Source organism: Erithacus rubecula (assembly GCF_903797595.1).
Source record: "Erithacus rubecula genome assembly, chromosome: Z".
In the NCBI taxonomy this organism is placed as follows: Eukaryota; Metazoa; Chordata; class Aves; order Passeriformes; family Muscicapidae; genus Erithacus; species Erithacus rubecula.
In genome coordinates, this window is record NC_136661.1 from 2,561,473 (window position 1) to 2,705,651 (window position 144,179).

General features: G+C 38.0%; 3 protein-coding genes across 6 annotated transcripts; all 3 read left to right on the forward strand.

The window, feature by feature from the left end:
* The first annotated feature begins 1,859 nt into the window (after positions 1-1,859).
* Positions 1,860-63,581, forward strand: FREM1 (FRAS1 related extracellular matrix 1). The gene is made up of 37 exons (XM_079330475.1): positions 1,860-1,974; positions 6,801-7,310; positions 12,352-12,446; positions 12,954-13,255; positions 13,705-13,901; positions 14,562-14,885; positions 16,211-16,319; positions 18,144-18,275; positions 19,836-20,180; positions 20,854-20,996; positions 21,543-21,739; positions 22,880-22,970; positions 24,093-24,260; positions 24,777-24,985; positions 25,785-25,878; positions 26,260-26,512; positions 28,238-28,435; positions 29,642-29,827; positions 30,807-31,003; positions 31,784-32,012; positions 33,611-33,755; positions 36,051-36,192; positions 37,663-37,858; positions 38,586-38,850; positions 43,869-44,283; positions 44,712-44,913; positions 45,411-45,555; positions 47,744-47,873; positions 49,224-49,296; positions 50,172-50,321; positions 51,506-51,744; positions 52,430-52,477; positions 52,748-52,903; positions 53,097-53,222; positions 53,831-53,946; positions 61,429-61,514; positions 62,496-63,581. The coding sequence occupies exons 2-37, from the start codon at positions 7,080-7,082 to the stop codon at positions 62,693-62,695; spliced, it is 6,534 nt and encodes a 2,177-aa protein (XP_079186601.1). The 5' UTR covers positions 1,860-1,974; positions 6,801-7,079; the 3' UTR covers positions 62,696-63,581.
* Positions 63,582-71,436: 7,855 nt separating this feature from the next.
* CER1 (cerberus 1, DAN family BMP antagonist) lies at positions 71,437-73,188 on the forward strand (the record flags this gene model as incomplete). The annotated part of the gene is made up of 2 exons (XM_079330468.1): positions 71,437-71,964; positions 72,895-73,188. The coding sequence occupies 2 exons, from the start codon at positions 71,437-71,439 to the stop codon at positions 73,186-73,188; spliced, it is 822 nt and encodes a 273-aa protein (XP_079186594.1).
* Positions 73,189-81,956: 8,768 nt separating this feature from the next.
* ZDHHC21 (zDHHC palmitoyltransferase 21) lies at positions 81,957-117,091 on the forward strand. Of its 4 annotated transcripts, XM_079330470.1 has the most exons (11): positions 82,288-82,572; positions 82,671-82,803; positions 84,872-84,969; positions 87,110-87,256; positions 88,127-88,325; positions 89,086-89,184; positions 91,934-92,045; positions 93,022-93,160; positions 101,477-101,593; positions 114,355-114,398; positions 114,874-117,091. In XM_079330470.1, exons 5-11 carry the CDS (start codon positions 88,172-88,174, stop codon positions 115,004-115,006), a joined length of 798 nt encoding a protein of 265 aa, XP_079186596.1. In that variant the 5' UTR covers positions 82,288-82,572; positions 82,671-82,803; positions 84,872-84,969; positions 87,110-87,256; positions 88,127-88,171; the 3' UTR covers positions 115,007-117,091. The 4 variants fall into 4 exon arrangements, with proteins under 4 accessions (XP_079186597.1, XP_079186596.1, XP_079186595.1 ...); XM_079330471.1 differs by lacking the exons at positions 82,288-82,572; positions 82,671-82,803 and adding an exon at positions 81,957-81,988; XM_079330469.1 differs by lacking the exon at positions 87,110-87,256 and having other exon boundaries at positions 82,288-82,803; positions 84,872-84,962; positions 88,125-88,325.
* Positions 117,092-144,179: the final 27,088 nt, after the last annotated feature.

A 144,179-nucleotide genomic window follows, 5' to 3' on the forward strand; every position in this document is an offset into this window, starting at 1 on the left:
AGTAGCTGGCAATGACCTAGAGCATTTGATCTTCTGACAGCTGAGTTCCATGTAAAACACTAATACATTAGAATATTTTCTTTAAAAGTTGTCTGAAGAGTGAACTGTTGCTGCCAGGTGTTGTTTCTCACATAGAGAGATGGGGCTGTGTGTGACCTGTCTGCATGTGTGTGTATGTGTGTATTCAGGCCTGCTTTGTGCCTCAAGCATGGTCTATTTTTTTGAGTTTTTCAAATAAAAGCCTGTAAGGAAAGGGGATGATTTTGACTGTATCCTCTCTTCCCTGTGTGAGCAAACATTGAAATGGAAAGACTTAGTGTTGTACAAAAAGCTTGTATTCTCTTCAATGCTCTGGTATTTCTCAAGAAAAGCTTGGGTAATTTTGCTCTATTCTTTAGATAATGCAAACCTTGATAGATTGCAAAAATTAATTGTAGTTAAGGAGTACGATAAGAAATGACATGCTAAGTTCATTGCTGCAGTAATAAAACTAGTTTGAAGACAGATTCTGCAATGATATTTTTGATGGATGTGTCACAGGCTTTAAAATAAGCTGCCACTATTTTAATCAGACTGTAAAGGCAGTTATGCTGATGCTTCTAATCAGACCACTGTACAATACAGACAGGCCATCCATCACAGTGAATTAGAAGCTACACTTAAGCAAGCAAAACCAGAGACATACTGGCTAATGCTAACCCACAGCCATCTCAGAGGAGACATATATTCATTGCAAGTTTTCTGAAACCTGATAAAAGTGTGGTCTGAAATCCAGGACAGTATACCACACTGTGAGTAATGTACCTCAAGGAAATGTTTTTTTGCGTGGGTTTGGGTTTTTTTGGTTTTGGTTTTTTTTTTTTTTTTTTTTTTGGTTAGTTTTTTTTTTTTTCCTTTAGGGAATTATAGGCCAGATTGTATCATATTACACATTGTGCAGCTTTGAGTTAATTTTAATTCTTAACAGTCATCTGTTTTCTTCATCTGTACATAAGTCATGCCACAGGAACATCTGCTGGTCCTTTTCTTTCTTCCTCTTGACTTCAGTTTTTCATTTTTATATTGTGGTATTGTTTCCATATGAGGGTCAAAGTCAGCTTGCTCATTCCAAAAGGGGAGACAATGTTACAGCACTACAGTTGTGTTGGATTTGTCTCCTGTTTTACACAAGCAACCTGGGAGTCAGTAGATCTTCCCTCTTGTCCTTGCCAAAATGCCCCTTGGCTGGGCTAAAAATGTTTTTTGTTTCATATATTTAAAAAACCTCTTTAGGTCCCTCTATGGTGGCAAATTTTACTTAGAATCTCATCAGCTATTTAAATCTGTTGTGAATCTTGTGACAGAAGGCTGGAGAGATACCTTAAATCTGGCGAGCTATTTAATAATTGGTAGGATTTTGCCTATACTCTTTGTCTTTCTTGCTGTTCTGAATGGGAAAAAAGAAAATTGAAATTCAAATACTACGGTGGTGGTGTGGGTGTGAGAGTTTTAAAGCAAATAAACTAGCAAAAATGGGGACAAAAAAAAAAAAAAGAAAAAAAAGAAAAGAGCAAACCTTAATAACAGCAGCTCAATTTTTAGTCTCAAAAGACTTTAGCAGAAGGTGAAAAGAAGATCTGTGCCAGGCTAGCAGAGAAGCATTGCTGAGTGTAAACACTACAAGGCATCTCTGAGTGCTTTTATCAGAGACTGAAAGTATATGTAATTTGTGACTCTACAGTCAGGAGCAGTCTTGCAAGCAAAGAGTGTTTATTGTGGATTTTCAGTACAGAGAAAACTACAGCAAGCTGACCAGAAAGACTGGAATTTCATCTATCTCACTCCCCTCCCCCCTGCTTTCTCTCTGTCGCTCACTCATTGGATTTCTTTCTCTTCCAGCCTTTTAAAACAGAAATTACTGGGTCAGTGACATACATTTTTCCTCTTTTTCTAGTATGATCTCATGCTCAGCCTACAGCAGAAGCACTGCTACCTGTAAGTATCTTATTCAAGTTTGTTGTACTCACGGAATGCTATTGTGATCGTGGTTGTAATAGTGCTTAACAGCTTGCAGAGTTCAGCTTGTTCCTGAATGCTGCAGCAGAGCAGCCAGACAGTAATTTTTGAGCTCGAGATGGATGAAGGCTCAGTTCTAACTTCGAGGAAAACAGGCACTGGGTTTTGGCAGTGGTTTAGCAGAAGTTAACTTGAAAGTTTGCATTCCAGGAAACTTTAACTTAATATTCAAGTTGATATATATTTCTCCACTATGTTTTTTTTTTTTTTTCCTCCCCCCATCAGATCGAATAAAAACTTTGTGGCTTTAAAAACTTGGAAGAACTAAATAAGATTTCTTTGCTTAGAATTGTCATGTTAATGAAACACACTAGAAGAAATGTGACAAAAAACACTGAAATACATGCGAAAAACTTTCGATACTAAGTAATTAAAAAGGATATATTTAATTCATTTGGTTTTCTTAAATGCATGTTTTAAAATTGTGCACTTATTTTGCAGTCGGGAATCTGTCAGCATTTTTACATTTTCGTGTTCCTTTAGACAGCTGATTCAGTTCATCTAAACTAGGCAGAGATTTATTCATCATATGTATGCATATAAGTATACATGTGTTCCTTAACACATGTGTGCTTATAAAGGTTTTACATTTCGTGCTGATTTCAATGCATTTATCTGGAGCCGTTATCTTCTAGAAATAGGTTCCTTTCACTGTCTTTTGTTGAGACATTCCAACAAATTCTGGAAATAATTATACACTGTTTCTGCGAATGGTTATTAAAAGAGGGTTTTGCAAGTCATGTATTTCCTGGTTAGAGAATTCTACTATTTGTAGTCTCAGCTAACTCACGATTGCACTTTGCCTCAGGCAAAATGCATCTCTGCTATTGACATGTGTCCAAGGTGTAACTACTTGCAGGGTGTTATCTGCCACTCCTTAACTCAGCAAATACCTTGTCAAATACTTAACTTTTTGGTGACCTGTAATCCTTGTTTGTGCATGGAACAAAACCATTAAATAGCAAACAGTTCAAGGGTTGCATGTGTTAAGTGCCCATTTTGAAGTGACAATCCCCTATTTTAATAGCTCATGATCCTTTCATTGCCCTGGGCTAGATTTTAACTGCTATAATAATATTCATCTTCCCTGGATTAATTTCTTAAAAATCATGGAAAGCTCTCACTTGTTTTCTTTAAACCCGTCCTCAAAAAAAGTGTATGTTCTTTCTGTTTCTTGCAAACTTTTTCTGGCATTCATTAAAACAAGTCAATCCAACTTCCAACCCACAGCAGTCATTCTCCATCATCCCCTTCCAGATTTGCAAAAGAACAGGGAAATTTTGATCCATCTGCTCAGGGTAATATCCCAGGCAAGCAGAATTTTTGTCACCCAGAGAAACTCTTGAAGTCTCATCCAAATCCCAATGAAGGCTTTGGGTGTCATTGAGCCTTGGCTCAAGGTCACTTGTGATTATAGGTATTTTAGCCAAGTTTTAGGCATTAAAGCTGAGAGTTACTGATCCTGTTTGAAATTTTCCTTTCAGTTGTTTTGCATAGGCAGATAACTATTTAAATAATGTGAATTAATATTTTACTTACATCAATGTAGCTCTGCTCAGAATCAGACTCACAATTTTTTATGTTTGCAATTAACCACTTCATCATTTCTCACATCTGCACCAGCAGGCCTGAGGGAAAACCAGTTGTGCCACTTGGAGAAAATTTTTAATAGAAACTCTTTCTACATTGTCCCCAGTCTGGTATGTCCGTCTATCAACCCTACAGAACTGCATTCTCTGCCTCTTCAGAGGTCCCTTCTCCCTCTGCCTTCCCCCCAGGCTCATCTGCCAGCAGATGAGTAGCTCCTTAGAGTTCCCCTTGCCAAGCATCCCTTGTTCAATGCCTTGGGCACCTCTTCAGGGCTTGTCTTCCAGGCTTCCAAATGTCAGAGCCAGCTTGCCCAATCTGCCTCCAATTATGGAAAAGGATGTCCTCTTGTTTGCTGCCACATTTTTTATATCAGTAAGGATTTATATTGGATCTCAGGGGAATTACTGGACAGGTGGCAAAATACTCTGTGTTTTGCAAAAATACATTGGGTAATTAATTTAGATCCTAGCAGTGAGATGGCTCTGTCTTTTCATCTTATAAGAGTCAGCACATGGTTTAGGGTGAAAAGGGCCTCTGTGGTAATGGCACCCACCTCTTTCTCCAAGAAAATCCAGTTTTATGGCAATTCTGTCTCCAAAGTTACGTCAAGCAACTCAGGCCTTGATTAGTTGTTTATTAAATAAACATAGCTATTTTAGTGGGTTTGTATGTCTCTTCCTTGTGCGTCAGGCACTCTTCTGTTAGAAGCCTAAAAATAAGCAATAAGGGCTCTCTTCATCAGGCTGAACAAATCCAGCTGTGTCGCCTCTCCTCTTAAATCACATGCTCCAGCCCCACAGAGGGAAAACAGCGAGTATGTGATACATCACTGAACTGACTGGCTGTTTCACTTCTGGGACCAAAGCTGGTGGCTTTCTGTGAGCTTGTACTCACAGAAAAGTTGTTAACTGTTTCAGTTGTTTTGGCACATAGACAGACCCTTAGAAAGATGATGAGAGAACAGCTTAATTTCACAATACTGATTCTCCTTCTGTGTTGTTTGTAAATACCATTATTTCATTAGGCCACTAACTATATCTGAAATATTATGATACAATTGGAATTAAACGGTCCTTTAGTTGTATGTCCTTTCTGGACACATAGGTGACATTGCAAGGAATGGTAGAAGTGAATCAAGCTCAGCTGTGATATTAAGGGCAGAGAAGAAAGGAGTGCAAGAAGGAAGTGCAAAGCAGCCACAAAATGTGACAATAGCATCACCAGCAGCTGTATATCTGCTGAAGAGCAGAACACTGTCTTCACAGGACTTCATTTAATCAATGGCAGGGAGGATGTTAATATCTTGGCACTTACCCCAAAATCTTCTCATTTTTATTGTCATTATGTGCTGAAAGAATCTCTTGCCATTTCATTTTGCTGGGATAGTATAAGTAATTGAGAAAGTGAGGCTATTTTTCCCAAGATCTTCACTTGGCTACCTCAGGAGACAGTCCCACAGCATCCAAATAGAGGCCTGTGGCTGGAACATATGAAGCAAACATATAGTGATACAGTATGTGTCTGCAAGGTAAAGTAGCCAAAGCAAAACCATAATACACGGTGACAACAGGACCAAATGTGCAGCAGACAATGACCCATACATCCACCATGAAACTGACCAAAATGCTGCTGATTCCTCTTGTACAATTTTTGTTCTGTTTTTGATGCAGGGCAGCATAGTATCCACTGCCTGCACCTGAGGTTTACAGCTGTGCTCTGTGCTGGGATGTGTGGGGAGGCACCAGAGACAGATGAACCTGGGCTGTAGCAGAGTCAAGATGCAGATATCTCTGCATGAGTGCTGTTTTCAAACTGGTGATGAAGCTCTCTCAACTTTAGCATCATTTTATGATAGCTATCCATGTTGGAGTGGAGAAAGTCAAAGCTACTCAGTCTTTAATTTTATGATTTCTACCAAGGTGCCAAGCAAGAAAATGCCTGTGAATGAAGCTATTTTGAACCATAAATCTATGCCTCAGCCTCCTATTATGGAGCAGAGAGTGAGTGGCATTATCATAAGATATATACCACTGTGTCAGAGTCATTAACTATGACTATTACTAGAAAACTATGTCAGAGTCATTAAGTGCCTCTTAGCACTTTGCCAGGTTCTAGTCTGAATCTAAAATTTCTAAATATTTTCTTACCTGATTTTCTACGGTGCATTGAATTCCTTTTCCACTGGCAAGGATTCTGTATTTTCTCTCAGATTTTCTTCAGACTGGTATGGCTTCAATGTTTTAAACCAAAATGGAAAGACTTTCAGATAAATACCTAGAAAACTAGAGTCAAAATTTGAGTTCTAGACTACATAGTCAACATACTAAATTTACATGTATGTGAGTCTCAGTGTCTTCAGTGTTGATGATTGTGGCTGTGATGAAGTGAGTGGACCTGTCTTGTTTGACTTTAGAAAGTGAATAATTTTACAGAATTTCTGAACTGCTGGTTGTTTTTCACTGAAATTTAAAACTGGGTGGGTATGTGCATTCAGTTACAGGCTGCTCAGAAAGTAATTCTGCTAGAAACAGTGTAGTGGACGCTCACAACAAAGGAAGTAAAGACATACAAGGCTTCCGTTTTAAATTCACTTTCAGGGAAGTTCACTGTTGGTTGTAACGTTGTGGCAAATAAGTAGTCAGGGCATTAAAAATTTACAAAATCTAAAGGAATGTTGACACTACTGTCTTGGAATTCTTATGGTCTTCTCAAATTTAATGAAATCAATATCCCTTTGTATTCTTTGGGCTGTAGTTTCAGTCACTTTGGAGGATTGTAGAAATTAGGCTTTTATAAGGATTTCAATAGTGCTTGTTTAATGTCAGAAAAAAATTCTTTTCTTACGAGGTTGTAAGTATGAAAGATAAAGATTAACTGTTACTAGGGACATGAGAAACTTATATAATTTATTCTCTGTATTATCTTGTCTTTTTTATTTACATTGAATTTTTCTCAGATTTTAGGGTTGTCTGCTATTTTCTGGGCATGTGTGCACTTTGAATGGTATTCAATAGTGAGTTCATTCTGCTGCTTGAAATGAACTGCAATTGTCAGAAATGGTAGAAGTATTTTGAATGTGTTTGTTGTTTTGTTTATATCCCGATAGCTGCCCAATTTCTTACAGCAATTTTCTTTCTCTTTTTTTTTCCCCCCAGGATTAATGAGCCTTGAAAAGACTCTGAGAACACATTCATCATCATTTTGCCAGCCTTGACCAATGAATTTTATAAAAACCTAAGGATATTTTGAAAATATCTGTCAATAACTGCCCAAATTTTCTGTCAAGAAGAGCCTATTAACAGAAAACATGTCTGACATTTTTATCTGTTACTAATGATGCCTTCATTATATGAAAGTCTGCTAGTGGAGGAAGAATACTCCTTTTGTTAAGAAATTTTTTCCACTGGTGAAAAAGGCTGACATCCCTTTATACCATGAAACCCTTTGAGAAAATCTGGTTGCTTCTACTGCTGCCTGTTGTGTTAAGAGTTGTGTGCTCCTCCTTCATTAGTGTGAACCTTGGGGTGAAAGTGATGAAGGGACAGTCTGTCTTCCTGTCAGAAGAGGACCTCAAGTTTTCCATCCCCAAAGAGAAGGATGTCTGCAAAGTAGAAGTGGTGATTAATGAGCCAATAACACAGAGGGTTGGGAAACTTACTCCACAGGTATTTGGGCTCTGTTTTCTTGGTTTGAGTGTTAGTGTGTGCAGGTCTGGGAGAAACTAAAATGAGCTGGTTTATTGAATATTGTTCTTCTTTTGGGTAGAGACTAAAAGGCATGAAACTGAATGGTGTGTGAGATTCAGCCTTTTGCTGAAGTTGACAGCTGACAGAGAACTGAAACCCTGAAATCCAAAAACTGAGCTCAGTAGCACAAATGCACAGAAGTGAGTCTGGCCAGGGTCTCCTTCCACAAATGAAAAATGGATATTTATGGTATCCTCCAGTCTCTCAGCTGCTTGTTTTTCTCTCATGAGGGTAACCAGTACGCCTTGAGTAATGTCCACTACAGCATTTTGAATTTTAGTCACGGAGCCACTACTCAAGAAACAATTAAGAAAAGAAAAAATCACATACAACAAGCACATTGTGTACAACATTGTTTGTTCTGCTCTGCAACAGCCAAATTGTTAGCAGATGGCAAATACATTAAAACTCCTGTTTTCTGTTCAAATGTGAAACTTGTAGGAATAATGAAGTACATTTCACATATTACCATTCTGTTACTCATCTACTTTACAAATTGGCTCACCTGAGTTATAGCAGGAAGGAGTTGAAAGTAGTTGTCATGACGATGTAATGTTATAGACAGAAAATAAATTTAATGATTCATAACCAAGCAGGTTTTAGCATTTTGAAAAGTTCTGGTTTGTGCCACAGAATATACTTTCTTGTGTTTGTATATGAATACAGTTTTTAACCTCCTTTCCAGGGGTTTTGGTGGCATCTGTGAAGATAGGTGAAGGAACACCAGTCTCAATAGATTTTTCAAAACTTCTGTCTTGGTCATCAGTGTTATTGTTGCAAACCACTGGCAAGTACTTCAGCTCAATCAGAGCTCCTAAGGAGCAGAGGCATACTAGGGAAAACAGGAGGTGATGGACAGGACAATGTGTGATCTTTTCAAGAGACTGGCCTCTAGCAGTATAGTGCATCTGCTGAAACTATCCAGGGTTTGTTTTCTACCAGCACTGGGACACTGACCATAGCATTCCACCTCTATTTTCCCAGTATAGGTTGGTCCTTGACCCATACAAGCATATAATTATTAAGGCTGGAAAGATCTTGAAGAATATTAAATCAAATCATTAACCCACTAACAGATGCACTTCTAAATCATGTCCCTAAGACCAACCTAGATACAATTTTTGAATGTTTCCAAGTGTGGTGATTCCACCACTTTTGGGACACATGTTTTAATGCTTGCCCAACCTTTCAGTGAGAAATTTTTCATAATATTCAATCTAAAGGAGAGGAGGAAAAGAGGAATGTACAGGTGAAAGCTATGGTGAACCTCTTCTATAAGCAATCCCTCTGGCTGAGGAGTAAATTTGCTTTCAATTTCTGCCTCAGCCTCTATGTGGAGTAGGACCCAGGTATTTTGGAATAGTCCCTTTGTTCTGTGTAACCCAGTATGTTTCATGCATATAGAGGCCCTTTTCAAGAGATCCCAGGAGACATGCATTTGCTGCACCTTATTTTCCAAATGACTTCCCCTCTCCACACCCCACTTCTGCTAAGCACCTGCTCTTTCACAGTCCTGAATATGTTCCCAGGCATTTGAGTGTGGAAGCTGCAGGCACTCATGTGAGGGAACAGCTCTGCTGGGAAGGTGGCCCTAGGGCACCAGGCTGGAGAGAGGCTGTACCTGCTTGTGGTACCTGAGCTTTTACCATTCCTGAAAAAAGGTGCCAGAATCCAGATCTCCTTGTGCCACTCATGATCTTGCTACGGGAAATTCTGCAGCCAGAAAATATCTTTGGTATGATCCGGTTTACTGCCATTAAACCGACTAATATTCTACAAATATATGACAATTTAATTATAAACTGTAATTGAAAAGCAGTTGAAGTGGAAAAAACCAAAGCTCAACAGTAATTAGGAAAATATTTAGATTTATTTTGTCTTACCCAGTGAATTTATAGACAATTAGAGTTGCCTGTTCATACAAAAGGAAAACACATCAGGAAACATAAACCAGATGTTTCTTTTTGCAAAGCAGATTGTGTCTCAATACACATATAAACTGACTGTCAGTCAGTGGGAGCAAACCTTTGTGGAAAGGTTCTAAATTTTCCAATCCCTTAGTACCAATTAAGATGCAGAACAAATGATGCCTTAAAAGCAAGAACATTAATTATTTGATATGATTGGACCCAATGAGATGCATCCCAAAGTCCTTAGGGAACTGGTTGATGTAGAAGCCAAATTCCACAATATTTGAAAAGTCATGGCATCAGTCAGGTGAAATTTCTAGACTGGAAAAAGGAGCATACAGTACCCATCCTTAAAAGAGGTGGGCCATTCCTGGGAATTATTGACCAGTCAGCCTCTGCACTGTGCCTGGGAAAATCATGGAGCAGATCTCCTTGGGAGCTGTGCTGGGGCACAGGGAGGACAGGGAGGTGATTCAAGACAATCAGTGTGGCTTCACCAGGGGCAGGTCCTGCCTGACCAACCCACTGGCCTTCTGTGATGGAGTAATCCATCAGTGGGCAAGAGAAGGGCTTGGATGTCTTTTATCTGGACTTCCGTAATCCCTTTGGCCTTGTCCCCCACAACACCCTTATGTAACCAAAATCCTATTGACTTTGAGAGCTCTACCCTGATTTATATCATTGAAGAATCTTACTTTCAGTGTCCAACTGAAAGTTGCTTCTGAAGCTACAATATGAGTGGGTTTTGTATATAATATACTTTTTTTTCCTTTAAGATAGCATACCACATAGCTAGTTAATTTTATTACCCATTTTTGTAAAATATCAAGTAAGACTGTCCAGCTGATTACTTAAATATCATGTTTCTTTATGTTAGTTTGCACTAAGAAAGGAAGGAAATTATGTAAGAAAAAGACATAATTATTGTTTTTATTTTTGAAAATAAACCAAAGGACATATTTTTATGGCATTTGAAAACAATACACAACAGAACAGCCACAACACAGTCACAGCTTTCATCATATGAGATTAATTTTGTTTTCCACAAACTGTTCTTGTAGTTCCTTTCTAAGCAGTTCCCAAAAAACCAAGAATACTTTCCATAACACCAAGAGGTTTAACCATGTATATATGTCTGAAAATCAACTAACTAATCACTTAAAAAAAAACAAACCAAAAAAAGGAAGGACTTTGTACAATGCACTTCTTGATGAAAGCTAAAAGCAGGCAATAAATTTTAAAATTGCTAGGAATATAGAAAAATTATCACATTGCTTGAACATCTGAAATTAGCTTCAATGGAAGTAGACTCTTTCACTAATAATGAAAGCTGAGAAACTCTAACTATTCTTCCAGTATAGAAGGATATAAGCTCTATTCTGTGTAATGGCTAGAAAGAAACAAAGTTCAATAATTCTTAAATCCTTTAACATAAAAACACAAGGTGTTCATGAGGTGCTTCAGTTAATTATGCATTAGCATTTAATTTAGAATTAAATTATTACATAAATTTCACACTGAACATCAGAGCATCCAAAGATTTTCTCTATGAGCTACACTTTCAGTCAACAATTTAGAACCTTACTAAAGTCCCTCAGCTGTTTCACCACATCTAAAGTGGTTGGGGAAACAAAGACAATTCATGCAAGGCATTTAATTTTCATGATTGTCACATTTTAAAAAAATACTGTCATTAAGAAATTAAGTCTTCTTTTTTGAAAAAAAAAAGAAAAGAAAAGACGCTAGTCAGTAATCCATATACATACATTAATTGCTGTTATTTATGGCCTCATTAGGTCTGTTAGTGAATGTTGAACAGATTTCACTTTAGTCCATGGAAGTCCATATAACCATTTGTGAAAACTGCCCTGAAAAAATGCAATGAAATCTACATTATACTCCTAGTGAAATGCTTAGGAAATGCAGTGATTCTGGTTTCTCGCTAGCTAGAATATGCCTTTTCTCTGTGTAGATATGAAACACGAGCATCTTCCATCTTTCATGCACTGCATAGGGATTCCTTGTTATCACAAAGACAACAAAGACATAGTTTTATCAGTCCTAGGAGCTTTCAGCTGGTGTTTCAGTAAAGAAACAATACTGCATGGGAATTATAAATTGCCAGTCTTGCAAATTGGAGTATTTGAGAACATGAAAATTGTATGTCCAGAATCCAAATCCTTTTCCCAAAGAATGGGTATGTCAAAGCAATCCTTTTTCTATTTGTGTCAAGCATGTTTCCTCATTGCCTTGCTTTCACAAGTCAACCTACCATTAAATAATCTAACTGCCTGAAAGAAGTGTCTGCCTTAGATGATTTAACTGTGGCCAGACAGACTCAAAAATTTTGCCTGTATCAGGTATGTTGTAAGAATTAGTCTATTTTGAATTAGCTGGTAGGGAAATACAGATATCTGCTTGCTTTTGAGCTGTGGATTACACTGATTTTAGGGCTAGATGTTTGTATGTCACAGAGATGACATCTAATCTAGAACGAGCTACTGGTACAAAGTCATTATCACAAAAACTCTGAGTTAGTGAAGTTTCTAACAGAGAAATTTCATTGGGTCATACTTTTGTGGTACAGTAGTAGTGGACATAAAGCCAGATTTGCTATATAACCAAGCTATTGTCATGAGCATCTCTAAAAGTCAATAGATCTCAAATTATAATGCTGAAACTCCTGGCTTTTCAGCACCATTGTAGTTGTATGCGCTGCTGGATATATCTACACCCTTAACTCCACAGTCTGCAGTGGTAAAGAAGGTGAGGCCAAAATATTTGTTGTACTGGGGATGGACTTGGCAGCCTGAAACAATCACATATGCCCTTTGCCTTTCTAATTGTGCAGTGCTGGCAGCCCCATGTTTAAGTGGTTGCTCTCTTACTGGAATATTACAATACAGGTGAATACCTATCCAAAGAAATTACTACATATTAAAATTTTTCTAAGTCTGGTGTATTCCAGGCAGTCAGAGAGAAGTGGAGCAGATGCTGTGAAGTTGGCATCTTTGGCAGTGTGGTGGCAGTCTGTTCTTTCTCCTTCATAGGTTTTTGACTGTCACTTCCTTCCTAATGAAGTCAAATATAGCCACAATGGATGTCCAATTTTAGATGAAGACATGGTCATGCTTCGGCTGTACAGGTAAGCAGCAGCAGCAGATCACTGTTACCAGGAGCCCATCTGACCTTAGGAAGAGCAAGCAGGCCCTTTTTCACAGTTAAAGCATTCTGTACATGTTGCCACTACTTAGATCCAGTAGCTGCATCTGTTCACAGAAACATTTCTCACCATATATTGCAGGTATGCTCATTTAATATGTATTATGTATTGCTGGCTTATTACACAAAACCAGTGATTTTTCATTATGCTGTGGAAAGTGACAATAGTACTTTCAGAGTACTATGGGCCCTCTGCTGTCCTGCTGATAGGGACAGACACTCATATACACATAGAGAGTAGCCTCTTCCTTCATGCAGACACCCTGCTTATAAGCAGGGGGATTTGGGCAGCAGGATCTGGATTAAGGCTTAAGCACACAAGAGAGAAAGAGGTTCAAGTAATTCAGTTTTGAAGATGAGGACAATGTCCAAATCACAAAGCAACAAAAGATGGGATGAAGTATAACTACTTTTGTTCTGTTATTTGCAGGTTTACAGAAACAGAAACTTTTGTAGAAACATTCATCCTTCATGTGCAACTACTTGAGCCAGACTGTAACATCATAAAAATACGCTCCCATGCTTTGGAGGTGCCTGAATACTACGGTCTGTCTAGGGTGATTGACAAAAACATCCTCACCTTTGATTATGACAGGAAGATAAACCTGGATTGCACCATTTCCATAATCTCTTCAGAAACTCATCTGCCTGCTCACGGCCAGCTTATCACCAGAAAAGTGCAGCAGGAGCAGCTTCGTGGAGATCAGCCATGGAGCTTCTTCCCTGGCATGAGTATGATGTGGTTTTTTTGTTTGCATTAGCACGATAAAGTCTGCAGCAGTGGGTTGCTTCAGACCTGCTGTGCAGCAGCGGGTCGTGGGAAGTTTAATGAACAACTGGAGCTATCGTGGGCATGAAAGGGATGTGAAGTTTTTGTGAGGCATCACGCAGACCCCAGATCTGGGTCAGTAACTCCTTGACTGGGTTCTGTTTCTGGCTCCTAGACATGTGGACCAATATGACAGCTTTGTGAGTGCCAGGACTCACTAGAAACAGCACAGGTTCGTGCTGGAGGCAGCACCTAACAAAGACACCAAGGGAGGATGGAGTTGGAAGATGTCAGTTGAAAAAAAATCCTATAGGAGAAATTAAGTCAGGAAAGGAGCCCTTCTTCTAAGCACACTGTCTCTCTCGTGTTGGTTTCTGCTCTGCTAACTTTCACTATTGCTGTTGGCTTACAGAGCACAGCCTGGGCCAAAAGTGCAGAAATGGGAGCTGTACACTGGGATTAGAAGTTATTAGCAACAAAAAGATGAGCTGTGAAGAATTTCTGAGGATGGGCATTCAGTATCAACACCTTGACCCCCCCTCACCTGACATTGATTATATTCCTTTGAGGTTGGATCTCTCAGACAGCAGAAGCAAAACTCTGCACAAGGTAGATTTTTATGCAAGTTTAGAGAATTTCCGATTGTCATCCTGTGTTTTTTTGTTGTTGTTACTGTTTCTTTTTGATTAAAGTCTTTGCTCCTTGTCACACTTGAAGAGAGATAGGGAGCCTTTAAATTTTTCCAGTTCTTAGAACTTTACCAGCTAAGCTAATGAAAGGCATTATCTCCATGCCTTTATGATTAGGCCATTATGGCTACAAAGAAACACCTCTGGTTGATTACTGTCAGATATAAGTAGTTTATTCTGAGTGAAAAATGAATTCTGGCATAATTCCACAACTTTTAACAGCATGATCTGCACTGACTTCAGCATATACAGTAATTAATAAGTTAAGAGCTCTGTGAACATATTCAGTTAATAATAATTAATAGCTTGTGCATGTTCTGTCAGATAAAGTTACTCATTAAACTCACATCAAATTAAGTAAGTCATTTCAGCCCCAAATTAAGGACACAAATAAGACTAGTGAACCTGAAAGTCATATTCAAGACATCTCAATATTTACTCCAGGCATTTATAATTAAAATATTTCAATTTTTCTTTTCAAAATAATTATTGCATTAACATGTATCATGATTTGCTAAAAGAAATTGAATTGATTTTTTCACTCTGCCTTTTCAGTTGTCTCATTTTTTCCCTATTGCAGACGGAGTATGCATGGCTCCCTGTTCGGATTAGAGGTGCTGTTCCCAACCAAACACCCAAACCTGTTCCAATGGCAAAACTCGTCCTGGAAGTAGATCAATTTATTTTAACCCCTATTACAACCACAACTGTTGATGCTGAAGACAAGGAAACTCCAAAGTCTCTGCTTATATTCAATATTACCAAGCCACCTCCACAGGGCTTTATCACTCACCTCTCCGACCACACAAAAACTGTTGGCTCCTTCACGTGGAAGGATCTCAGTGACATGCTCATTGCTTACCAGCCTCCAAATAACAGCCACACAGAGAGGAGGAATTATGAGGTAACAGTGGGGTGTGTGGACATTTGCTGTTTTTCACTTCTTTAAGACTAAGTAAAATGGAAATAAATGTAATCATAATATAATGGATATTTTTCAGGGAAGAAAGTTTTTAAACTATATGCAGTACAGGAGCAGAGGTAAAATCTTTTACCCCTGTCTCCTATGACACATCATCTTAACTAACACAAAATAGATGTTTATTGCTTAATACAAAATTTCTTTGTACTGGAAACCTTTTAGTTCTCCTGGATGTTTTTGGTGTTTTTTTTTTTTTGGTAAGAGGAGTAGTGAAATAGCAGTGCTTATACATCTGCCAAAGAGCCTTTGGAAAGATCAGTGGTGCCTTTTCCACACAGCTTTTATCCCTGCATGATGTTACTGATCTCTGTGACCTGCGCAGAGGTGACATATTTAAAATAATGAAAGATAGACCGGGTAAAGTCCAGGACTGCTATTTGATCATACAGCCTACCTGCTGTGATAATGGTGGTTTAGGGATGACCAAGAGGGGCTCCCAACAGTTCCTGCTGGGACTAGTAAAAGCATGTCACTAACATACAGAGCATGATGCAAATGATGAATTACATCAGGCTTCTGTCTGTAGTTTCTTGAGTAAGTTACAAAATAACTGTCTGATAAGGTACTAGAGGAATTATCCAATCAAAGCAAAACGGTTGGTACTAAAATAATAGAACTGAATAAACAGAGAATGAGAGCAAGGTAAGCTGAGGAGAGGGTTGCCTGGAAAGCAGAGCAACAGTAACTGGCAATTGATGCTGACAAGTCTTGTCTCACTGTTTCTTTCTTGGCTGTTGTAAAAACTCCATTTCCTGTTTCCTTAATGTGAGGACCGTACATCCTACCAAAATATCTGCTCCTTAAGTGCCTCACCTCTGTTGTGTTTTCAGCATTGTTTGATTGACAATTCTGGAGTCTCACAACTCAAGAGTTTGATTTATTCTTTTAGATTTTATTTTTTCTATACTAGTCATATCTATTTTTGGTCCTACACATCTTAAAAGAGCAGGAAATAATCTCCTCCACTTTTTATTTCGACTAGTTAAAAAAAGCTCTATATTAATTGGCAATCTAACTGTACTCCAAATAAAATGAAAATTGCACACATCATGAACTAAGATCCACTGCAAAGACCAAAGGAGGCAGATACTCAGTTTTGTGGCTCTTTTTGAAAGCTAAATCAAGTCTTGTTTATTAACATATTATCAGATGCCTGTAAGATCTCTCAGGAGAGAATGCACTATATGTGTTTTGAAGTACATTTGGTTTCCAGCTTTCCATAAGTGGTTTGTCTGTTTCCACAACAGGTGGAACTTGAGGTGCATGACTTCTACTTTGAAAGGAGTTTGCCAATCATTGTGCGTCTTTCCATCAGAACAACAGATACAAATGCCCCTCGGGTTTCATGGAACACAGGTGAGGTCTCATGCTAAATTCATTTTGCTTCAGAATTAATAACATTTTGACACACATACTTGACAAAGCTCTAAAATTCAGATTTATGCCTGGAATCTAAGGATCATTAAATGGAAGGAGCATAAATCTATTTTCCCCTATATCCATTTTGGAGGGAACATGTTACAAAAACTTGAAGATTACCTAATGTCTTAACTGGAATGAAAAATAAACAAAAAATAGAATTACAGGAAAAACAGGATTTATTTACACAGCATTTTCTTGAAGAATGAACTGTACATAAAAAAGTATGAATATTAAGGGCAAATATGTGATGGAATGGGAATAGGGGTAGCACATGGAAAAGACCAAGGCTTATTGGTATTGTTTAAAGTGGAAGTGTGCAAAACTAAACAACTATGAAAAAAGCATGATATACCATCAGGCATTTAAAGCCTGGAAACCTAACAGGTTTAAGTCCAATTCAAACAGATTTATAATGCTTGCACTGGAAAGGGAATAGAATCTCTCATCTAGAATGCATTGATAATTAATCACCAAAAGGAAAATATAGAAGATCAAACATGTCTAGAATTTAACACCAGGTAAAGTCCAATTTTCCCTCAGTAGAAAGGGAAAGGAGCTGAGAAGAAGGCACCTCACATCTTCCAGAGAAGCTTCACCTGAAATGACCAAGTAGAAGGATCATTGTCTTCTGTCAGGAAGATCAACATATGTTTTTAACTGCAGACTCACTAAAGCATTTCAATACCAGTTTCAGACATTGTGAGATGTCAAGTGAATTTTCCTGTCAGTGCAAATGTCCAGAAATGTGCCTCATTAGATTATTAGATAACTAGAAACCAGATGTCAAGGAAACTTCCCTCCTGACCTTTCAGATGCCCCTCTCTGTGAGGTGCCCTCTCTGCACCACCCAAGACTTTCACTGCTGGGGCTGAGTCCATTCACAGCAGCTGGCTCCTGTGACCTGATGGATGTCCTGCTTGACTTCCTACACCCACCAGACACACACCAACAGGCAACTTTATGTTACTGGCTCAGTCTGGGTGTCCCATATCAGAATCCTTGCTGTCTGATTTCTTTGTGTAATTTAACTGTGGTGCAGCAGCACAAAATTTGCTCAAACTGGTGTCCAGAGAGGGGCCCTAAACAAAGGAATCCCTGATTTTATATCCCCACAATCCATGTGTGCTTGTTCCAATAGTGATATTTGTCCTTGTTGCTCATTGAGTCCTGCAGCCTCTGGGGAACCAGCCACACTTTTTTAGACAAAGGGTCCATGCCCCTTCATGGTTTTTTGCCTGGAGCTCCAGGTATTTCCCTCCACCCAGGGCACAATGTGCAACTTGCACATGAAGCTACCTGCACTAGGTGCATTCTCCAACATAAGAATTGGTTATTTCTCTGAAGAAGATTCCTTAAAGACAGTGAACAAAATCAAGTATATCAGAAACTGTTATCAGACTTTTAAATGGCCTTAGAATCATAGCATTATAGAAGTATTAAAGTTGAAAACAACCTCCAAAATTATCAGTGTCTGAATGCCACCACGCCCACTAAGCCATATAATGAAGTGCCATGTCTACTTGTTTTTTGGATGCTTCCAGTGCTGGTGACTCCACTATTGCTCTGGGGAGCTTATTACAAAGCTAATTTTTTCTTTCAGTGTATAATTTTTTCCTAATATCAATATAAACCTCCACTGGAATGCCTTTCACACGTACATGTGCAGATAGAAATAAATACTCTGTATTTGTTCCTGGTTGCAAACACCTTTAGAAGCATTAGATGCTGACAGTGACATAACTCTCCGCTCTTTTGCAGGCCTCAACCTTCTAGAAGGGCAGTCCCGACCCATCACATGGCAACACTTTCAAATTGTAGACAATGATGACATCCAAAATGTTCGCTTGGTCACAGTTGATGGATTACAGCATGGGCGGCTGTCAGTGAGAGGTAGGTAATTTCAACTCCAGAGACTGGAAAAATCTCCTCTGTGATAAAATAACAGCTCTGCTCCCTCTGCTGACTGCCTTCCCCTGCTACAGCCATGCTAGGCGTGAGTGTTTAAACAGGAATATTCAAAAATTCAGTATTTAAACCTTTGCTGATGTACATTTACACTCTGAAGGCAAAATTTTAAAGAAATCAGCTATGCCATCATTGAGGAACATGATTTAGGAGAAACACAGTCAATAAATTTTCAGTTCTTATATTTTTGCTTGTGGATGTTAGGGAATGCCAGGTGATTTTGATTTGTTGGTAAATACAAACAACACTTGGATATAGTTGTTACTGTCAGCTTTAAGGTTTATTTTAAAAAGTGGAAAGTAAATTAGAATTCTACCTCATTAGCCTTCTGCATTATCAATATTACTAATTTTGCTCTGCAACACATGGGTCACCACAGTACTTGGGGAAAAGATTATGTGATGGAAATAATTCTCCTCTTTGCTGGGTGGGAATATATTTTCACTATAAATGCTGAGATCTTTTTGGTAGTTGAATGTGTTCATGTAAAATGCATAACCTAAAGACATAAAAAAAAAACTATTTAAGGAAAAGGTAACATTTTGAATATAGCAAACATAGAAACTATTCAGAAGTAAACTTAAATTCAGGAAATTCCTGACAAGTAGTCTGGTGTCTGCAAGATCATCCTCCTGCAAAGCTACAGACAGAACTGTGCAGTGTCAGCAGTGCCAGGTTGGTTCAGTCCCAGAGAGAGTGTTAGGGAGACTGTGCAGCCAGCCAGGGCCCATCTCCTGGTGCCAGTCCTTGCATGCTGAGTTTGAGGGTTCCTCAGACTGCCATGCACCAGCCAGAGGTGGATATTTTATCTCCAGTGACCGCGCCTTACTCTCTTTCTTCTGTCTGCATAGGTACATGACAAGGAAAACATCACCCCATGTTTTAGCAATTTCGTTTTTTTTTTTTTTTTTGTAAAACCTTAGAGGAATGCTTGGCTTCTTTTCTTGGTGGCCTTGGGGATATAATACTTTTTAGTGCCAGCTCCCAGTTCTTGAATCCTTTAACTTGCCTGAATATTTGTCTGTATGATAACATTTCTAGTGAAGCAGAAATGTTATGCATACATTTATTACCTTAGTTAGAGACAATATTTTAATATACCAAAATCTACACATCATTATATTGTACTTGAAATTAAATCTTGATCTTTAATTATAAATATGATATTCTGTGATGCTTAAAATGCATGCAAAATGCTCTGATAAGAAAGTAGAAGTTGAAATTAAAGTTAAAAATCCTTGATGTCTCCAGTTACCTTTAGTGATATTTGGAGGATTTTCTCTGCTATCATAGTTGTACATTTTGTATTCTTAATAGCTCTTCCAACTCCTACAGGCTTGTTTTTGGTAGGTGAAATTACATTTGATTTTTCTAGTTAGCAATATGTTGTTAATCTCTCTCCCTCAATAATCTTCATATTAGTAAAGATACTTTTCTGGATTGAACCGTACATTTTTGATGCGCTTTCTTCCACTGTTTTGACAGGAGGCAAAGGATTCATGTTCACTGTCTCTGACATTCAGGCTGGAGTTGTTTGCTACCATCATGATGACAGTGATTCTACAAAGGACTTTGTGATATTTAGAATTTTTGATGGCTCCCACAATATTCGCCATAAGTTTCCAATAAATATCCTCCCTAAAGATGATAGCCCTCCATTTCTGATCAGCAATGTGGTCATTGAGGTTCATGAGGGACAGACAATCCTGATTCAAGGCTCCATGCTTCGTGCTTCGGACCTGGATTCCAGTGATGACTACATACTATTCAACATTACCAAACCTTCACAGGCTGGGGAAATCATGAAGAAACCAGGACCAAACTTGATAGGTAATGAAGCACATCCACAAAAGCACACTTTTCTTTGTCTCCTTCTTTTAAAAATATAGTAAATGTTACAGTCAGACACCTTATTTTTGCTCAGGACAAATAATGGAAAATTTGTACTTCTTTCACTGTAGTGTAAAACCCCATCACTAATCAGTGTTGGTCTCTGCACTAGGATAACTATCCCTGTGTACACAATTTATCCTGTAATTCTTCCATTCCGAGTCCATTTTCCTGCAGTACTTCTCTATGGAAAAAGTATTGGACTCATCAGGAGTTACATGCAAGGATCTGTGACAAATTAATAGCTAAGACATGATCCTAATTACGCTAAATGATGAGAAAACTCTCCTTCCATGTAACAACCCAGAAATTCCAGTCCTAAGCTGTAGATGCTGCTAGTCCTGCGAATTTTCTTCTGACTTTTAAACAGGACTTTTAGACTGTTTTTTGTGTTGCTTCACTTTGTGAATGGTCTTTAGGTGACACAGAAAAGTTGTTGGTGATCTTTGGAGAAGGTGGAAGACAATGGATAACATTCCAAGGAACTTGCTCCAGTTAGGGTGAAAGAGAGGACATTATTCTTCCCCAGTTTCTCACACAGCTACTGTATAACTTTAATGTAGTATTAGAATCATGGAGTGTTCAGTGGAAAATGTATTCTTCATTTCAACAGGGTATTCTGTCAACAGTTTTCTTCAGAGGGATCTATTTAATGGAATGATTTATTATCATCATTTGGGAGGAGAAGTATTTGAAGATTCCCTTGAGTTTGTGCTATGTGATAGCCATGACCCTCCAAATCTCTCAGAGCCACAGGTATCATTGCAGTCTCCTGAAATTTTTCTTCAAATTGTTGATATCTTGTATGTTCTTACAGGCTTTCAAATGAAACTGGTATATATTTTTACTGATGACAGGCATCACCTAAGTGTTCTTGCTTTCTTGCTATTTCTTGTTCTTGCTTTCAGTGGGGTAATTCTCTCCCTGGCTGAATAGAGAAAAGTTAATAGAAAATACTTCTTTCTATGCTATACAATGAAATATTGAAACTAAATTGCATTTGGAGAAAGTAAAAACATTAAACAACCTTCCTGAAGTCAACCAAATAGGCTGTTTTGTCATGCAAGATTCCAACACACTGAATTTAATTTTGTGTTTAATTTAAAGGGAAACCTCTAAGATTCAGAATCTTTGACTGCTATATACCTCCATTACTCATGTGTTGATGATATGGCATGACAGCCACATCATGTATCCCAGAGTCCAGTGACCCACTTGTCCATGCATGTTGGTAAACAGCTACTTGGGACACTTTCTTACTGAGAGGAATGGCTGATGATTTTACTGTCTCCCCAATTCCAGGTGATGATGGTTCACATTATCCCTGTGGATGATCAGCTACCCAGAGAAGCTCCAGGAGTGACCCGTCACCTGGTTGTTAAGGAGACTGAGATTTCTCACTTAACTAAGAAACATCTCTACTTCCTAGATGAGGAAGAGCAAGACAGGGAGCTCACATACACCATAACCACCTCCCCATTTTTCTCTTGCACCCATGGGTAGGTGCAACCTGACATACCTTTGAGGTGGGACAGGGGAATAACCCATCTAAGAGGAGCAGCCTCAGTGGTAGCAATATACTTGTGCTTCAAATTCTTCATCTGTTTGTTGAAAATGCAAGTGGCAATAGGTGGATGCAGCTCTCCTTTTGAGAGGTTAAGGGTAAGCTAGAACCAGAAGCAACAGAGTAATACACAGAGTAATAAAAATTAGGTAATGCACTGCTGGACAAAAAAAAAAAAAAAAAGAAACAGGAAAGCTCGTGAAATATTTTATTTTCTTTGGTTTGGTATGCATTTTACACTGACTTTTATGGGGATCATAAAGCCTCAAGCACAAGTCACAGCACCTCTCCTAATTGTTAGAATGAGTCTGGCATGTGCCTGCCCCAGACTGAGAACAGGAGGTGCTGCAGCTTTTTCAAGAATATATATCAGGCACTCCTGATTGTGGAGTAGGAAGGTGTGGAGCAGAAAAGAGACAGAACATGCTGTGGAAAAATGGGAGGTATGGAAAGAATGAGTGTAGTAAAGTTTTATATCACTGGTGCTGTAATTTCACTAGAGCATCAACAACAATTTGCTAACTGAAAAGTTTTAAATCCAGACATTGTACAGTTTAAGCTAAAGACCAACACTTTCAATTTTGACCTCAAGCAGCAAAGGATCATTATGTAGCTGGGGGAGAAGGCTGTTTCCCTAATCAGTCAAGTAGCCACATGGTTATCCAGTTTGCTGGTTACTGCTGTTGGAAAGCTAGGTTTCTAGAGGTTAATTTCAGAGTTTAGAAGATGCATGAAACTAGAAATAATTAATTTTTATACTTATAAATGCAGGTGTCTCAGTACTAACAATGTGATAGACTAGACTTGCAAGTGGTGTAAAAGAGACACACTTGCAGTAATTCCAGAGTTGCTGATAATGTTATGAGTTGAGAGAACATTTTTCATGGTCATCCTGAAAAGTATTTCTTTTGGTCACTTTTCTGTGGTAATGTTTAAATGGATAACAAGGATGGAAGAAAGGGAAATGTTTTTCCTTTCAATGCAGTTGGAAGTGCAAAGCTATTTGAAATGCAAGATTGAACTATGTGGATGTTTTCCTTGTTCTTTGAGAAGTGACACACATATTTTTGTGCAGCTACTCAGATGCTGGGAAGTTATTTATGGTGGACACCATCCCCAAACTGGTCAAGGATCCTGCTGCTCTTCCACTGCGGTCATTCACTCAGGTTTGTTATGTCACCTGATATCATAATGGGTTCTAAACAATTTTCAGAAGTTACAAGTGTACAGCTTTTATTTTATTTATTTTATTTTATTTTATTTTATTTTATTTTATTTTATTTTATTTTATTTTATTTTATTTTATTTTATTTTATTTGACAGGAAAACAGGAAAACAAGAGGTGAAAACTGAGGAGCAGTACTATCACAAGCTTTGCTTAGTAAGCTCAAAACTCTGCCAGATTTTAAAATAAACTTCCATCATGCTTCAGTTTTGCTATATGTAAATACAAATGTCCTAAAACCAGCAGGGGCTGCAGTTGCTAGGGTAGGCTGAATTTGGCTTCACAAGATGAAAGAGGAAAGAAAAAGTACACAAAATGTGTAAATGAGACCTCAAACAGTTTCCTGCTTAATCTCAGAGTCTCCACCAGCAGATGTAGTACAGGATGGAACAGACCAGAACACATCTTTTTCAGGATTCTGTAGTTCAGTTTTCATGCTTTTGTAGTTTGCAAATAATTATTATTACAGTGTCCTGTTTTATATCTGTATGGTTATATCTGTATGGCATGCTGTATGGCTAAATTTGCATAATGATCATTTCACTAGCATAATGGGAGCTCTGACCCTACAGATCCTAAACTGTGTGCCTAATACAGGTATCTGGATACAAGATTTTGATGTTCCTATCACTGGCCTGTCCTTGCCATGAAACACAGGGCATGCAGTAACTATTCACACTGATGAGAGCAAATTCAGCTGCTATGGGAGCTGCTAGTCTTTATGAATTGTTTGTTCTAAAGTAAAGTCAGAAAATGTCCTTGGACAAGGATTTTTAAAGGGATCCATAGAGAAATTCAGGCCATCACCTTTACTACCACTTCTAAACCATTTCTGTATTTTTTGCTACAAGTTTGAGTACTTGAACCTGTACTCATCTAATTTGTACCTAAAGATGCATTTAGTCAAGATGTGGTTAGTAGGTAAAGAGTATATGCAAAATTTCTGAAATTTATTTTGATGGCTGGCTAACACCTAAATAGGGGATGATAGAGGTCCCAGTGTCATGGGTTATGGATACCACCATTATCTCCTCTTACATACACCCCTCTTCTCTATTTGTAGCATGCTGTGAACTATATGAAAGTTGCTTACATGCCACCCCTGCAGGACATTGGACCTGAACCTCAGCAAGTCCAGTTTATTTTTTCTGTCAGCAATCAGCATGGAGGCACTTTGTATGGGATCTGCTTCAATATTACTATTCTTCCTGTGAACAACCAAGCCCCACAGGTAGGGTGGTGGTGAAAGTGAGAAAGAAGGACTCATAAATTGCTTTGGGTAGAAACAGATATACAGAGAAATCTTATGATTTTACTGAGATAAAAAGTGAATTTTCCATGTCATCAGGGTTTCATAGTCTTGCACACAGCTTACATTGGGATAAAAGGTAAAATCTGGTGAATGTGCAATGTCATTTTTTTGTTGAGCTGAGGATTACCTCTGGCATCTAGGTATCTGTACAAAAACATGTATGTCGCTTCATGGTTAGCAAAACTGCATCCCTATATTTTGTGTTGCTTTTTGCCTATGGAGGTCAGAAGCTTCCAGGGATGAGAACTAGGATGCATATTATATATCCTATTGTTGGTAACTTCCTTAGTTTTTTCTAACACAGCAGACTATATCCTTTGACTTTTTTCCCCAATACGTCACACATTCTTAAAACCGATCAAATAGGAATAACCCTGTTGGTGTGTGTTGAAAGGTGCAGCAGCACAGACAGCTCAGCATTTCTCCTCCTTGCAGGTTTTTACAAACCATTTGAGAGTGGAAGAGGGTGGCATGACTCCTATTACAGAGGGACACATTCTCATCTCTGACGCAGACACGAAACAAGAGCATCTCTTCCTGCTCCTGCAGAGGCAGCCGCAGCATGGGGTGGTGGAGCTGGGTGACATTCCCATGCATGGAGGTGACAGGATTTCCTGTGAGCACCTGCGCACCCGGCCAGTCAGGTGAGAAGAGTGGTGGCTGCCTTTTGCAGTGGCTAAGGCTCTCAGTTGAATGAGCTGAAGCCTGAAGTGGTTTAGGGTGCGGAGGCTAGCAATGTTCACCATTGCTTTAGCACAGCTAATCCAGGACAAGACTGCTGGCTGAGCCTAGAGATTGCAATATCACCATGAAATGACCTATTGTTTGGCCAGTAAATGGGAGTTAGCATGCCTGCTGTAAGTAGGTTCGTCTATAAAGTGCTGCTCCATGCAATTAAGGAGACAAATTTTATACTCAGCCATGCAGTTCCCATGAAAAAGGCACTGGTGTCTGCTTTTTTCTTTTAAAGAAATTGTATGCTTTATTAAGCTTGGTTAGATTACAATAAAAAAACTTGTGTTAACATAGATTAATGTAGGGAAGAAAATTTTGTTTCTTGTTAAGAGCAAGACACGACACATACATGCAGGGTTAGAGCTCCCTGGCTCTATTTCCATCTGTTTAGAAACTAGGCACTTAACACAGTGATGACATACATGTTTGGTAAACACCTCACAAGCAGCCAGGACATAGATGATAAAGCCTTAGGAAACCTTTTTCCTGACTGATGAACGGTTTACTTAGGTGGGTTTTCTTCCTGTAGGAGATCCCAAAAGCCCTTTGGAGAAACTCTGATTCAGAATCAGCAATGCTAGGTGGACACCCTTACCTAGGGATCAGCTTTCTATACTGGGAGGGATACAGGTTGTAGGGCATGATCAGAAAGCATGGATTCTTTTTATCTGTGAAAAATTTGTGTAGCTCTACAATCTTTTTTCACAGATATCGTCATGACGGCTCTGAGACTCTCACTGATGATGTTTTCTTTGCAGCCACAGATGGCATCCATTCTATAGAGTTCATCCTGCAGGTCAAGGTCAGTGTGTTTTGTGTTTCTGAGAGCAATTGTCTCTGAGTAGGCAAGTGGTTCAAAGCTTGACTTAGGAAAGTTCTTGCATTACCTTGGAAACTGGAAGATAATGGATATGTTAGGCTTCCATTTCAACCCTAGGTTTCAGGTTCATGTGGCAAATTTGAGAGGAGCTTTTACTTACACTTTGTATTTAAACTCTAATTATCTGGTTTGGTTTACTTACATTTTTTATTCTTAATTCAGCTGTTTTCTTTTGGCTCACAGAGAATACTCACATATTCTGACACTGGCATCATGCTGTTTGAGCTGCAAAGCAGCGTACTGAAACAACTGGCTTCCACTGAAACGAACAACAAGAAAATCTTAAATTATTTTTCTGGTTAGGTGCTGCCTGTGAATGATGAGCTACCTGTTATGCAAACAGGCCTTGTTCCTATTCTCCACTGCCTGGAGGGTGAAGAAGTAGTCCTCTCCTCGGAGTACATTCACGCCACAGACGCGGACAGTGATGACCTGGAGCTGATGTTCCTGCTGGCCCGCCAGCCCTGCCACGGGGCAGTGAGGAAAGCTGGCATTGCCGTGCAGCGTTTCTCCCAAGCTGATGTCATCGCTGGTTTAGTCACATACAAGCACACTGGTAAGTGAGCTAAGGACAGAATTAGAATGAGAAGTGGTCAGACAAGTATTAGTAAAAAAACCTTAACCTGGATCCATGCCTTTGCAGAATTTCAGTGGGAACTTCTTAGAAACCATGTTGTGAGTAGGCAAACAAATAAACTGGCATTATAAAAGAGGGCTGATGATAAACAACCACCAAATGTTTTAATATGTCCTCCAAATCCCTGTTTGAACTGAAAATCATATTCAAATAAGTACATGAAAGCATCATAACCCTGGAGAAAGACTTTCACTGTTGTTGACAAAATATCTTGGGCTTTTTTGACAAAATTATTATTAAGTACAAACTAGAGTATTTAGATGTGTTTCATGACAGTAAAAAACCCCCCTATAGTACTTCTTGCTTGCCTCTCCAGTCTAGAGTGATATTTACTTTGGACAGTTTATAGTTTTTCCATACCACAAGATAAAGGAAGTTCTGACTTTCCTCCTGAGAAATACAATGTTAAAAAGACGTTATTTTATGGTTAGCACCTTAAAAAAAACCCCAAAAAACCAAAAAAACTGGCAGAAATCAAGGGCTGGTTAACCCCCGTTCTTACTTAAATTTATCCTTTCATTGAGATTAAAGATGTTATCTTTTTACATCTCTGAATAACAGCTTTAGTCTTTTTTCCCCCAAAGATTCTGGTTTTCTGTTTAATTATTCTGTAATTTTGTGTTAGCTTGGAGAATAGATGTGATTTTTTCAAGCTTGGCACTGTTTAAAATGAACAGCTGGTATTTGAAAAGGAAGTACCTAAATGTGGTGACCAACAACAGATTTTTTTTCTGCATTCTAAAAGTATCACAAACTGTATTTTAATGACAATATTTTGCAGGGGAAATGAAGTTTTACCTTCAGAGGTGTAGAGTTTGTGGTTTCCATTTCCAAATTTCTAACATTAAATGTGCTGCCAGGAGGTATCTGAGAAGTCTGAGAGTCACTGCTTTTCCTTTGCTGGCTGCTTATTAGTAATATCTTGCAGCAATGCAAGACACAGGATGCCAGAAGTGCTGACAGCTGGAATACTCTGAGCCACAGATGCTTCTTGCAAGGAGTGGCAGTTGCCAGTCCTGTATCAGCCCACATTTTAAATATGATTACATACAGGCATGATATACTGCACTGTAATAAAGTAGAGCAATAAAGCGCAGCCCTTGTTAAATCCATTTTGTAAGGATATGAAGCACATAAGAATACATGCATTACTTTCTATATTAAAAAGTTTTATTTTGGAAGAGCATGGATATTACCATTTGTCAAAGAGCAACATGTACATAAAAGAAAGATTTTTCTACATTCTTTGAGAAGGAATGCAGAAGAAACACTTTTTCTGCATAATATACGTTTTGTACCTACATTAGTGTACAAAGAATAGAATCTTGAGGACTATTAGCAATTTTATCACAATGTAAAATAATATCATAACATTAAAATCATATTAATTATGACATTATTATAACAATACTAAGACTTTCTTATTATATCATAGAAATGAGCTGGTTAAAATGAATTATAAGCAATGAACCAAATCTCTAAGCAAACAGCACCCCCACCAGCCAGAATTCAGAATTCCAGTAATTTTGATGCTGCTTTCTTTTTCTTCTGACTTGATACTGAAGGCTGTACTTTCAGGATAAAAACTAGTCTTCATGGAGCTTTGGCAAATAATTTCTTCTGAACCATAATGTTTTTTCCCAGGTGGTGAGATTGGCCTGACTCCTTCCACTGAGGTCTTAACCTTGATTGTCTCTGATGGTGAGGCTGGCCTGGATGTGAAGGACTGCTGTTATGATGGACCTCTTCCTCCTCCAGTTTCACGTGGTGATCCATTTCCTGTCTATGACCTTAACATCACCGTGCTTCCAGTGGACAACCAGGCACCCTCAATTGCAGCAGGTGAAAGCTTCTTCTCACTGCAGCAGTAACAAGTGGGCTATGCAGTACTGTTGTGGCTAAGGACTCAGGGTGGCTTTTTTTGTTGCCTGATTTTTAGCATCAGAAATAGTTGAGATCAGCATACAAAAACTGTGGATCAAAATTTCCATCAATTTCATTTTCCTTTGCTTGCACAGTGCAAACACCCAATCCAGCTGCCAGTGCAAGTATGAGCTTGTTGCTCCTCAGCCACATGTTTAAAGCATGCAGTTAGAGATGAGAGTGCTCAGATCTGCTCCCCACCATGTCTACATGCTAATTGCTGCATATGTAACCTGTATCTAAGTAAAAGTCATCAATATGTTGTCCCTCAACTGAACTTATGGCCCAACAGGTTTATACAGGGCAAAAGTATAAACATGAATAGAAATATTTATTTACATTTGTGTGTAGAGTATAAACCAGAAATTTAGGCCTTACATGAAGGGCCAGACTCATTGCTACCTATATTATTTATATTTAATTATTTTAGCAAATAAATACAAAAGCTATGTATTAATAGATGCGAAGCCAAATTTTCACAGGTAGTTTTAAAAATCTAAGAAACTCAGTTAAAATGGAAATAGAGTTGATAATGTACATTTAGTCCAACTGCAGCCCATTGTATGAAATTTCCATCAATTTCCTGGGCTTTTTAGTGAGGCCTGTGATATACATATTAAAAGTGTGCTTTCCATATGCTTGTGTTTTTCAATGTCATTTGTTTGTAAGTATCAGGTATACGTTGTGTATCTCAGGGAATATTTAAGCATATGTATGAGTAGTTTTGTAATTTGCAGGCACTCACCCAAGTAATGTTCTGGAAATGAAGCATTGTCCCAGCAGGGAAATTAAGCAGTGATGCATGAAAATTTGTTCATTATGAGCAATTCTCAACAGTTCTCATGTAATTAATGCTCTGACAAACAGAGGTAATAACTGTTTTTGAGCAGTATATAAACCTTAGCTAATAACTTAACCAGTAAAATTATTTCATGATCCCCTTGTTCTCTACATCTGTGTTGGCAAAAGCAGAGATGTTGATGAAAGCAGAGAATAAAATGATAAAACAAAACCCTGCAGTAATACAGTATTTGTTGCATTTCTCCCCTTAGTTAGTATTTCCCTTCTTATTAACAAAAATAATAGCAAAAAGACCAGTAATGCTTAACATGTTTGTGTGCACAGGTGCAAGCTTTGTGGTGGAGGAGGGCTCATCAGCAGCCCTTACTACCAATCATTTGTTTGCCACTGACCCTGACACAGCTGCAGATGACTTAGAGTTTGTGTTGGTTTCTCCTCCCCACTTTGGTTACATTGAAAATATACTGCCTTCTCCTGGGTTTGAGAAGAGCAACATTGGAATAAGCATAGGTGAGTCTCAACAACTCATGATAATCAAGCAGGGGCTTGCAGAAGGCTCGGTAGTGGGCTCTGGTGGTACAGGTGCAGCTGTGGGCATCAGTATGGGATTATTGAGGGACGCAGGTGCTGGCAAATAGAAAGCAGTGGAACTTTGCAGGGGGAGTTAAAAAGCAGACTGAAGCCCTCAAGATGTGAAGAACCAGCCCTTGACGTAAACAAGGCAATCCTTGTTTCATGCACCCAGCTGACATCTATTAGAAATCACAATATGAGACACTAATCTGCCCTCCCTGCCTTCCTCCTCAGTCTCCCATGAAAGGCTCCAGCACCCCTATCCCTTTACCTACACATCTGTCAATTAAATGCAGCAGATTAGTTTCCCAGGCAAAGTTACAAAAGTGATAGAGATTGTGTTTGACTTAGATGGTGACTTCCCTCATCCACTTTCAAACCATGTGAGGCAGTTTCACCCTCACATGAACAGACTGTGACATGCTGTGTAAGGCTACCAGCTCTTGCCAGCATCTTCAGCCAGAAACCTGCAATCACTGAGTCTTTGAGTTCTCATTTTTGTAGTCTGTCAATCAAATAAAGTGTAATTAGAATAATATAATCATAGAATCATATAGTTTAGGAAAAAAGTGAAGTCCAGCACTGTTAACCTATTGGACCTCAGATATTTTCCTACCTGTCATTTGAGTTGATTTTATGTGGGCTCAATTTTTGAAGTTTTTCTGAACTATAAAGTGAGAAGTGTCAGAGTCAGTCCCACCTGAAGCAGAATGATGCATTTTTTTGGGGGGATGGAAAAGGGCTTGTGTCCTGCAGTAACATGTGCAATGTCATTCCTACAGTCAGAAAATGACAAAGAACTTAAACAATTCAAGTTATTAATTCTTTGAAAAAAGACATAGTTTTATTTTTTAAAAACAATGGATAAGACTAAAAGGCATGAAAATACTGTGCATTTTCTGTTTAAAATCTGCAGGTTCATTTCAGCTGAAGCATCTGAAGGCCATGAATATAAACTATGTTCAAGCCAGGCACTTGCAAATGGAGCCAACAGAGGACATGTTTGTACTTTATGTCACTGATGGGTTGCATCGCTCAGCAGAGACTCCATTTTTTGTGCTAATCAGCCCAACCAATGATGAAGTTCCAGAATTCATAACCAGGAATATTACTGTAAGAAAACAAGCAAAATATTAAATCATAGAACTACTTTAACCAGAAACCACTTTTTAAATATAAATAACAACATTGTCTTCATACCTGTTCCTCTGAGTATTTCTCTTACTTTGTGTAGTTCAGACTATTCCAGGAAACAGCCCAGTGAAATATAATGAAAAGAATTTCAATGGGATAGGAGCAGTGCATAGCTCTAGGAAATTTGCATTTAAGTAAAAAGAAGGACTCAAATCTTTAAACAAATAAGTCACCTAGAAAGCAGAGAGATCTTTAGGCTTCTTCTGCATTCTCAAGAGCCTTCATATTTTTAATAGAGTATTTTTTTTAATATTTCTGGCATAGCTTCTCCCCTCTCTGTAGACTGATTTTAATATAAATAACTCTGTAAGCACAGAGTGTAAACTTACAGTAAAGAAAAAAGTGGATGTATAAATTTATATGCATCTATATTTTTAGATACCTTTATGTATTTAAAGACTTTCTCCTTTTGCATTTCTGAGCACTAGATTAGGGATTGACTTACTTAACAGGTTGTCTATTAATTTGGGCAAATATGAACTCCTTATCTCAACTTCTCTTTTCATCACTGTAACCAATTAATTTCTCTATGTCTTTTAAAATGATTGAAATCAGTAGCTAGTTAAAAAACTACTGGGTAAGGCACGGGTGAATCAAGAGATTCACTTGGCCAAAGAATGCCCTACTCATGAAACCATGTTAGAATTCCATTATTTCTTTTCATGTAAAATTATTGGGTGTTCTTTCTTTCACGTTCAGGTTCAAGAAGGGGAGATGAAGGAGCTGGATCTGTCTGTTATCAATGCAGTTGATCTGGATGTGCCTCAAGACCCTCTGGTGTTTGAGGTTGTGCAGAGGCCCTCCTACGGGTTCCTTATCAATGGTGTTCATGGCAGTGATGTCCTACACTATAAAGAGTTAATTAACCACGATCATCACAGCCATGGGTTGCTTGTTCATGTCTTTTCCATGGAGCTACTGTGGAGTGGTAGGTGCAGCATTCTTCTGACAATGGTCTTTCATTATTTTAATGAGGCAAGTGGCACACTAAACAAATCTTCATCATTTATGTATTCAGTTGCCTTATATTTATTTTCAAGGCAATGTGTAGGAATGGAAGTTGTCCTATTTAATACTGTTCTTGACTCCTGATTTTAGGAATCATCAGTAAAATCATCCTGAGAGATCTCTGTATCAAAAAGGGTAGTAATATGAGTAGGAAAATCATCTGTCCTGATTAAAATAAAAGGGAATAATGTAACATAATGTAACATCATCAAACAAATTTGTAAATGTTTTACAGCATCTAGAATAGAGGGAAAATAAGATTGATTTAAAAACACAGTAACTGTTCATGGGGTTAAATATTTCTTCAAGTGATCACAAAATCGCAGAACATTTTGGGTTTCAAGGGACCTTTAAGGATCAACTAGTCCACCTCCCCTGTTATGGGCAGGCACAACTTGCACAGGATCAATTGCCTAAAGCCCCATTTAACCTGATCTTGAACATTTCCAGCATTCCACAACCATTCTGGAAAAATTGTTCCAGTGTCTCACCATTCTTACTGTAAAATGTTTTGTGATTATGTCCGACCTAAACCTACTCCTGCCCCTTGTTATGTCACTACAGGCATTGGTAAAAAGTCTCTCTCTGTCTTGCCTATATACCTTCTTTAGACACTGAAAGGCTGCAATATACCATATGTCTAGTAAGAAATGTACAAATCTGGACTCCACAGCTTGGCATGATCACTCAGCCTGCTTCAAAGCAGCAAATCTATTTCAAAAGCATGTAATGAAAATATGTATTTAACACTGCAAGGAATATTCTGGATTCCTCCTGGCTGTGGCTATTCAGTGAAATATGGAATCTATCAGTATAAAGAAGTGCATGAATCCAGTACTGCCACTCAAAATTCAGTTCAGCCCTCAAAACTGGAGGAAAGATTTTTTGTCTCTGCCTGTCTGATATGAACCTCCAGAAATATCAGGTGTCTGCCCCAAATTCTTCTGCCTTTCCAAGTCTTGCTTTTGACTTTCTTTGTTGGCTTTTTCTTTTTGTTATCCATAATGGTGCACAAGCCACCTTTGGCCTGGAATTTCTGATTTTCCATGGTCATAGATACAAGGCCAGCTGTCTTTCCAAAGGCTCCTTCAAAGATTCCTGAGGATTAGTTAAACCACAGGGAAGTATTGCCAGGCAGTCTCATCCTCCCTATGGTTCCCATCAAAGTGATTTGGAATAAGGAGAGAAGAAGAAATGTACCTTTCTCAGATTGACAAAAATCCCTTCTTTGGAGAGTCACTCCTTGCTTAGGTCAGGCTGTGACCTCGAGTCAATAGTATGATGTTAGACCACTGAATAGCAGTGGCTCATCAAACACATTTTCTGATAGCTGAGAGAAGTTTACTGTTACCCTAGCATATGGGGAGACGAGATGGAAAAGAAGGTGACTGAAGTAGAGTGAAATGATGAGAGGGATTTTGCAGGAGTCAGATTAAGTCGTTCTTTCAATTTCTCTCATTCATTCTCTGTCTCACTCTTTTTCTCTCTTATTCTTCTCCCCCATGATGCCTCACATAGGAATGAAGCTGATGTACATGCATGATGACTCTGAAAACCTCACTGACAGCTTTAAAATTCAGCTATCAGATGGAAAACATAAAGTTCTCAGAACCATTTCAGTAAAGGTCATTCCAGTGAATGATGAGAAACCGGTGCTGAGCAAGTAAGTCACATGTTCCTGTTTCTGACAGTTCAGACAAAATGATGGAAAAGTGAACAAAACACCAAATAATAGAATCATACCAAAGTTAAGGTTGGAAAAGCTCTTTAAGATAATCAAGTCCAATCATCAACCTAGCATTCCATCCCATTAAACCATGTCTTTGGTTTCTGATGCAAAGAGGAAGCCATAATTAGTAACAAACTAATGTCAGTAAAAGTGTTTCTATGTATGACTCCATCAGCCTGTTTAACAAAAAAAAAATTACTGAAAGAGGAGCATGCTTAGCGTTGCTCTGTATTAAGCAAATAGAGGAAAAATAAAAGTGTACAGTGAAATATGTTTGCTGTTTCTTTCATAAGTTGCTTCAAGGTGTTTGCCAGGTGTTGTACCTCTGTTGAACATTGACCACCATGATACTGTTTTTCCCTTCCCTGAGACAAACACCTGCCTAAAACACCTCAGTGAAAGCAGCTCTGGATTTTGGCATGAGAGGATCCACAAGGCTGAAGCAGAGGAAGGGCTTTCAGATTAGAATTATCTTATTATATATTCTAAAACTCTTTTTCTCTGCCATAATTCAACTGCTGCAAAGGCACACACTAACTTCCCTTATGCTTCAAAGCTAGGAGTTGTAAATGAATTAGACATGATCAGAAATTGCCTGGCAGGCCATTTCTAGATAGGCAGCTGGCTGCAAGAGAGCCAAACCTCCTGGACATTTTAAAAGGAACTCATCCCTTGGGATCCCCAACTGATGACTTGTCACAGAGCATCAGGACCCCCATACTTTTGACTGTTTTCCAGACCCAGGCAGGCAGATGGGAGGCTAAGAGTCCAAAGGTTTTGGGAATATAGCTCTGAACCTCTAAAGTTTGCATTTCAGACTCACAACCTATTAAGCAGACTGACACTAAGAAGAGAATTTCTGATACCTCAGGGTATTTGGCTTACTTTCAGATCAGAGTTACATGCAAAGAATTTTTAAGGTTTTTTTTAACCAGGTAGAGCTTTCTGCAATAACAAATGTTAGTTTCTTAGTTAAAAGATTTTCAATGACCACGTAATGCTAAAATGAGAGAATATAAATTTTCAATTAAAAGAAAGAGTATAATTTATGTATACTTATATCAGGTACAGATAATTACTGATAATTGCCTATTTGTTTCTCACATGCTATAGCTTGATCTGCCATTTTACACCCCTTCTTTCTGAAAGAAATGATGAAGTGCAAGAAGTCAAGTGTATTTACCTTTGCCCGGCTAGATCCAGAATCTGTTGCTTCCTTGTCTGGCAATGTTAGGTCTCATCACTTGCCATTTCTGTGGTGAACAATAGCATAAATTCAGACATCTCCTCCCAAAATAACTATTCCTTTATAAGAAGTTACTGCCACTTGCCTGTTACTCCTCCACTGAGAAGAGGTGTGCTGCCAGTATTTAAGCAGTAGTGATTTAAGAAAATGTTCAGTTTGGGCCTGGGGTGATTTCACTGCTGCATTTAGTCACTACATCTTCACTGTAGGGTACCTTATAAAGTTCCTTATGTCAATGCAGTGTTTTACAGGTAAATATTGGGCAGTACCTGTAAGCTTTTCTTAACCGTTTGATCTTGGGGCACTTTCCACCCCAGGGATTTTCAGCTCTCCTCTCCATTAGTTATGGTCAACAGACTGAAAAACCTGTGATGGGATGTTTTTGGCTGGCAAGCAGTGCCTCTTATTCACAGTGATTGCCAAAACCTCAATCTGTCACCTCTTGGATTGCATCCCATGGAAGAGAGTGACCTTGGGGAATGTAAAGCCTTTGCACATTCCTCTTGAGAGTTTCTTCCCAAAATGAGATGTGGGTGCTAGAAGGAGAATAGGAAAGGAGCCAGTTAGATATGGTATGTCTCTTATAGATGAAGGTGAGGCTTAAAGACTAGCTGTTTGAAAGACAGTAACAAAAATCAGTTCATTACAGCCAGTATTGCTGTGCTCTACATCAGCAGTAATAATGCAGTCTCTATGTTTACACTGTCTTCTTCCTATAAATTGTATGAAGATAAGCAGAATACGATCCAGATGTGTTAAATGAATTTGTTTTAGGTATTTTTGTTCTTCCCCACCAAAAAAGGAGAAGCTTGTCTGCACTGTTCACTTTTTTTCTCTTTTGAACTGAAATAGGCACCCTTCTTCTATTCTCTCTGAAATTGTCATTTCTGTCAGCATTTGGTTAATCCATACTTCTGGCAGAGAAATTACATGTTGAAAAGGTTCCTTTTATTGCATCAATACATGACTTTTAATTTTTTCAGGAAGAACGATATAGAGGTGAACATGGGTGAAACTCAAATCATTTCTAGTGCTGTTCTGTCAGCAGAAGATAAAGATACCCCCAGGGAGAGAATTTACTACTTATTTGCAAGACTTCCAGAAAATGGTCAGCTTCAGCTCAAGGTTAGTCTTTGTACTTCAACAAAAAGCAGGCATGCACAGGACTCTCTCTTTTTAGGGCAAAATAAAGTTCATTTCCCTTTTCTCCCAAATGCCTGTCATAGTTTGAAGTAGACAGCTTGGCCAGTTTGATTGCTGAAGAAGCACTTGAGAAACAGTGATGCTGTCCCAGAGGCTTTGGAGCTAAAACCCAGGTCCCAAACAGGAGAATATGGAAGGTGAAAAACATGACAGATCATCTGAGGTTAAAATTGAGAGAGATGCTGAGATAATCATCCCACAAAAAGGGAAAATGAAGCTAGGATGAAATGGGGGGATGACCTTGGTTTAAAACAAACAAACAAACAAACAAACAAACAAACAAACAAACAAACAAACAAACAAAAGTCTTTACTTCAGTTACTTCAGGGTTCAGAAAGCATGGAAGGAGTTGCATGTGAAAGAGCAATAAATACATCAACTAGAAGAATAGCTTTGGGGAAGGAAGGAAAAAGGAATATGGTGGAAAGGATATATCAAGAGGAATGGCAAAAAATAAGATTAAAAATGCAAGATGAGATGATAATCTGTTGATCTAAAATAAGAAAAAGGAACAAAGATAGAAAAAAATGTGATTTTAAAATAGCATGCATATGTGATAGAAATAAAATTCCGTTTCTAAAACTTGTGAATTTGGAAAGCATTTTGATGCTGGAACTCAGCATCAATCTGTGATCTCATGAGACTTGTGAGTTAAGTCTGAGGCAAGAGACAGCTGCTGATTGGAATGTGTCAGTTTGAATATATAGGGTACATATACATACCATAGCTTTCTCTCCTTGATAACCTTTGCTCTAAATATAGTGATGCTGTTACCCACTAAATGTCAACTTCATTGATCACTCCAATTCAGGGTACTAGGCTATCTTCACAAAAGCAAGAAGTTTTATGTGTACTTCAGGATTTTTTTTTGCAGCTGAGGACCTCTGGGGCTCTAAATTTCTGTGCTTCCCTGAAGTTATTTCTGATACTGTTTAAGTTATGATTTCAGATAGAACCAAGAGCAGATTTATGAAATTAAGAAAACCTAAGCTGGGTTTAATTTTTATTTATGATTTTAAGTATGATACTGTTTAAGTTATGATTTTAGATAGAACCAAGAGCAGATTTGTGAAATTAAGAAAACCTAAGCTGGGTTTAATTTTTATTTATTTATAATTTTTATTTAATTTTTATTTTGGTGTCTGATTAAGAGGTGTGCCAGAAATTTATTACTCTGTTTTATTAATGACCATTGTATCTTCTCCAGTCTTATATCTGCTGAAAAAAACTCCAGTTATTTGCTGCCCTTCAAAACATACTATGAGGAAAGAAACCTTTAGAAGGAAAGCCAAGTAGCTGCCACTAACAGGGAAGAAATAACAAAGAAGCACAATTAACTGGAAAGGATGTGTGGGCAATTGTCAGTTAATGAAGGATGTTTATGCTTTCCAGGTAGGACAAAGGTGGGTGACTCTCCGAACTGGAATGAAGTGCACTCAGGAAGAGCTGGATATGAACCTTGTAAGATATGTCCACACAGGAGCTGTGGGGTCCAAGAAAAAAGACAGCTTCACATTTTACCTCTGGGATGAGTACAACAGATCCCCAGCTGTGGACTTCTACATAAATATCAAGGACTTGGAAAAGGGTAAAGATCCACTAAACTTGATCTGTCACAGTGCCTGTTTTTGAAACCAAGGTATTTGAGTACATCTTGATCCTTTCCTTAGCCCTGTCTAGGCCCTGGTAAGTGTCCCTGTAGGTCCTGGAAATTCAATTGTGTGGATTTCACTGTTGGCTGGGTCCTGGATGTGAAAAGGCTCTGCTGCATGCAGTGTGTTGCACCTTGCCTCCTGGAACTCTCAGCTGCTTTGCAAACAGAGCTGAAAATATCATTGTGAAACTAGCTTTATGTTTGGGTAAATCAGCACAGAAAAATTATGAGAATATAAAAAGGTAGGCAAAAGACTGTTCAGAAACAGCTCTGTTTCTCAGGTTATTCTGCAGTCTTACATCTCTCTTTTTATATTACATCTCTATTAGAAACACAGAGGTTTGCCTGACATTGCTAAGATTGGAAGATGTGTCAAAGAGGCTGTGGTCTCTTCATCTTTGGCCGCAACGGGATAACAGGTTTCAGGTTCCAAAAGGATAAAACCCTAAGAAATGTGGCTATGGCTGATCTCATGGCTGACCCTGCTTTGAGCAGAAGGCCACAATAAAGATATCCTGAAGTCTTTTCCATGCTGAATTTCTCTATAATCTTAAAGTCTTCTAGTTTTTCTACCAGTGATGGCTTTTCTGTGGCTAAACAATGCAGAAGAGATCATCCAGTTCAATATGACTATTTTAGTGGTTTTTTGTCTATTCTGCAGGAGACATTGCTATTTCTATGAAACTTCTTAGAGTGGCAAAAGGAGATCGCAGCTACATTACAACTGATGTCCTCCTTGCACTGGATGGTACTGACAAGCCAGAGGAGCTGCTTTATGTGATCACCTCCCCACCCCAGTACGGGCAAATAGAGTATGTCAGCTATCCTGGCATTCCCATTGCAAGCTTCAGTCAAATGGATGTAGCACGACAGATTGTCTGCTACGTTCACAAAGCCGAGGCAGTTGTTCATGAAGACACGTTCAGGTAAGGCATAGTACCCCACCCTCCAGGCTCCTCCCTTTGATTTTTTGGGGTATTTGAAAAACCTGTACTACACAACAAAAAACACCCAAAAACCCCCAAAAGAAATCATTAAAAATAGCTGGAGGCTCTGCATGAATTCCCAATGTTTATAGAGCACATCTATTTCTATGGCAATAAATACAGGTGGGAATGCTTTGGTAATGAATGCATTTTCTCACTGATGCTGAAAACATAAGCAGAGACACATTACTCAATGATACTAGCTTCATTATTATAGCACCCAGCTGTTAAGATTTAAGCAAGAGAGAAGGACTGAGAAGATACTTTACCATGTGGGTACTTTAAACATACTTTACCATGTAGGATGTGGTAAAGCTGGTCCGTTCAGGTATTTAATAACAACTTTCTTATCTGTTATTATTTATCATATTAATTTGATTATCGGTTTTTTGAATCCCTAAGTATCCTGGTATATAATGAAACCAGTCTTAATCTGTTTTGATACTATCACAGCTCAGAAATTCATGTAGACACTTGAAATTCTGGGGTAAAACAATAGGCCTAGTTTAGCAGCCCAATGATAATTATTTTCTGTAATTTTCAACTTAGAACAGTTTATGGTAGATGCATTCATTTTGTTCTCAAATGAACCTTCCTTGGTTATAAAGTAGAATGATGCAATGAATTATCATCAGATTGAGAGCAGATATACTGGTAAAAGTCTTATGGACAGTTTTGTAAAAAAGATCAAAATCAGGGAAAAGAAAAATCTCAAAAATAAAGAAAATGTTTCTATAGGAAGAATGGTTACTTTTTGCTAATATTGCTAATTTTTTATGAATGCAGCTTTTGACAGAAGATGGACTTATTGTAAAATGAAAAATTAGGAGATTGTTGTTTTTCATTTGTTGCTAAGAAAAATTAAAGTGCTGGCTCTTAAGAGCTGCAATTCAGAAAAGACACCTCTTTTAGACTCTCCTAGAATAAATTCCTGATCTGAATGGCTTTTCTCATGAGGCATGATGAAGTTCAAGAACATATTGCATCATCCATTTTGAAAACATTTTTGCAGGCAAGTCAAGCAAGTGGGGCATGGAGACATCAAACAAATCTCCCTATGACACTGGGTCAGGTAGCATTGCTCAGAGTTAACCTGAAAGTAATTCTAAAACTTTCCTCAGATGAAATATTTTTAATTATCCCTTCCACTGCATTCAGTGTTGCGAAAATTCTAGTTAGGAAATTTGTCTGATTCACTTGTACTCACTACAGAAAAAGTGAACAAATATTCCTTGGTTTTACATTTCTTAATTGTGAAACACTTTCACCAAAACTAGAATTAGATTATATAAGTTAGGTTGCAGTCATGCCAGCCCTAACTAATTTGGGCAGTGTAGTGTAGCAGCTTGTGTCAGTAGGACTTCCATATCACATTAACAAATGCAGATTTAACAATTCTAGGCAAATTCCAAATGTAGATAAACCCAATGTTTTCTGTCTAGGCCAATGGCTAAGAACCAAACTAGAAAGTCAGCCTTATAAAAGGAAGGTCATGATTCTTTAATAAATATTGCTATTTGATAACTATTTTAATCTAAATAATTATGTTCCTTGGTGTTGTCATTTGGAAATGGTTTTGTGTAGACATATAAATATTCTGGCAGAATAGTACTATTATTTCAACAAGGAATTAATTACATGGCTAATTGTGGAAGGATGAGAAATCAACTAACCAGATTTTTACTTCCCACTAAAATACTTCCTTCAGACATAAATTTACCTGTATTGTTTGATGCTGTTGGCCTGGAAGAAAGATTTGGCAGTGCTTGCTTGGACAGACGACTTCAAGTGATTAGCAACCTGACATCAGATGCTGGCAGCAGAATGCTAAAAGAACATGTTAATGTCCTCCATTTTGACATGCTGGCTCGATTTTGTAATGAGTTGGCACTATTTATGATTCCATTTTTATCTTTTAAATGCCATGACAGATGGTAGGTCCTATAGCCAACTCCATTGCCATCAAACTGCAGAAAGCATGAAATGTTGGTAGCTGTGAAATCAAACCATGCAACATGTTCTCCAAACTTTGCCTGGGAATTGTACTCTAAATTTAATCAGAGTGAGAATACTGGCTGCTCTCCACTCCTGAGGAAATTGAAAAGCAGACATAAACCACAAATAAACAAACATCCAAAATCTCCAAAAGTGCAGAAGGACATCTTGGACATGGGCAGTTTCAGCACCTGTGAAACTGAGCAGTGAATGAAATTCATGGTGAATTTCAGTCTAATGTATACATGCAGGAGCTTTATTCCTATCTGGTAGGAGAAAGCTGGATCAATCTTCAGTTTCATGAACTGAATTATTGAAGTCCTTCACTAAATATTGTTTGAGACATCCAAATGTTTTTATAGCAACCAAAAGAATGAGAGAAAATTCACTTCTGCTGCAATCTTCCAGGGTTTTGGAAGAAGGTTAAGATCTTGGCTAAAGGTGCTTTACCCTTTTTTCTCCTAACACAGTATTTATCATCATTATTTTAGTTCTGTATTTGATTTCAGATAGCTTACAAATAGCACAACCCTTTAACCATTGGCACAATAGCATTAGGTCAGTGTAGACAGATGTCTCTAGGTTCCCAGCTGGGAATACCATTCTCAGTAAACATATTTCTAACTGCTACACAGTCCCTGGTCTGCCTATGCTCATTCCCATCTGTTTCATGGCATAGTGCCAGTTTACAAGTGATCAAGCTCTAATCATCCAATGTTGGTGAAGGCAATGAGGAATTTTAGATGGACAGGCTGTGTGACACAGGAAGCTGCTCCCTGTCCTACTGAAAGTCAGTCACATTCAAGTCATGCAGCAATACTCTAGGTGTTGACCCTGTATTTTAAAACTACTTCTTCAAGATCTGCAGTCAAAGGGGAAACAGATAATCCACTAAATGTCAGCCAGTCCCCATTTCATTTAATGGTAGAAGAGTGTTAGGTGGAAAGCAGCCAGCTAGGCTGGCCCTCATACTGTCAGAAACAACTGTCCCACTCTAGTAGAGACAAATTTCTTTGCACAGCAGACTCTGCTCTGACTCAGGCAGAACAAACCTGTGTGAAAACCACCTTACAAAATGTTTTTGCACATATTGTACAGCATAGTAATTAAAATTTATGTAGAAAGACAGGTAACTCATACATGCTTTAAGTTGATGGGACATGAAGGATTGTGAGGCATTTTCAGAGCTATTTTTGCTTTCATATTCCCTCAAAAGTTTTTGTTATAGGCATGAAAATGTTCCATGTAATTATTTTCAGAAGAAAATGCATAAATAATGATCTTGCTGATTAAATCTAAGATGAATTTCAAAGGCCAAAAGATTGGTTTTCTCCATATTTTTCTCCAAAACTAAATTAAAAAATAGGTTTCTGTAGAGCATGCTGTCGCTTGTATGGCAAAAGCCCATCCCCAGCTGGTAGGCTTCTGTCATGGTTTAACTGCAGCCGACGGCTAAGCACCAGGCAGCTGCTCACTCCCTTCCCACCTAGCAGGACTGGGGAGAGAACTGGAGAGGTAAAAGTCAGAATACTCATGGGGAGAGATGGAGACAGTTTAGTAGGTAAAGCAAAAGCTGTGCACACAAGCAAAGCAAAACAAAGAATTCACTCATTGCTTCCTGTGGACAGGCAGGTGTTCAGCCATCCCCAGGAAAACAGAGCTCCATCATGCACAACAGTGACTTGGTAAGACAAATGCCACCACTCCAAAGGTCTCTCCCTCTCTCCTTCTGTTTCCCCCCACTCTCTACACTGAGCATGACACCAGATGGTCTGGGACATCCTTTGGGTCAGTTGGGGTCAGCTGTCCTGGCTGTGCTCCCTCCCAACTCCTTGTGCACTCCCAGCCCAATCGCTGGCAGTGCAGTATGAGAGGCAGAAAAAGCCTTGATGCTGTGTAAGCACTGCTCAGCAGTAACAAAACCAAAGCACCCTTGTGTTATCTACACTATCTACAGAACAAACCAGAACTCCAGCCCCATTCAAGTGACCATGAGGAAAATTAACTCTACCCAAGACAGCAACAGCAGAGCTTCCAACAGATTTTCTCTACAGCCTTTGGCACCTTTCTCTTAATTTTTAAAAGGAAAACTATCTGTAGTGAATAATCAAATCTTTAATGCATCTAAAGAAACGTCACTACTTGAGAGAGAGCTGCAAGAAACTATGTAGCTATTGATAGAAATTCCCAGCATGGAAGAAGACTTGTGCAGATAAGATCATTTGATAAGTTTATGCTATGGATATCAACATTTTTAACATTACCCTAATGCAATTTGTACAGTTCTGTGCAATATCTTAGTATTTCAGTGAAACTTTACTTGACTTCTGTAAAGAAACATGAATTAGCTCCTCTGAATAGATGAAAATGCAAAGATACAGGTTAGTGTCTAAACAAATCCATGAAGTGAGATAAGGCTGAATCTTTCTCCAGTTTATTTTTTTTTAGATAGTTTTGGGAGCATTGGGTAGAAAAGATTTGTAAAAGTCAAGAGAAAGGAACCCAAACCAAACCAAAACCGGCAGGTCAAGCACTTCACATACCTCTTTCTGTAAGCTGTAGGGGCTACTGCCAGGTAACCAAGTAAAGATAAATTTTAAGGATGTGTAAAATATGTATGCCAGAAGCTACAATAAGCACCCCAGGCAGCCTTTTCTTTCAGATCTGCTCCACCTGTGTCCCAGCTAGAAGACTAGATCAGGTCTGTTATGACTGTTGATCTTCAAGACCTCTGGCATCTGCTCAATCCCTGCCAGTGCATTGCAACTCCTGTCATGTATCTGGCTGTTTTTAAGTTTTACATCCACTCCACTCAGTGTCTGGGTTTCTGCTCCACCCAGCTCTTCTACTTTTGCAGTATCAGCACAGGCAAGTCCTGTAGTAAAGGTCTGCATTGTCATTTCATTTCAGTACATGGTGAATCAAGAACAGATGCTGAAGACTGCCTTGCCTCTCTTTGCCAGATTCATCATCAGCAATGGACTGAGGACTAAGCATGGGACATTCAAGATCCTCTTGGAGGCAGCTGACCAGGCTTTGCCCACTCTATCCAGGAACATGGGTTTAAGAATAATGGAAGGAGCTATGGCACTTCTTACTCCTGATGTATTGCAGCTTTCAGACCCAGATACTGCCAAAGGAAACCTTACCTTCCTCTTGGCTCAACTCCCCCAGTATGGTCATCTCTATTACCACGGGGCTGTGCTACTGCTGTACAATTTCACACAGCAAGATGTGGACAATGGGGATGTTGCCTACAAGCACCGAGGTGGGAATTCCCAGATTGACAGATTTACATTCGTTGCCACAGACAGGACTAACCAAGGCTTCATCGTGAATGGGAGGGTGCAGAGCGAGCCAGTGGCATTCACCATCCAGGCAAGTGTGACCACAGGTTACTTAAGGGAGATAAATAGCATGATAAGGTAAAAAATATATCAATTTTGGTGACAGCTGGTACTTTCTGCAGTCTCTGATTTTACTCTGCAACCAAAATATTTGCTTTCTGTGTTCCATGAGTAATTAACCTGGGGAATTTACTACTTGCCAAAATGTGTAATGTCAAGCAAGTAAATACTTATATACTTATGTACAGAGTGTACAATACCCTACTGCCTGTGGCAAATGATGGGCAGTCTGTGCCTGGAAACTTCTCACATAAAGTACAACTTCACTGGAACTCAGAGGTCTGCAGCAGACTGTGAGCCAAAGTGGCTATTGCCACCCTGATGTGGCTACTGCTCTTTTAGCAAAAGTGGGACAGAGAATATCCTAATGTGTAAAATGAATGTGTAATTTTGATTTAGGTGGACCCTTTGGACAAAATTGCACCAAAAATTATTCATCTTCATTGCATTTCTGATGTGGAGCTCCTGAAGAATGGCAATTATGGGATCTATATTACTGCCAGGTCCCTGAGGGCATCTGACCCCAATACAGAAGATGACAAAATAATTTTTAAAATTTTGCAAGGTCCTCATTATGGCTACCTGGAAAATATAACAACAGGTGATTTCTTTTATAGTCTCTATTAGGGACCATACCAGACTAGTTTTCAAACCCTACCCTGTTAATGCTTGCTTGATAAAGATAATCAGAATATCTCAGCAAACTTTGGGCAAAGCTTGACTTTAGTAACAAAACTTTTACAGTGAAACCTGAGTCTTTGAACTCAACAAAACAACAACTTTGAACCTGGAACAAAATGAAAGTTTGTTATGAATCCTCAAAGAGTTTGAGATAAATTTTAATAGCTGCTGTTGATAAACTTTTTTATTTCTATCCAGACAAAAATATTAATATTGAACTTGGCTTTTTGATAAACAAGTTACAAATGAAGAAATTGGCAGGGACTTATATTGAACAGGCATTGCTGTTTAGCTATAATTTGTATTTCTCTAAGTTCAGATTCTCAACAGAAAGAAAAGTTGAAAAGAGTCTATATAAACTACATGTCTCTTATTAGCAGGCTTTTGGTTCACCTGCATATTGCTTGTCTTTCCTAGGTGGATTCATTCAGGAAGGATTTAGCCAAAAGGATTTAAACAGCAAAATCATACTTTATGTCATCAACCAGTCACAAGAAGTGAATTCAGACAGCTTGGAGTTCCAAGTGACAGATGCCAGTGGAAACTCTGCAGCACCTCAAAGGTAGCTCCACTCCTTGGTGACACAGGCTGTGCTGCACTTAGCTCACCACCCCAGGGCAAATGAACACTGCTGGGCTTGAAGCCCTGCAGACATAGCTGCAACTCAACCTGCCATTGCTTTTGTTAGGGTAGAGAGGGTTTCTCCCCCTCAAGAAGGTGAAATACAAGGGGGGAGCTCCAGGTCAAACTGTGTCACAGTTCTCAAGGACCTTCACAGGGCCTTACCAGGAAACATAATGCATTTACTGGAGGCTGGGCATTTGGAGATCTGAGATGCTGCATGCTGAAGGATGTCACTACTGCTTCATGAACATGGTCCTGCAGCTGCAGGTCACTCTTGCCCTTAGCTGATGGTAATGCATTTTTCACAAGCTTGAGATTACAATGCAGGGGATGCTCTCAAATGACAAAACTATGAGTGTCAGATTTCTGCAAAAGAGCACTGAAAGAAGGTGAAGAGCACACAGCCTCTTCTTTGTCATCCACTGCATGAATTAGGCATACTATCCAATATTTCGTTGTGACATACAACAAGTCTCATGCAGAGAAATTATAATATCATCTGAACTGTGCTTTGATCATAAAAGCCAGAAGTGCAAGTAGCTCTTCAGCAGAGGATTCTCTTTATTTATGAAAATAGGGCTAAATGTTCAACCAACTGATTTAATCAGAAGAAATCGAGAAAAAAACCCAACAAACAACCAAAAACAACAAACCAAAACAGCCAGTATGTTTTTTTCTGGGCTGAACTGGCTATTCACCAACCAGGACTCATGGTGAAGAAAGAGGAGCAGAGAGCTATACCCTGGAGCAGAGCACCTCCCTGCACACTGGAGAGACTGAGCTGGAGGCAGCCTTTAGGCAGTTACGTGCTGTGCCAAAAGATGTCCCCATACACAAACACATCTGAGCATGGACAGCCCAGCTGCTCTGTGCTGGCTTGCAGATGAACCAATATCAAATCACCATTATGTGATGCCACTTCTCATGGAAAAGTGCAACTCCTTGTAATTGAATGGCAATGCATAGCACAGCTTCAGGAAAAGAGCAAAGAAAAAGCTCTTTTTTTCTTCGCAGAAAATAGGCATTGCAGTGAAGTTATGAACTAGCAGACCAAAGGGGAATTTTAGTGAAAAATACTATTTCAATATTGGATTTAAAAGCTTGTGAGATATTTTTTTTCACTTTAAAGTATTTATCACCTAATGATCACTGATTCAAAATACACAATTTATTTGATCATATCCCAGCTTTTTTTTTGAATGCTGCTGGACTACAACTGGCACATCCATCTTCTTTAGCAAAAATAAAGTAAATGAGATTCTAAATGGGTTTCCCACCAAATTAGCATCAGAGGAATGAAGAGGACCAGGAAGAAGCTTCCACTGGTGATAGAGCTAGCCAGCTGTGAAAGGCCTAGAAGTTTGTGTTAATAAAGTTAAAATTGTAAAAGCTCAGCTTAATTTCCTTCTTTGCACTCTCATTCATCCCTCTCTGAATCTCAATATTTTTATCACAGCTTCAGAAAAGGAAAGATCTTTACTGACTATCTTCAGCGCAAAATCTTCTGAGCAGTCTTCAGACACCGTCCCCATCCTCCATAAACAATTCTAAGATTCAGTGCATAAAACAACTGAAATCTGATAGGGGAAAGGTTGAAGAGAGAACTGTGCAGAGTACTAAAATAAAGGGAGGAGAGGAGACCCTTGCACAGCGGCAGAAAAGTCCTAGATTGTATTCTGCATGCTACAGGAGGAGATTAGACAGTAGATGAAGGCAGATGGGTAGAAAGGAGGATATTGCTGAGAGAAGACTGGAGAGTGAAAGTATTATAAAGCTTTAAAGCTAAAGGAAAAACAGTGATAACTCGGCCTATTGTTATGGACAAACTGCTCTTCTCAAAGTTACTGCAGAGTCCCTCTGACTGTGAAACAAATTTACTGCAGAGTCCCTCTGACTGTGAAACAAGGCCCAAGTGTGGTTTAGGGTAGATCAGGGCTGGTCTGGAAGGTTTATTACAGCCTCTTCCTAATCAGTGAAATCACACAGAAGTGTTGATTTGGAGACAAAGGGTCAGTATGTGTATTGGCTCAAGCAGCAGTCGGGGGAGCAGGCTCCTGAGCAGTGGGGGCTGGGGGTGGCTGGCCAGGTGGCTTTGCTCTGCACTCACAGTCCTGCCTCTCCCACAGGCTGGAGCTGCGCTGGGCTCGAATTGAAATGCTACAGACTGAATATGAAGTGTGTGAAAACATGGGAGTGGCATCTCTGAAAATCACCAGGGCAGGACACTCAGGAGACTCTGCCTTTGTAACTGTGAAGGTAAAGCCAAAAGACAACAACCTAACTTAATTATAAGTGCAGCTGGTTTTATTCTTCAGATGTAAAGATAATTCAGTAATCATCAAAGAGGCCAAGTGATTCAATCCACTTGGATACTCACTGGGACATTGTCCTCACTACTACAGATGGCTGAAATATTTCAGACAAAATAGTTTGAGTTTTCAGTTGAAATGCTTATTAACCAAACCTGGAATGTTTTGGAGCAGCATTTCAGTTCTGATGGAAAAACAGAGCAGACAGTTTCTTCTGGCACTGTAGGCTTTGGGCAATCTGGGGCCTTGGGGCTTCTGTTTTGCCTGCTCAGGCTGGAGGGGCCCTGGATATACAAGGATTTCAATTACACATTCATGGCAGCCTTCTTCATTTCTCCTCCTACTGCCCACAGCCTAGGAAAACACCCCATATCTTCAGTGGCTGTCTCTGTCTTATGTCAAAAAGACTAGACTGAAAGCAGCAGGCTATAATTTTGTAAAGCAGATTTTGTGCAACTTGCCTCCACAAATTTTATCTTTCCTGATAAAATAGAAATTCCAGTATTTTATCAGCTTGTCTTGCTAGAGAGATACCACTTCCCCCTCACAGTTTCTGAGGATTATAGCCCTAATTAAAAAACATAATTTTGATTTTTCTTCCACTGAAGTTAGTGGAAATCTTGCTAATGATGCCATCAGGGGCCATCCTGTCCTACCCCTCACAGAGTCTAGTGATCCTCCTCTTGCAGTCAGTTGCAGAAACAGACCAGTAAAATTGAATCCAGCATCAAGAGCTGGAACAGATACACAGTGTGGAAACTGGTGGCCTCTGGCGTCTCCTTGAAAATACAGGGAGTTGCTGGAATCCCTATATTTACATATGTAAGGTTCACATCTATCCCAGTGAGTCTTTGAAGATTACAGAAGCGACTTCTGTGCAAGAAAACTTCTTCCAAGATGTCACAAAGGGCCAAATGGGAAAACATGGCCAGGTTGTTGCTGCTTTTCTGAGATGACAGGATGTGCTTGACCAGGAGCCAGGAGTGGCAGGGTCCTCAAGCATGGTGAACAGCAGTGTTACCTGTATTGTCAAATAGCAATCTGAGAGGGGAATGAGCAAAATTATGAGATAGGGAAATTTTTTCTTTTATGATGCATTTTTTAATGAGCAAGGACAGAATGACAGTTGCACATAAGAAGGTTTATTCTTCAGGTCTTTATCTTTTTCCCAGCCTGAGTATATGTATGGGCTGCCCTGCCTAATTGAGATGTGCAAAGTACCTTCAGCATGCAGCAGAATGCAGTGGTTGGGTGAAATGGGTCACAGCATGGCATTTACTGTTTGATTTCTTCTCAGGTCAATGAAATATCTGCTAGACTGGGAAAGGACTTCACAGTGACTCCTTCCAAGCTTGTTCAGTTTGATCCAGGTATGAAATAGTGCACTGAATAACTCTAAAATTAATTCACTGATTTTGGAAGAGTAAATTGCTTTGAAGAGTGCAACCTATTAGATGCCTGTAGCTAGAGAAGTTGGATAGTATTTGAGACTTAGGCTCACTTTTTGGAAGTACTGTGGGCTTCTTTAGTTAATTGGTATCCTTATTGCTTAGCATTAGATTGCCTACAGTCTTTTATATCAGTTAAAATATCAAAAGTGCTGAAATGACATCTCCTAACCTCCCAACAACTAGGCTGGATAGGACTCACCCTGAGCTGTGGGATGCTTTAAAGACTTCAGTCATTACAGGTAAAGCCCAGGACACAGGTCAAATTTAGATAAAACTGAGAACAACATAGGTTATTCATGATGTCCAAGGCCCTTCTTCATTCACATACAAGCCTGAAGCTACCCCATAAAGAGAAGGAAACAAGAAAAAGTAAGGTAAAGTTTGCTTAAAAGGTTATATTTCAATCTAACAAGGTTTTTGATCCATTTGCAGGTATTTTAAATAACTCTTCCATCTTTAAAGTTAAGCTTTTCAGATAAAAATCCTATGATACATTTTCTCTTGAAAAATCACAGTGAAAGTCCTAAATCTATATATTGCAGTCGAGTTTTGTACATCTACAGCAGCTTTTTGTTACAGTGTATGCGCTTCAACTGAGTCACCATTGCCCAGGAACAAATGCAAACTTAATGTTATTTGGAAGAGCAGCAGGAGTCCAGTCAGCTGGTAGGAGCACAATAGCATACACAATCTACTCCATGCTAGCTGCAGACATGTTAATTAATCTATTTCTTTGACACCCTGATTGATTGAAATAGCACTTAAAGAGTAATTAAAATGTTTATTTCTGTTAGGAGTGTCAACCAAGATGTGGAATATAGCAATTACCTATGACGGATTAGAGGAAGATGATGAAGTCTTTGAAGTAATTCTGAGCTCCCCTGTCAATGCTGTTCTTGGCGCACGGACAAAAGCTCTAGTGAAAATTTTGGACTCGAAAGGAGGTATTCTCTTTTGATCTTCATTACTAAGAAGGTGGGACAATCTTGGCTGAGTAGCTACCTGTTTTCAACCACAAGTTGTTCCTAACACTCACTATTAGATCAAACTGCCAAATTTCTTTTTAAAGAAAACAGGCTTGACAGTTGCAGGCTCTTTATTCTCTCACACAATCAAATGCATGGTCTCAGGAAACACAGCATGGAAAAAGCAATGAGTACAAAATGAAAAAAGTGCCAGGAAAGAAACCACTTTTCATAACAACATGAGTTCACTTCTCATTTATTAAAGAGGGAAAAATTGGTTCTAGACACATTATAATTTTTTTTCCAGTTATTATTTAGTTCTTACACACCCTCTAAAAGAGATCTATTTTCTTCTCAAAAAAGAAACATAACAAATTAACCCAAATTTTAGCAATGTATTTTCCAATGCTTAAAAACCACAGTCCACAACTTCACAGGAAACAGTTTAGTCTTTGAAGACTGCATTATCATTGTGCTTTTCAGTGATCAAATGTGGTGTGCCTAAAATCAGACCAAAAAGGAGGAAACTGTAGAAACAGAAACATAGCAAAATTGTAGAAAAATAGGAATAACTAGAAATGCAGCTGCATTGTCTGACTGCTGAAGAGTGGTTTTTTCCTGGTATTTAGTGAAACAATATTTAAAATATTCACTTTGCAATTAATTAGGCTTTATGTTACAAAAAGCCCCTTAAAAATTTCAGATTTGTTTTCTCCTAAATATTCCTTGTGTAAATCAGGATTTAATTGACACAATGAGTTCATTGAAACAGCAGTGTCCTGGATTTCCAAGAAGGAGCTTCTCTGGACATGATGCAAGTATCATCAATGGTAGTTAAAGATACCTATATACTCATGGTCAAAAACCCCAGCACTTCAAAGCCTTGTGTAAGCATGAAAACTGATATTTTCAGCAGATGCTTCATTGAAATTCTGACCTGTGGGTAGACAGATGCATCATATATAAAATCTTACTTATATAGGTCGTAGTTGCAGTTATAATCATAGATAACCCCAGAAATGGGGGTATCTGAGCAAATCAACTACTTCAAGTGAAAGAATCATCCAGCTTTTAAGGACAAGCTGTTTGTGTCCCATGTCAACACGACCAGTTATCTGCTCATGCAGTGAGAACTGACCATCTGCCATTTTTTGCGCTTCCAGGTCAATGCAGCTATTCCCGTTCTTCTGGCCAAAGCAAGCATGACTTCTGGGGGAGAAGCACGCTGTTTCCAGTGTCCTTGGGCTCCTCATCACCTTCCAGGCCTGGCAATGTTTCCTTGGAAGGAATCCCACTGCCTCCTTCCAAAAGGATGAGAGAGCATGGAGGGGACCTGCGGCAGGAGCACAGCTTGGCGAATCGGTCAAGGATCAGGCTGAGAGTAACTGGGAATGGCAGAACAGTAAGACACTCCTGTAGTGCAGTGATGGACTGATTTGTGGGTTTATTGTGATGTGATATCTTAATTTGTAATTTTTGTAGCAATTCTATCTATTGACCACACAATAACTATAAACTACATGAGTTTACTCTGAATAAGACCTGGGGGCTATTTAAAAAAACTGTAAGGAAAAAGCTAAAACCAAACCAACCTGATGTTGAGGATCCATGCATGCAAGAGAGGAATAAAATCTGGACTTGGGGGAGGAAACAGGCAGGAAGCAACCTGAGCAATTATAAAACTTCTAATCTTATAAAAGTTATGGTTAAGTTAGAAGTTGTGCATCTGGTACTGAAGTTAGCTGAAAATACTGTTAGCTTAAACAGGGAATAATTATTTCAACCTTATCCACTGATTGTCCTGTTTTTGCTACATTGATTTAGCTAGGTATTTAGTAACTTTCTGCTATTGGGATTTTAAAGTTAGTGGAATCTATATTTTTATGAACACTGAACATTAAACTTCTAATTTGTGCTTTTTAATGGCTCCTTTCAGAAATGATACATTTATATATTATGAGAGAAAGAACTAAACCCAAGACATGCTCTGCATGATGTGTAACCTAGTAGTAAATGTTACATAAAGTCTTCTTGTTTCTATAATACATGAGTATACCCCTCTCATTCTGCTCTTCTACATTTTTCAGGTTCATCCTTCATCTGTATTTCAAAATGAAACAGATGTGATTTTCAAAGTAAGAGTATTATGGGTATTGATTGGACATTTCTATGATTTCTTTCTGATTTTGTTTTTTCCAGGCTTTATCACTCTTAATAATTTGTTATGTCCAATACTTTATTTTTCCTTGTATCTTATTTTTTCTTTGGTGCAATTTCCCTTCATTTACAATAATTTGTATAAGAATACATTGTTATTATTTGTTTATTTAATTTAAATGCTGTAGTACATACTAACCCTCCCTTTTCCTTTCCTGTTCTTGTGTGTGTGATAATGTAAAATGAAGTATCATGGGATTGTATCACTCAAAATAGAGGATGACATCTCAGCTGAAACCAACAAGAAGACACAACCACAGATAAACGTCATCTCCTCCAGGAAAACAGAAATCCCACAGGCTGATAAGGCAGAACTTACAGCTGAACCAGGATCAAGACATAAGGTATGAAACCTTTTTTTTCCATGGGCATTTTCACCATCTGTTTTAAGCTGTGCTTTTTTCTGAAATGATTTAACACCTAGAAGAGTTTTCATGGCATAAAATTTTAATATAAGACCTAATTAATCTGTTTCATTTCACTGGTTTTGTGTAATTGTTTTCCTTCAAATGTTCAAATGACTTATTCTCTGTCCAGGACTTCTACTCTTTTCAAAAGGCTTGTACACCAGATTTAAAGGGCCTCTTGCATTATGAAGAAAGCACACAGAAGTTATTTCAGTGTGATGGGATAACATGGAAATTCTGGAATTCCCAAAGCAAGGTAAAAATGTAGCCATGTATAGGTATCTTTGTCAGAGCATGGAGTCGGTGATACCCTAAAGTAGAGGACCTTACAACTGTTATTTACTTGAACAGGGAATAAATGTTATCCAGATTCAGGTTTGCTTTCAGCAGAAACAAAAGTTCCCCAGGAATATGATGAGAACTTTCCTCATCATGAGTAAACCACACGAGCACTAATGTCTTGGTGCTCGGGATGATGTGGGCATAACACAGTCAGGGAATTAAGCCTGTGGGAGAATAGGTGGAATTTAGCAAAATAAACTTACTTAGTTATTCTGTAAACATACACTTCTCCCCCCACTTAGGATGCCATGCTGTACAGATTACAGGACACAGAAAATTGTATCCAAACTAATATAAAACCTTTGGACAATTTTTGGAACTGAATCCTACTGTCACCATTAAAGTTAGTAATTATAAATTGTAGGATCCTCTTTCAGGTATTATTTATCTAAATATTTTAAGCAATGCTGTAGCTTTATTTATAGACACTAAAGTTCATGCTTGGTTTAATTCTGGCCACAACTGCACAGATGATCTGTGCACAGACAGAAATCTGTTTTATCTCCATCTCTTTTATTTTAGGAGGTAACTGTGAAGAAATGTCCCTCTGGATGGACTTATCATGAGGGCAGCTGCTACTTCCTAGTAGTGAATCACAAGGTCACCTGGAACACTGCTGCTCAGGCTTGCAGAGAACAGTAAGAGACCATCATGCATTTGCATTGCACTGCTGTTTCCCTGAGCTGAATGCTGCTCCTGCAGCCAAATTTATTTTGATAAACCCGGTTTTGGCTGCTCTGCACAGCTCCCCCCAAAAATGGAACAAATCCTGGGATTCAAACACAATGGACGATAAAAATATTAGTCTCATAATGTTTCAGGTGGTGATGCTATCTTAATCACAGCATGAATTCCCAAAGCTGTCCATCTGCAGTAAGGATACTTTCCTAATGGGAGAGTTAGTTTGGGAGAAGAGAAACTCAGAGTCAGCAGAGACTCAGAATTTCACCTTCTCTTACTCACCAATTCCTTGGCACTACCTCCTCTTGATGCAATAATGGTAAAATATTGCCAGTGTGCCTCACTGTAAAACATTACAGTGTACATTACAAAACATTACAGTGTGCCTCATTGTATTCTTCTGAAAATACAGCTTTGAAGATTCTGTAACTACTTGAAAACTTACACATTCAATTTAACAGTGCATTTCTGACTTTTTAAGGATATAACAACAATTACAACAACAACAACAACAACAACAACAGTAATAATAGTTGTCTCAAAGTAGGAGATAAAAATACTGCCAGTCTTGCTGTTTGGACACTTGCTTTGAGATTTGGCTTTAGAGGCATTAGGTTTGCACTGAAAAAAATGTTAGCCATGATAACATAAAGTTTGTCCTTCATGTTAGAGGATAGGCATTCTCTGTACCTTGTCCTGAATTGTGAGCAAGATGTTGAAAACCAATCTGAAAAATAGGAGGGGCTTAAACAGACCTCTCTATTACTCTAGATCTCTCCATTACTCAGAGGAAAATTGAAATAGGGAAGAGTTGGAAATAATAGAAACAGAATATGTTCCATAAGTACTGGAAGGACATGCTGAATCGTGAATCATGGCCAAGTACGAATAACAAGCATTGATTCATTCCACTCAATTATGCCAGATTATGTTGTCTTGGTAACACAAAAAAGAAAAATCTTGATACTACTACTTCCAAGCTGATGGAAGATATTCTTTCCTAAAATATAAATGTTATGTGCTTTTGTGAGCTCACTCCAAATATTATGTTATTACTTGGTTTACTTACAATTTCAGCTCCTGAAATTATTTGTTATTATCTGCTTTAATTATACTATTTGTTAGCAAACAAAGCTATAAATTGTGAATATATATATATATATATTTTTTTTTTTTTTTTAAATTTTTTTTTTAAGGCTACAACAGTGAATTGATCTCTTGGGACCGTATGTCACTCAACCAGGAGGTGTTTCCTATCCTCTAAAAGAGTGTAATCTTTGTGACCCATATTTTTTTGTAGGCAGTAGCTTCCTCATGAAGGCCATAGTGTGCCATGTAGATATTAAACTGAGTAAAAGTAAATAAATGTAAACAACAGTAACTAAATGACAGTGTTAAAAAAACTACACAGAAAATCAAGGCATATCACTGAATCCACAAGGAAATTAATCCTAGGGTGGTGCTAATTCAATTAATGTCATACTGACATAAACTAAGGAAGATTTATCCCATCAAATGGAGTACTTCTTGCCTCCATCTGGATCTGATTTACAAAAATACGGCTTCAGAAACACACTAAAACTTTGTACAGGAACATAACTTATGAAATTTTATTTTGTGCTTTCCCCCAGCTCCTCCAGCAATCATCACCACCACTAATTGCAGTGTTTCAGTTATTAATACTGATTCTATTGACATTTAAATGTTTCCAACAGGGAAATAAAACTACTATGGAGGTCAGTCCTCAATTTTCAATAGATCAAACAAACTAGATATTAAATGAAAATATTAAAATTGACTTTCAGTAAATTAGCCAACTTCCATGAAAAAAAGAATAATTTTTTGCTACTACAAAAACTGGCATATTTTTAAGCTCCTATTCATTTATCATGCAAGAGTTTTCTATTATACAGAATCCAAGCATTGTTAAACTTGATTCACTAACAGTCTACAGGTAACCAGCCTGCTACCCTCTTTGAGACAACCTTGCAGTCATGAGATGATGGACTTGAGAACAGTCTATACAAAAAGTATTAAAAAAAAAACAACCAAAAAAACAAACAAACAAAAAAAAAGGCTGAAAACTGTCTGGAGAAGGGCCACAAAGATGATCAAAGGACAGTAAACCCTGCCATGTGATGAAAGAAGACATAGGGGAGCCCTAATCACTATATTTCAGTATTTAGGGGTGGCTAGGAAGAAGATGGGGACTCTCTTTCTACAAGGAGTCACAGAAAAAAAAAAAAAAAAAAAAAGAAAAAAGAAAAAAAAAGAAAAAGAAAGAAAAAAAAAAAGGAAAAAAAAAAAAAAAGAAGTTGAACAGCTATGGGTTACTCCTGGGAAGATTCCAATTACACACAAGGGAAATTATTTTTATCACTGTGAGATCAGCCAGTAGAAGACTCCCCCCAGGAATGTGATGGATTCCACATCAGACACTTTTCAGATTTAGCTAGAGAGAGTGCTGGTCCATCCTGTCTGGTCTGTCCTTTTGCCAAGAAAGGTTGGAACCAGATGATCCTTGAAATTCCTTCCAACTTGATAGTTCTGATTCTATTCTATCAAAGTATTGCTATCAATTTGTTGTGGAAGCAGTTGTTGTCTGGACACAACTACATATGCATGGGCTAGTGCAGGCTTATTTTCCTGTCTGTTGATATATGTTATACCCATCTGATACAGGTGATATTCAACCCTTTTCTTTAGTTTCCAGGTGCAGGGGTACAAGCAGATGAAAATATGTTCTTGTCTTGATGCATGTTTTTATATATCAGTGTTAAACTGGGGATGAGGGGGACAGGGAAATCTCAGCTAATTGCTGTGAGAAATCTTGCACTATTTCTAGCCCTTCTCTAATTTAATTCATTGGAGAGAAAGATGGTTTAAGAACTCATTTCTCTAGCTTTCTTTGTATGCATGAAGGGGCTCTTGGCAACATGAAGAGAAGCATCTGGGGGATATTACGGCTGAGTGATCCCACAGCAGTCTGATTTAGAAGCAATTTTGATGATTTATGCCACAGCTCTTGTTTATCCAACAGGAACATGTCCTCCCCAAGGGTCATCTCACTCATATGTGAAATGGCTTCACTGCTGCCACTGAAGGGATGGAAGAACTGGATAGATAGAACCCAGAGTTGTGTCTTTTGCCTCGTTAGTCATATTATCCCTTTCTCTGTTTTGAAGTTTAACATTTAATTAAAGCTCAAATATAATTAGATTCCAAGTCCTTTACTGATAGATGTGTAAGGCAGGGCATGCTATTAGCTACATGTGGCCTCAATCCTTGAGAATCACAGGCAGAATCACATCTAAAGTAATAGATTAGATCCTTCACGATGGCTCAGTGTTCCCTAGTGCAAAGCAGGATAGCAGTCCTCTTCTCCTGTACTGGTTCTCTAAGTGACTGGTTTAACTCAAATTATTCTGTGTGACTCCAGCAGAGGGATCCAGTCACCTAGGGTCATTTTAAAGGCCTTTTGTATGCTATCTGGAAGTGTAGGGCTCCTGCAAGTTCTGCATCATGTCTGCCACTCTCATCTGAATGTTCTGAAGGACACAAGGCAGTGTAAGCAGCACTAGACACCCATTTCAAGGCATCAGGGTAACTCCCTAGGTGACCAAACAAAAGATTGAGATAAGCACAGCCTTTCAGTCACCTCCCCCCCACTTCAACATCATCAATTCAACAAGGATTTACTACAGCAGTTCAAATAAAATGTTGTGTCCCGTGGAGACCTTCATACTTAGTCAAGTGTGCTTTTGCCAATCTTAAATTTGTCAAATTGGTACCAAACTCTTAAATGTATCTGACAATTTAATGGAAAATCAGTAGTCTTTTTGTTAAGTGTTTTCCATATAATACTTCAGAGACAATAGCTAATAGCAAATGTTTCCTTAATTTTTGTAACTGCTCTAAGATAAAGGATGCTCTTTACTCAATAACAAAAAATATAAAGCATACAGGAACAATTTTAAATTGAAGGCTTAGCACAGAAAAAAGTGATGTGTGTGGGTTTGTTGTGGCTTGTTTTGGTTGTGTTTGTTTGTTTGTTTGTTTTTGGCTTTGTTTGGGTTATTTCCCTAATAAAGCATTATAACCCCTTATCTTGCCTAATTTACATTAGGAAGTGTTAAATGCACACAACTCCATAAATAACATTATCTTGTAATTTCCAGTGTCTGATACTGTGCCTTGAGGTTCAGTGAGTAACTTCATGAAAGTTCATAATGCTCTTTCAGGATGGTTCTCATTTCCCTACAATACATAACCTCCCAAACTAGGTATAGCAATTAGAACAGTTGTTCTGTCTTCAGCAACGTGTTTCTCAAGCTGTACTTAGAAAGCACTCCTATAGAGAAAAGATTAGATTACATTATAATTATTGCAGTGCTTTCACAGTGATGAAGTCTCTCCCTGGTACATGGATTGAAGTCTGAAACTATTATTGCTCAGACCATGCCTGTATATCATACAGGAGCAGTTACTGGCACGCATCGATGCTTTTTGGCTTCACATTTTCAAGGATGCCCACCTAAAGTAAATATCTTAGTACCTGGGGTTTGAGTGTCCTTAAACAGAAGCCAGATAAAATGCTCTATTTTTGTTCTTGCTCACCTAGCAGTGATACCACAGAAACTGCTGCACAAACCTCTTCTCAGGTCTGTTTGGTCAGTGCAACTGCAGTCACTTTGAGACAGTATGGAATCCTGCTGCTGCCCTGGGAGGGCACCCTGAATACCTATGCCTGCTTTCCTGGACTCTGTCTATAGAAGAAGATGGAGTGTGAATCTTCCCAACATATTGTCAGTGTAACAGCTTTGTTCCTAGCTCACCAGATATTCTGTGCCTGGCAGACTGGCCAGGTGGAAGGGTGGAAGCTTGTCACCCTTGGGATATACAGGCACATCTCACTGTGATGGGAGGCACAGCTGAAGCCCTGCTGACACCTTCACTGGGTGCAGTTTTAGGGGCCTGTACCACAGTGGGTACACAATCCTGACCCTACCAGACAGTTCTGAGGCCGCTGTGCCACAGCTCTAGGTGAGGAGAGTGTGCATGTGTGTCATTGTGATCCTTTAAGTGCTGTTCTCCGCATCAGGGAGCCCCTGATAGGCCTGACTTGCCCCAGGGCAGCTGTGATTGCACAGGCAAGGGCTAACACCCCGCTGTCCTGCTGGCCTTGGCAGATCCCCCTGAGGACTGCTCCATCCCCTGCTGCTTTGCTGGGCTGTAGGGATAACAGAGGAAGGCTTTGCAGCAGAAGCTTCCCCCCCCCAGAAACACATGAATTTATTCCACATCCTGACCCTATGGTCCCTGATTAAGGAATGGTCCAGATTTTGTGCAGTAGGGACTGTGCAGAATATTGTGAACTACTGCTCTGAACTTCTCGTCATGTAAATTTTTCCTGCTTCCGTATCTTGTTTTATATCATATGGAATCCATGGGATCAGTACTCTCAGAAGACATACAGGGCAATAACAGGAACGGAGATCCAGGCATGGATCTCTAACTAGGCAGCAGGCTTAAAGGTGGGCTTTGACTCTAGCATCTGTTCATGGTCTCCACAGTGAGCTCAAGTGTGCCATGCTGCTCTTCAGGCCTGATTGCAGTCCCAGCTCTTAAAGAAGGCAGTCATCACTTCTTCTGGAGCAATAGTGATGTCCTGATTATCTGGCAAAAACAATTAAATTAGCAAAATCCTTACAATACCATTTACTTATTCTGATGTTCAAAAATTATCTTTTTTCTCTCTTAAAATGCTTCTATGAGCAGTGTTGTTTGCTCTGGCCCTATCAACTCTCACCCAGGATATTCTCAGAGGCTGAAGGGGTTGGCATCACTTATAGACTGAGCACCAGTCAGAAATGTCAGCACCAGAGGTTCAGGATCAGAGGGATGGCAACACCAGGCGTGACATGTGTAAAGGTGATATGATATCAACACAAAGCAGGACATAAAGAGGGATAAATAAGGAAGTGGAGCCACTGATGGTTGATGGTTCCTGGCAAATGTGAAGAATGACATTTGTCTCTTAATGCATAAAGATTTTAAATGGCTTAAGAGTAGCCTGCTGGTGTTGTATGCTTGGTACTGGTTGGAAGACTTGTCATGGCAAGGCCACTTAGTGGTAGGGTTTGCAAGCCCTCCTTTGGAACTGGCATACTACAAGTACAAGCAGAGCAGAGCTGACGTAACTCACAAATAGTCTGCTTAATACAAACCACAACTTCTCTCCAATCTGAACTAAATGTGTAGTCACTGCAGACAATACTCTGAAGAATCCGCTGATTTTCAGAACCTTTTCAGATACTGAATTTCTTGTGATGTACTACTGAGGGGACTCATGGAATACCTGCATTTACTGAGTGCAGGTTCACAAGAGGATGTAGAACCAAAACATCTCAGCTGAAACCCAAAATTAAAAAGGATAAAAATGCAAAAAAACCCCAAAACCCACAAAAACAAACAAACAAAAAAAAAAACTAAGAAAAGAAAAGAAAAGAAAAGAAAAGAAAAGAAAAGAAAAGAAAAGAAAAGAAAAGAAAAGAAAGAAAAGAAAAGAAAAGAAAAGAAAAGAAAAGAAAAGAAAAGAAAAGAAAAGGTTGGGATAGAGGGAAGGAAATGGTGGGGGAGGGGGGAGAGAAAATTATGCAACATCTTGAATGTTGATTTTTGAGGTGTGTATGCAACTGTGACAGGGGAGATTTAGATTATAGATTATGAGGAGGTTCTTCACTCAGAGGGTGTTTGGGCACTGGAACAACCTCCCCAGGGCCCAGGGAAGTGGTCACAGCACCAGCCTGACAGATTTCAAGAAGTGTTTGGACAGTGCTCTCAGGCTTGTTTCGTGATTCTTGGGGCTGCCCTGTGCAGAGCCAAGCATTAGATTTTGATAATCTTTGTGGATGTCTTCCTACTCAGGATATTCTATGATTTTGTGACACTATGATTACTTCTCAGAAGCACATAACTGCTTAAATGTATTATTCAAAGCTTCAGTATTGTTAAAACATGATTTTGAAAATCTTCTTCTCTACTACCAAATAGGTGAAATTGTATCTTTCAGTGTCTTGAATTTCAGTGTAGAAAGTTTATTATTTTATGGACAATAATTATAAATAATTGTGCCAATAATTTAAAACACAGTTTGTGAGTATGAGGCATGTATTTCCTGTATACATTTCCTTCAGTTGCCGAGCTGATTTAATTTTCTGTTAAAAAAACTAGACTAGGACTTTGATTCCTCCCTAAGTAATTCACAATGTTAGGACTTCATGTAATTAATTATTCCTTCATGACAGTAAGTTGTAGTTTTCCTGTGAGTCATTATTTATACGCTTTATACTAGAATCAACACCCAGTTGATAAGTTAATGGGAGCTGTCTGTCACTCTGTGGAATGCTAATTACTCTGTCCTCTCTCGTTGTGTCTAGGTACCTGGGGAGTTTAACAAGTGTGGCTAATGAACAACACATGCAGTGGCTGTGGGACTTCAGTGGGAGGATGCCCTTTTGGATAGGCAAGTATATTGGCTGCAAGTTCCCTCTGCAGATTGCAGCTCCTGTACATGTTGAAAAGCAGAAACTGCTGCAGCAGTTCAAGCCCAGTTTTTAAGCACTGTATTGTCCTCAGATTTTTGCTGCTTTTATTATTTCAGTGTAAGGCATAACCCAAAAGCCATAATTTGCCTGGTTACTTGTATAAGTCTTAATCAAAAAGATGACTTTATCATGATGTCTACTGCTGGACTGTTTGTGTCTTGAAACCTTCCCTATTTTGGCAGAAGCTGATGAAAACAGTTCTGGTGCAGCTCCTAAAATTTTGTTTATCTCATCTTTGTTTTGACTGCTATTTTATTTATCCCTAATTTAGCTTTTTCTTTTGTTTAAATTTAAATAATTATTTGTCTTACACCTAATTTAATGGTGTTATTTTGTGTTAGAAATTTTACAAATTAACTAGATTATAAGCTAAAGAAAATTTCATTGCATCATTTCAGATCTAGCTATTTATTATTAGGAACTTGATATTTAATGAGAAATGGAAAGAATTTGGATAGATCTTCTTAGTACCTCCTTTCTGTGAAGGACTGCCTTAGTTCACATACTAATGCTACTGCTTTTTTCTAACCCTTCTTGTTTCTGCAATACTGTCCTCAGTTTGGTTCTTTTTCTCTGATTCAAAAAATGCAATTTCAAGTATCAAAAGAGATACCTATGAGGTGATAGAGCACAATAGATGAAAGAAAAAAGCATTTTAGATACGCACTATTGCAGAAAAGTGTATTTTTCTTTATTCATATGGCACTAACTGTTATTCAAGTGGACTAATTAAATCCTAAATTGTGTTTTGCTTATGTTCTACCAGATGTTTGCTTTTTCTCTCAGCATGCAATTGTATGCATTTTTTAATTAACAACTCACAAAATAACATAACTCTCTTAGCATCTGGCTCCAGTGACAATAAACATCACTGATTTGGTCTTACTTATTTCACACAGGTTTGAATGACCAAGTCAATCCTGGACATTGGGAGTGGAATGGAGGAGAACCTGTAACCTACATAAATTGGAGAAAAGGCTCCTACCACATTCCAGTGAGAGGGAGAAATTGTGTATTTGTGCAGAAGCGAGGAAAATGGCAAGCAACTGACTGCAGGAAGGTCAAACCAAACAACTATATATGTTCAAGAAAGTTGTAATGGATGGAGGATGCTTCTGAAAGCATATGGACATTCATGCTATTTCAGTATGTTAACTGTGTTGGAAAACCATCCTAATTATCAACAAGGCTTATTTTATACGCTGCCAGAGGTGCAGATGCACTGGCCCCTAATCAAGGTGTAGAGATCAGCTGCAAAAATTAAGTCTAGGTTAAAGTTTTGAAATCTTCACCAAGACTTTGATCTGCCACTTACTCATATGTATTTTTATGCCAAAGAGCTGCATCTCAAGGCTTTCATCACACTTCTATGTAAAAGTAATTTTTCTTTTACAGAAAGCATCATGTCAGTTGATTTGCTTTGTTCTTAAAAGAGGGGCTGTGAACTGCAGTTTTACTCTGCAGTCATGAAAAGAGGAATACTGCTGGGGTTGGAAATGAAAGTACATGGTTGTCTAAAAACAGATCTTCTTGCATAAGATGGGAAATGTCATGTAAGTACTGGAGTTTCTTTGGTGGATGCCTGAGTATATCATACAGAAGTATGATATACTGGAGATTGCCTGGTGACAGAGTACCCACAGCAGCAAAACCTTGTGTTTCTTCTACCTCCTGAGGCCAGCTTCAGAACCCAGGGGATCTGCCCACACAGAGTTACATCTGTTTCACATTCCTAAGCAATTTTTTTTCTGGAACTGCAGGATGGTGCTGTAATTTTGTGTGTAATTAAATAATGGGACATCTATAAATCAAATGTTATAGCAAATGATGATTTATTTAAAAAAAAGAAATGTAAACTTAATCCTAGGATATTATCTGGGGATATTCACTGATATATGAACATCAATAGGATTTATATGTGTGTATAAACCAATGTAATCGTGAGACATATTTTGTAGTAAAGCAGCTATGGCTTTTGAAAAGTATTAATCTGAATCCTTATTAGGGATTTGAGGCTTTTAAAAATAATATTTAAAAATCCAGATTTATTTCTGAGAAAGGCTTAAAACCCAGCAACTAATAGGAAAAAAACAGCTGGCCAGAACTTATTATTTTAGAAAAATACAGTTGCACTATAACCATTTTGTAAGATTATAGTAGATTTATATTTGACCTGTCAAAAGCTTGCTTTTGGACATTTTTATTGCCAGCTTTTGAATGACTAAAAAACAACTAAACAAAAAACCCCCAAAAAACTCAAACATGAAATGAGGATCCAAGCGTAGACTTCCTTAAAAAAAAAAAAAAATAAAAAAAATTAAAGCTCCTCTCATCAGGAGCCAGTGTTTGACAGTTGGTTTGGAAGTGAGTAGGGTGGATTTGCCCTGTACCTATGAACTCTCATCCTTCCCATCTGCCTGCCTGATGCCAGCAATTGATCCCCCCCTTGTCAGCCTCCACATCAATTTTGCATCAGAGCTGCAAAAACTCCTTCTTGGGCTCCTGAAAGGGACAGACAGAGCAGAATCACCTTTCCTCTCTGAGCTGAAGGACACTGTTTCAGGGGTTACATATTCCTCCTCTTTGCCTCTGTCATGCATGGGTTGCTCATCCTTCCTCCTTGCCTGTGACAAGTTAAATCAAAATGTGAGCAGCTGAACAGTCTTTCTGTGTAAGAAAGAACCTCCCTGAAAGGACTGTTGACAATTAAGTGCATCACAGAAGCAGAGAAAAAACGTACTGGGGACAGAAACTCCTCACCTTTTTTCTTGCTATCCACAGATGCAGACAAAAACATTTGCAGGATTTCTCTCTTCTTTTGTTTTTTCCCCCCTCCATTTTTTTTTCTATTTTTTTAAATGGTAATATTTATGGAAAGTTTCTAGACACTTTTGCTGGACAGAAACTCTTTTGTTTAAGGAGTTTTGCTAGGTCAACAAAGATACTGTCTCCATTACTACTTGTTTCCAAACCAAGTACTTTTGAATATCTGGTTTTAGACATGATTTTATTTGTGAAAACTTTCATTGCAGAAAAAAAAAAAAAGCATCTAAAATAAGCACTCTCAATGTCTCTTAGTGGTGTGTTCTGGAACTCCAGGGAAAATTAACTGACACATAAACATCAACTTTTATTTCTTTAGGGCATTTTTTTAATAGAAGCTGTAGAATTTTTTTGGTGCTAATTTGAAAAAACCTATTAAGATTATTCAAATACTTCTCCCAATTATTTAATAAATGAATTATATCAACACCAAGTGGGGATTTTGACAAAGGTGCTTGTTACTTGATCAGTAGCTAATAAATGACTCATGCCATCTGACACAGCAGTCACCTCAGTTTTGCTTTTGTGAGAGTAGGGGAAATTTTCCCTTTTCCATACTTCATTTGAACTACTTTAAAGTGATTGCAGTGTATGAAGATTTAATTACACAACAGATTCTTTGTTGTGCTAACTGCATGAGTTTACTGGTTTAATTATATCAAACACAATACACTAATGAAACCAAAATTCTTATATGGCAGAGCAAGTACATTTAGAACAGGAAGGCTGCTGAATTTTTTTCCAATACAATTAACTGTTCCACACATTTAATTAATAAATTTTATTTTACCTGTCCTTAAAGAAGTGCTTTTTCACAGATCTTTATGTCTTTTATTTTTATTATTAGAATACTTGAGTTCAAAGAAGAAGACATACTCAAATCAGGGAAAGCACAAATAATTTTTTTTCTATTGACATAGGAGTTTATTACTTCTAGGAAGTTTACTAATGGATAGGCCTATAGTCTGAAGGAGCTTTGGGGATTTTTTTCATCTTCACTATTTTTGAATCACACTCTGAGTAAACTCCAGGAAAAATCAATATTTGCAGGATCAGTACCCCCAGGAGTACTTCAAAAGGCTGAAAATAAGAAAAAGGAGCATGCAAATTCTGGCACTCACATGGATGCCAGACTTTCAGGATAAACAAAGGATTTATTTCACCAGAACTATCCATATATCCATACCCATGAGCAACAGAACCAAGATGCTCAGTGAAAAGAACCTAGCAGTTACCTTAGATTTCTATACAGGGATGGGCTGTGTAAGCACTGTGTGTGCTTGTCACTTTTTACCACTTTCACTCCCCGTGAAATATCTTTTAAATATGTCAATATTTCAAATGAATTTGACAGGGAGGTAGTTAACTCAAAGCTGATGGTTTTGAAAAAAAGTGGTTAGGAAACAGATAGCAGAGGTACTTACTCTGTACCAAAATATTCTAAAACATTTCAGTTTTTACTAACTTTATATATATATATCAAGTATTTAGTCTGAAATAAAATCAGGAAAGTTTTCCAGATCTTCTTTCTGCACTTGCATACTTTATTAAATATCTTCAAGTCTCTATTCACTCAAACGACAAAAATAACTTTGAGAGAATTGTGCAAAAGATTCAGTGAATACTGGTGATTCTGCATTATTTACATCACAAGGTTGGTGCTACTGTAACACCATATATATTGTCATGTTTAACCCTGTAATGTGTGTGTAATAAAAAACCCCAAAACATACTTTGTTGAGTATGATTTTCTTTATTTCAAAATCTTATGAAAACTTATTTTCTAGTGATAACAACTTTAGTGTTTAGCATAGTATATATGCACTTTTAGTTAAGCATAATATACCTGCTGTTTACTCTACGCAGCTTCTGAATTCAGGTTTTTTTTCTGCTTGGGCCTATTCTTGAGTGAATACTATAAGGACATTTGTACCATGAGTTAACCATATACAAAGAGAAAATGCTGTTTATTTTGAGAAATCAATCTAAGAAAAGGTATAGGTCTGCAAGCAGATATATAAGGGAATGAATTCAAGCAAGACTGACAGTCTATAAAAATGAATTTTAATATGATCTGTGATTTAAAAAATGTGGAAAAAAGTCATCATCCCTCAGAAACCTCAGTCATCTGCAGAGGAAGTTTTCGTCTTTTGTTACCCTTTAAGAAGCTATGGTGACTGTAATATGGATCAATCTGCTATTCTGTGTTAATTCAATACTTTTCTCCATAACAGTACAACTTAAATGACATGAACAAAATAGACTCTTGTTTTAGGGCTTTTTTTGGCATTGGGGTAATGCCTTGTTTTCAATCAAAAGTAGTCTTAAAAAAAAGAACCTAATTAGAGGAATCCCATGGTTTAGAGGTATAGAAGACAAGAGAGTCCAGAAGAGCTGGTTGATATTCATCATTCCTCCCAACTCAAGACCAGTGTGTTCCCATGAGCAAGAAATCAAAGCTGGTAGGAGACATACAGGGATGAGCAGAGAGCTTCTAGCAAATGTCAAGAAGAAGAAATTTATGGAATGTGGAAAAAGATAGAGGCTGTATGGGAAGCCTATAGGAATATTTTGGGCATCCTTGTGTTAGAAGATACAGAGAAGGCAGAGTAACTGAATTCCTTCTTCACTTCAGACTCTATTGCTGAGTCCATTCTTCAGAATTCCCACATCCTAGAGGCAAGAGAGGAAGCCTGGAGAAAAGATGACTTTCCCTTGGCCAGTGAGGGTTTGGTTGGAGACCCTTTGGCTAGGCAGACAAAACTGTAAATCCATGAGCCCTGATGGGATGCACACACGGATACTGAGGGAGCTGGCAGGTATTGTTGCTAAGCCCTCTGCATCTTCTTAATGGAGGATAGGAGGATAGGTGGATCCTCTTCTTAATGAAGGATAGGTGATGACTGGAGGAAAACCAGTGTTACTCCCATCTTCAAAAAGGGCAACAAGGAGGACCTGGGAAACTACTGGCCAGTCAGCCTCACCATCATTCCTTGGAAACGTGATGGCACAGATCACTCTGGAGGCCATGACCAAGCATGATGATCTCCAGAGGCCGCTTTCAACCCTAATGATTCTGTGATTAAGAATCTGGTATCTGAAGTATTGCATATAATCAGAGTGAGTAAAGAAATAGAATTTTATGCACACAGAAGAAATTTTATGGTAAGTCTATATGTATTTTTTATTAAAAAAAAATATCTTACGTGCATCTTGGATTATATCACATTTTGTTGGTGGTGTCAACTTATTCAGTGGGTAACCTCTCTCTCTCATTATTCACAACAATATAGGAAAATGCATCTTCCTGAAGACTGAATTGTGTCTTGGCCCAGACTCCTTTTTTCTGTCCCATCAGTTTTCCCAGCATCTTTCTCCCTGTCCCATGCCTTAGCAATTTGCAGCAATTAATCACATACCCAGCAAAACTCCTCAGGTTGGGTCTGCAGTTGGCTACACTGTCAATTAGGCAGTACATATGTGCCAGGATCATTCAGAGACAACCACCCATTGTGCCCTGTGTATGTACCCACAGAGAACATGGACAGGAGAACATGGGCCAATACTTGTGAAAGGATGCTCATCCTAACCCCACTGAAGACATAAAAAAAAATTCTAAAGTGTGACCATGTTTATTTTGGCTACAGTATGCCACTTAATACTTTTCTGTGTTCTTTTGCCAGAACACAGAAAAGAAACAGAGAAATGTGAAGAGGAAAACATAAATGAGTGAAGAAATAAACAGAGCAACAGAGGACTTGAAACAGAAGGGAGTCCATGATGCAGAGTAACTAAGGTTAGAGGTACAAAACTAAAAAAACCTATTGCCTGTTCTTTCATCTCATACCTTGTTAAAAGACTCTTGGTTTCATAATTAAAAATTTCCCGTGAGGCCTGTATGTGATCTGTTTCCCTGAAACTCAGTAAAACAAAGACCACATATGGCCTTCTTTGATAAATACAATTATTGGAGAGTAAACTGCATAGTGATAATTCATTAGTTCTGCGGTCTTCATATGGGATCTGTGAAAAATTTATCTGGATACAAGTTTGTCTACATAGGATGTGTTTTGAAAATTGTAAGATATTGGATTGTATATATAAAATCCATTTTAATGATTTTATCTTCAATCATGGTATGATGAGACTATTTAGCTCAACAGAAGGCAAGTAATTCAAGCACTGCCCAAGAATTATTTTTAGGTATCAACTGGCAACGTAGATAATATCCATTAATGACTGAATAAACTCCAGCTTTGAAACAAATGAATAATACCACTTTGTATTTGCATAGCACTTACCATCTATAGATCTGACAATTTTAAAAGGATGGGCAAACATTCACAGTGACTATTTCTAGTGAAAACAGAATGTCCTGATTAAATTGCTACTATGAAGGCAAACCAAAGACACTGATGCATATAGCCATAAGATTTAACAACTAGAATACCATGAAAATGCTATATTAAAGGGTAATCAGGCAGGAAAACAAGTTTTTAGAAATGAAACAGCTTTTTTTTTTTTTTTTTTTTTTTTTTTTTTTTTTGTAGAATGCTGAGATTAGGTCTATTTGGAACATAATCATTATGTTCTCAGTCCAATCCCTGTAGTCAATTATTAGTCTATGCAGTTAATGTCACCACAAAGAGAGTTGCAAATGCTTGCTATTTTTAACTTCAGAATGAATATCTGAGCTTGCTGTCTGAGCTAGAATGCCTTCCTGTAATGCAGACAGGCTCTTGCCTAAGCAAAGAGGTTGAGGAGAGACCTGCTACCTCTACACAGCTATGTAGGCAGCTGAATTTAAAACAGATTATGGCAGTATTTAGATATTGAACAAACCATGGCCAGATATACCACATCCCATATCTTACCAACATTGCCTCTTGGAAAGCTGCCATAGCATACTATCATAGGCATGAAGGACCATTGTTAGCAGAACCAGAGCTGGCTAGCATGCTGCTTTTGTATCTCATCAGATCTTAGGTAAAACCATCCAAACCCCTGGAACTGGAACTGGCTTGACCTAGAAGTGAAGAGAGTTCTTTTACCAGCCTTTGGGCTGCAGAGCAGCTTGCAGAGTGACCTGCTGACATTGCTTTGCTTCAATCTTCTTCCCTACCCTTCTGTATACGGTGTTTTGTACATTTATATCTGAAGGCCTCAAAGACCTTTCTTATTGCTGTACGTTGCAGGACAGAATGGTATGTACTAAGAGTGGATTCTCATCTTGAAGAGGCTTTTTCATTGCCATTGCTCTCAGTGTAACATTAGCAGCAAAACATTTCCACATATATGTCAATACTAAGATTTTCATATATTTGCTGTTAACATTTACATTGCAGCAGGCCAGTTTAGTTTATACAGTCTGGGAAGCAAAATCATTTCAGTTCTACAATTTACTTAATTTTTTATCTTTCATTACCAGATACATCTTTAGATGGCCTGCAAATATGTATCTTGCTTCAAATAGTCACATTTCATGTTTGAAAGGCATTGGCAAATGTGACAGATTCTCTGCAGCAAAATAGTACAATATAATACAATATAATAAAATACAACACAAGATAATGCAATATAATACATAGGTCTGAATATCAGCCCAGTTTTTGGGAGCTTCAGCAACTAAAACAGATAGGAAAAGAAGGAAAACTCAAAATTTAATGCTCCTGTCATTGCTGGATATTTTGAGTAACTGTTACCAGTACACATCAGATACGAAGTGTTTTAGTTACAAAAGTCAACTGCTTCGGTTCAAATTGTTGGTGAACACACATATGATATAAGGATTCAATAGAAGTTCTAGGCAATAAATTAATTCCCTGGAAATCAAAGTCAAGTAACATCATACATCTAGTACAGGCAAATTAATTTTTCAAGAATAATACAAACTTGAGATAGATTGATAGACTGATAGATTGATAGATTTTCATAAAAAGAGGAATGTGTGGAGATCAGAACACCTAAATGGCAAATTATCTGAAGCAGAATTTCTTTTTTGTATTTAAATATTAAGATCAATGGTTGCAATGTTTATTGAAAAGAACTTCTTCTTCTCCCACAACTTTCCTCTATATGCTGTTCAAGCAGATTGTTTTTCCTTACATGTTGCATGACATGGTAATTTTGAAAAGATGCCTCCATTTTAAAGTATAGTAGTCTTTAGATATTTTTGTTGAGACTTGGGTAGCTAGATCCATAAATATATCTTTGTTAACACATTTTATTTAAATGTTCATTTATCATTATCACTTTATAGGATGCCTGGAGTTTCTTTGGTGCCTGAGCAGGATGTGGCAGTGTTAATCTTTGAAAATCCAGGAAGCAGAGTTTCTTCACCTTAAGACATTCTGCTCTGTGCTAGTGACATGTCTGCACTCTAGCAGCTGCAAACCTGCTGAGAAGAAGATGAAGTGAGGGCTAGTGCTTCCTGACAGATTCCTCTGACTGTCTGAGCAGCACTCTGTTAGTCCTGCAGACCTCGGATCATATCCCAAATCTGAAAGTCCAAAGTTAGACTTAATTTTGTCTCCAGGTTGAGCTTACTGTTTCAACAAACTTTAATCAGCTTGCCTTTCCTTATTGTAATGAAACAACACTGCCTGTTTTGACAGTCTCTGGCTGTATGGAATGGAAAGTCAAAATAAACAATGAAGACCCCATTGAACATTCTAATACACAACCTCAAATGTTTACTTAATTCCTCAGCCTAAACTAGACACCTTATCCAAACATTTCCTCCTGTTGATTCCTCCTGTCCTCCACAACATCCTGGGTTACTAGATTTTAGATAGGGGCTTCTAATACACATAACTCAGATTGAAATCAGAGTTTCATTAGCACAAACTTCCCTATCATAATTGTAATCTACAGTAATTGAATGCAATTAGCCCCACCAGGATCTCCTCTGAGCCCTCCTCTCCTCTGCCATAATCTGAGTCTTGGTTCTTGTATAAAGCTAGCATACTACACTCACAGCAATAGCAGCAGGTCTACAGGGTTGCCCTTTCCAGGATCATGTCACTGCTTCTCCTTCAGATCTTAGCGCTCTCATGTCTTGGAGCCACAGAGCTACCGAGAACTTCACAGCAAAGGAAAAGCAGAAGGCCATTTCATCACTTTCTCTACGTGAACAAAAAGCTGTTTGAAAGTCAAAATTCTCCTGAGCTGGTAAGCGAAAACCCAATAGTCGTAGAAGAGACCCTGAAAGTACCAAGCTTTTTTGTATCAATTCCACAGACAGCATCTGGAAGTGAGAAGAAAGAGGAAAAAAAAATGTCTAGATTCATCCTTCCCAATGCAGGACTTCACGCAAACCAAAACCCGAGAACATGGGTTGCACCTCGAGAGAACTCTCCTGAGGAAAACTTCTCTCCACCCCATCATTCCAATAAGAGAGAATCTGAATTTCCCTACAGAAAAGATGCCAAGAAATTCTGGGACCATTTCATGCTAAAGAAAAATTCAGCATCTGAAGAAGTTGTCCTGCCAATTAAGACCAATGAAATGCATCAAGAAAACTGCAGAACCCTGCCTTTTGCCCAGGTAAGAACAAGTATCCAAGATCAACAAAATGCCTTTACCCCATCTCTTGTAATCAGTAGCTAAAGGGACATGGGTTATTTGAGTAGCAGAGTCAAAGGGCTTCAGAACACTTGCTCATGATAAATGGCTGAAAGACACTCATGAAAAAGTTTTAGTCCAATGAGGCAAACTGCTAATTTGCAGCACTGGAAAGCCACACTCTAAATTTTAGTAGAGCTATTTATTATTTTTATGCACAGATACTCGGACATAGTCTAAGCAACCAGGGAAATGATGAGAAATTATCCATTCAATGAACATATATATCAACTGTAGATCTGAATTATGACCTCTCTCTTTCTCTCTATGTATAGATATAGATTTGTATGTGTATACATACAGTACACACATACGCACACACGTATGTGCGTACATATGTGCATATACAGACTCTCAGGACAAGTATGTACAGGAAAAGCTAGCTGTTTTCTTACAGCTAAGGAAGGATTGTTTTCTCCTGTATTAATTAGAAAACTGATGCTTATGTCTAATTCTGTGCTCAGAATTTGGAAAACTGGTAAATTATCCCATGCACAGATGAAGCCATTCTGTCATATTGCAACATCAAGACAAGGAAATAGTATAGGTAAAAGTGCTGTATTCCTTGTAAGTCATTATCTATTTTCAGTGTTTCTGTAATCACAATCTCTCAAGGACCATGTCTTTTCACATCCAGAACTAAATTTATTTCATACAGACATATGTACATACAGATGTTGCCTAGAAACCTGTACTATTTGTTCTGAGAAGAAAAAATTGGAGTAGTTTTGATTTCCCCCCCTTTTTTTTTTTCTTTTTTGTTTGGTTTTTTTTTTGTTTGTTTTTTCATGACTTCTAGCAAAGTCCATGGGCTATTTCTGCATCAAATACTTAAACTGCTTTCTGTTTCAGGGCGTTACTCATAATGGCTGTGAGAAGGTGACCATACAGAATAATCTGTGCTTTGGAAAATGTAGTTCTTTTCATGTTCCTGGTTCAGAAGATCATCTTTATAACTTTTGTTCTCATTGCTTGCCCAGCAAGTTCTCTATGAAGCGCCTGGATCTCAACTGCACTGATTCTGCTCCAGTGGTAAAAGAAATCATGATTGTAGAAGAGTGTAAATGTGAAACTCGGAAGATTAAAGACCGTGTGACTGGATCTCTACTGTCACATTTGCATGAAAATGTACATGAGCACAATTAATCTGTGCAAAGTACCTCTTAACTTGTTCATAAGAATTTTCCAATGAAAAAATTCAAAAAAGTTGTTTGCACTCTAGTGCAAAAAAATTAAAAATGTAGACTTTCTACATTATCTCTGTTTCAGTGATAACTTAACCTAAACTGTAACAAATGTTTCCTTGCAGCTGTTAAGGAAAAGGAGCTGAAATTACTGGGCTTATGTAAAGCTCTTACTTTAACAAGGGAAAACTAAAAATTCTCCACCCTTCCTATCACTGTTTCTAGGATGCTAGTAAACAAAGGTGGAACTAACATGATTTATCAGTACAAACCTGAATGTCAACTCGTTTTCATTGCCTTTGCTTGTGGGGAGTGCCAGTATAGCTCTATTGACAACAAAGATGAGATTTTAGGCTGTTCCCTATGAAAACAGGTCTACTTTGACATCAAGATAATGGCAGGAGAGTGTAAAACATAAATGGACTTGAATTACAAAGAAAGCTGTGACTAGTTCATGTCATATTCATTGATCCCAGTTGGAGTTCAGTTTTCATTGAAAACTAATATACTACACAATTTACACCAAGAGGTAATGGCAAAGGGTGTTTTGCCATAGAAATCACTTGCTCTCTTTTCCACATTCACTCTGTACCTTTATTTTTACTCAAAGTGTTCAACTAGAGAAGGAGAAAAAAAAAGCCAACTCCTACAGAAAACATTGCAGATAAATACACTGTTGTTATTATTTAAATTTAAATGCACATTTTCTAGTCCAATGAATTTATCATTGACAGTGAATCCAAGATAAAGTTTAAATAATGTTCTCAATGCTTAAACTAAAGCAGAAAAGGCATTTGTGTGACAGAAAATCTGAGAAGGACTTTATCATCATAGCAATACCTTAACAACTTTACAGGAACAGCTGAGAGAGCCCTGCTAGGAAGCATTGGAGTCTACTGCTAGGCAACACAGCACCAGTGACTATTAGCTGAACTGCTGGCTTTCCTGCTCTCTCCAGCTGCTTCTCCGTGGATTTCTCTAGCAGACCTGGCACACCAGACAGAGATCAGCTTCCAGTAACAGAGTTCAGTATATTTCTGTGCCAGTTTTGTCAGTCCTCTGGGAATCTGCTCTCACACCTGGGCCACTGTTGTTAAACTGTCAGAGCTCTTTTTTAGGGTATTGGAAATCACTACTGACTTAGCTTATTCAAGATCAAATTCAAGGGCTGGGTAAATGGTTCCTTTTATTTGAACTGCAATGGGGTTAATATTCCTTTAGAAAATATGTGCAGCACAGCTTTGGAGTCCAAGGCCCATGCTGAATATTTACTAAAAATTGTATCTGAATTATGTCCTGATACTGGGTGTGAAGCTGTTTGCTTCTGCAGGTCACTTGCAGTGAACGAACTGAAGATTATTATATAGTTACCTTTCACTACATATAAACCTGTTTTAAATAATAAAAATGGCATATTAAAACTCAAGAAAGTCTTCTCTCTATTCTTTTACATGAAGAACTGATGTAAAAACTCTACATGGCTGTTCATATGCTATGGCATGATATATGATGCCATTCTAAGTAACAAGCTATCAAGGTCTTATAACCCCTATATTGTGTGTGAAAACTGGTGTTCATTTTTAATCAAGCCTAAGAAAGGAAAGCACACACAACATTTAAGTTCTCAACTTTTTTTCTCCTTATTGATGATTTTTTTTAATCTGAAAAAGCCAAGTGTTCTGAGATGTTTTAATCAGAATGTTTGGCACATTTTAAAGCTATCTGAATATATAAGAATATTAAACCACCTTTTTTCTTTTTCTTTTTTTTAATCTGAAATGTAAATATGAGTTTATCATGAGGATGTCTGAACCAAAGCTATATTGTGGCAAACTATACATCCTAATCTTTAAGGCTTCTTCTCTGTGCTAAAGCACTACTGCAGTCAAAGAAAACTCATCATGTAAAGAGTTTGCAGGACGAGACTCTTTGTGTGAATTTGCACAGCTTAAAAGTAGGTGAAAAGAGGTAATGACAGCTGTTGTAATTGGTAATTAGATTACTGCTGTAGGTTTTTTGGATGTATGTTTAATTAACCCAGCAAGGACTGGTTGCATGTAATTAGCACAGTATTTTGCAAAATCAATCAATGTGTTAATAGGATCAGATTTCTCAGCATTTAAAAAATCCATATTAGAAATACATTTTATCCAGGGCCTAACAGGATTTTGTTTTCTGGGCATAATGATCGCCTCTACAAGCAGAACACTGTGGATCAGAAAGGTGAGGAGTGTGATCCCTATACGGATGCTTTCAGTTGTAACATTATAGCAACAAACCCTAGTTGTGTCCACTCAGAGCTTGCATGCATTCTGTAATGAAAGCTTTTCCAGTGCAGCTATGCTGTCAATCTAAGTGCTACTAATGGGATTTACTTTAGAGCATTTCTTATGCAAACCTACCTTACAGAACAAACCTACAGTTGCAGAGCTCTCTGAAAATTTAATAAATTCCAAGCAGAGTTTCTACACTTCTGCCTTTTTACTTGTCCCACTGTCTCTTTTTCAAATGGGTGTGCTTTGTGTAGAAAATAATTGAGGAGAAATCATCAGTCCAGGCTATTCTTCCAAGTGTGGATATAATGCAACCAGCTTTAATGCCTGTAAATAGATCAAACACCAGGGTTATATCAAACTCCTATTGAACTCTGCACAAGTATACATTCCAGGGAAAAATCTCTGAAGCTGCACTTCATGTTATGCTTGGTACTCTGTTCACCATCTATGAAACATCCGCAACGAACCCCATGGCCCTCAGCTGACAAGCTTTTAGTGGCAGGTGGTGAAATCTCTTGCAGTGCTTTCTCCTAAATGTACTCACTCAGTCCTTGTTGCAAGAGCAAAACAAGACTCCTTACTCAGACAGAAACTCTCTGCCAGCTGCATAACCATGTCTGGAATGTTGAGTTGGAAGGAAACCCCCAAGGATCATTGAGTCCAACTCCTGATCCTGCACAAGACAGCACCAAGAGTCAGACCATGTGCCTCTTGTCCAAACCCTTTCGAACTGCCAGGCTGGTGCTGTGACCACTTCCCTGGGGAGCTGGTTCCAGTGCCCAAACACCCTCTGGGGAAAGATCCTTTTCCAAATATCCAACCCCAAACTCCCCTCACACAGCTTCAGGCCATTCCCTTGGGTCCTGTCAGTGGTCAGCATAGAGAAGAGTGTATACCCCTCCCTTTTCCTTCACAAGGATGCTGTCATATCCAAAAGGAGGTTTCCCATCAGTCTCCTCAGTCAGGCTGAACATGCAAGTGACCTCAGCTGGTACTCATAAGGGTTCCTTCCCCTCAAGACCCTCCACCATCTACACTGGCTTCCTCTGTATGCTCTTGACACCCAAACCAGCCCCCAGCACTGGAGGTGAGGCTGCCCCAGCTCAGAGCAGAGCAGGACAATCCCCTCACTTGCCCAGCTGTGATGTGCCTGATGCCCCCCAGGACAGGGCTGCCCCTCCTGGCTCCAGGGCACTGCTGACTCATGTTCAACTTGCCACTGACCAGGACCACCAGGTTCCTTTCCATGGCACTGCTTTCCAGCATCCCATTCCCCAGTCTGTCCCTACACCCAGGGTTGCCCCACCCCTGGTGGAGAATCCAGCACTTGCCCTTGTTGATCTTCTCATGGCTGGTGATTGCCCAGACCCTGATTTGTCAAGGTCTCTCTGCAGGACCTCTCTGCCTTTGAGGGCATCAACTCCTCTGGTTTTGTATCACCTGGGAACTTGCTTATTCTCCTTCCTGTCCTGCATCCAAGTCATTTATGAAGATGTTGAAGAGCAGACGGCCAAGGATGGAGCCCTGTGGAACCCCACTAATGACAGGGCCCCGGTCTGATGTCTCCCCATTCACTGTAACCCCTTGAGCCTGACCCATGAGCCACTTGCTCACCCATCCCATGGCAAGTGTATCCAGCTGTGGGATGGACATTTTGTCCAGAAGGATCCTGTGAGAGACAGCATCAAAAGCTTTGCTGAAGCTAGAATGATTACACTGTTTCCTCTTGATGAATTAGGTGCGTTACCTTCTCATGAAAGGAAATCAGCTTTGATAAGTAGGACTGTCTCCTCACGAGGCCATGCTGACTATGACCAATGAATATGTTGTCCTTCAGGTTTCTTTCAGTATCTCCCACAAAAATCACCATAACTTTATCAGGCACTGAAGTGAGACTGACAGGACCCTGCAGTTTCTGTCTTCTGCAAGACAAGTTCTTTGTCTTGCCCTTCTTAAAAACTAGACAATGTTCTCCAGCTTCCAGTCAGCTGGGACTGCTTTGGATTCTGAAGACCACTTAAAAATCTTTGAGAGAGGCTTTGCAATGACTTCAGCCAGTTCTTTGAGGATTCCTGGATGAACCCCATCCCACAGATTTGTAGAGATCCATTTGGAGCAGCAGATCCTGTGCAATGTACCCAGAAGTATGTGCTGTGCCAGATGGTGCATTTTTAAGAGGTGTGGAAATGGTGCTACTTCAGGTCCTCCATCAGACAGTTTACCAGTAGAAACAGGAAACAGTGCTAATGAATTATAAATATTTCACATTTTCTATTGTGTTAAACCTAATTTTTTGAGTATCTGGCATGTAACCACCAACTTCAGTTGACCTGATATCATTCCCTGACAGCTGTGCACATTCATTCTGCTCAAGAATGGGGATTAAATGACTCTGCAGCTGGCCCTATTGCAAGAATATTGATAGAAGGTTAACTATCCATATTGAGAACAAAATTGTCCTGTTTACAGTGCCTCAGGTTCCATGGCATCAGCAAACCCCATTTTCACTTGAAAATTAAAAAAATAACCAGAATACTACTACTTCTACTACTACTAATTTAATAGTGATAATGATAATAATATTAACTATAAAAAAATAATGATAATTACAATAATAAGAACAACAATAAAAAAAAAAAAAGCCAGGGCAAGCCTGATGTTTCTCTAAGGGCTTTTCTGAGGCATTTTCATTTTTCCTTTTTTCATTTTTTTAACTACTGCTTTTACCAGTCATTTAATCTGACATTCTGCTGGTGGCTGCAGCCCACAGTCAGGATGTTCAAACTGAGCTGGCATGTACCTAAGCTGTCTTTGGAACAAGGCCATATCTGCTGAAGCTTGTTCAAACTTACCTTGCACAGCGTAAATGTGGAACGTTCAAGTAGTCTTTTATCCTGCCTGGTCTTTAGACAGCAACTCTTGGAGGAAGAAAGCCATTAGAAGAACTAATAGAAGAACTATTAGAAGAACGAATAGGACATTTGCAACTGGACACTATCTGAGCAGAATTCCTCACAACACTGAAGTGGCTAAGATGAAAAATAACTTCCTAAATTATACTACTGCCTGGTCTAGCTTTGTACCCCACTTAACCTATCTGGGCTGTAAGATCAGGAGATTAAATCATGCCTGCTATTGAAGCAGGCAGATTGGAAAACATAAATTGTGTTTGATTTTTCTGGCTATTAAGTAAGAGAGAATGGAGCCTGAGACACATTTTTTTTTAACACCTACAGCCTCATCCTCAATACGTCACATTTTGACTGACAAAACTTGCGGGCCACAATGGCTTTTGTTTCAGCATGCTGTTTCATTGACATAGACTTTTTCCTTCGGGATCTTCATGACATCAAGAATTCTGCTCCCATTCTAGAGTTTATAAGCGTCTTCTATGTATTTCACCAAGGTTTACAAGAAAGCAAGCAATGCAGTGGTGCTGCAGGAATGTGGTAGCAACAGATTTTAGAAGGACCCAATAAATGGAGTACTACTGAGAAGGCGGACTTCTCAGCTCAGTTTGTGTCTGTGCACCGACAATATCCCTTCTGCATGTTGGTCAAGGGGCACAGTTGGGCTAAAAATGAATCCTGGAAAAGTCTCAAGAAGCAAGGGGCTTGTAAGCTGTAGGAATCCTGGGAGTCACAGTGCACATCTCTCTCTCTCGCATGTGTTCTCTGTAACAGAGCCTCAGCTGTTACTGCACATGGCTTGATTTTAGCAGGCTGATTTAATATTTACAGAGTGCCAATAAAATTTATAGGGCGACAGCTGGTGGCTCCTGTGGTAATTTATAAACAGCAACAACAACACAACACAGACATCAGAAAATCCAAGAGGAATTCCATGCCATTGTGCAATATTCAGCCCTGAAGAAGGTGAATAATTCTGCAGAATTCTAATGATCTTTCTGTAATACATCCATATTGGATTTTATGTAAAGTTCATATTATGCAAAGCCAATACTCCCATAGGTATGTTTTTTCACATAGAATGAAGTTCATCACAAAGACTCATTATCTATCTATCTATCTGGATTTGATATTCTGGCAAGAGTCGGGTAATATCTCTAGTCCAAGACTTTTCAGTTGGAGAGTCCAGCACACAACTGTCTGCTTTTTCTCCTGCAATATGCTTTCTCAAAAAAAGCATTAACAAAATGGGAATGGTATGCTATGACTAAGCCAGAAAAGACCACTGCCCTTGTTCCATAACCTATGTTTACTTCACATTCCTGAATAGAAAAAATACAACCTGTCTGGCAAGGCTACTGGTCTAAAGACTGGTCATTATCAGCATACCACTGCAGAAATGCAAATGCCTGGTACTCAAACGGAAGATAGTATTACTGATTCTTTTTCATTCCACCTGAAACCTTAATTGATCATACTATTATTCTTTTCTTATACTTCCATTTTACTTCTCAAGTCCATGGTTTCCTTTAAATTTCTTGATTGTCTTGATTCTTTTTCCCCATCAAAATTTACTCTTCAAATCAGTGAAAAGCTTCCACAGCTTGTTAGGTCTTTTACATGCAGACATAAACACATATGTGAATTTTGTCATGGAATAGAAGCTGGTTTTTGCTATTTATAAATATAACTTTTATAAAAATAACTTTTTCAGTTATTCTTTTCCCTTTAATAAACATACTAACAGTTAAATTAATACATCTACTATTTTCAGTGTTACCTGCTCCTATTGACATATACAGATTGTTCTGAAAGAATTGATCTTCTCTGATTTACCTGGAACATGCTTCTTTCTCCTTCCAGACAACCTCCAACTTCTATTCTGCTACAAATGTCTATATTCAGATTAGAGTAAGTTTAGGTTGAAATGTTAACAATTGCCCTGTGTAATAGAAGACAGGAGACACACAAACCAGGACAAGGTCCAAAATCTCAACAAAAGCTTGAAAACTACCTAAACACTAATCTCACTATTTCCCCCCACCCCGAGAATAGTCACGTTATGGTTAAGTTTTAAGTTTAATATGATCAGTAATAAAGACAAGTTTTCTGCATTGGTTGTGTCCACAACATTACTCTTCATCCATTTCATCCATCATCATGAAGGAAAAATGCTCCAGGGTATGAGATGAGACATCAATTTGCAGTGGGAACTATGCCACTCAGACAGATGGGGTACCTTTAGGGAGCCAAAAGATTATATATGTCCATCAGCAATGGGTGCTCAAGGCATGATTCCCAGCTGGGAACACCAAAAACTTTGTGCATTACAAGCTGTCTGTGGCTCTTACCCACAGCTAATCCCTCACAGGTCTGAATTATCTTTTTAAAATTAAGGTTGTCTTCTGTGGCCAGGTAAGGGATCTATGTGAGCAAGGAACCACAGCACAACAGGCGACCTGAATGTCATAAAAATGTTGTAACTGGTCTGTACTGATTGAGGAGAGGTCAGGATGCAAAACACAGATTTAAAAGAGTAATTCTTCATTCATGAGCAGGTATTGTCCCGTTCAAACTAGGGTACACTGAATGTGTTTAACAAATGGTTCTTAATGAGCCTTTTATGCATTCATATACAACATGATTTGATCACTCATTACATAACCCACATTCGTGTTACTATTCTGGAAAACAGCAATAATTTTTGGTGTCACCATACAGCTGATTCTTTCTTGATTTAGGCATCCCTAGAGTTGTACTAGCTACAGCTACCTACGATACCAGCTAACGGCAGAGTTTTGCCCGAGGTGCTGAAAGTACTGGGATTCTGGTGTTATCTTTATAGTCCAGAGCCATCTTTCTTCTTCATGGGTGGCTTTTAAGATTCTGAGAAAGACAGAGGATGAGAGGTCCTTATCTGCAAGGTGGGGTCTGTCCTCCTTGCTGTGAGCTGGGTCCTTTCACTTACGGTGAAACCACGGCTATGCGGTAAACAAGGTAAAGCAAGTATCTCTTAAGGAAGCCAGCGTGAGTTTAAACTGTTGCGTTAATACAACTCCAAGCTACCAGGCCTAGCTGGTGCATCTGCCAGATTCTCCTAGCAGCATCCTGGAGGCTGAGGCAGAAGGCGTGCCTACACGGCTCATTTTTGTCAGAGACGCTGCAAAAATGAAATACGGAGGAGAGTTCGTAATGAGTGAAGTCTGGCGGGGAACGGGACAATGACAGCCAACTCCAGCCCTGGGGAAATGCGGCTGATCGGTCACACCGGTTTCCCACCGGCTCGGGCGGCTCCAATGCCGAGGGGCAGCCAGCCGTGAGGGACAGCCAGCCGTGAGGGGCAGGCGGCGGGGCTCGGGCGGGCTCCAATGCCGGGGGGCAGCCGGCCGTGAGGGGCAGCCGGCCGAGTTCGGGCGGGCTCCAATGCCGGGGGGCAGCCGGCCGTGAGGGGCAGCCGGCCGGGCTCGGGCGGGCTCCACGGCCGGCTCTGCCCCCGCCGCTCCCTCCCCGCGGGGCGCGGTCCCGCCCGCCGGGCGCTCGCAGCGCGCACGCGCGGTTGGAGCGGCGGAAGCCCACGGTTGGTTCCGCCGCGTGCCCGGGCGGGGGGAGGCGCGCGCGACCCCCGTTCCACCGGGAGCAGCGCCGGGAGCGGCGGGAGGGAGGGAGGGAGGAAGGGAAGGGCACGGCAACACCGGCACCGCCTCGGGGCTTCCTCCATGCCTGCGCCTCCCCTCCAGCGTTGCTGCTGCCTGTGCTGGGAGCTGGGTAGGGAAGCCCTGGGCAGGCTGGCCGGTGTTTCCCCAGCTGTGGAATGAGAGATGCTCTGTCGCTTTCGTGCAGCTTTAGGGTGCTGGTTGCCCTGCAGAGGAGGAGGAGGAGGAGGAGGGGGGCGTTTGCTGGTGTTGAGGCGGTAGTAGGAGAGGCACGCGGTTTTGGTCGCAGTGTGTTCCAGCAGCGCAACACAAGGAAATGCGATGGCCTTGGCCTCCTTTGGTTTCACACTTTAATTTTCCAGCTCCAGATGAGATAGCAGGTCTTCGTTCCCCTCAGACTAATGATCTAAACTGTAATGCTGTTAAAGTAACATCCATTGTCTGTCTACGAGTGGCTGTTTGGTCAGCAGTAGGGGAAGATAGATTTCACGGATTTGTGATAAGGAGGGTAAGGTGTGCCTATGTTGATGTCAAGCCACATCACTCTCCAAGCCCGAGTGACATTTTTTCCGCATTCAGTAGATGTTTACAGATGTGCTTTGCTAGATCTTATCGATGAAGAGTAACTGGGTGGGAATGTCTTGCCTGCCTCAACAAACCTCCCAGGAGCCACCTAACAACTGCATTGTGCCAAGGTTTCTAGTGCTACCATGCATTATATAAACACTAGAAATGCCAGGTGTGGGGTGCAGTCATAGCAAAAATGTGCTGTTGCTTATGTTAACTAGTTATTTAGATACCTATTCTGAAGAGTAGCAAAAAGCTTGATGACAATTGTATCCTGACACTTGAAAACCTGACGTGATTAATTTAAAACCAAGTTTGTGAAAGAAGTTTAGTTCATTGGTTCAAGTCCACCTTGTTTTTTCCTGTTGAAGTGCATTTTTAGTTTTAGTACCAGTAGTCTTTGGCAGTTATTCTTCAGATTTCAGGAAACTCACTGGTGTAAAAATGCAGCTAGATCCAGAAATTGGGGAAGGCTGTTGATTGTTGCTGCCTTGCCTTATTTATCACAAATATTATGAGAAGTGTGGCTATCTTGTGTTTCTATTCTCTGTTCCTTTTTCTGACTTGCTTAGATACAGCCTTTTTAGAAAATGGCGGTTTTTTTCCGATCTCGAAGTGTGTATTATAGGGCTTAGTATTGTTCAGTTTGTGTAAAGTCTTAAAATTGTGTTTCACAGCAAACAATACAATAAGTTACTGATTTGTGTTGTTCTGCGCTTGTTCAGGGATTTGTGAAAAAAGTTTTGCAAGTTGCATTTCAGAAGTCACTCTTTTCTTAAAGAGCAGGGCTTAAGTGAGGCACAGTCTAGTTGTGTATCAGAGCAACACTCATGAAAATGCAAGAAACAGGATGTCTCCAGAGCTCACAGTTGTGCTTCTTAGGATGAGAAATTGGGTATTACTTGTGTTTGGTGTACTTATGAAATACAGTTTTCTAAGTATGTTTTGCGACAATCTTGATGCAAAATTGTGTACTTTTTATTTTTCTAAGGTTGTGTTTAATTGAGTCCATCAAAGCAATTTACATTTCACGTTAGCATTTCTGGTTTGCACAATGCTTTCTCAATTCTTGGAATTGACTTTCTGCCTGCCTGACTCATTCTGTGGTCTCAATATTCTGTGGATGTCACACATAGAGTCATGTTGCAGGTGATTGTAATGAACAAAATACTTAGTTTATGATAACCATCGATGGAACTGCGCAGAAAGAAAAAGGTATGGAAAAAGTTGTCCAGGCATCCTGTAATAAAAGTATTTTTTTGGAAAGGCAAGAACAATTCCTGATCATGTAGGAAAGACTCAGTCATGTTTTGGTGCAGCTGATGGTTTTCATAGGCACAGCAACTTAGGCTTGAAAGCACATAGGCTTTCAAATGGCTTGTAATTGAATTGTTTATTTAGAAGAAATATCTGTAAATTAGAGTGTAAAGGAAGAAAACCACAAAACCTGACATTAGTGCTCTGTATTTTCTCCTAAAGTATTTCATTGGAAAATTGCTTTGCTTGGAGAATGTAATTGCTTGTATGGATACTGAATGCATGCAGATATAAATAGCTTAATTTTTTCCCTCAATTTATTTGTTTTAAACTTTCTCATAGAGTTTTTTCTTTGTATAGTGTAGTTTCTCTGATTTGAAATTATGAATTTTGAAGAACAAAATTACATGAGATGTTATCACTTTTTTTGACACTGTACTTGAAAGAGTAATAAGTTCACTTTGAGTAATAAGTTTCACTTTCACTTAAATTTTCATCTAATACTTCCTAGTTATCAGATTTTGAATCTCAGCTTTTCTTTATTCCTCCTACTTTATATATTTATGCATGGTGCATAAACCAAGAGAAAGAGGGAAAAAAACCTCACTTTGCCAGAGGAAATCAATATATTAACATCATTTATTTGCTATTGCTGACGAAGTATAATGAAAACTATAAAAAATTGCTATTACAATAGACAGGAAGCAAATGTGTATAACTGAAATACACTGGCAGTAGTTCACTTTTACATAGACCTTTCTCTGAAACCTTATATCCTTTTAAATATATATTAAAATTATGAAATGGCCTAGAGCTAAATGTGAAAAATTCTAGGTAGAATTAATGTGTCAGTTTGGAGACAACTCTACTCAGTAAGTAAGGTGGGGTTTGAAAAACAGAATAGACAGTAACCTGTCATATGGTGCCTTTCAAACAAATGATAATGGTTGGTTGTGTATCACACTGTTTTCTGTCTCTTTCAGAAGATACAGACGACAGAGGAAAAGTCACCCTGTCCTGTGAGTGAGGCCTGTATTTGCATAGTTTTGGCTTAGTTGTGGAATTTGCCATCCAAGATATTGTTTTGAGAGTGGCTGATGTTTTGGTTTTGGAATTATGGAATTGAATATGTTCATGCAGGCAAATGTAAGTCACTGAGGATTAAGAATTTGGGATATATTTTCTTGGTAGGCATTCTTACTGTTTTCTCCTGAATCTCTCTTACTGCTTATTGCTCACCCATTGTACAAATAGGTCACTCAGGAGCAAGTATTTCAGTGGTTACATATGTTTTATTTGTTGAGACATTATTTTCCATTATGAGGATGTGCTGTGTAGTCATGGAATCTCTGCTGGTCTGGTAGGATGGAAAACAGATGAATTCCTCAGTGGTCAGCTGTATTTCTGGCTACATTTGGTTTTTTTTTTTTATGTGTTTCTGTCAGTCTGAATGATTTTCCTTTTGTAAATTCAGTGATTACTCTCAGTCACCTTCTTGTCCTTCTTGTATTTGGAAGTAGTTTCCATGGCTGTTTCCTTCACCTTCCCAGGGAACACGGTGATGCTAGTAGGTCTGTAGTTGCCTGTCTCTTCCTACTTATTCTTGAAAACAGGGTTTTCATTGACACTTGTTTTCTTGAGTCTTCTGGAATGTCATCCATCAGCATAAAATTTCTGAACATAGCTTTCTCAGCACTGAGGTTGGCACCTCAGCAGGTGGAAATGTTGGGTCCAGCTCACTTAAAAATTTGTTAATCTGATCCTCCCTTGCTCAGAGTAAGTCTTTTGTCCTCTACACTTTCCTCTTGACTTGTACAGGTCTTAGGGACCTGGGGTTCCAGAAGGCAGTCTTCTTCCCATGAAAGACCAAGGTAAACAAGGTGCTTTTACATTTTTGTGTGATTTTGATACTTTTCAGCATCAGGCTGATGTTTCCTCTAGCTTTTCTTATGCTGCTCACATACCTGTACAAATCTTTCTTTTCGAATTTCATATCCCTCACCAGATTCAACTCTAGGAGGACCTTGGTTTGTCTAATCCTATCCTCGTGCACCTAAGTGGTGTTCCTTTGTCAGTTGTGTGCACACACTTTGTGCAGCCCCACTTCACCTTGTCTTGGTTGATTGTAAGGTCTCTGTTTTCCACATCATCCTGCATCCTTTGCTTGCAAACCGTGACTACCACTTCCTTGCTCATTCAGAGGTTACCACCTTCCTTTGTCATCATTCCTTGTTTAAGCATTCCCAAGCTGATTAACCAGCCTCTTGGCAAAGATGCTTTTGCCCCATGTAATTTCAGGTGGATCTTATTCCAAATCATCCTCAGTTTTAGAGTCTTATACAAGTTCTATGGATGTAAAAGGTGCACAACCACTTGCTCATTTGCAGGATTTATCTGCTGCTCAAGTTCTCCCACTTCACCAGTGGCATGAGCGAGACACTGCTTGACTGCTGGACTTTGGCCAAAACCCTGCGAACTATGTACTCATGCTTGGTACACGCCTGGTCTCCCCTGGCTGTGTCCATGGTGCCTGAGTGGAAGAATAGCTGAGGATAATAGTCTAAGGGCCAGACTACTACCAGTCTCAGTAACAGTCTGTCCATGGCTTTCAGGACTTGGGTCCCTGGCAAGCAGCATGCTTTGTGGTGACAGGTTAGGCCAGCTGAGGTGTCTTTGTCCTAGATGCAGGGACCCACCACTGTTCCTTAATCCGTGCTTCCCATACTGCCGTAGGACTCGGGCACGGATGGCTCAGAGGCTTTCTGGGAGTAGCACCACATCATTTTATGTCTAGAGTCTGCACATAAGTGTGTAGTGTATTGAAACCATGCGTGTAAGGGCTGGTAATGCATGCCTGCTGGATATTAAGAGAGATTATAGGCCTAAATAGGTTTTATGATTATCATGATCTTAAAAACAACTTTTAACAGCACAGCAGCTTTATTCAATATACAATATGATTCTAAAAGCAAATGTTAGGGACTTCCATATTTTTATGATAAAAATAAAAACATCTATTACTCTCTGATACTTGAATGGGAACACTGTTACATTAGAAGATAGCAAATTATGCTTAGTTATGATAAATAACACAAAGGAGAGTGGTGAAATGACAGCTTGTTTAAATGTGGTTTTGATTAGACATCTAAAAAAGGAAGAAAAGAGGACATTAATGAAATTTGTGAATAGTTTTAAGTAAAGAAATTTTGAATGCAGTTGAGGACAGTCAAACGTGAAGCAGGTAAGCAAAACCCCTGGAAACAGATATATGAAATTTCAGTGCAACAAGTAGAAGCTGAAAGGAGTGGAAAGAAATCTACCAGAAATGGACAAGATTCCTGAAACCCAGAAATTGTGGAAACTAATGGGTAAAAGAGTAGATGTGTGTGTTACAATAATAAAATATGTCTATGAAGATAGTCTGACAAAAATAAATAACAGTAGTCATCCCTCCCCTGATAGTTGTTCTGAATAGTGGTTAGAACAGTGCTGTGTTCTTATGGAGGTCAGTTTATGAAACTCAGAAGTTCACATTGTGGGACTTGGTGAGGTTTCTTCAGTCTAAAACCAAAAGGAACCCATCCCACTAAAATATAAGGACGGAAACCTTGATGTTTTAAATGTGATTAATAGAAAATGTTGTATTGCATTAAATTTTTAATAATCTGTGTGAGACATGTCAGGGTAAAGACTCCTTTCTCCTTTAGTTTGCTATTAATGTTGTGAAGAAGGTTTTTTAAGCAAGGAAACTCCAAATTCTTAGTGAAGCTTTTGGCTATTTTAGCACAAAAGCTTTTAGAACACAACATGAAATATAGGAGGAGACTGTAATGGATAGGTGGAGTGAATCTTTGTGAAACATAAATAATTCTCAATATTTCTTACTTGCTTTGCAACATTCTAACTTTGGTGGAAGAATTTTCTTTGCTGCTGCCACCTGACTGACAGTTGCTGCTTTACCTATTACTTAATAGTTTTCCCAGGCAGTGGTTTTACTTGCATCTTGGTGATAAATGTTACTTTTTAGCCAGATATAACTAGTGAATGAGATCGTAAAATGTTTTGCTAACTGGAGCTCAAAAAATATGTGTGAAATATTTGTAAATTTTTATGTAATTCCTTAAATCAACAGCCGACAGATTTTTTTCTTTCTTACTTGAATGTATGAACCCTATAGGTTGCAATGTACTAATAAATTTATTCTTTTATTTTAAATATTTTTTTGTTTATCTCTTTAGAATTATCTTCCTTAGTCGTGGCAATTTATTGCCTGTTTGTGTTCGATGGGACAACGAATTCACTTTGTGGTTGACCCTCAGGGTTGGTGCTGCATGGGCCTAATTGTCTTTGTCTGGCTGTACAATACAATCTTCATTCCAAAGGTCATCCTTTTTCCTCATTATGAAGAGGGAAATATTTCAGTTGTGGCAGTTTTGTGTAAGTAATTTTAACTTATTTCTACTAATGAAATAGTGTCTCTGCTTAACATACATAAAAAAAATTCCTGTCAGAAAGTAAAAACTAGGTTAAAAGTTAAAATGGAAGGTAAGATAAAATGTAAAAGTAGAGGATGTGTCCTACATTCTTGTGTTCTGAGAACCTGAGACATTTCATTTCACAAGTGTTATTGTAGAACTTGTTTTTGTGGAAACTGGTGACAAGTCTGAATGTGGCTTTCAGGTCCTGTACTTAGAACTTGTTGACAGGATTTCAGGTTTGTGCCTGTCAGAATTTGATGTGATAGTACCGATGACTGGCAACAAACTACATTTTGTTAATTTTGTCGTACATCTCTGTGTGAGTTAGCTCAGACAAGTTTTACTGATAGGTTTGCTGGGGAAAAGGCTTGAATTATGTCTGGAACAAACTTGAAGGTGAAGATGCATTATTGGGAATATTTTTCATATGGAGGCTTTGAGGTGTGGTATGATTGGTGCTTGTGTGATAAGACAGTGGAGTAACTTCTTAAAAACAGCAGTATGGTCATTCTAGCACCTGCTGGTGCTATGAGAGCTGTTAACTGCTATTTTCATTTTATTGTATTAGGGAGTACTTAATGTTGTGTGCTTAATATGAAGAATATATCTGAAATTGAATGAGAAGGCTGAGTATTTTCCAGCTCAGTTCTGGAGTATTTGTATTTTTGATACACTATACTGTATGAAAAAGACTAAAAAATGCTTATTTATTTTTTTAGGTTATTACTTCTGCTCATTGTTTTGTGTAGCTTCATTATTTAGGGCCTCAGTAGCAGATCCAGGAAAATTGCCTGAAAATCCAAAGATACCAATTACAGGTATGTTAAATTGTTTCTATATAATTGAATGAAGGTTATTTTAATATCCTCAAAATTATTAGAAATACATTTTCTGACTTTGTGAGATTGAATGGAAACTATGAACTGTCTCTGCTGAATAAAGTTAGTATGTCACTGTTTTCAAGTTGTAAATTTCTAGGAGTTTTCCTTGTATAATCTCAAAACTTCTTTTTCTAAAATTTGTATTCTACCAGAAAGTTCTGTTATGTAGGATCTTCTGCTCGGATATTTTTCCATGGGGAGAATTTTTTTGCATTCTAGACTTTCAAACATATTGTGTATACTACTAACTTGATAATATTTAATGAAAAATGTTTAGAGCTGGCTAGTGATTTTAATTCTATAGCTTTTGTCTAATTAAATTTATATAGTGTTGAAAATGGTGGCCGAAGGTTTTGCTATGCTGAATTTTGCCTATGTGTTTCTTACTCTTTTTTTTCCTAGAGTCTTATATGATTGTATGGGCTGTTAACAAAAATCTCTAAACCATGTTGCTAATTACACTGCATTTCTACAACGTAGCAGCTTAATGAAGCAAGTCCTTTCTGTCCTTGTAGACTTATCCTACAATTCCTGTACAGTATCCAATGCTTCAGAAGGTGGAGAAAATTTAAAACCTTAACGATTCTCCACAGAGAAAGATGGTATTTTTATGAAATGTTGGGTGCTGTTATCTAATCACAGAGCTTTTACTGAGGAGTTTAGAATGAAGTCGGGCTGTTAAACAGCATGAGCTTTGTCGCATTAACAGATAACCTTCACTAATGAAGAAAATGTATCCCTTAGAGCAAGGGTAAATACTTCAATTATGTCTTGAGATGTGGTGAATGCCCAGAATAAAATTTTTATCTCACTTCCTGATGTTACTGAAAATCTAGGATGATGTATTTGGAAACATGATCTTTTCAGTGTTAGTGCTAATGATATGGCATGAGTGGAGTAGACAGCTGAATGTAGAAAGGGTGTACCTCCCTGGGATTCAGATGTGTCAACAGTAGTTGCAGAAAATCTCATGCCAGTATTCTTTCTGCTTCTGGCTGCTGATCATTTGAAACATCAGGTGTTTGAGAGTTGGCTTCTGGAGTCAGAGTTTTTGCTGCAGGAAAAGCAACATGGGCTGTGAAGACTCTTCAATGAAGAGTCAAATGAAGGCTCTTGCTAGTTACAGACAGTTACATTTATACTTGAGTTTTCATTTACCTTCAAAATTCCAGGAGCAGTGCAAATTCCTTTTGTACACAAATGTCTTTTTTTTCTAATTTAAGGTATTTCTTTGCTCTCCAACCTTTGCATGCTCCATTCAGTCCACATGGCAGTAGTACAAGTACTTCTGAAGGTGAAACATTTGGGCTAGGTCATGACTTTGGTATTTTGGTTTGGTATGTGATATATCAGGGGTTTTGTAATTTGGAGGTAGTACTTCAATTCTCTAGTATTCTCTAGGCTCAGGAGGCTACATTTTTGCAGAGTATAAATTGTGTTAAAAAATGAGTTGGGGTGTTTCTCAACTCTGCTGGTAGCTACCCTATTAGTGAGTGACACCTTTGTGACACTGGGTTTACAGGAACAGATTGTAAATCAGTTTCCATCTGTCATTATTACTAGTTTAATGATCTCAGATATTGGGTTTCTTTACTTCCAGTGTCCAAATGTTATTTTTCACTGAGAAAGACCAGATTAGAGCAGCCTGCAGGTGGCTCAGAAGTGCTAAATATAACTTAATTTTGTTTACATAGGGGCAGTGTTTTGCAGTATAAGACTTCAGAATGTCCTACTGTAAATATGAAGCTTTTTTCCCTCTATCCCTGAGATGTGACAAATTTTCATGCCTCAAAACCAGTTAATTCAGGTAGAAGCAAAGTTGAACTGCCAAAGTATTTCTCAGTCTTTCACCTTTTTTCCTTAAAGACAGAAAATGTATGCTTTTGTGACTGGAATTATTTAGTATTAATATTTCTTGTTTCCCATGTGAAGATGAAATTTTTGAGCATATAATTTGACTTTTTATTTTCAAAGAATTCCTCTAATTTGGGTGGTGCAATTTGAGATAAATAATAGCCAATCTGAACAATAGTACTCCTAGTACTTTTGACTGCTCAGTATCTCTGGAGATTAGCTTTTAAAAAAATCTCACATTAGTGATTTAAAAATAGTATATATTTGTAAATATGTACAGGATATATTGTAAATATATCCTGTTCTCTATCTCTTTCTTTGATTGCCTTATGTATAAAATTGCATGTGGTGATATGCATGTCTTTAAAATGCTTTGGAAGCATTTGATATGGAAGATGCTCCTGAAATGTTCATTGTGTGTCATATTTTAGTTAGCTACCAGTAGAAGTATTTCCTCAGGAGGTTCTGGGAATAGCAGTGGATTGTATCCTGATTCTGTCTAGCAGATAATTTTTTTCACAGTAGCGGTGTAAGTAAATAATTGAGTTACAGTCTTCCTTGTCTGAGTCACAGCTTCTGTTCAGTAATAATTACTTTGTAGAAATTTATAGGAAGAGAGAGCATTTTGGAGAAGGAAGCTGGCACAGAGTAGCAGTAGTATCTTCCAGTTTAATTAAGGTCACAGTGGGAAAAAGCTTTTTATGTGGTGCTTATCCTTCTCAAATCATAGTAAGATTTGTTTTTTTAATTAGAATTACAAGCATACAGATTTGTTATGAGCACACATTACTGAGTTTGAATCTCTCTAATGTGTCTTTACATTTTCACCTAGAACGAGAACGTTGGGAGTTATGCTACAAATGCAATTTGATGAGACCAAAGCGTTCACACCACTGCAGTCGCTGTGGACATTGTGTGAGGAGGATGGATCACCACTGTCCATGGTAAAACCAGGACATTTCTTCTAATAATCTAGTGTTGTTTTAGTGAAACATTTTGAAATTTGTGGTGTTGCCTGCTGCTCATTTTTCCTGTTTCTTTCCCAGTGGTGCTTAATCATTTAGGCATTTAAAGCAAGGAGGTAATAAATTTGAGCTTTCCTATATCTACCAGTAAAACTCAGAGTGAAAAGTAAAAACATTTCTGTAAGTAGTTCTGAGGTATCATTTTTAGTAAAACAAACTGCAGAGGACAGAATTGACATCAGGATTCCCTTATGCTGGATTAGCTGTTTTTCAAACTACCTTTTTTGTCAAGTTTTTGCTGCTTCAGAGAATACTACTAGTATAGTGCTTTTGTCACACTGGCTTAGCTTGGCACTGATGTCTGTGCCAATGCTTGTATGAAATTGCATCCGTGTAACTTCTGTAAAGGAGACTGTGCCCCAAGTTAAAAGGTTTTTGATCTTGTACTTAATGAAGATAGAATCCTTGTGTTGCCTTTACTCTTCATGCAGAACGGGTTTCTGAATAGCCATGACTGTATTGCCTTCTCTGGCTTTGGTTAATTTCTGAGTCATATTTCTTATTACTGGGGTAGCCTGTTATCACATTTATTTTAAAACTTCTGTTTGCATTCCCAGTTTTTGGACTCTGTATAGTTCATACCTGTGAAATGTGTTGAGTACCAGAAGGTAAGACATATTACTGTGAAATTTTGAAGACTTTGGAAAAACAGTTTTATTACTAGAACTTTAAGTAAAGTTGCAGCATGATCTTTGCTGTTCAAAAATATAGAGAAGTGTGTCTCCTGTTCCAAGCAATGATCTCAGTAGTGCAACCTGCACTTCAGGTTGTGGTGCAAGGGATCCAGTAGTTTGCTCCATAAGCAATCACAAAGTCTTCTATTCACAGTATCATAACTTTAGTGTTGAAGTATTTGTATTTCTGTTTTTATATATGTACGCTTTGTTTTGTGCAGGATTAATAATTGTGTTGGTGAAGACAATCACTGGCTGTTTTTACAGCTGTGTTTCTACACCCAGATCCTTAGTTCCTATACACTGATACTTGACTTTTGCCATTACTACTACTTTTTGCCTCTGAAGAAAGAAAACTGGGTAAGAATCTGTTTTCTCTGTGTACAAATAGTATTGCAATGTAATTTGTTTTGGCATCTAGTCACTACACATCTTTGGTGGCTCAGCTTCACTCTCAGTGAGGAGAGTTCAACTAGCTGTATGTTATTAAGTAAGCAAACTGATTTATGATAAGTAACAAAGTATTTTTATGGAAGGGTGTATGATTTCTGTGTGTTTAAAACACAGCAGTAGTTTTCTTAGAAATCTAGGAAAGGAGGGAAGAGGCAGTTGGCTTTCTTTGGAAGCAATTGTGAGTACTGGAAAGAAGTAAGGTAACTACTTTAGATGTATTCAAATTTCCTTTTACTTTCTTTAAAGTAGATGTGTGCAGAATATATAGTTATCATGTTTTAAAAAGCTGATACTGTTTTTTTAAGAAAGAAGAAAAACACATGATCATTTTACAAGGGGAAAAAATATACATTGGTTTTGTAGCAGTATTTTCTGTTGCTTTGAAAAGGTTATGGTGGGTTAAGGGATAATTAAGTTTGGTTTGTTTTATGTGGACTATATATAAATAGGTACAGTATTTCCATGTCTTGTCATCAGTAAAAGGCGGTTGTATACACAGAGAAAACAGACTTACTGACTGGAGTAGAGTAGAAAATAAAGGAATTTCTTCCACTATGAAAATTATATTGTAAACTTGCCATCTGGTGTTCATTTAGCCTATTATCTGTAGTATTCAGAATTTGGAAGAAGGTTGCTTGAAAGCTGCTCAGTGCTTGAAAGTGCTGGAACAACAATGTTAGAATTCCTTCTTTATAAGAAAACTGTCATCCCATCTTGCTTATGAAGAAAAAAGCTTCTAGCCTAAATCTGAAATGAACTTTGTATTTGTCCTGGACTATAACAAAATACAAGTACATTAAAGAGAAAAACCTAGAAAACAAGCTTAAAACATTTTCAAAATTAAGTAACATTCCAGATTTCTTGAGTGAAGAGAATAAGATCATCTCAGATATTTCAGTCTAAATTTTGTTGAGATTTTTTCCAAATACTGAGGTGCAGAAGATTTTTTTAATTCTGTGTTAATGTGACACCCCAGCATACTCTCTGCTGGTGATGTCATATTCACCTTTCCAGGCCACTGGATCCTGACCCTTCATTGTGGGTAAGGAAGGTCCCATTTTCCATTTTTTTGAACATTGTATTCTACATTATATAAGAATTTCACTTTGTGAAAAATTCTACTTCTGGAAGAGGATGGGGCATAGTCTTCTGAGCTTCTTATTTTTTCCTGTATCAGTCTGAAGTGGATGGGATGTTCCCATAAAAGTGTATGTGAAGATGGTAGGGCAAAGGAGAGCTGAAAGTTTAGGAAGACTATTCCTGGGATAATCCGAAACTGATAAAAGTGCTATATTCAAATTCATAGATATCCAGTTTTTATTATGTAGAATGTTCTGAAGTTGAGGGTTGTTGTAACTCATTCCTTAAGAATGAGTTGTATTCTAAGAATAGTTGTATTCTTAAGAATTCATTGTATTCTAAAGGGATTTTATTATTTTTTTCCATCTACATCAATACTTCCATTTAAATCATTAAAGAGACTCTAGAAATATGTAACAGACCATAATTTGCTGTCTGCTTGGAACATCTTTCCATACGCACTGAAACAGACATATTAGCTTCTAATAGCATAATGTCATGGTAGGGTATTTCCTTTTTATTGTGAGTGTTCCCTGAATGTATTACTTCCTGTAATTACATTGTGTTAGGTAATGAGCCAAAGTTCTGTCTGTTGGCCTTGCTTTTTAAAAGTAGTATGTAGGGTAATCAAATTATTTGCTTGGAGGTGATCTGTGCAAGAGAGGGAAAGGGAAATCATGTTTACTTCAGTATTTTACAATACCTAAAGAGGTGATAATAAATATTTATTAATGATGACAGTTCAAAAAAGGAGTGTGAATATGCATGAAACTTGTTCTTGCCAGTATAACTGGTTTCATTTGACATCTTTTGGAAAGAGGCCTAATTTTAATATCTACCCCTTTGACAGGTGACAAGTTAGGAGCCAGAATAAATGTGAAACTATTATTTTTAACCTATTTTAATGTGTTTGCCTGAAGAGTGGATCAGGTTCCTGTATTTGGCTGCCTAAGTTTATAGAGAGCTGTGGAAGAAATCAGGTATTTTGGTCTACTTAGTTTTGTTTAGTTTTATCTGTGATTTTTTTTTTTTTTTGATTTTATCAATTTTCATATGTGAACGTTTCAACTGTTCCTTTTAAAAAGTGGATCAGTGCTATAGTATACAGTGTTCTGTGACCCAGAGAGAAAAATATGTTTATATGATGCAGAAAAACATTAGACACAGCAGGTCTGGGCTGTTCAGACCTTTGCTAAGTATGGTTTAACACTGAGTAGTACTTAGCTTTCTCAGTTTTTCAGCTGCAGAATGGGAGGACACGCAGTGGAGTAGAGAAAAATGAAATAGTTTTTTGGCATGCCTAGTCAGTATAAGTGCCTGGAAGATGACACCAGAATTCCATGAAGCTGTTTTTTTTAAAGTGTTGCTGAGGATGTGATGCTGTATAGGTTCATGCCACAGAAAAGAACTATGACTTTTTGACACCGAATGAACAGGACTGGTGAGAAGATTGGCTTAGTAGTAGTTAGAGTTTTAGGCAAGCATCCTGCAAGATTCTTTTTGTCTTCTTATATCAATTGAAGTTGAACTGCCACAGCATTCCAGAGAGTGCAGTACCTTCAGCCTTTCACAAAAGCACCGTTCTTGGTTGAATTTTTGGCTGTAACTGAGAGATTACATTTTCTGAATTGACAGGGGCTAGTGTTTAGCGCAGATTCAAAGAACTGGATTTTTTTTTTTTCTGAACAGCCATCTGGAATAAGCTTATTCTTGCTCATTAAAAATACTTCTGAATTTTTTGGCAGAGTGCCTTTATCTAAATTTTTATTCTTCAAATATATAGTAGTACAAAACACAGAAGCTGTAGAATTAAAATTTATTTTAGTGCTATTGTGAAATAATAATTTTATTACAGTACTGATTAATGCATTGTGAAAATTTGATCAGCATGTTAGTGACTCTTTCTGAATTAAAACTTGTGGTTTTATTTTTTAAAGGGCAAGAAAGAAAACCCCCAAAATTTTTAATTAACTATTCTGAGTTAAGGGTGATAGCTCTGAAAGTAATGGAGAAAACCTTTTCTATGGAAATGTAATCTTTCAGCTTCACCTCTTACTGCAGAAAATTGCTTCATAGTAATCTTGGTTCTTGTAACTGATACACTGCTGGAAAGGTGGGTTATGGTTGTTGCCTCTGTTTGTCCAGCAGGAGGAGTGCAATTACTGCTAGAAATAAAGAACATGGTAATTTAATTGATCATGTGAGATGATAGCACAAGAAAAATATATTGTTCAAATAAAATCAGCTTATTAGTTCTTCTGGAAGCTCTGGTGATTTTCAAAGGTTAACAGGAATATTCTTAATTTTACATCTTCATGAAAAAATGTCAGGAATCCTGTGTCTTTTAGGAAGTAGTCAATCTTGTGAACAGTGAGATGAGAAGAATAAATACTAGATCTCTCATCACTACATAGTTGGTTTTTCCTTGGCTGTGCTGGCACAGATTCTAGATACAGCTGGTCAAATTACAAAAGTGAATGCTTTGGCAGTATATTTTACCTTATTTATAGAAGGCTTTTAATCTTTTAAGTAAAAGAAATTCTGCTGATACATTGTCTTTGCTAGAAATGTTGCTACAATAATTGTCATAGCCAAACCTGCTGACAAAAAAAAACCTAGGCCACTTTGCTCTGGTTTAGTTTTATTTTGTTCCTGTTTCTGCAGTTACAAATCATCTGACTTTGGAAAAGGATTTTTGCCATAATGTTAATACTATGCATTGACTAATATTAATTAAAATATGGAAATATGTATCATGTGAAGTCCATTTATACTCTAAAGAGAGTCTAAAAGAAACTTTTTTTCTTAGTATCATAAAATTATGTATGGGTTGGAGAGTTTTTTAAAAAATGAAAATGTCAACATTTTCCTTCTCAGCATCCTGCAAAACCAAACCAGCCCTGCTCTCCCACAGTGTAGTTATAAATTACATATATAGTTATAATATTGAATGAAATCCTTCTGGTTTCTTTCTGCAGAATCTGTAGCCTGTATTTTTTAGTTGCTTTCTCAAAAATCTGGCTTTCTTTTGTATTATATACTGGTTTTGTGGTAGCCAAATTGATAGACTGACTTCATCAGCAGGCTGGGACAGACATCCCAGTCATTTACAGCTGAGCACAGACAAGCAGGTTATCATGTGTTACACAAAATATTGTTCCCCAAGAAAAAAAGGGGTCTCTTTATATTTTTTCTTGTGTATTAATCTCTGAGTGTGTCATATTTCAGTAAAGAATAAAGAATAAATAAAATTAATCTTCCATTGTAAAAGAAAAATTATGAAGATAGGCTCTTCTGGAACAGATACAATAGTCCTGTGGTTCCTTCTGAACACTCTGTCCTCAGTACAGTGTGCTGCTTTAAAGGAATACTATAAATCCATGAAAACAATTGCACAATAATGCACATGACAGGGACTTGTTATATGTCTTTGAGCTTTTTCTATTGTTATGGTTGGTAGGGTACAAAGAGTTTTGAATTTGGAAGCAGTGATCATATAAATGGACTATGATCTGGAGCTGGACCCTTTGGTTTTTTTGACATCTCTCTTCTATGATAGTATAAAGCCATGGTAGCTGGTGTCCTAGTCATTGTAGGAGTAGAATTACATGAGTCATTCTACTATAAAGTCTGGTTGCAAAACACTCAGTTACTGAATATACTTGTTTTTTTATAGAAAAAGTTGTTCTGTTTGTACAGGTTTGAGGTCCCAGTATTGATTTCCAGTTCATAATTGCTTAGAAATTCATTTGCTGGGGATGTGGAAATAAAGAGAGGGCATATGGGAGGAATATGGGAGTATTGACAGGTTATGCAGGGATGCAACAATAATGCCTGTTGGAATTGGGTCTGTTAGGGAATATCAAGGACCACTAGAAAGGCATCTACAAGTGCATCACCAGCTAAAGAAAGATTAGGGAAAGTGTGGGATTGCTGCTGAAATCAGATGGGTAACCTGGTAACAGATGACAACTGCAGTCAGTGGTATTCCCAAGGGATCAGTACTGGGACCAAACTTATCCAACTTGTTTATCAATGACCTGGAGGAAGGGATTGAATGCACTCCCTGCAGGGTTGGGCAGAGAGAAACCTAATGAGGCTCAACAAGGGCAAGTGCCAGGTCCTGCACTTGGCGAGGAGCAGCCCCAAGTGCCAGCACAGGCTGGGGCTGAGCTCCTGCAGAGCAGCTCTGTGGAGAAGGACCTGGGGCTCCTGGTGCATCACAAGCTGTCCATGAGCTGTCAGTGCCCCTGTGGCCAGGAGGAACAAGGGGATCCTGGGCTGCACTGGGAAGAGTGTGGCCAGCAGCTGGAGGGAGGTGATCCCTCCCCTCTACTCAGCCCTGGTGAGGCCACACCTGGAGTGCTGTGTCCAGTTCTGGGCTCCTCAGCACAAGAGAGACAAGGAGCTGCTGGAGGGGGTCCAGTGGAGAGCCACAAGCATGGTCAGGGGTCTGGAGCTTCTCTCTTGTGAGGAGAGACTCTGGGAGCTGGAGCTGGAGTCTCTTTGGTCTGGAGAAGAAAAAACTGAGAGGGGATCTCATCAATACATGGAAATACCTCAAAGGTGGTGCCAGGAGCATGGTGCTAGACTCTCCAATGGTACCCAGCAACTGGTTGAGGTGCAATTAGCTAAAGCAGAAGACATACAACATGAGGCAGAACTTCTTTACATTGAGGGTGGCAAAACACTGGAACAGCTGCCCAGGGAGCTTGTTGAGCCTCTCCGGAGACACTCAAAATCCATGTGGATGCATTGTTGTGCCACATGCTCTAGGTGACCCTCCTTTGGGAGGGGGCTTGGACTAAATGATCTCTTCAGGTACCTTTTAACCCTAATCATTCTGTGATTTGGGAAAAGAGAAGACTTCTGCTACCTGAGGGGATCCCACACAAAAGATAGAGAGCTTCTATTTAGAGGAGCATGCAGTGGCAGGACAAGGGGGGAATGGCCTCAAACTGACAGTAGGTTGAGATTATATATTAAAAAGTTCTTTACTGAGAGGCTAATGAGGCACTGGAAAAACTTGCCCAGAGAATTTATGGATGCCCTATCCCTGGAAGTGCTTAAGGCCGAATTTGGTGGAGGTCTGAGCAACCTGCTGTAAGGAAAGATATCCCATCCACAGCAGGGGAGTTGGGACTAAGTGATCTTTAAGGTCCTTTGCAATTCAGTGATTCTATGATTATGTGACCTTTAGAGTGAAAGGTTTTTCCTTTTTTGTACATCTAGTATAATGTGGGTTAAAAGAGTCAGATGAAGCTGCAGCTTTTCTTCTGTATGTTAGGATTTTCTTTTGCCATTTGTTTGGTGATTTTATTTTTTTTTTTAATGCTGAAAACAATGTTCAAGAGAAGGAACTCTTCTAAATTAAAGTTGCGGGGGGTGCTAATGGGGATGTCATGCTAGATTCAGAATGTAACTTTGCTGTTGGTACTCTTCTCTTACATTATACTGTTTCCTGTGAAGTTGAGCTTGAATATATCAAAACCTTTCTAATATAATGAAACATACCAATGAAGATATGAAGAAGTAGTATTTTACAACTAGTAAAAGTTGTGTCTTATCTTGCTTTTTTTAAAAGCTTTCAGTAGCTAATGAAAAGAGAAATAAAGAATAGTATGACTGCTTTTGAGTTGATTTATCTTTGAATTAGCTCGTTAAATGAGTAAGAAGAATTAAATTAAATAGAAATGAATATATTTTCTACAGCAACAAGAAAGGCCAGTATTAACAAGGTAGGGGAGAGGGGATGCACCGTTACAATCACTCAGAAAAGACTGATTTTTATTTTTTTTTTGTCTTAGCTGCTTAACTAATGATTTCTACTTGTTCATTAAATACTGACTTTCTTCATAGCTTTAGTAGGCAGTTTAAACTTTTTTACCCGGATTTATATTTTGAACCTTCATGGAAATTACTTAAATGAAAAATCAGGTTTGTTTTGTTGTTTTTTTTTTTTTTTTTCTAAACATAATTTGCTTTATATATTCTCTCTTTAATTAGAGCCCAGTATTCCTCTTCGTCAAGTTCTAGTGGTTGAACATAAGCAGTGTTTTGGAGATTTTTATTATTGCTGTTTTGTTAATGGTTGGTTGGGGTATTTTTTAATTCTGTTTCATTTTTTTTGTTGTTTTTTTAATTCAGTTTTCTTCTATATTCTGGTTGTGATTTCAGGTTTACTGTAAGGTTTTAATACTTTCTTGCCAGGACCTAGCTTTTTTAAGTGGAAAAACAGAAGTGTATATTCAAAATACATAGTTGAGAATGTAATTGTAACTGAAAAATAAGAGAATGGGGTCTGAGCTTACTGTTCACCTAATGTAACTGCAATGTAAAAATGTTCTCCGGTGATAAAAAATAAGGTGCTCTGTTAAATATAAAAAATAAGGTGTCTGTTAAGACATTACATAACACTCCATAATGCTTTTCATATTTTTCTGCTGGATGAGAACAGACTTTCTAGTGCAGCTGATCAAATACATCCATATTCCTGTGTACACTGAAGCATCTGTACTGTTCGCTCTTATCCAAAGTGGCAGGAATCCACTCAAGGCCTAAATTTCCAAGTTGTAGATAAGTTTGTGTTGGATAATAGACAGCACTACAGTGAGAACAATCCAGTACAGATACTTGGACTTTGTAGGTACAATCTTCAAGTGTCAGTCTTGGAATGTTGTTTATTTTCTTTCAGAAAAGGTGATCTAATAAGAAAGTATTCTGTGCCTGGTAGCCATGGTATAAGAGTCTTAATAAATCAGACTGTTTAACAGAGTAGTTTCCTGTATTATATAGCTTGTATGTAGTAATTTGTCACAGTTGGAGATGGAAGATTCAGAAATAACCCCTTTTGATCTTGATTTGTTCCCAAAACCTTAACTGCTAGAAGGAGTTTTTTAACAGTTTGTCAAATTAAACCCCCAGCTGTTAACTTGTATAAAGAAAAGATCAATGGTTTCTGCTTTTAAAACATAAATAAATATATCAATTATGTGCAATGTAGCTCAAAATCCAATATTTACCTTTAGCTTTAAGGCTTTGAGAACACCTCTTACAACACTTATATAGTATTTCCACTTGGTTTGAAGACTTTAATTAATTTGTGACTGCTAAAATCTCTCTCTTCTTTCTGTGTTTTTCTAGGATGTGTTTGTATTTAGACATGAACTTGCTCTCCTAAGAATATCTGCCTTCATGGGTCTAATAATATTAGGTGGAATAAGTCGACTCTTTTACACTCAGCTAATGGGTATTTTCACTGTAAGTATCTAATTTCAGAAGGTATATATTAGTTTTATTTTCAGTACAGTTAGTCAAAGCAGAAAAGCAAGTTGCATTTTAGGGAAGACTGGAAAAACACTTGCACTGTGAGGCACTTGTTTGATATCAAGCCAGTGAAATCTAAGAAGCTCTCTGACAAACAAGTGTCTAATAATTCCACCATCAAGTCAATTCTCTGATTTGTGTTAGTTAAATAAACTCATAACTTGTCCTGGAATTGCTCAGTGTACAGGGTATGTAGTTGATTTTTGTTTTCATTTTAAACTCTTGTGTGCCCTGGTCAAAATTATGTGACAGTGAGGCTAACTGATAAATCAAATTCTGATAACACAACATCATTGTTAAGTATTTTGATAGATATGCTTATGTTAATCTTTTTATTTTCTAAACTATGGAATGTAACCATGTGCAGTTTACAGTCCAGATGTGTATTCTGTATTTAGATATACAGAAAAAAATCCTCTGCATGGAAAAATTTTCCAGTTAAATGAATTTGTAATAAATTGTAATAAATACATACAAGAAACAAGCTTTTTGTTATAACATCCTGTTCTGTACATTAGAAGTTAATAGCTTCCAGCAAATTCTTTAAAGTTATCTTGAGAATCCATGCAAATGATTAAAATATTGTTCTACACAACAGAGAGAGTACATTTTTTGGTATGTACATGTTGAAAGAGCCTATGATCTTGTCTGCTGAATTTTTTTTTAAGACAATAATGTACAAGAGCAGCATCTTTGTGGCTACAACTGTTGGAGATCTGCCTGAGATTTCATTTTGGAATTATGAATGTTTGCACAGTATTAACTGTTGTAGGTACATAATAGAAAACCTCTCAACTGTATTGTGTAATTCATTTGTGTGGAATAAAGGAAAAACATTATAGTGTAATTTTTAATTACATTAGATAAAGAAATAATACTGATTTTTTATTTTGCTATATTATCTTTACATGTTTACTGTGTTTTGCTTTTCCTGTCATGATAGTTATTATTACCATTCTTCAGCTACTCTGCCATAATGCATTTTCTACTTACTCTCAACCGCCCAGGTCAACAGATACACCTTTGTGCACCTTTACTGTGTGCCTGATTTCTGTTCCAGGATCTTGCTGACAGGTTTTTTCTCCCCTGTTTAAATGTTGTCTTTATGTCTGCATCATCTAGAGCTGGGATGTTTTTCTAAACCACCATTATGGTGGCTGTCTAGCTGAAGAGGTGAATTCTGCTCACCAGTAACAGGTGAGACAGAGACAGAAACTTAGTGAGCGTAATTGTTCAGCTACTGAAATATGAATGTCTTTTCGGTTTCTGTTAAATGGCGATATATATGTGAGAAAAATCAGAAAACTCATATGATCAGTTCTGCACTAAACCACAGATAGAATATACAAGAAAACAAGGAGCAGACCCTAAGTTTATCATTCTGTTCTGTGTGCTGCCAGAAGCTAGACTAAATTTTAACAGTGATCATGAGCATCCATTCAGATACTTTTCTTGGATTTGAAATAAGACCTCTTAGACTGAACCTGTGTCTCTCAGATATACCTGAAACCTGGGCTTTTTCTGTTCTGACACAGGATACCAGCTGCACTGCCACTGCAACAGGCATGAATGCCCAGTTGTAACTTCACTGTCCTGAGCCTTAACACTTTCAGGCTGCTGCCACCACTGCACTGTATTTATAAGCTGGTGTAAAGTCTTTTCTTTCTCTGTCAGTTGTATAGTGTGAAGTACCTCCTATTTGCTTACAGAGCTGACAGCTACTCTGGAACAGGTGTGGGGTAATAGCATTTTTAAGTCCGTTTTTCTGCTGAAATTATAATGACTGAGCTGCATTTTGCCTGGACACTCTTTTCTGTTGTTGCCAAAATGTGAAACAAGCATGCTACAGTAATTGTGGATGTGGATGGTCTGTGAGAGGCAGATGCTGTAAAGCACAGATATTCATTAAGGCCTCTCGCTGCACCTTACCTATTCCCCCCAATAGCGAAGGGGCTATTGTTACATGGACAAGTCTTTAGGCTTGATGGGATTGCTGGGGAAGTATAAATCCATGACTGGTATATCTCCAATCATTCATTCTTTCACACCATGTGGATGCTGTTTCATTGACTCACTGAAGAATGTAGGTCGTGTAGTCCATCCTCCACTCAGAGCATTTCAAACCAGCAGCACAATTGTCTTCTTCCTTTTCACTCCTTTCTTTGTAAATACAGAATTAGCAAGAATGAAAAATACAGTAGTTTTGAGGAAATCTGCTTGGCAGCAACCAGTCAGACTTCAAACAAACAAAGCAAGTCTTTTTGGTGCAGTTGTGCTTAGTCTACAAGTGCTGTCAGAAACTCTTTCTGTACAAATGGTTTTTGGTTGCCAGTGTTGTAGTGTGGAGACTTTCTTCCTGCATGAGCACTGAAGGTTTGGCTAGCAACTGGAAAAGGCAGAAGAGGAGAGGGTAGCAGGTGTTACTAGTTTCTCTGCAGACTCCCGAAATACATGCCTATGGTGGTAAAGTAGGGAAACAGTGAAACTGGTATGCCCACCCTGAAGCTGAACACATTGAATGCGCAGGACATTCAAGCCCTATTGAAGCAGTGAATCATGAACAGTGACAAGCAGTGATGTTTCCACTGTGTACTGTGTTGGAGCTACCATTCACCATGTAGCCTTCCTGTGTAAATTAGGTAAATTGTGTCTGAAATGAGCTCTATATTAAATACAGAATTAGTGGTGAGATTAGTATAAGGTATAGGTCTAAACTTAATAGCAGAACACAATCATTAAAGTATAATAATGCAGAACACAATTGTTAAAGTGTAATAGCATGGACAGGGACCTTGGAAGAAACTTAAGATGCTTGGAGGCATGGATATGCACAGTTAAAGCTTTTGTGTCATGTGAATTGCTATATAGCTGTTCATGAAAGCAGTAATTTCAGTGATTGCTGAAGCTGCCTAGAGATGCGTGCAAGGGACAAGAGCATGGGCCTTTTGAAAGAGGCAAAGCAGCTCTTATGTTTATATGGTAATGCACATTTTTGTAGTTCATGCTCTTGTGCCTCTTCATGCAGTTTAACATACACTACTATTAATTCCACAGCTCCTGGAAAAAAAAAAAAAAAAGGTGCTTTTAAATAGAGACAAAAAGCATTGCAGCTCTGTGGTTTAAACTTTGGTGAGTACAAATTGTTGCTGAATGAGTCCAGCAGGTTATGGTTCATCGGTGTTTAACATTACTATTTACCTGTATTTCAAGTGCTGCTAAAAATTTTGGAAATAAAGATAAATTTAAGATTTTTCAAACTTTGATTCTTTTGTAACAAGACATCCTGATTCTCCATAAGGTAAACTTGCCTGACCATCATTACATAATTTTCCAGAAATTAAGCCAATAGCTTTTGTTTCATCCTAGTAATATAATACTGAGGCCCATTTTTTTGAGGAGTATTGGACATGCTTTTTAAAAAAATTGCATATTCTTGGTTTGTATTTGTATTTATAGAGGTTTATCCTTTTGCCATAGCACCAAGATAGATAAAGTCAAATGTGCAGAATGAATTTGCATATGTAATCTTTGTGTGCATTTTTAGAAGCAGAGTTATACTGTACTAGAATTGAGCTAAGTGCTAGACTGACAAAGCATAAGAATGAGCAGAAATTTTAATTTAGGTTTTCATAGGATTGGCATTTTCACCTCTTTGATACATTTTTTTAGAAGTTGTAAAATGTGTGGTTGAATACATAATGGACAGAATATATCTGATATCTTCCATTGTGTTTTTCTGGAACGAAGCAGTAGTTAAACACAGAAAAGCAAAGCAGCACATTATGAGGTACATGTGAGGTATTTTGCCATGTGTGCTGGCACTTTGCAAAATTCAGGTTTGTTGCACAGTTGTCTGATCTGTGCCTGTCATTGCGTAACTGTCCTTGGTTATAACAGTAGATCAATTTTTTAAAAGGTCTTTAAGAAAAATAAGCATGTGTTCTGCATATGTGTGTATTCTACTGTTACCCTGCTTCATGTGTGTTCAGTAGATACCAAGGTGCTTGGAAAAAATATGCTCTCTGGAAAAAATGAAAACTTCGTAAGTTGTATACTGAAATTTGTCTCTTACAGGGGCAATGTTCTTGAGGCTGTAATGCTTGATAAGGTGATTATTAGACAGAGCAACTTACCAGACAGCAGTTTCTCTGAGTGCATTTGCCACCACTGTCATTGTAGTGTCAGTGTTAGGGTATCATTTGCACAAGGCTATTCATAACTCATTTGGAGGTCCAAGAAGCCAAAGAGCAAAGGAGGTGACTTCCTACAATGAGTGGAGAACAGCTGGTTGGCAAAAACTGTCCTTAGAGGAACTTTAGACCTGAATTGTTCCAATGAAGAGGGGAGCAGCTGAGATGGCCTCTGTATACAGGATTAGTGCTTTCTCCCTAGAAGCTAGCATATGTGAAACACACTTCTATCTGAAAGGGCACATGGCTCTTTTCATCCTCCTTCATTTGCTTTCTCCGAGCTTTATTTGCCTCTAATTTTGTTACCATCCTGAAATTTGATACTTTTTCTAGCATGTACTATACATTAGTCTTGGGGAAGTTTTATTTGGATACTTTGGTAAGAGAAGTGTCTAGGTTCTCTCTAATTCATAAGCCTCTGAAATAGGGAGAAATTTAAAATCCTGATTTAGGAACTCTAGGACTCTGAAGAAGATTCTTCTCTTAAGATCTCATGAACAATTAGTATTCTTACTTAAAATATTGAAGTTTTTAAAGAACTGGGTGGAAAAAATTGGTTTCACCCATGAATTAAACGCCATCAGAGATAATTTCAAAAATGGCCTTGCATTTATGTTGAAGGCCTGCCTGTGTCTATTCCCTGTCATTTCTTGTAGAGAAATTTTTAATTTTATATTACTTAACTGAAAGTTTATGTTCCTTAACTGAAGGCTGTGTTCTTACAGTCTTGGGCAGCATGATTTTTAAATTACGTTGCTTGAAAAGTGGACGCAAATTTTTAAGTAAAACAAACAACAACAAAAAAAGCAAAAATAATTTTGGAAGTTGCAACTTACAACAGTTCAACTTTTTTTACTCTTCTACTGAAAAGAACAATTTTAAAGATAGTTGTTACTCTTTACTTCAGACCTCCTCTCACTGCTTGTAGTAGTCTTTGGCCTGAATCGCTGCAGGATAACTCAATAGCTCCAGTATGGACCCTTTAAAACTCCAAGAAGGTAGAGATGTGGGTTTCCATTGGTGGTTTGTTGTAAGTAGTATTATTTATAAGTAAATTATCACTTTGTCCATTTCAGAAACTTCTAAAATCTCAGAAAAAAACCCCAAAAAACAAAAAAAAAAAAAATCCCAAAAAAACCAGACAGTATGTCTGTGCCCCAGTTGCATGCTCTTATTAATACCATTATTTTGAAATGACAAAAAGAGTATTTTGCACTTAGGCTGGAAAAAAAGTATTGAGAAGGATGTATCTGTGTTACTGATTTTTATTTCCATTTGCTTTTCTTTCATGTAATTATATGAAATAATAAAATTTATTGGGAAGCTAGATCAAATAATACCCAGAAACTTGCTTGCTTTCTCAAGGCATATTTTCTTTCTTTAAAGAATTTTTTTTCATGTTTATATGTAACAGATGTTTATTTTCCTCAAAAAAATCCCGTAACTACCCTATTTGTTATTTTGTTCATAGGAAAAGGCATAAATTCACCACGGGGAAAAAAAGTCTGTTTTATAAGCCCTGGATTGTTTCTGATATATGGTTGTTGAAGGTACTTTTAAAAAGAGTGCTTTGATTCAGTCTTTTTAAAAAAGGTGGAACAGCAAGGATGCTCATGTGTTTATTAGAAGACTAGCCCTGCCTTTTACATTTCCCTCACTCATATTCCATTTCAGTTATAAAAAAATTACTTCTCTATGTCTTATACATTAAGAGTTAAATGATGATAAACCCCAGTTTTTCTATTTATACTGTAGGATTCTTCTGTTGGTTATGTTTGACCTACAAGGCATTACTCTAGAACATGTAAAAAATGATGTGGCATGCTGTTTTTTAAACAACTGTTTTTCTGATTATTTTGATATTTGTTCATGTCTAGTGAGTTTTTAAATTGAACCAGACACTGCTAAGAAGTACTCAGTTTGTTGACTATGTTTTAAGAACTGGTTCTTTTTTGCATATATGAGATTTTCTTCCTCTCAAGATCTGTGGTGTTCTTTATTTTGCTGGCTGCCACCTGTCTGAAGCAATCAGCCACTTCTTTCTCTTTCTCTGTACAAAAGGAAAATCCGGTCTTCCCATGATGGTGGAAGGTAACAGGATAATCAGTTCAACAGTGATCCTCTGATGTCATTGTGGGAGCCCTGTAAAAGCGGATTATCTGTGACCCAGATAAAATAATTAGAAATTACTTGGACACTTACAAATAACTGATCTACTAATCTCATTTCCAAAGTTAAAAAAGGCCTGTCTCTCAACGTAACACTACCAGATGTTTCAGTTAAACAGCATCCTTTGCAGAGACTAATCTGAACCCTAATTTTAAGGGATTACCTTTGATTGTTTTTATCTCAAACATTAAACAGTGTTTTCATTTTTCCATATGTTCTAACAAACTATTTCTGTGGAAGAAAAGAAATTTTCTTAATTCTTCCTTTAATCCATTAAATATGATTTAATGTGATTTATGCTAGTATTGCAGTGAAAATTTTTTTATTGAAATTATTTAGTAATCAATTTGTTTCTCTGGGGCAGAACTATTTAATGGATAGGCTTTTATAAATTTAATAGATACCATGTGGCCTTTGTACAGGGTAGAGGATGTATTATCATAAACTAAGTGGACAGTGACTTTATTAATTTAATTAATGCTACCAGGGTTTCCTGTTAATTAACTGTTTGAATGGTGTACAGTGATATGCTAGTATCCTGTTGCATCAGTACTTTCTGGATGTGGAAAAGAGAAATTTGGCTTTATTTTCTTTAGGGAGAATAGGAGGGAAAATAAGTGTTCAGCAGCCTGTCTAGTGCACAATGTGGTGCCTACCACATACATTTTTCCCCTTAGAAGCTTTTGAAAGTGTTGATACTTGCATTTTATTGTTGCAGTGTTTCTCCTTTTCACCTTAAATTAGCAAGTGTATATTACGAGTTAGTTTTTTAACCCTTTTACAAAGATTGTTTCAAAATAATGAAAATGTAGCTGCAGTTTTACTGCTAGTAAAATCAAGAGCTTTTAAATTCTTTGTGTATTTTGCTGTATTGATCCATTGCTGATTTAATATGCGGAGTGACAAGTGATCTAGTTCTGCTGAAATGCTTTCTGTCTTTAGTAATAAGTATCTTGTAATTAAAAATATTTGAAATCATATCTTTAATCAGATAATCTATTAAATACTATTTTGATTAGAGAATACTAAGGGCTTTTCCTGTGTTTTCAAACATCGCAGAACTGTAATCAAGGAACTATTAATCCTAGTAATTAAGTTTAGCATATTAAAAATTAGGATTGGTAGAGGAAATTAGGATTTCCAGGCAATTGTATTCTTTATGTGGCTAGAATGTAGTATAAGATATAAAGTAATTACAGAGGGAAAGCAAAGTATATATAAACTATAACCCCAAAAAGGAATTGGAAATTACTAATAGAAAATAACATTATCTATCTTCCTCTTTTTTCGTTATTCCTTCCCCTTTTCCTGTCTTACCTTTAATCCACCTATAGCCAGATCTTCTATTAGAAGACTGCGTGAAGTTCTGTAAATCAAATTGCCAGGAATTAGTAATATGCTGCTCTTTTGTTAACTGTGTAAATTCTTTTGTATCTTTACCTTATTTCTCTCAAGTTTACAATTGTTTAACATTTTTAATGAATGTATTCTGACATCTTTTAATACTTATTTACCATAAAAATGAAATACTAGTTTATTTTTAAAAACATCTATTTTATGAACTATTTAAAATGTAGGAATAAGTAAACATATAAGACACTCTAGGTAGCAAAAGATCTCTTTTATTTAGGTCACTGCATGGTCTTATGTAAATATGAATATTTTTATTGAAATTAAAAATGTAAAATATTTTAAGGAAAAAGTGCAAGTTAGAAAATGTAATCAGATTTTATATTGTGCAAGGAGTATAAAATAACATCGAATATCATGGAAAAATTATCCCTGGTTCATCACTCAAAAAGGAAGTTTTTCTACTAATCTATTTTTCTGATAAAAGGTAGTACCTTTTACCACTTGAAGAAGATAAATAACTATAAAAATAATATTTGAGTCTTCCAGGGGCTGAGTACATTTTGTTTACATGTTGCTTGTCAGATTTAGATATCAGACTATGAAAATGACTTCTGTGTGAAGATCACCAACTAGGTTTCTTAAATATTTTTCCCTTATGCTTTTGTCTTAAGGTATTTGTAAGGATTGATAATTACAATATGTTTTTTTGTGTCTCTTGTCTGCACCAAACATGCCATGGATTTGAAACAGCCTGAAGTTAAGGTATCTGCTTGTAGTGCATCCATTGTAGATGGTTTCTTTTCATTGAGTCATCACCTGATATCTAATAAATAAATTTGAAATCTATTTAACTAAATTAATCAGAGCATAGAGGAGTGCAGGAATGTTCCCTAGAAGTTACAGAGTGTAGGTTTATTTTTCATTTAGCACATGAGTCTGATATAGAAGTATAAACTTAGAACTAATAATTTTCAGGCTGAACATAATTATAATCTTACATGAAAAATGTAAATTAAAGAAAGAATGCTAAAGTATAGATTGAGAAAATAATGCTAAAAAATGACCAAAAGTAAACCCAACATGTATGTAATGCCAAAAGAAAGAAAAATCCTCAAATCGGATGTATTCTTTTTATGTTTGGTATTTTATATTCTTGATTTGCTCACCTGTCCCTTGCATGCACACCGTGAAAGGATGTTAGAAGGAAAAAAACCCCAAAACCATTTATGTAAAGGATGTGTTGTGTTGAACTTTCAGATTAAAGCAAAGTCTGCAAATCCAGGAAGGCTTGCAAGTTTTGTTTTCTCTTTTTCTGCTTCATCATACTTTTCTACTGATTCATCTATACTGAACATTTGAAAATACTAGAAGCATGGCATAATGCTTACATTATACCACTGCAAGTATTTAATAGATACTATTTAATAATGCACTCCTGTGTTTATTTCCTCTAATTTCTTTTTCCTATCTCACTAAGGTGTGATATTTTTTTTCTCTAGCTGCTTTAAGATGCTTATCATTGGGTATGTATCTTTGAGTAACCAGATGCGGGAACAATTTTTATTCCCAATTTGGATGATGAATCCATCCAACTGATCCATCCTGTTAAATTAATCAGTTGTGTTTGTCAATTTCATCTCGTATTCAATACCAAATTTTAAGGTATTTTAAAAGTTAGAGATTACTAGACTCCAATGAAATGTGATGTTTGCTCATACCAAGTTATTTTAAACTTTTGGATGAGTGTCAGTGCTCAAAAAAGGTTTTAACATTAGCATTAGCTATGCGTCTGGAAAAAAAAATCTTGGCAGAGTTCTGTTTGTATTAATAGTAATCCAAGCTGATAGTAGATGCAGACAGCTAAAGCCTCTTAGGCTGAACACAGTAATTCTGATGTTGTAGCAAAACCTTGGTATACATCAAATGCATAATTAAGAGAGATGATACTCTGATTGAAAGGCATTTGTGAGATGTGTTAATGAGAAGACCACCTTGTCATTCAGAAGAATAGTGCTTATTCTGGGCCTTACTCTGCAAAAGGAAAAAAAATCCAAGTCTGAGAAGGAAGCCTTAAATAACAGGTCAAAACTGAACTGGTACTCTCCTTTTCCATCATCTCCTGTCTCCAGAGGGGCTACTGACTTTGCTGGGGTGCTTGAAGTTTCACTTTCATGTGAAAAGGTAAATTGGTTCACTCTCAAATGATAGTACATTTCAAATGAGCCTGTTCAGCAGCAGTGGGGGAGGGAAGGTGTGAGGTGCCTTTGGTTTCTTAAGTTCATTCACTAGCACTTGTTAAGCAACTGAACTTTGAGCAGTGTTTCTTTGCTAGTTTGCAGCTTTTGAAATGTAGTTGTAATTTTTTTTCATTTTTGAAAAAGTATGGAAAGGAAAAAAAGAGGAGAGGAGAGGAGAGGAGAGGAGAGGAGAGGAGAGGAGAGGAGAGGAGAGGAGAGGAGAGGAGAGGAGAGGAGAGGAGAGGAGAGGAGAGGAGAGGAGAGGAGAGGAGAGGAGAGGAGAGGAGAGGAGAGGAGAGGAGAGGAGAGGAGAGGAGAGGAGAGGAGAGGAGAGGAGAGGAGAGGAGAGGAGAGGAGAGGAGAGGAGAGGAGAGGAGAGGAGAGGAGAGGAGAGGAGAGTTAGTATCTTGTTTTGTGCTTTTACAGTTTTGAGAGGAGCTGACCCTGATGAGAACCTTTCAGGTCTTGATAACATGCTATGATTGCACTTAAAAGGAAATGCAGACTCCAGTTTCCAACCTGTGATTTTGCCACCAAAAATTTCAAATACAGTATTTAAGGGAGCAGTAAAAGTACATTAATGAATAAGAAATGTGCAGAAACAGGACAGAACCATGTTTAAGATATTTGGTGATGTTACTTCTGCACACAAAGCTGATTTAAAGGTCCCTCTTTTGAAATGGTAGCATAAATATTCCATAGCAACAAGTCAATTTAGAGTCTGGACTAGCATGTTATTGTTTTATGAAAGACCATTTGCCATTATTGCTTTCAAACATGCCAGTATTATTTTATATTCTTTGATAAATAGCTTTGAGTTGACCAGAGAATAGTTCCTAGAACTGAGCAATGGCATCTCATGAAAATGCTCTTATGACCTTGCTGAAATGCCACAGAAGTAATTTCTTGTTAAATTAGTCCTTTTTATTCAAAAAGCCACGTATGAATTTCTGTGGTCAGCAAAGATGGTGTTTTCTCTGACAAAGGCTGAGCAAAAAACCAGTCTAAGGAATCAAAGTATTCCTTGGCTGTGCAGTCAGGCCCTGCCCTAACAAGGAGATTCACTTGTATCTTGTAGTGATTTCCTGACCCTTGTGGAAGGAGAGGGAAGACAGTCCCATAACATGAGAGAAGCAGCAGTTTTTCTGTGGGAATCAAAAGCAGCAGTATTTACAGTTTGCTGCCTCCAGTCCTTTGCTCTCTCACTGCTGAATGGGTGCTAAAACCCACCTAACCTAACCTAATGCCAACATGGTTTATACAACTTTCGCTGGGCATCCTTCTCTACACAAACTTCTGGGCATCCTGTTGGATTGGCATGAGAAAAGGGGACTTCTCTCCTTTGCCATAGTGCACCTGGAATTTAGCTGGATATATCATGGACAGAATTAAGATTTTTGCTGTTTAGTGTGTGGTAAGGAATCCTGTTCCAAAACTCTTCAGAGCTGGGAAGTAAAATAGAAGGACAAGAATTGGCCTTCCATGGGCCACCCATGACAGGTGGAGCAGGGAATCAGCTTCCTGTATGTTATTTCATACTGTGCCCTTCCCCCTTTATTAAAACTTTGTGAAAGTAGGGGTGGAGTCTCAGCAGTGCTTGCCCTGAATTGCATGCAGGAACAGTCAAGGAGCACAGTATGGTTTTTACTGCTAGATAGTGTTTCCAGATGACCATGAAGTTGCAGCCTAATTCAACCACAGTCCTTTTGTCTTTATGTGGCTGGGGACAATTGAGATTAGCTCTTGATGTTATTCAAACTCTACTGTAATTTTTCAGGTGCGTTATGTGCCTGTCTATATCTATGAAAAGTAAAGGGAAATACCAAACTACCAATAAAAAGGTGTTGAAATCACAAAGAATATTTCAATTAATTGTGTGTTGAACTTCACAAGTGATTTTGGGATGTAATGAACTCTAAATGTGGATTGAAACCCTGTACATGATACAAAGGAAGCTTTTTTTGTGAGATTCATAGTGAAATGTTAGAAAAAAGTACTATTGGTAATTTTAAATGTTTTATATTGGGGGTGACCTAAGCTGAAACTGATCTGGTAACTTTTCTTAACATTTTGTAATTAAAGTATGAATTTAAGTTGCTGTTGGCTACAGCTTTCAATGTGCTCATTATTTACCTCTTATATTTTAAGAGATAAATTTTTATATTTGGTATTTAATTGTAGGAACTGTAGAAACTTATGGTATATTTTCAGTTGTACTGTTTGCATTATAATACTCATGAAGCTAAAGGTTTTGAAACTTCTGACTAGCTCCTGTTCTTCAAAATATTGTATTTGTTAATGATTGCATTTTGCTAGCTTTTCCTGTGGTTATCTAAGTGGGATACTCCCAAGTCTGGAGTGAGTGCTTGTGGAAAGTATAGCAAGAGTGGACCTTGTACACATGGCTTCTAAATGTTCTGTGCAATAATTGTAATATCTGAATTAATTTAACTGTAGTAATGCTGTAAGTTTTTGTTGGCATTCTTTGGTATTGTAGTCAAACTACAGAGTACAAGTTAATGTCATGCTTGTAAAATCATTTAACAGATTGAGTTAAAATTTATGTGTGTAATCTCACATTAAATCTAATACAGCATATGTGTAATATGCAACCTACTGAACTAGTGTCAAAAGAGTGTACATTAATAATTCATTCCCTGATATATTTGCTTGCTTTCATAATGAGATTTTTAAAATTAGGAATGTAAATAAATACTTTTTCATCGTGTTTTTTTTTCTTTAATAGGACACTACAAGTATAGAAAAAATGTCAAACTGTTGTGAAGACATGTAAGTTCTGTAAATTCCTACATTGCTGAAATGCTAAGGGAGTAGCTGTTTGTTAAGATGATTTTGCAGGGTACTATGCTCTGTACTTCCTATCTCTAGCAACACATCTCTAATCTTTTAATAGTGGTTGCACATAAAACAGCCTCATGTTGTTCCCTTTCTTTTCCTACCCAAAGCCAGTGGAACTATATATTTTTTTTTTCAAAAGTACAGATCAAAAGATACTTTCTGCAGTGTTTTGGCATACATTTCATTAATATTGAGGTCTCCTGTGCTGCAGAAGGTGCCTTTGTTTGATTGATGATGCAGACAGTTTCTCTTCTCCGAAGTTAAGTCGCAGCTGTGTGTCGTAATGAAATAAAAGTTTGTGATGCTTGGACATAAATCGGAGTCCAGTATTGGATCCCCAGCCAACCTACATTGTTGTAGCTGACTGAAGTGCACTGTCTTTCACTAATAATGCTGTCTTCTGTAGATTGAGGCCCCGAAAGCCATGGCAGCAGACCTTCTCAGAAGTTTTTGGCACTCACTGGAAGATCCTGTGGTTTATTCCTTTCAGGCAGAGGCAGCCACTGCGAGTTCCCTACCAGTTTGCCAATCATGTCTAAACGGATGGTGGGCGCAGATGGGTCCTCCATGCTGGAAGTACATTACAGGTTTTATGATAATGGGACTATGACAGTCTTCAAGTCAATTAAAATCCAGTAATAGGCATCACAGTGTGCCTCGGGCATTATTTTAGCTATGGTCTTGATTCTATTCTGAAATTAATGTAAGTTAAACAATCAACTTCAGGCTTATTTACTTTCAAATTAGATTTCCAAAGAGATTCCTTTTGTCTTTGAGGTTAATATCAAAAGCAAACAACTGGAATGTAGTCTTGATCCAGTTTGATACTGGCTCTTTTTTTTCCCCTTTTTTTTTTCTTTTTTTCTTTTTTATTTTTTGTGTAGGAAGCACTGATGTTTACATTGATGGTTAGATTTCTTACAAAGTGTCTTATTCTGCCATGAAATTTTTTTTTTAGGATTTGTATCAGTAGGTCTGTCTGGATAATAATAGTAATAATGTTTGTTTTTCCCTGCTACATATGTTCAAAATTTCATGATTCTGCCAGTTATTTATGATATGCAAAAGTAATCCTGCAGCACTGCACTATGAAAGGCAATATTTAAAGCTGAAACAGAGTACTTCCTAAACCTCCTAAAGAGGTTTTGTAAAGGCATAAAAATGTGTGTGTTTACATAGAGAACAGTTTACAGTTTACAGTTATCTTTTGGCCTGATATGAAGTTAGTGAAAAGTGTTCATGTCATGTCATGTCAGAGGGGGATTAAATATTTCAGGGTAAACTACGCAGATACAGAGCATATTTTCCCTAAATCCCAACGATTTGAATCAGCAATAACCAACAAAGAAGGTGCATGGTGCAAATACTAGAATGATTACTTTTGAGAAGTAGAGATGTAATTAGTAAGCATAATGTACCATAAGGAAGAGTATATTGTCAGTAAAGTTAGAAACTTTATATTTTCTTTAGTCTTGATTAGCTGAAATTGGTCTAAGTGTTTGTATATTGAAAATAAAAGTAATTAAAAATATTTATACATAAATATAGATTTGCTACCGACATGAACAGTGAAGTACATTAACACATTTAATAGGGTACTATGTTGATGTAGATAGCTTGTGTTCATTTAAGTATGGAAGTAGTTAACCAAAGAAAGCATCTTTCAAATCTGGTAAAATTATAACTATTGCCAAAGTACCGGCTCAGTCTTCTTGTATCTGGAAAAATTATGTACTTGTTTTAGCACTCTGTATCTATACAAATATTGACTTCAGATGATTGTGAAAGCTACTATGGATATCTAGGAGAAATTCAAAGCTCTTTGTTTCCAGTTAGGCTGCTTACTGTGCTTATTGCATAGTCTAACAGGACTAGGATCCACCTTAAATAGCAGCTGTGCAGCAGGACACAATAAAAGACACAAATTCAGGATTTAATATATGTATATTGTGCAGAAAGTAAGTTTATTTGTGAACTTTATTTAGGTAAGTTACTTCAAAAAAAGAAAAGTAAGCTTTTTCATGACTGGTGGTGTCAAAAAAATTTCACATCAACTCTTTTAAAGTCTTATACAGTCACTGCCAATGTTAAGTGTCCCTTTATTGAATTAACAGATTCTAATGATCAGTTGAAAGTTCCAAAAAGTGCATCTTAAAAATCGCTTGAACTTTAAACTTTTGTAAATGTGTAACATTTCATCCAACTTTACTTTTCCCGTCCTTTTAAAAATAGATGCAGTGTTTTATTAGTTTATATTTAAAGCCTAATGTTCTGCCATTTTCCTTTTATTTTTCCTCGTGCCAATTGTCGTGATATTAGACTGTCTTTCAAGTGGTATTGGCATATCGGACGCAGTATTTAAACAAAAAAAAGCTTGAGGAAATGGGTGAAAAGACTGGAGCAGTGCTTGAAATTGGAAGGAATGTGGATATACATAAAAGTAATGGCTCTATTATTTTCTTCCCTCTCTCCCCCACTATTTAGTCTATATTTTAGGAATATACAGGGAAATTGTATGTAATTTTCCATGCCGATATTTAAATGTTCCATGCAAAACATAGTTTGAAGTTTTTGATGATAATCAGGTATCAAAGCAGATTGTTCAGTTCCAAACTTTATTCAGGAAGAGAGCCAAGAATTTAACTAATTTTGGTGTGTTTATTGCGGGGCACATAACTGTGTGTTCTGCTTCGTGGTATTACTGTTTTGGTGAGCACCACTGTGCATGGAGCACCGAGCCCTGGGATGCGGGGGCCCCAGGAGCAGCCCTGGGAGCAGTGGCTGTGTCACCTGCTGCTCTGGCACCACTGAAATGATCACAAGACAAACCTGGAGGCTTGACTCTCAGTTATGTCAGCATGAAAATCTTGCCTCATTCTCAGACAAAAGCATTGATTTCACGAGCTCTTGTTCTCAAATGTCTCCATATTGTTTGATTTCTTTTTTAAGTCTACTTTTTCTCGGAATGATTTGTTCTGCCAGGAAAAATCAGACTTTTATGAACCAATTTGGTACCCTTCAGACCTTGAAATTCTTGAACCCTTCAAACCAATGCTTCCTTTCCCTCCAAGTCTTCCTTAAGATTCCTTTTTTTAATAGAAACTGCATTCTTAAGACTGATTAGTGTTTGCTATTTTTCTGCATTAAAAAAAAATCTTATAGACAGTGTTATTAAATTTAGTCCTAATATAATAGCAGAATAACACATGCTTTATTGACAAAAGTGAATATTATCCTCTGACTTGGCAATATTTAATTTCCTGAGAGGCACAAATTGAACTTAAAGAACCAATGAACTTCTTCCTGAAAACATTTGAAAGTAGGTGGTTTATTTCAGAGTGGGATAACTTCTGGTAGGACTGAAGAATGGTAACTTGCTATCTTCTCATAATCAGAAATTTGAGATGTCATTTGAAAAATGCTGGTGTCTAAAATAAAAGGTAATGCCTTAAATAATGTTTGTGAATCTGTCCTCTGATCTGTTGCTTTGAAGGAGAGGTTCTATCACACAACTGGTCTAGTAGTTCAGGTACACAGAAATTTTCAGTCTTGAGGAGGAAGTCTCACATACAAGGAATTTTAACAATTAATTTTTTATACATTAGTCTTTATTAACACACATAACTTCTAAAATATATTCTGAGTTGCTCTTCAGGTATTCTGATAATTATTTTGATTTACTAGTTTATAAATGCATGGTTAATAAAACTCCTAGTGGAATGTCATGTATGCTGGTTTATCCCCAGCCAGCAACTAAACACCACTGATCCACTCAGTCCCTTCCCCCAAACAGGATGAGGGGGAGAACTAGAATAGTAAAAATGTGAAACTCTTGGGTCAAGATAAGAACAATCTGTAGGTTTGATAGATAAAGCAAAGGCCATGCACACAAGCAAAGCAAAATAAAGAATTATTATTTGGTCAGGCTGGTGTTCAGCCAGCTGTGAGAAGCAGGGCTGAAGAACACGTGACAGTGACTGAGGGAGACAAACACTATCACTCCAAACATCCATGTGTTCCTCCTTCCCCCAGCTGTATTTGCTGAGCGTGATCCCTGGAGCCAGTTGGGGTCAGCTGTGCCAGCTGTGTTCCCTCCCAACTACCTGTGCACCCCCAGCCTCCTTGATGGGATGGTGTAAGGAGCAAAAAAGGCCCTGTCACTGTGTTTTCTTGTGTAAATTAACACTTTTCCCACTAAAAATCCAAAACACAGCCCTGCATTAGTTACTCTGAAGAAAATTAACTCTACCTCATCCACAGCCAGCAGATCATGACAAATCACATTGTTGTTCACATTCAGAATCCAGGATATTTCACTGTTCATGTTACCATGTTGAACTATTAGGATCACACAAGTAACTGTGATGCTGAATGCTGCTAGGAACTGCTTTTGGAAAAATAGTATGGATGCTAAATACAGTGTCCATAGTTAGGTGACATATTGCATGACTGCCTACTTCAAAAAATGTTCCTTGAAAGATTTTTGTATTACTTTCTCAGTGGCTGAGTATTTGACTTAGGGAGGCATTGAAATAGTTGTATCTGTGGACTGCATAAGGCCTAGGATTTCAGTTCTGCTGAAATTACCATCTTGTGTCTTGGCCAAACTATGGCAGAGTGGTTAAAGCCACTGTTGCAACAAGGGCCATCTAAGTATCAGCTGTATTACTGTAAGAATAAGTTATATTTACAGTGGTTTTCAAGGTAGAAAATATAAAATTTAACTTATAATTTCTGTGCATTTCTGGATATTTCTGTGCATATTCCCAGGACTGATACCTGTATACCACAGTGGTCTACAGACAGAAAATTATCACTCTGTCTAACACACAGGAAAAGAGTAATGACTTTTGTAAACTAGCACTCTGAATTTTGTAGTTCACACATGGGCATGTGATTGAGTTTTATTCATTTGTTCTTGGTTTGATACTGACTGTTTTCAAATAATGCTGAATAAAGTTCCTACTGGAGTTGTTGAAATTTATGAGATCTAACACTAGTTAAGTGTGAATGGTAATGTACGAGGTGAATGACTGAATAATATCAAAGCAGGAAAGCTTACTTTGGTATTCTTTTAATCAAATCTGAAAATGCAAGAGTATATTCACCTGATAAGCAATGCATTGTTTTTTATTTATCTTTGTTTATTTCATTAATGTAATGTTTCTGTGAGATTTAAAAAAAAATGATTTGAATTATGGTTTATTTTTTTCATTTCTACTGAGAATTCTCTCATCCTGTATTTTTTTCAAATCTTATTTTTAAATAAAAAAATAAAAGTTACTTTCTCTTCACTGAATTCCGTTTACATTGATTTCAAGTTGTATAAATTATTTACTAATATTTTTCAAATTGTTTGTAGATTTAAATTACTCTCACTGCTTTATAATTTTTATTGTGACAAGTGAAAAAAGCTACAAACCCAAATGATTATTTTGAAAAAATGAACTGTGAAATATTGCTGATTAGTTAGTAAGGTACTTATTATCTGAACTTTGTTGTTTGCTTTTAAGAGAAGAGTTGAATATTGGTGGAAGTGAAATTTTGAATTGAAAACTTTCTCTATTAGGAGTGGTCTACCAGCTAATGTTCATATACAACACTAGTTATAGTATTGGTTTCATGTCTTGCCTACATAATTACAGTTCAGGCAGGGTAGGAACCTCTTATGTAGATATCAACTAAGATATATATAAATTGCCCTTTTTCAAGTTACTGAAATAGAGTTTGGGGGTTTTTTAATCTTCAGCTTTTTTATTTTTCCTTGGTTTTTTTTTTTTTTTTCTTTTAACAATGTATTAGATCATTCATCCTTGAAGCAGTTTTTGAGGGAGCTAAATGAATCTGAATTAGCAGCTCTTCTGTTTTGTGTTCATGGGAATTTATGTCAGATTTTGATGCAAGGAAATTTCATGTGCTTTTGTCTATTTCAAATGTGATCCTGGCTTTAAAGATGTAGAAAGAAGTGCAGCAGTGTCCACAGGAAACAATTTTAGAGAGCAGTAGAACAAAAGCTGCTGGGTGTGGTGCAAGCAGTGGTCTCAGTTGTAGAAGTACAGGGAAGGCTTTAGACACCTGGGAAGATCACTGCAAGACTAGTAAATCCAAGACAAAAAAACAGTGGTTATGTCTGCAAGGAAATGATTAACATAGCTGAACTGTGTCACTTCATGAATCAGGAGGCACAAACTACATGTTGATGGTTTGTGGTACAGGCTTGCATCTTCTGTTTCAACCCAAGAACCGGATTCTGCTAATAACAGTAATAAAAATCACTTCCACGGTGAACTTTCCACAATAGCCTAAAACCAGCCTGTAAAATTCTGTGTTCTATATTCCAAGAAAAGCTTCTTACCTGCTGTGAAAATGTCAGTTTGTCTTACCTGAAATTTTAGTGGGCCTATAATAGTTTCAAACCTGATTGAAATTTATTTAATGTTTACAAATCAGATACAATTGGTTTGTATGAGTGCATGCTATCTTTTCAATGTATGGAAACTGGGATCTATTCCCAGTTGTCCATAAAAATAATTCTAAAATGTGCACTCTTCTATTTTTAGTGCCTAAGGCTTCTGAAAGTATTTCTTGATGTGCTTTGTTAATTTATAAACCGAATGAAACAGTATTTTTCAGTCTATAAACTTATTTTAAGAGGTGACTGGTATTACAGATGAACAAATACATGCAAACACACCTCAAGTCTCATTAATTGCCCATATGAGCCTATATAATACTCATGTGGAAGGACAGCTGGAGAAAAAAATTGAACCCTATGTACTTCAAGTAGAATGAACAGGCTTGAGGAAGGATGGAGGATATGTTCCTCTGAATAAAATTAAGCTAAACTGAAAAAAGCGTATCAGTTACAGTACATTTTTTGTATGTCTTCACAATATTTTTCCCATTTGATTCCTCATCTCAAAAGCATTCCCTTTCTGAAGGATTAGTTGAGAGCAGATATGCAGTAAAGGTTTTGTATGGAGTAAGGCAAAAAAACGTGTTTCAGTTGCATGGAGATAAAATAAAATAAACTGGATGGGTGCTGCTCAGAAGTAACAACTCTTTCAAGCCCAAGTAATAATTTATTGCCCAATACAGCATGAATTTGTCTTTTAGGATAGGGTTCCCAACCTCATTTTCATTCCATGAAGCTTGGATTTCCCTGTAACTGTGGCCCAAACCCCCAAAATCCAGTCTACTGTTTGGGTAATGGGCTCCACTTTTTTGGTAAGTGTAAAGTGTAAGATCTGTAAGTGTGAACAGTGCAGAAATTTGAGCCCTATAGAGCTGGAATTTGTTCATTTGTTTTGATAGCTAGTGGATGCTAAATCACTGCACCTCCGTTTCTCTTAGCAAAAACCCCTGGGTTTCTGATGAGGGAGTTGTGCAAAGCTGCAGTGCTGAAGGTGTGCTGTCCATGTCACAGAAACCTGGATAATCCACTATAAAAAAAACAGCCATAAACATGTCACATAAGGAATTTGGGCCACCTAACATCCAGCAGTGCATAGGTGACTGGAATTTGAAGCAGATGTGTTTTTCAGCTCATTCTGAAAAACTTCTTGGATACACCAAGAAGAGAGGTCACATAAGAAACTGCATTTAGTTTTCTGCTTCGAGTTTGGATTAAAGTAAAGGATAACAGATGAGCATGTCATAGGTAATCATTTGAGATAATTTTTTTTTTTGCTTTCAAATATTAGAATTTTATGTATATGCCTTTATTATAGGAAATACTTAAATGAAAAACACCTTTCTGCATCTAATTTGGCTCTTTTCTGCACAGTTACATATTCAGGGCATATTTCTGCACAAACACACATGCAGCATGTTTATGTATGAAGGATAATTCTGGTTATTTATCACTAACCACCAGGACCAGAAATTTTTATTTTAAGTCTCTTTGTTTACCAGTAATACATCCTCAGCATCATCAGCTGAACGATTTTTAATCTGAAAAAAATCAGAATCTGGTTTCCCTGTTCTTCCACCTCAATTCTCTCAGAGCAATAAAGCCAAGTTATTTTTCCTTAGACTAGTCAAATGATCTCATAGCTTCATAACTGTGACCAAATATTGCTATGGGGTCAAATGCAACAGGTACTACTTTCATATCCTTGGGTAGTGAGAAGCCACAGCAACATATATGAGCTAGGAGCTAGGAAAGGAGTTGCAGTGCCTTTTCCACTGGTCCAAGTGTGTCCTTTTTTTTTGTTTGGGTTTGTTTTTGTTGTGGTTTATTTTTGTTTGGTTTATTTGTGTGTGTATTTTTTGTTTTGGTTTGATTTCTTTGAGTTTTTGTTTTGGGTTTTTTGTTTTGTTTTGTTTTGTTTTGTTTTTGCTGCATAATGGAATGTCTGGAACCTTGTTTGATTAATAAAGCATGTATTTTTTACCTAATGTTTTCAGGTGGAGGAACTAACAGCACTGCAGCCACAGCACACAACACAGAGATGGGGCTGCAGAGGAGTTTGTGAAGTAGCAATGTGGCTCTCTGACCCTTCTTTCTTCTTGCTTGTTTTTGCATTTAAACAGAGATTTAGCACCATGCTCAATATCTCAGAGCAGCATCTCCCTGTGGGTGGGAGATAAAATTTTTGTCACTAAGTTTATATTGATTTTCAAGTAATAGCAGTTTTAGTGGTCTCTTTAGCCTTTCTGCTGCCATCAGTTCAGCTGCTGTTCTGTTAAGCACAACTCCTTGGTGCTTTCCTGTGGAATAGGTGAGTGATGAATGAGTGCATCTGGATGGGATGTACAGTACACCCTTCCAAGTCTTCCTGCAAATTCCCTAGAAATCTCACATTTCAAAAATTAGACATTTCAGATGTGTCAAAACTGCAGATACGATGGTAGAGCTGATGGAACTGTTAACTTCAGCTGCAGTTATGTCCAGTTGGTCAGATTTCTCATCTGCATGCCTTTTTCAAAGCAGAAAAATTACTCCTTTTCTGAATGTACTAGCCAGCCAAGTTGATATCCATGTGCCTCGGAGCATGTTCTCATTAAAATGTAGGTGCTATTTTCTGAAAAATTAATTCAAAGGTAATTGAAAGACCAGGGGTTTATGTTACACCTAAGATGTGTGTCACTCCCTACATATCCCATTTTATCTGCTTAGGCAAAAAAAAAAAAAAAAAAATTAACTCACAGTTGAAATCAGTGTGCTTGTATGATTCATAGGAACAATTTTGCAGTTTTGGAGAAGTGTGAATGAAACCATTAGTCTTACAAATCTTGAATTAATCTGAAAGGCAGATGATACGGAGCAGCATTTAGTTGAAACAATTATCTCAATTATATCTCCTTTGTTTGAGAAAGTCAATAGTGGCAAATTTTCTAATAGTTATTGGCAGCTGATTCTAATAAAAGAATGAAATTCTTTTTAGCACATTGTTTCTGTTTGTCAAATTTTGGGAAAAAAGATATGTGAATGAGTGAAAGAGATGTTTGTTTTCTCATAAAAGATAGGCGGTAAATAATACAAATTTATTACTTTAAAATTATTTGCGAGAAAGATATTATGTCTCCATCTGTGAGGATACTGATGAGGCTCCATATGTCCACTTATCATTACTATGTTTAATAAAGGTTTTGGCAAACGTACCTTAAATGCACTTTTAGTTATAGTGCCTCTTTGAATATGGAGGTCTGTATTGAATTACAGTGGTAGTTGTGTACAAAACCAGTGCTAGGGCTATTGAGCTGTATTTCTTTGTCATGTATAATGGATGGCAAATCTGTAATATGTAATTAGTTTGTGAGAATGACAGCAACTCCAGGTTGAGTGAGCTCTTTGCAGGCTATGCTATCTCAATCCATACATTTTGTGCCATTATTTCACAAAGGCCAAAGGGTATTTGAAGGTAGAAATCTGTATCATTAACTAAATATGTTTTGATTATTATCACCCAGAGGAGCTGGCTCATTCAGTTTTGTCTAATATGTCCTTAGAATTTTAAGTTGCTTAGATGAATTGAACTACATGATTACATGAAGTTCTTTCAGAAGCAAGCTTTGAAAGACAGACACTATGAGACCCTGGGGCAGTTTTCAGACAGGTAGTAATTTTCCCAGATGTGAACTGAGCTAAATGTTACATTTCTTTCTATTTATGCACAGTTTGTTCTTCTGCGTACTACCTTGCTGTTGTGTACTTCATTGGGATATAGAAAGATGATGAACTGAAAGAAATGGGGCTAGCTTCTTTTAGTCCTGCACCACTGAGCTCCCTGTAGAATTCTAATTGCCAGTGTTTGGTCTTTCCTGCAGCTTTGTGGTATCTGATGTGGCAGCAGAGGATTTGTCAATTTGTTGAGTTACTTCATACTCTGTGCACAGTGTGCTAATCTTTATCTGGTAAAACTGGACCAAAGGAAGATGCAGAAACACATGAGTATGAAAGACTGAAACAACAGGTCAAAACTTGCATCAAGTCACAATAGTAGCAGGCATGGATAGGTAGCTAAATCACACACCTAGTAACAGGGATTCTGATAACTACTCAGTTAAAAAGCTTTTGTTGGGGAAACTCAATCCACTCCTCTGACATCAGACAGATAGCTGTGTGAGGTCCAGTGATCTGGCACCAAAACTCAAGGCAAAATACATCTGCATGGAACCTTGATGCATCTGGCTTGCCTACCATGGGCTGCAACCTGAGGAATAACCTGAATTGCTGCTTGCTGAGATAGCACCAACTTTCCAGAACTGAGCAAGACAGAATGCCAAAGAGAAGATCATGGCAGATGCAAGCCTTTTAACAACTGGACAGGCACTGCAGCAGAAAAAGACTTGCTAAGAAAGCACAGGTCTTATGTTAACATCTTACATCTAGAGATTGCTCCTATACCCTGTGTGGGACTCATAGGGGGGATCTCTTGGAGGACAAAAGAGAAATTCACCTTAAGCCAAGGAAAGCATATGCTCAGTTGCAGGATTACACTGCCTTGGTGACTGCAGCAGTAAAGCCTCTCACAGTGCTGAGTGTGCAGATGAACACAGTTAAAAAACCTCCTATGCTTCCTGCAGATAGGAACTCATACAGATAGTACAGTAGCATTCATCACAGAATGGTGCTGGATCTGACACAGCCTGGTGCTGAGTGAAGTTGGAATTCTTGCTTAGCATCTGGAGAGGATTATGATTACTATCAGCATTATAGAAGGTAGTCTCCTTTAGCTGGCAGATGCTGTCAAAAACATCTATTGGTCCAGGGGACTTAATAGGAAATAGAGTTCCTTGATGTTTCAGGTAGGAGCTTTGCTTTTAGTCCCTATTCTGCTCCTTTTCTCACTTCAGTTGAAAATCACTCTGGTGGAATACATTGAAGCTATGCCACAATGCCTCACCCTACGTAAATCTTGACTGCACCTCTGTAGTTTTCTCTTTACAACCAAAACGGGCTTTCAGACTGTGAACTACACGAGGATGTGAAAGAGCAGAAAAATGCTCATCATGGGGAAATCATTAATCATTACTACCTGGGCCGCCAGGTGGAATGAAGATAACTGCAAGCCTTACTTAGATACAAACAGTAGCTACACAGATGCCACTGGATTATTCTCAACAGATGCAGATACATGTTGTCCCCCAAACCAAGGAAACTCCACTATCTGTGTCTCATGTCTAATAATAAATCCCTTTTACATAATTCCAGGAAAAACATAGAAATGAAATAAAGAATCTAAATAGAAATACTTTGGAATAAATGAGTTGGATCAGGGCCTTCCCCTTTTCTTTGCTCTTCACATTTTCAGGCATTTTGTTTCATCAAAGAAAAGGGGTGGAGACCATATCCTCCGGTCTAGCTGTGCCATCTCTGGTTTGGCCAGCACTCAAGCCAAGGCAACTGCCATGCCCAGTGCTTCTGCCCTGGGAGAATTTGCTGTAAGGGCCTGGAGTTGGTATTCAACCACATGGGAAAATCCCTGTTCCTTAGCCAGTTACTCATCACGTTCTTTCCATCCCAAGTATGTCTTCCATACCAAGAAGTTACCTGGATAATCGCTAGCTAAGAAGCAATGATTGCTAGTCATAATTCAACTCCCATATCTCATTACCCAAGAGTAATGAGATATTCACACCCAACCAGCTGATAGAAGACAGGCAGAATACTCAATGTATGTGGTGACAATAGTCTCAGTGTCAGACCAGTTTGATTTAGGCCAAGTGGCCCCAGAAGCCCTGTTGTGGGCTGACCCTGGCTGGACGCTAAATGTCCACCAAAGCTGCTCTGTCACTCTCCTCCTCAGTTGGAGAGAAAATATAATTAAAAGAGAGATCACTCACTGATTGCTCTCATGGGCAAACAGACCCAACTTGGGGAAATAAATTGAATTTATTACTAATCAAAATCAGAGCAGGATAAAAAGAAATAAATCCTAAAAACACTTTGTCCCCACTCCTCCTTCCTTTCCAGGCTTAATTTTATCGCTGATTCTTTGCATCTTCCCCATCAGTAGTGCAGGGAGACAGGGAATGGGTGTTATGGTCAGTTCACATGTTGCTTCTGCTGCTGCTCAGGGTGAGGAGTCCTTCCCCAGTGCGGAATGCCTCCCACTGGAGACAGTCCTCCATGAACTTCTGCACTCTGAGTTTGTCCTTTTGGCTGCTGTTCTTCGTAAACTCTTCCAGCATTGGTCACTTTCCACAGGGTGCAGTCCTTCAGGTACAGGTTTCTCCAGCATGGGGCCCACAGGTCACAAGTCATGTTGGCAACCCTGCTCTTGCATGGGCTTCTCTCTCCATGGGCCACAGATGCTGCAGAGTGGGATTTCTGTGGGATCACAGGCATTTTTTTGGCAACTGGCATCCTCAGCTGGCTGAAGGTGGATCTCTGCTCCAATATGGTGCGTCCTGGACTGCAGGGGCAGAGCTGCTTCATAGCTGCAGGAGAATTTCATCTCCAGTGCTTGGAGCACCTCCTTTCTCCTCCTGCACTGACCTTGGAGTCTGCAGGGCTGTTTCTATCTTCTCTTCTGTGAATAGCTTTTTTCCCCTTCTTTAGTATGATATTACTGAGGTGTTACTGCCAAGGCTGATGGGCTCAGCCTTGCTCAGGAGTGGGTCCATCTTGGAGCTGGCTGACATTGGCTCTGCTGGATGTGGGGGAAGCTTCCAGCAGCTTCTCACACCCTGTCACCTCATGCTACCAGAATCTTGCCACACAAACCAAGTACAAACATACAGAACTGCAAAATCACATTGAAAGGTTTAAGTCTATCAAATTAGGACAAAAAGTTGCCACTTCTGATGGGTTACAAGTGAAGGAAACACCTGAGTTAAAAGGCAGAAAAGTTCTTGGAGCTAGCCTGTTCTCACACCAAACAAACATTAATGTAAAACACAGAAAGATATATTGGGAACAACTAAAGTTGTGAAAATGATTGTAAAATAGAACTAAGAGTAGAAATGAGTCACAGCAAGAAAATATGCCATCTGCTTTTTGTTTGGAGGTAATTGATTTCCATTGCATATTAAATAAAGGAAATCTGTCTAGACATTTTTGCAGCATTTAATATGTCCAGCAATAAGCTGAGTTAGCCCAGAGATTTAAAGAACTGATTAGAAATTGTGAGGTGTGAAAAGAATGGGATAGAGCTTGCTGAGAGAAGAGCAGCAGCTGTGAGCTGATACACGTGGCACACATGGTTTCTCCACGGTGTAAGTGAAATGCTTGCTCCAGAGGCAGGTGGTGGCTTTGAGGGCCAGCAGTGTCCCCACCACTCCTGCCCACCTTGAGCCACTCGGCATGGCTGTGAGGGCACAGCATGACACTGCAGTAAAAGGGACAGCAGTGAAATGGCAAGGAGTCACTGCTGAGGGGAGGGCTTGTCTTCTGCTGCCTACAGTGCCCTAGGAAAGGGGAGCAATCAGCTTTGTGGTTTTTTTAGTACCTACCCACCCCTCAGGTTTGCAATGCAGTCTGGGGTAAGGGCACTCCTTTCCCTAGAGCCCTCTGCTTTTACTGTCCACACCAGCTCACAGTGAACACCATGTAAGTGTAGTGGTCTTGGCTGATAGAGCTGTTTTGGCAGCCACTGATCTGGAGATGGGCTGTAAGCAAAGTGCTTGCTCTGCATTCAGTTACAAAAGTGCACTGTATTTGATAAAGCCTATCAGTATGTCCCTCTCTTCAAAGAGAAGGTGAAAAGAATCCATCCCTTCTTCTGAGATTGTAAGCAAGCAGCATAATGAACTCCATTTATTACTTGGCTTCTTAGCACTCAATCTCAGGGGATACAATTCAGATCTGTATGATTCTCACATTGCTCATAGGGATGAAATCCAATCCTCAAATGAGATGGATGGAGTATTATCCTGCACTGAACATTAAAGGCTTCCCTCCTCATGAAACAGGCACTTACTGAATAAAGAATGCTTGTGTGAGGCACACAATTCTTAAATATCAAACTTTTTTTTCTTTTAATTGCAAATGCAACTCCACCTTCACATTTAAATAGTGGTTTTCCTTTGGAAAAAGTATTTTTAAACAGGCAAAAAGTTGTATAATGCATTTTATAAACTTTTAAAAAGAAATAAATGTAAAAAGAATGCTAGAAGTTTAGCACTTTAATTTATTGTGCATTGGATTCATTATTGCACATGGATTATTTTCATGGAAATAATGCAAATTAATAATTTTCTTGGCCTTAGAATGTCCAATTGAATGTAGAATTGAACATTCCATTTCTGGACATGTCTCCATCATAGGCTGTCTGACTGTCTTCTGCCCAATTTGCAATATATCATAGCCCACAGGCATATATACATATATACAAAAGCTACATAAGTTCTTGAACATAATGAAATTGTATCATTATTCATTTTTCAAGTTAAATCATCAACAGTTGGACTGATGTGTACTTTTGACTGTAACAGCAGTTTTCTCTTCTTTGCCTTCCTAGTCAGCACTTAGCATCTATTACTTCAGAAAGCTATTTGAAACAAATACTTTTTTTCCTTTGTCATTAGACTGGAAACTGAGTCTCTAGCCTTTTGGGAGGCAGCTTGTCCACCCCAGGTGGTACCTGCCATCCTCTATTTTCTGCCTGTCCCAAAAAAGTGCTGTGCTAGGCCTGGAAGACTAGCAGACACTTGTGACAAGAGAAGAAGTCAGAGTGTTGGAAGGACACTATTAGTCAGCCTCCCTGTCAGCCTTTGCTTTTACTTTCAGTGAAACTGCTGTGGCTTCTGCTGGATCCCCTGCCAGGAATCTTTGTGGCTTAACTAGAGATCTTCACATTCCTGGAAATATCCCATCTTGTCTTGAACACCCTAGAGCTTCACAAAAGAGGAAGTATTTCTGCCCACAAGAAAGATAATGCTTAGATGGAAGTGTCTGGTTGTAAGATACCAAGTAAACAGTTTCATAGGAATGAAGATTTTCATGATTCTGGCAGTCAGCAAAGATGTTTCTTGAGTAAATACTGCCATGGTTTAATTAATTTTTTAAACACTTTGTTTGTCTTTTCACTAATGTCAAATGAGGAAAAATACAAAGGCCAGGCAAAGTTAATAGTAGTTATTCCCCACCCCCATTACAGCCACATTATAAAGGAATAATCCAATTTATATATTGTCAGGCTTCTGTAGCCATGTACTGCTCCCTTAATAGAAATTAAAAGGCCTAGTGCCATTAAAGATGTTTCTGTGTGAATTTATTTCAGTGGGTTTTGCAGCTGCCAGTGATGATGAATTTAAATATTTACCAGAAGACAGCAGGAGAAACAAGAAAAGTACATGCTGAGGAGCAATGAGGGGGAGTCTCCCAAAAGCTGTAGGGTTCAGGAGATCAACAGTCCTGGTTTCCCCTAAAGGTCTGAGGCAGGACTGTATGCACTCCTGGTGGAAGAAGGGAACACCAAAGGGGCTTTCCAAACACGTATCTAAAACCTGTAAAATCTATCAATGTAAATAGCGGGGGCTGGTCTCCCAGCATCAGCCCAGCACCCATGAGTGTGTGCAAGTGTGGCTGAGTTTGTTCTCTGCCATTACTTAAATCTGCAGTATTAATGTGGGTCTCTCTGTCACAGCACTGCCTATCCTCCAGAGGACTGTACTGTGAATTCTTTCTTTGAGCCCATTAGTAGGTGTTGGGACCTTGCAGAAATAAGTTAAAGTGTTCCTGAAGGTTCCCTATGGGTATGAAATGGAATTGTTCTCTGGAGTAGAATCAAAATATGAGTCAACCTAGAGAAAACAAACCTTACAAAAACTTAAACCTTTGGGGAAAACCAGATTGGCAATTATTGCTTAATGTGTTAGGAACAGATATTAGAAGTTGGTAAACTTGCTTGCATTTTATTTTTCATAAATATGAAACAGATTTTAGTTCTGCCAAATTTTATATTTTCATACTTGTCTTTTGCTTCTTTGAAAATGTTTTAAAATATGCTTAGCCAAAAGAAATTTAGGTCAAATTCACTTGAAAAATCGATTTGAATAATCCAGTTCACTTGAAAATTCAAATTTTTTCATTCCAAACTTATATCAATATGGAAACCTAAATTACCTTGAAATTCATTGCTAGTATATAACAAGCATATTGTACCATATGCTTTCTTCATAAATCTGCCTTTTCTGAAAGGTAAAAGAGGTCATCTGAAAGATTTTGTCCAATGACATGTATGTGTCTGTGTTGGGTATGACTGCATCTTCAAGCCACACAGGAGATGTGGTATCTTCACATATTACAGTGTTTTAAAAATCCCATCTGCACAGCAGACACGGCTGGGAGAAAGGCAGACCTCCCAGTAGGCAGGAGAGGGCATGGGAGCAGCATGTGAAGGGGAAGCACACACTGACCAGCACTGCAGGCACTGTTTTCCTGGGTGCCAGAAATCCGCATTCTGCATTCAGCTCGTGCCAGAAGGCAACATGCAGCAGCTGAAGGGAGGCTCATGATTAACTCTATCTTTCCTGGATGTACAAAAGCAAATATCCATGTGGTGCTTGTGGCTATAGGAGATGCATAGTTCTCCTGAATCTTTAGCAGCTCTCTGGGATGGAGTAGCTCCACTGAAGTAGTAGTAGCAGTAGTAGTAGTAGTAGTAGTAGTAGTAGCAGCAGTAGTAGTAGTAGTAGTTCACTGAAGACTTAGTAGAAGTTGCTGCAAGATTGGATCTGCTGTAGGCTGAGCATCTGAGATCAGCTTGAGACCTCTCAGCTAGCTACTGTGTGATAAAACTTTTATCCTCTTTTAAGCACAGTGAACTGGCTCATGATTACCTAAAGTGTGGGCTCACACTCCCAGCCATCACAGCTCTTCTGGGGATTTGTGAATTGCCCTAGTAAGGCAGATTAGTGGCTGAAGCAACTGGTCTCTTCACCTGTGATCAGACTTCAGTGGAGGGGAAACTGCAGAGAATCCCTCTCTTCAACGTCAGTCCCGTTTCCCCTTGTGCTGGCATATATGCTTGTTAGCATGTTTGAAGTTAGGGGTTGTGTGTGAAAGCATGTGTCCAGGGTATATCTCACACCTACAGTCCACTGCTTTCTCTAGTCCCACCATGATGAGCCTGTTAGTGAAGGCCACGTGAAAGATTCAGCCTCAGGACATCTGCCTATGCACTGCATGCCAAAAACTGGATAAAAGTCTGCTGCTGATGCTCTCCATACCTTATAATGTTTATCACAAAGCCAGGTTGTTTGAGCAGGATGGAGGGTACAGAGCTGGAGTTAATCCCTGCTGTGCACTCTGCCATCCCAAAGCAACTGATCATAGGCAGATTTTACAGTATTCAGAAAATTTTCTCTTATCCCAATTGATCACTGTGACCTAAATGAAATTAAAAAGGATCCTCATCTATTGTACAGAAACTCTTCCAGAAAAAGAGCTATGCAAATTTAGGGGATTGGGATGTCCAAAATACCCATTATTTTTTTGTCTGACTGTTTTGATGCTGGCCTCATCAGTCTATTTAAAGTAACTGAGAAACTGAGACTGCAAGCCAACCTCATTAACACAGAGGGAGAAGGGAAAACAGCTCTTGTCCTTTGATACTGGGTGTTGCTACAGAGCTGTTCTGTTTTCAGCATTCTGGGTTGGCTCAGGGGGTAATTTCATTCAGTGCTGTCAGTGTTTCAGGACCTAAATAAATGGTCACTTAACTCATTAGCTGGTTTTGTGGAAGCAAGAAAAAAAAAGATAAAATAGTAGTAGTAGTAGTAATAATAATAATGATAATAACAATAATAATAATAATAATAATAAAAATAAAAACTACTTTTGTTGCTGTTGCTTTGCTGTTAGTTCTGTTGTTATTGGTACTATTTTAATGTGTTAATTTTAAAGACAAAATTTTGGGGATGTGAAGAGGGTGATTGCTTTGATTTGGCTTTTTGCTAAAGAAGGATTTATTGCTAAGGCACTTATAGAATCTGCAATACATCAGTAAAACTGATGCTGATCACTTCATCCAGGACTGGCTAATTCTGGTCCTTCTTTATATATCTTTTAAATGTAAGCCAGTTTATTGATTTCCTCTCTGTGATTATGTGTGTACTTTTTGTTTTCTGCACCTTGAAACAAAGTCATAATTACTTGTTCTTCTAAGCCAGTCCTTCCTTCAGGGAATGACAAATTTTCCATTAGGGGCAAAGTCCTGCAAGGAAAACTTCTCACCCTGGTGGCAGTATGTAGAAGTGGCAAATGACCTGAAGCTGTGGGGCAGAAGGGAGCCGTGATTAAAATAGTTCGCTGCCCACTCTCCTCCCCCTTCCCAGCTAGATCATCCAGAGCAGAGGAGATCAAGAGCATCCGTGGGAAAGGGAGGAGGAAAAGTCTGTGTTACTGAAATTTTAGCTGCACGCCCTCCCGTCTCCTCCTGAGGACGTACAGCCTTCCTATTTCATGCTGAAGTCTGATTGCAAAGAGTTAAACCGTTTCCACATGTCCAGTTCCAGAGTCTGTAGCCTTTGGCAGCCCCTGCTGCATCCAGCTGCAGCTGCTACCTGTGTGTTCCCGGTGCCGTCCGTGCACGCGTGTGCTCTGACCACGGGCCAGGGCCCCGCCGCCATGCCAGACCCATCTCTCCTTCTTGGGGACCATGATCATTCCCAGTAATTCCTTCCCCCTCCTTTCTTACACTCTGAGCTGATCCTGGATCACGTCGAACAATATACAACTGAGAAGAATGCAAATAAACCTAATTCCGTGTAGCCCAGCAATGCAGCCAGCCGCCCACTTTCAAGATACTGAACTGGTGTACACATGATACACAAAGAGCGCTGGCTGGTTTTACCAATCCCTTCAGACAAAAAGAAAAAAAAAAAAAAAAAACCCAAGAAGAAAAGACCTGATCCTTGTCTTTATATCGGTGAGGTTGGAGTTCTTGCTAATAAAGGAGCTTTTCCCATGATGCAGTGTGATAAGGATTGGCCTACATGTAGCCCAGCAAGCCACTGCTGATGTTTTCTTGATTAGGTGTCTTATCTTCCATTGAGCTGCATCTGATGAAGGTTGCTGGCAGCGTAATGGCAGGAAAAGCATCGGACAGCTCCATAAAATGGCAGCTTTGCTATGACATGTCAGCCAGGACCTGGTGGATGGTAAGTTGGTGTGATAACTTTTTTTTTCCTCTCCCTGGAAGTGTTTTTTTTTCCTTTTCTGGACTCATCCTTCACTGTTGCAATGCACGTGCTGCGAAGTTCAGAGTGCGCAGTTTGCAGCTCCAGCTCAGTGACTCTTCAAAGCTCCTAACATCACAGTGAGATAGAAAGGGTTTCTTTGCTGCTGTAGGGGCATGGGGCCTTCTCATTAAAACACCAGCAAGTACAGCACGGGATTTTTATTTTTCTTTCTCCATTTTATTTCTTCTCCTCCTCTCTCTTTCCCTTTTTTTTTTTTTTTTTTTTTTTTCTTCAATCTACCCCCCACCCTTGCACCCTGTGAAATGCAAATTTTTCAGTTTGCCAGGCTAGTTGGTATGAGAACGTGGAGGTGGAAGCAGTCACGGAAAAGAAGAAAGCAGCCTTGTCATCATGCTCTTGGCTAATTGTTCTTGAGTTGGTCTTAAAAATAGAGCAATCTGCCTCTTTATTCTGTTTCCTCTGAATAATTATTTAGAAAGTGTATTGTATCATGTTGTGAGCAGCCTCCTAATCACTATGCGATTGTCCCCCACGCTTCTCTTTAATTTGGAGTCCTCCTCCCTACCAATGAATGCAGTAACTGGAGCAACTACTGATTAATATGCCGCTTGTCATAATTAAATTTAGTTAATGAGGATATGCATATTCAGTCCATTTTTTCTTTGTTTGGAGGAGCATGGCCTTTTTGTTCATATTTATACAGCTGCAAATGAAAGCCGAGAGCTGCGAAAAAAGCAGACCTTACTAAGCTCAGGGAAGGGTGGACCCTGAGAGACAACTTTTTTTAATGTTACCAGGCAAAGGAGCCCAAAACTTTACTTAATCAAAACACTGGGACCAGGAGTAAGTGTTTTGGGAATGAAAAGCTTTTCTCCTCAGCAGAACTACGTGAAATTTTCTCCACATACGGATTTTTTTGCTTGTGGACAATGGTCTGTTGTATGCAATAGCCATGCCATGAAAGGGACATTTGGCTGGCTTGCATTCCACTATGAATATTAATTTCATTCTTGGGTTGCTTTGTCTGGTGGCGTATTTTTATCCTTTTCATTCCTTCATTGCCTTTGCTTGTTTGTCTGGATAATTATAATGCTCACTGCATGCACTGCGTTTTACAATTAGTACAGTGCTGAGACAATAGGCACTTTATTCTTGGGCAGTGGGTCTGGGGAGCACCAGTGGAGAGCACATCCCAGTTCCTGGACAGAAGGCAGGTTTCTGATTGTAACTGCCTTCCTACACTGCTTTGCAAGGACTTCGTTATCTTTCCAAAAGTGGATGTTGATACGTGCCTTCAGTGAGGGTATCAAACCTGAAGGGAGTATTTAATTTAAATTATGCTTATTACTTGTGATTGTTTTTGTAGTTTCTGAATACAGGAAAGAAGAATTATTCTGTCTTTGATACTTGTTGAACTACTGGGGTAACTTTAAAAAGAATGGTAGAATGTAGATTATAAAAATCTGTTTTGTTAACCTGGTATTTTTCTGGGGGTTACGCTGATAAATATCATCTTTCGATTCATGTTTAGTTTCTTGTTTTGTGTTTAGCTCTTTAATCAGACTTTCTTCTTGTAATTTTGAACATTATTCAGAAGAGCAGTTAAAGTGACTAACAGATGTTTAGGCATAGATACTCTGAAATGTTTGCATAGCGTATTTCCTTAATACTGCATGTAAGAAGGCTTTTATTAAGAAGCACATCTGAAGTTTAATATAATGTTCACTAAGGATAGCTTTCAGTGATATGACCTTGCTTCCAAAGGGAAAAGAAAATCAATACTTTCACTGCAGCATTTTATCCTGAACAGTAATCTGTAAATACATGTAATATAAGTGTTAGTTGTCTTGAGTTTAAGAATGCTTGACTGTGCTGTATGGGTAAAAATCCAATGATGTTTTAGCTCTGCATTCTATTCTGCATCATATTTCTAACTTACAAACTAACTTTTCCTCTGTAAAATCTAAGGCAAACCCGTGTATAATACTAATTGTTTCCTCTCAGAAAAGAAAAACCTCATACTGCAATGCCACAGTGTGTAAAATATTATCACAGAATTGATAATATAATAATTTACGGTAAATTTCTATCCAAAATATGCAGTATAAATAAAATATGAAGACTTCTGAATGAAAAAAAAAAAGAATACAGACTTCTTAATCTTTGTGCTTCTGCTTTTATTGAATTATTTTAAACATGCAATTGTAATGCTTTATGGGGAACAACAAATATTATTATGACAGGCATCATTGCAAACTTAGTGGGGTTTTATTATACATACGCTGTCTGTAACTATTTTGCAATATGTAAATATTAGTATCAAATTCCATTTGAGTAAACCTGGAATATTGAGTTTTGATAATTTTAAAGTAATTACATTGAAGTAGTCTTATCCAGAAGGACAAGTTCTTTCTCTTTAAATTAAGTGGAATGATTATGAAGTTTTTAGGGTGCTTTTTGTTTCCTATCTTACTGTTTATTTCCTTAATATTCTTTTATTTGGCTACGATAACAACATGTGGTTCATCAGAAAACAAACAAACACAAATTACACACTCTCCATCTGTGTTCTCCTGAACACAGACATCTTTACTAAAACACAAGAGGCAAAAGTTTTACTGAGAATGCAACAACGAACCAAATGCAAACAAAAGTAAACTTTTAATATACTAAATAACTGAATATATATAAAACTGTTAACTGATTATCACTTTCATTCAGACTGTGTAAATATGACCATCTTAGTTGTGTGTCATACTTTTGCATTGAACTTTGTGGTGAGGGAAGGAGCATGAAGTGAAGAGGCAGAACCTGTTTATCAAGTGCTGTTCAGTACAGCTGGGAAATAATCTAGAAACTTTTTTTCCTGTAAAATATCCATTTACAAAGTGAGGAGGAATGCTGATGAGGGTGATTGAGAGAATGATACCCATAGAAACACTAGATATTTTTTCAAATGGCTAGTTTGGGATTATAGTCATAATTATGTTTTGTGATTGACTTCACAAATTTAATATTTCATCACTTTACAGATCTCAAAATTAAAATCTAAGTTGCTATTTACAAAACTTTGTGACATTGATAATAATCTGTTGGGTTTTTCTTGTGGGAAAAAATTCCAAATATTTGCATCTAAGCCATAAATTGAAAGCTATTTTGTTGAATCTGTGCCTACATCTGAATTGATGTGTCTGGTTTGCAGATAATTTTCAATTCTATAGAGGGAACATACATATTCTAAAGAAAATCTCTTCTTCCTAATCTCAAAATCCTATTTTTTATGCATGAATTTACATACATCTGCAGGTAGAAGTAATGAAAAACTGTCTATTCAAACTCATGGGAAAGAAAGTATTGAAATCACTGATTTTTAAAAAAACAATTCAGAGACAATGGACAACTTTTGATCTATTGTAAATACTGCTCGTTTTATTATGCTTAATGGCTTGATCTGGTGATCAGAAACATCCTAACAAAATTTTGTAATAAAATGTCTGTTAGTACAAAGTTTATCACATCATATTAAGGCTGTATTAATAGGGCATATAATCCCAAGTAGAGGTTAAAAGAATAACAATTTAGATGCTATATTTCAGCATTTAAAAGAATTATTCCAATCCTAAATTTATTAGTAAATCCAGGTCTTAATGTACTTTTTGGTTTAGCACAAATGTTAATCACATTCCAGGGGAGTTGCAGTATGTCAATATTTTGCAGCAGCACATCTGTGCAGTTTTCTAATTTGGATTAAAATGGTATTCATAACACAACAACTCCATCGGTTGTTCAGATTGTACAGCTTGTTAATGAATCCTTTGTTCTCAATAATGACTTTTAATTAAATGATTTAGAAACAAATGTCAGTATAACTGTGGACATATTGAACAAGCTGTACTTATTCATGTACCTAGAACACCATATCTTAATTCTGTAAATTTCAGGGGGAGGAGTGGGTAGAAGGATATAAGGTTATATCCATCAGCTGTTGTTCAGTTTTCTTTACATGGAAGTGCCAACAGCATGCATAACGTACTTGAAGATCATTTACTGACTATCTAATGGTTATTCTGAAGGATGAGACACAAGATACCTTTTTGAAGATATATTTCTTAGGCTTATAAGACACTATAAGTATATAGTTCTTAGTTCTTGTTCAGAACCATTGCATTTCTGTCTACAAAAAATATTTGGCTCAGGTACTCTGTATAATTGGACACCTCAGAATAAATTTGTTAAAAACCAGAAAGGCCTGTATAGAGAACTGTAAATACTGAATGCATGTTCATCTCCATTGTTTAATCTTTTTTATTATGATTTGGGGGAATAATCTTCATCAAGGAAAAAAGCAGAAGCAGTGCACGTATATTAGACACATACTAACAGCATGCGCTAATATAGAATTAAGGTGTTGATCACATTCAATACTCCTTCATTGCTGATTTTAAAAAAACGTGTCCCTTTAACCAAGAAAAATATCTGTGCTTACTGGCAAGCACATATTTCTCTAACTCCTCTCTGTCTTTAGGTAAGTTATGAATGTGTTTCCAGTTAGATTTGCTACTGTGGGATGTTTAGCGCAGCATCTTCCCAGCAAAGCAACACTTTGTGCTTCACTCTTTTATCCAAGACTTTACTCTGGGAGTCTGATAGTGCCTCAGTGGCAATGTTAATACTTTTCTTGCAGTGGAAACTGTATGTCAGCAGTACACTCTGAACATTAGTTTGTGTGAAGGTGTGCTTGTGACTGTGTATCTAAGTGTGTGTGCACAGTGTTGGCTTAAGGCATAATCCAGAGTTCACCAAAATCAGGAGAAAGCAACTCTGTAATTGCAAAGCATCTCTCTGCAGCATGTAAAATGCAGTTTCAATAATGTGTTTGAGATTTACAAAACTGTAGTATTAAAGATGTAATTAACATTGGTGTTTCATGTACCTATTAAATGATAGTTTTCCTGTGTAACTTCTCGGAACACATATTATGGCTGAAGAACTGTGTGTTCCAAATAAGCTATGGCACTTTGCTGTACCTGAATCTTCTGTAGGACCTATAAAAATTCTGTGCAACTCACAATAAAGTTGCTTTTTCTGTTCTGGAGTTAGCACTTGTTTCTTTCACTTTCTGTTTTTTTTCCCTCTGATGTTTGATTTATTTTCTCCATTAAAAAACAAACAAACAAACAAACAAACAAAAAAATCAATATTAGGTGAAATAAAAGTTGTTTTCTAGCTGGAATTTATGGTCTCCAATGTTGATGATGATTGAATCCAAATCATGAAGAAATAAAGCTGATTATTGCTATGCTTTGATACTAATAGACTAGAAATTCTGTCAAAACACATTTACTCTTTAAGATATATTTTCAGAATTCTAGTGTAAGACAATAGAATTACAATCTTGAATGAAATAAAATAAGGAGGGAAATGGAAGAGCTAAAAACAGGTGAAGCTTTCTGCAATTTATAGTTGCAATTTAATTTAGAAACAGAAGTTACTCATGGGAAAAAAAATTGAGTAGATCATTCCTTAAGTAATTGAGAATAAGAGATGGATAGGTGTTAGCTATGACTGGCTCTGAGATTATAGCACCAAGGCAAATATGGTTTGAAGAAGAGCTTCACTGGGAAAAATCAAATCAGTTACTTAAAATCTTTAAGCCCAATAGCGTTAGAAACTAGCTTTTGTTTTCTCTATGAACTGCTAATAGCAACTTTAACACTTCATGCTGTGGTGCAGTGAGGCAATTAACTGTCAAAATCTTACTACTGTTTTTCAGAATTCAAAACAAAACAAAACAACACCATCAATATTTTAACAGATCCTGTACTTTGCAATGTCATCAAAATGTTCCTCTGAGTATTCAATGTAATCAAAAAGTTTTTCCGTCTTTGCAGTAGTGTGCAGTGATAGACGTATGTTGTTAAACATAGATTCAGTGCCAAACGTCTCATCTCAGATTGTCATCATGGAATGTCAGTTTCTCAAAGATATTCAGCATTAATGGAGAGATTTTCTATGTAGCATCATTTTAAATGGTGACTTGCTTCTTAGGGAATATAGAATAATATTACCTTCCAGTGGAAGTGAACTTAATTCTTTGTAAGTTAAAAAAAGGTTATGCTTATATGATTAGAGTAGACATAAATTTTCCAGTGCTCAAAAAAATGGGACAGAAGGTTTTGATATTTTCCACATAGTAAAGACTTCTGATTTATTCCATGTGCTAAATTTGAACCAATAAAGTCAGGTGATCTTTCATGTAGGGCAAGAAATCTGTAAAATGAAGCTGTTACCAAAACCAATTATCTTGAGAATTGTGGATACAATATAGGAGCGAAGTTCTCTTTAAAACAAATAGAGGATTGTTATGGGCTGATGTTTGGACTGGCTCCTCTCCTTGCTTCCCCCGTGCAGCTGCCGGTCCCTCCCTCGGACTGTTTTATCTAGGCTGGTGTTTTTTCCGGCTCTCTCTTGCTGTGCTTCGGTTGTGGGCTGTGTCTTGCTCTCTGCCGTCTGCTCAGCTGTGACCCCCTCCCCTGGCTGCTTTGGCCGTTTTTTTTCCTTTTTCCCCCAGCTGTTTTGTCTGTGCCCCTGTGTTGGCTTGTCTTGGGTTTGCTTTTGCTTGTCTTGGGCTCGCTTTGGCTTGTCTTGGGCTTGCTTTGGCCTGCTCCTGGCTGCCCCTCCCCCTCTCTCCCTTCTCCCTGCTCCAGGGATTTGCACTGACTCCGGAGGACGAGGATCTGGACTTCGGGGGCCGCTGCTGGAGGTCGGCTTGGGAGGCTCTGCCGCTCTCCCTGGCAAGGACTGGCTGGGTTCGTCTCATCTGGGTTTGGGTTGGGGAGTGTTTCTTTTGTATTTTTGTTAATAAAAAAGTTTTTTCCATTTTCACCCGAAGAACAATTCTTTCTGAGCTCAGTGAAGGAAGGAATTGTAAAAAAGAAAAAGGGGGGGGGGGCCCTTTGGAGCTCTTTTTCCCCAAATTTGTCCTAAACTTGGACAAGGATGAAACGGAATTCTGTAATACTGTGTCTTTAAGCTAAAACATTTAAATTCTTGAAATGCTTCATCTTCTTGTTGTGTCACTGCCAAATTGTTACATTTAACCAGTCATATTCCATTTGCTCTGGCTGACTTGTATTTCTTTGCTCTAACTACCTTTTACATGTTTTGAGAAATTCTAATTTTTAACATCTTTAAAAATCACCCATTAAGGGATGTTAAACAAGACTCTTTCACCAAATAAATCTGACTGTGCTCATTCCATGCATGAAGTCATTATTGTGCTATCTGTCAGTAAAAGTTCATATAGTTTCAGAAGCCACCAAGATTTTTTGCACCATCCTGAAAACCTGATGGGGTCTTTATCTCTCAGAGCATCTCTGCAGATACACTGATATTTCTTAAGCAGGGTTTACTGTCTCATCATCCAGCCACAGCATGGTTCCTGTGTGTGTTTGTAAAGCAAGGGTTGCTCAGTGGAATCCTTGAGGATGCTGGGGGATATGGTGATTTGTTTTCTGCTGGCCACAATATTGCTGTGGTCTGTTATTGCATCAGCCATTGCTTTCACAGAGCTGCCATCTCGCTGCCTAAAGCAGCATGACCCTGTTATGCTAAGAAAGGAGGATATGGTCTGTATAAGCATATGGCCAGGTTTCTTAGCCTGCCAATCAAATTTATTTTTGAGTGTACCTTCCCAGGCCCAATGTTAGGAGAAGGTACCAAATGGGTCTGACCCAAAGGTGCCATTTGTCCTTCCAACAAGCACGGCAGAGGCACTGGCTTTCACTTTACACCTGGGCTTGAATCTCAGTGCTACAAGGGTATAACACAGTCCTAAACCCCAAGAGTTTCCCTTCTTGGTGCTGATAATTAGCAAGTTTGAGAGACAGGTTAGGACTCTTAGGGCAGAATCTGAACTCAGTTAGCCATTGCTTAATTCGAATTAGTATTGAAGTCTTCAATAGCTGTTTCAGTTCATTCCCACCAACAAGCTTTTTACTTTAATCCTGCTAATGATGTGCATCTTGCTCCAACTTGCTCCAATGCTGTGACTTGTCATAAAAATCTATTTTTTCACTGAAATTAGTTACAAATCTGGAAATTATTCCAGAGGGAAAAACATCATGAGCTTCTTTTAAACCTGAGACCACCTTAGATAAGAAGTAATTGTCAGTGAGAGACTTTTTTTTTTTCTTTCTCAGGTAAAATTGAACTGAGGTTAATGTTGCTGCCCAAATTACTGGTGCAAAATCTTACTTAAGTGTGTGCAGTGTGAATATGTTAATGACAATGACAGATCAATTTTAATTTCTAAAAAGTCTTACCCAAAGTTAGTATCATATGGTGATCTTCAGACCACTTCATCCAGATGTGTTTTTCCATAGTGCTATTAGAATTTTCTCAGTTTATCTCACTGAAAAGCAATGGACAAGAATATAATTAATTTTTATTGTTCTTTCAGAAATCAATAAACAAATGATGTATCATTAACTGGCAGAATGTCTACACTTTATAGCATATTGATTATTCAGGTCCATTTAATTGCTTTTTACCACAGCAGAAACTGTGGAGGGCTTTAACTCTGAAAAATGTTTTTGCTTCTTGGAGTGAATGACTTTATTTACATGCTATTCTCCCTGGTATTTTTGATACTGCATTTGTGAATCTCAACATTCCAAATGATACTGATGTGCAATTAAAAGTTTCCTTGTATCTAATGTGAAGGTTGTCTCCTCCTTGATTAATTTTTGTGACTATTTTGATGTTCTGTACACATTGTCAACAGCAAAATATTGTACTGAAGTACAATATGGGACAAGCATGGAGGGGAAAACACTTGAATTGTCTCTTGGGCATTTTCTCAAGTAAAAAGCCTGATTTCATCCTGCTACAATTTAAACTGCTGCATCTAATAACACCCAGTAAAGACAGAATTGCAGTTCACGTGTTTCAGACTTTCACTTATCCTAATAAGTAATTTTTCCAAAGTATTTTGGAAGTCCCCTAGATTTTTCCATATGCTCTCAAATGAATTTTATAACACAGTAGTCCTAATAACATTTGTTGTACAGCTTATATGCAGCTATTTTTGTTTCTTTTTGACAGCATATAACATCAGATCTAGAGTGGTATTTTTCTGCAGTAGGGCAATAAGAAACTTGAAAAAGTATGGAAGAAAATCTGAAATGTGCATTTTGATTATAAACAGAAAAGGTAATTGTTTAATTTACTTTTTTGCTTCACTTCTTGTTGCTAAACTTAATTAAAACTGCCTAAATAGGGTATTTGAATGAAGTGAAATGAAGGTTGTGTTCTGGAGGATATTCAGGTAAGATTTCTTACTAAATTCCACAACACTGACAGTGCCCTTCAGTACACATTTTTATACATCTGAGATGCTCTGTATAGATCAAGAGTGAGCTGTAATTTTAAAATAGGTTTTGATATGAGGAAAGAAATTGTGCAGAATTATTTTCCTGCTGCTTTGTGTTGTCATCCAATATATGGATGGTGATTTACCTACCTTTTATTGCCCCAAATCTTGATCACAATTAACTTGCTACTAGTATCTTGTAATCAGGAAGTCTTGGTACACATTGATGAACATATCAGAGCCTTTCTTTTCCCATCAGGGTACTACATTTTTGCCAACAATAGTGAACTGTCACAGTATGAGTTTTGGAGACGAGATTAGGGCATGGAAGAATGAGTAAACCTGTACACTAGGAGCATAATAGAATCAAGCAGAACGTAACAGTGAGCATGTTACATGAGTTTGGCACAAAACAGGGACAAACTTGAGCAGGCTGCTAAATTGTGTGCGTGCACAGAGCTGTTCGTTGTTGTTATGCTTTACAGATTGGCAGTCTTGGTGGTACCATGTTCGTTATCACCCAAATTTCCTGGTTTAGTTTCCCTGTTAACTCAGAGAGGCATGAGCCCCATGCTCTGTTTTCCACACACTCTTTGCCACTTTTTTCTGTTTATATGTCAGAGCAGCAGGAATTGTGGCAGTACAGTTTGGGGAACAGGCTCGAGGTGTAACAGCAAGCAGGTATGACTATAAAGTACATAATGTGCTTCTGCAGGAAGAGAGGAGAAGCTGGGTGACTGATG

Bases quoted from the DNA above. Each gene is read 5' to 3' on its own strand.
- FREM1 (XM_079330475.1), top strand. From the start codon at position 7,080: ATGAAACCCTTTGAGAAAATCTGGTTGCTTCTACTGCTGCCTGTTGTG. The intron at 20,181-20,853 runs GTAATGAAGCAC...TCATTTCAACAG, and splicing joins ACCAGGACCAAACTTGATAG to GGTATTCTGTCAACAGTTTT. The intron at 28,436-29,641 runs GTGAAAGCTTCT...TTGTGTGCACAG, and splicing joins GGCACCCTCAATTGCAGCAG to GTGCAAGCTTTGTGGTGGAG.
- ZDHHC21 (XM_079330471.1), top strand. From the start codon at position 88,172: ATGGGACAACGAATTCACTTTGTGGTTGACCCTCAGGGTTGGTGCTGC. The intron at 88,326-89,085 runs GTAAGTAATTTT...TTATTTTTTTAG, and splicing joins TTCAGTTGTGGCAGTTTTGT to GTTATTACTTCTGCTCATTG. The intron at 93,161-101,476 runs GTAAGAATCTGT...GTGTTTTTCTAG, and splicing joins CTCTGAAGAAAGAAAACTGG to GATGTGTTTGTATTTAGACA.